We start from the raw sequence: 144179 nt of genomic DNA, 5'->3' as shown, positions 1-144179 counted from the left end.
TGTAGGGCATGTGATGTATCTCAAAGGACCAGGAAGCTATCGCGAAGGGATGAATTTCTTATGAACTTGTAAGCCTCATGACAGACATTCGACAAATGGGAAATAGATTTTGTGGGACTTATTTAGCCACTAGGAAGGAAGACAAGAGTGTGCTACATCATCACAGTGACAAAATACTTGATCAGGTGGGATGAGGCATAGCCCGTGAAGGATTGCAGCGCAACTACAACTGTGAAGTTTATATTTGAGTACATTCTATCTAGGTTTGGTTGTCCTAAGATTTTTATGAGTAGTATGGGTTCGCATTTCCTGAATGAAACGATTTCTCCTTTGATAAAATAATTCCAGATATATCATTAGAAAATCATGCCATACCATCCTCAAGAAAATGGAATAGTTGAAGCATTCAATAAGATCCTGGAGAATGCTTTGATGAAGATTTGTAATGTGAATAGGAATTATTGGTATGCCCGCATGCAAGTTGTTCTTTGGCCATATAGAAATACATCTAAGAAGTTGACTGGATAGACACCATTTTTATTGGTTTATGGACAAGAAGCGATGATGCCAATTGTTGGGATGGGGTCCCCTGGGTCAGTTTTGGGGTTAATATAACCCAAGTTTTGATACATTCTTGTAATTAATGTAAAGTCTTCGTGATTTGTGGATCTGGAGCACGTAGATGAGTAGGAGTCAAAGAGTTTTAGCCCCATGTTTTATGTAAAGTTTGAGTAGATTTTGAGATCCACCCATGGTCTGTGGACCATGGAATTATATGAAAAAGGCTATAAATAGGTGTGTCTTAGGGAGTCTAAGGCATGATTCAATAGTAATTAATAAAGGATAAGAAGCGATAGTGAGAAGAAGTGGGTTAATTAGGAGAAAGAAAGGCTCTACAGCTGAGTGTGCATACGCCTAGGTAGCGTCTGCAGCTGAGTGTGTGGATCCTTGAAGCTAATTGCACAGGGTAGTATTGAGTTTGTAATCCTAAATTGAAGATCAATAAAGACAGTTTTCGACGAACTCTTGTGTAATTATGTTTACTTCTGTTTATGATATATTTTGTCTATGAATAACGCATTTTATGGAATATTGATTGAATGTTACGCGATTCTATTGAATAACTGTTAATAATATATGCAAAGCATGTTTATGTATTTTCATGAAGACTCTAATGAATTCTCTGATATCTAATAATAAATTAATTAATTCTGCGTGAACCCTAATTTAGGACTTCTTTCTGATGTGCATAAGTAGATAGAGTGATTGTTAAACATTTGCAAAGACTAATCGTAGACCTTCTCGAAGGTCTGGGAGCAATTTTGACAGATTTGTAGCAGTAATCCCTAGGATTGTATCGATCTATGCAAATGCAGATCTAGGGCATTAAAGACATCACACTAGCCTGTAGATGCAGAAGCTTGGTTCTAGCATCCCCCAATATTTCTTCAGGTGAGACTGCAGCCTGCGCTATGGGAGTTGTTGCCTAAAGGGCCAGTAGTGTAGGGATGTTTTGGTTGGCGCAACTAACTCTGAACCTGGGTCAGGACTACCTAAGCCAACACCAATGGAGTATATAATGCCAAAATGGAGGGTTGCTGCAGTCACGGAGTTCATAGATTGAGATATAATGGAGGAATGCCTCATGTCGATACTTGAGTTAGAAGAAAATTGATCCTTGGGCGCTTTTCATCAGTAGGTGTAGAAGGCTAGAGAAAAGGCATGGAATGATCGCCACATTAAGTAGTGAACCTTTAAAAATGGATATTTAGTGTTGATGTATGATAGCAAGTTTACTAAGTTCCTAGGAAAGTTTCAGATGCATTGGCTGGAACCATACATTGTCAAGGAGATTATGGATGGGGGTGTACTTCAGCTCATGAAGCTAAATGGGGAGTTATTTCCAAGAAGAATCAATGGGAGCCAGTTGAAGTGGTACAGGTGAGATCCCACCCCTGCGTGATCACTACATGGAGGCGAGACAGGCTTAGTACTTTAGGAAGTTGGAAGGAAGTACGTGACTATAAACCACTATGCCAGGAGAAAATTTTGGCGAAGAGATTGGGCTATGTAGCAGTTAGGAGAAATGCACAGATGGGAGCTACGACAAAGGAGTTGTGCTAGCAAGGTGCATCCCATGTAGCCTCACTAGAAATTGACTTATGGAAGCACTATAGATGATTGGATGGAAATTTTTTTGTTAAAGGGAGCTGGGGAAAAGAATTTAAGGAGCATATCTTTGGAAATCTGCTGCCAAAAGAGAATTAATGAGGGGGATCTAGAGGGAATAAATGGATTTGAATTCAAAAAGGGCTATAAATACATAATCCTGCCCCACATTCAAACACTTTGATTCTAGAGCGATTGTCTTGAGATTTTGTGCCTAAGTTTAAGCATAAAAGGTTGTTGTATGTCTAGATGAGATTGGCAGGAGGTAGAGCGGGAATTTTCACTGAATGGGCTTGGGTTTGAGGGAGATTTATCCAAGTGGCATAAGAAGTGCTTCTGGGAAAGCTTGGCCAAGATGACTACAACAACTCCAGTCCCTGCTACAGCACCGAGGTCGCTGAGGCCAAAACCTACTGTCTCTGCGATAGGAGAGAAATATCAGAAGAAGCCCCAACCTCCATTGATGTGTCAGTCCCCGAGAAAGATACCTACAGAGCGAAGGTGATGAGATTTATCATTGGGTAACTATATGGACCTTAATTCACCTCCTAGCTTAGTCAAATCAACTCTTCTCACAATTTATTACATATTTTGATTATATTTTGTTTAATGATATGAGTGTTATAGACATTTTTTGGCACTGCAACCCCAATCAAACATGTCCATAACCCAAGGGCTCGTAAGTCTCTAAAAGTGTTTTTCCATCCCCTAAAAGAACAAGGTCAGTTGATTACATCATCTCCCAGAAGTTCTCCATGAAAAACTACTCAAAACTGAACCATCTCACCTGCTTCATGGTCAAAGTGTGATGCATCCCACCTAAATGCACACAGGAGATGCGATGCATACTGAAAATCCCTTCTATGGGTGCGATGGGCGAGAGTGGACAAATGGGAGAGATAGTTTGCGAGGTGGATGATCATGGAATCTTCTGGAAACTTCCCCTGTGACACTTGCCTCTCTGAATTTGCCCAGGGATGAGTAAGAGATGATCAATCTCCAAGTGGAATCAAGAACTATCAGAGAGAGGACACTAATCAAATCCCAAAAGCTGACTCACCCCCCTACAATCATCTATATATGGATCCCTCATCCTAGAGATCCAGAGGCTGGAATTTTGTATCTTGTAAGGAAGTGTTGTTGGTTTCTTGTTGGAATATCATAGTGTTGGGTGATCTAAGCTTTTCATGAGGTGAAAGAAGGGCTTTCATGCTATAGGATGACGCTGGGTCAGAACAATTGGTTGTAATCCTCTTTTCTATTCTTGATTATTAATAAAGCTATTCAAGTTTTCCTCCACATTCTTGCATGTTTGATGATATATGCATTTGTGTGGTCAATATATATCTGGTCCTATATTGTTTATGATTGTAGATCTCTGTTCTTCGATAGTATTATGCTGCTTTGATTCCACAGTTGCTCTTTGAAGCTGGGTAGATGAAGGAGAAGCGAGAAGGATCTGTTAGAAAGGAGAGGAATCAAGCAAGGAACCAAGCACAAGACTAAGGTTGGTTTCCTTCATTCCACTCTTATCTACTTATCATAAAGGAAAATGAAAGTGCTTTTAGTTTGTTTTTTTCTAATATAGCTATCAGTTTTAGTGGGACTAGCAGATCCGAGTGGACACTAGATTTCCCGATAACAAAATAGCAACTCCACTTGGGAGCGAATAGATTTTTTGTTTGTCTATATTTGTTTGTTTTATAAACTTCCAGACGAAGCCTGAAGTCAAGCCAGCTAGCCTTCGAACTACATTTGCTATGCAAGTTCAAAGTAGATCAATGCTGCTTCATTCTATCTCCAGGTTTTGTTTATAAACTGAACAATTGATTTGCAAACCTTCTAATTGCCCTAGTGGTGGCTCTAATAACCTCATTAGATCAGCCCCTGTGATTTTCTATTTATTGTACATCATTTGCTTGGCCTAAATCCCTTAACTGAGTTGCAAACTGTGACCAAGAGCCAAGTAAAGTCTCGTCCTGGTACTATCGCACCCTCTCTTCAAGGAAATCTGGATGCATCGCACTTCCCATGTGTAGTAGGTGGGATGCATCCCTGTTTCCCTGTGTTACAGGTGCGATTATCAGAAAAGGCTAATTTTGCCTCCAGGTCTTGGTTTTTATTCTATTTTCAGCTCTATTATAGAGTTTTACTATCTGTGATCAGTATACCACTGTGGAAACCCCTTTTCTTTCCATCATTCCACCTCCATTGTGCAAATAACTATGAATTTTTTTATGTATTTTCCACCATTTTTAGTTCTCTTTCACAAAGTAGTAGCATAGTCGAACTGTCGTCTTTTGATTTGAAAGTGTCGCAAGTGTTGTTTTCAGTCAAAGAAAGGAATTCTATTGTTCTTGATGGTTGATTATACAGTTACTATTGTATTTTATTTGAATTAGTAGTTTTTCAAGTGTCAAAAGCAGTTTTCAATTCGAAATAGTAAAGTGTCGTCATTATCTTCCTTTCGTTTTTGAAGAGAAATATGTTAGTACTGTCGCTTAGAAAAGATAATTCAGATTTGTACTTAGCATTCTTCTTGTCATTCACACATTAAGAAAGCTGAAAACAAATACATGCATGTGCATTTGCATTTAGACAGCTTGTTGGTTTGATTTAGGACAATGCATCTAGTGTGTGCTCTCTGCTCTATGTTGAAAGAATATCATCCATCTTTCTTCAGTAGCTAGGATTTTCATTGGGAAAAGAAGATTAAACGATTGTTTATCATCTTAGATTACATTTTAGGAATTGTACATCTACATCATGCGGTGAACCTGAAAGGAAAATTTCTTAAGAAAGATCAACTGTAAAATAAATTTAATGAACCTAAAAATGCTTTGGAACCTAACGCACAACATCTAGAAGTCTAGGCTAGAGACGTATTCTGGTGTTGTAAAGCCTAGGAACTGTCGCTTTCACTGTTGGTTGGGTGATTCCTCCTCTTTGAGACGCCAAGTGCCAGTACGGACTTGTCCTCCCATGTACCGTCGATTATATATTGGGAGACCACAATAGGCTATATCCTTTATCCATAGGAAGCCGTGTCTGCCGCCCTATCGATTGCAATGCACTAAACACAGCATTCAGGAATATTAACTGCCGTACCGTAAAACGTATTCTGCAGTTTTGCGATTAGTTTGGTAATCCCTTTGTCTATATTTCCAGAGTAGTCTCTTTCGTTCCTTTTCAAACTCATTAAAGGAAAAGGTCCATCTGAGAACTTGTCACTTCAGGCTCATTAAAAATCGAAGGCGACTAGAGTCATATTTTGTTTTTTCTCGACTCTTAAAAATTGAAAAAACAAGTTGTGTCAAAGCATCTAAAATTCATTTAATTCAGAAACATTTTCCCCTTTATTTTTAGTTGGTCAAGTAATCTGAAATCGTGGAAGAAATTCAATTGAAACCCTGTCGTTTGTGGAGGGTTACGAGTCAACCGTCTTTATCCCCAGAATCAAAACTTTTCCGGAAAAAGCAAACTCGTTTAACTGGTTCGAAGTCCCCTGGCCGAGTTGGAACAAGTGTTCCGACACCCTCAGAGACTCCGGTTACTCCAAACATTTCTGGTACCACTGCCTTTACAGAAGAAGTTCCGCAGCAACAAGAGGATAATAGAACTGATCCTATTGTGAGGGTAAACACTTCTACATCTGAACCGGCTCCATCCATAGCTGATTCGGAAGGTGTTGTTCCCCAAACATCAGTCGCTACAGAATCTATACCTTCTTCGGCACCAGAAATATTTTACGGACCTGATGGTCTACCTCTTCCACCCAGTTTGATTGCTACAGAAGAGATTGTGGAGGATCCACCACCTAATATTCCATCGCAATTTGGAGTAGGGGTCACTCTATATCCTTCCTCATTAGAAATTAGTCTCCCGTTATCGGAAGTTCCTGTAGAATCACTAGGAAACCTTTTGGATAGACTAGATATGAACAATCGTCGACATCTAGGACTGTGTCATCTGACACAATAGCGATAGAACTTCCTGCTACTACTCCGACAATGTTCGTCGGTGTACATTCTGTCGTAACTAGCTCACAATCACTAGATGGGATCCATCCAAGGGTTGTTTCGGCGGTATGGTCTATTCCCATTTGTTTGTCCAGAATAATATCTGGAATCCCTTATGTTGAGTCTCAGCAAAGTGATCCTTCGCAATGTCAATTTGGGCAATCCGGTCCTCAAAGGAAAATAATTCCATTAAGCACCACCACCGTATGAGGGGCAATATGCCCTTTCATTGTCTCCTCAAGGAGGTCAAACATACGTGAGTTCCCAAGAGAATTCAGGTTATGTTGGAATTACATCCAGTGGTTGGATGCCAATACTGCCTCAACAACCAAGAGTTGTATACTCAATGCAACAAAGTTTTCCTATGTCAAATATCCCCACTACACCGGCTATTGTGACAGTGTCGCAAGTACAAGTCTTACCTGTTATATGCCAACCTCAAGTCTCTCAGGTCGCAATCCAACAGCCCCTTATCCCTGCGATGCCACCACGATCATTGGTTAGTGGCTCCTTAACTAGAATGAACTAGGCTCAAACGGGTACCATTACCCCTCATCTTGGTCAAACGACCAATATTGGACAACAATACATGGTCTCACAACCATGGCTGGTGCAATATCAACAACCACAATTCCAACAAGTTTACCAAGGATCTGAGCACCAAGTCTTTGCAAGTAATGGGCAGCCGTATATTCAAAACGGTCAACATCAAATATTTCATAATGGTTATGCCCATCAACCTTATCAAAGTTATTAGCATCAAATGCACTATGCTAGTATGCAAAGACCCATTGCTCAGGCAATCCCATTTTATCTTGGGTATGCTTCGCCAAACCTAAATCAACAGTTGCCCTTCGTGGCGAATTTAGAGTTACCAGATCTAAATCGGCTAAAAAAAGATCCAATTGCTTACACCCCTTGGTGGCCAGTGATTCCTCACAAACTTCCATCAGATATTCCTAAATTTAATGGAAATCCGGGTGAAGACCCATTGAATCATGTGATGACCTTTCACTTGTGGTGTTCGTCTAACACTCTAAATGATGATTTGATCAGGCTTCGCCTCCTTCAGCGAACGTTAACTGGTCCGGCGGCAAAATGGTATATCAAATTGCCTAGAGCTTCGTTTGATAACTTCAGTGCCCTAGCCACAACCTTTTTAACCCATTTTCAGTTACGCATAAGGTACGAAATGAGAACAGAACTTCTTACCAATTTCAAGCAAACAACGACCACTCACATATCCGATCATATTCATGAGTGGCGACGTCGTCGTAGAATGGTAAGAACATATGTTCCTGATCAGCTATTGGTTGAATGGTTTATTAAGTCATTGTTACCTTATATTACGAAAGATGTGGCAAAGGGAGGAGTCGTCATTGAAGAGCTAGTAATTACTCGTGCACAATATCTAGGCTTGATCTATACTCAGTCTGGCACGCTCTACGATAAAATCCCTGATGCTCCTATACCGGAATTTTCCGTTCCTCCATCTCCTAAATCAAACAAAGACTTTCATGCCGGGGACGGTGTGATAGGAATGACCAGCACGAAAACCGCAAAGGCTAAGTTGAAAAAGGCCCGTACGGTTTCAGGTCAAAATTCAAATGAAGAACTTCTCGCCTCAGAAGTAAATGTCGTATCGACTGACAAAGGCAAAGAAACCAAGCAACCAGGAGGCAAGAAGAGAAAGAAAGGGAAGAAGAAGAAGCAGGAAGAGTCGTCCCCTGAAAAATCTTCTGCAAACCCTTCTGGAGATAAGAAACCAAAAAGTCCATGCCTAATATGTGATGAGGATCATTGGACAAGAGAGTGTCTGTATAAAGCTGAGCTTAGAAAATTCTTCAAGAATTCAAAAACCTTGGCAGTATTGATTGATCCGCTTCCAAATCCAGGAACAAATCTAGTTGCTAGTGACAATGCTTCCCCATCCCAAGTGCTAATGTTGTTAGTTTCAAAGCAGCAAAACGATGCTTTGATATTGACAAGGAATAAAGATTACGAGAATCCACAGATGTCGGACAACAAGGCCAATGATCAACCCAATAGTTCGACAACAACTTCGATCGAAGTTGTGCCACCCATCATTCCTGAACTAACGATAAAGCTGCCAAAGGGAGTAGTACACAAATCGAAATTTAATCCTTGTGCCAGAGCAGCACAACATTATAATATAGTGGAGGATCTGGCACAATCACCATCCGCTATGTCGACACTTGAGGTATTGCAAACTTTCCCCTCCCAAAAGCAGGCTTTATTATCAGCGATAGGTGGGATTGCCCCAATGGATTCCAATCTTGTGTCCTTTAATCATAAAGGATATGACCCTAAGTTACCAGCTCAACTAGCTTTCCTTATTCAAGTGAAAGCCCTCAACAAAACTGTTCATAGAACAATTATTGATGAGGGGGCATCTACATGTATTATGTCGATGAGTTGCTGGAAAAATTTAGGATCTCCACCCTTATCATGATCTTCGACAACATTAAAAGCATTTTATGGACGAACATACACCCCCTACGGGATTTTAAGTAACTTACAAGTCGAACTGGGGGGAAAAACAGTAGAAATAGATGTTGAAGTAATTGATGGAAACCTCGATTACAAAATCCTACTTGGAAGGCCCTGGATATATGCTATGGCAGCCGTTGTGTCGACCTACTTTAGGAAGATTGCATTTCCCTTTCAAGAAGGAATTACAATCGTCGACCAACAAAATTTTCTCCCCAACAGTTGACAAGTTATGGGAAGCATTCCGATGATCCATGGAAGCCATCATTCTATTCAAAATATCAAAGTAGGCCTAATAAAAGACCCTATATTAATGGGGACTTTTGCCCTACCGCGTCCAATAAATCTGGCGGAAGTGGCAACGGTGGCAACCTACAATATGATATTCAAAATATCTCTGAAAACGATATTAACATTGATCATCTACAGGTATTGCCTCCAAGCCCAATAGAAATCTTGTAGCAATCAATGTTGCTGGCATGGGAGGCGAACCCAAATCAACACTCATCAAGTGTTTGGATAGATAGGTCTAAGGAATATGGTACCCTTTCAAATCCTTAGTCGTAGGTACATAATACAGACGAAGGAATTGTTCAGTCAATGATGATTGACGACCACCATGGGAAGATTACCACCATCGTTCCCATCTTCTGGATTACAAAGAAGATACTCCAACTAACTTTAATCATCCCTCAATTTTTTATTTTCTATCAAATATTGTAAACACGGTGGATTTCAAGTGAAACTTGTCCAATATTGAAGAGACTATCGCCATAAATATCTCAATCAAAACAGATGTTGTAGAGAATATTCATGTCGGAAAATCTTGTTCTCCTTCAGAACTGGAAATATATAGCGCTCTGTTTTGTGAATTCAGAGATGTCTTTGCTTGGTCGTATGATGAAATGCTAGGCATTGACTCAAGTATATTTGAACATGAAATTAAGATGTATCCAGATGTCAAACCAGTACGACAACTGCTACGACAGGTGCACCCCAAGAAAGCCGCTGCCATGAAGGCAGAAGTTGAAAAACTTCTCCATGCTGATTTTATTTACTCGGTTCCTCTAACCGATTGGGTATCGAATATTGTTCCTGTGATGAAAAAACAAGGAATGATTAGAGTGTGCGTCGATTATAGGGATGTAAATCAAGCTTGTGTTATAGACATTTTTGTGCCTCAGAGCATGAAGCATGAAATGTCCATAATCTAAGGGATCCAAAGTCCCTAAACATGTTGTTCCTACCCCTAGAGGAACAAGGTCAGCAAACCACAGCACTGAATATCAGTTCTCCACTTGAAAACACTCAAAAACAAGCTAATTCTGGATCATGTCAACTGCTCCACTGAGCATCTGCGCTGAATGTCAAGTGCTCCACTGTGTACCTGCGCTGAATGTCAACTGCAAAGAAGGCTACCTGCGTTGGGCGAGTTTGGCCAAGTGGCACAGTCATTCCTCAAGGTGTCAATGCCCAGGAAGCTTCCAAAATGACACTTGGATCAGAGAATTCGACTGGTGATGAGTAAGAGGGTCTAGATCTCCAAGTGGAAGCAAGAACCTCCAAGTGGACTCAAGAACTGAAGAATAACTGAAGTGGGAGAGGACACTAGTCAGCTTCATGCCAGCCTCAAGCTGACTCATCCTTTCTCCAAAAATCCTATATATAGAGCTCTCTCATGAGGTCTAGGGAGGCTGGAATCTTGTGAAAGTAAGGAAGTGCTGTTGGTTTGAGTATAGAACTATTGGGTGATTTGCTTGAAGGAGGTGAAGAGGAGATTTCTTTCTGCTGGGAGGTGATGCTGGATTGGGCCTTTTATGGTTGTATCACTTCCTGAACTTTACTTCTTCCATTAATAAAGCATTTGAGGTTCTTCTATATGCATGTGTCTCAATGGTGTATTGTTATACTTGTATATTTGATTTATTATAATCCTTGAATCAATTATGAATGTATGCTTCTTGTAGTTTCCCTCTCTTGCCATTTTGCAGGATCTTGTTGTAGCTGGGCCAGTGAAAGAGCAAGGAGTTGGGAGCAAGCAGCAAAGAGAGAAGATTGGATCAATCATTAGCGAAAGATATCGGTTAGTGGATCCCTTTCTCCCCTCTTTTACATCTCATAAAGAAGTAATCTCAAATAGCTTTGCTTTGATTGTTGCTGAGGTACTATCACCCTTAGAGTGGATACTTTTCCCAACAACAAATTGGCAACTCCGCTGGGGATCGTATCTTGTTGGTTGTTTGTGTTTTTGCTATTCATTTCATAAACACGGGGAGTACCGAATCGAACTGCATTTGGAGCTTTCAAATGCAAAGTAGAGGGTAGCTACTCTAGCTCAGTTTTTGGGCATGTTTATGATTTGAAGAGCTGATCCACAAGGACTCTGAATAGGTCTTAGTGATAGCTTTTCATCCTCCTTTTCATCCCTTAGTGTGTACTTGATTGATAGCTTCTGATTTGGCCAAAAACTGTTAATTTTTGAGCAATCTGTGACCCGGAAACTGAGAAAAACGAAAGTTTATCTCTTCAGTGCAGGCACTGTGAAGGCAGTCCGCATTTCAGCGCAGATCCCGAAGGGGCTACCTGCACTGAATGTCAAACTGACAGTGTACCACCTGCGCTGAACCAGTTTTGCCTTGTGCTACTGGGGTTCCCTGCTGTTTATTGCCATGTTTTCATCCTTGTTTTTGCAGCCTGTTATCAGTCAATGTACCTATCTGAAACCAACTTTCCTTACCACTGTTCCGCCTCGGTTGTATAAAGAAACTGTATTTGTTCTTTGTGTATTTCTTACATCATTTGCAGTTTCCCATAACGAAAGTGAACTAGTCTTGCTGTGGCCTCTTAGATCTAGACCTGTGATAAAGAGTCGTTTTGATCTTAAGAGTTAGTTTGTTTGCTGTTCATAGCTGATTGAGCTTTTGCTTTCGTCATATGGTTTGAATTTATATATTTCTAGTGTCGAAACAAGTAAATCTTAAGGTGTCTTTTGATTTTGGACAAGCTTGTTTGCTTTCACTTGAAATTGAATTCAAAGTTATACAACATCTTTCTTTTTGTATTACATCAACATTAAGAAAGAGAAAAGAAATACCTGCATTGTGCATGTGCATTTTGACAGTTTGCATGTTGATTTAGGAAAAAGTGCATTAGTGTGTGCTCTATGATCTGTGTGAAAAGATGATGTCTTTCTTTTCCCTCAGTAGTTAAGATTTTCAAAGTTGAAAGATTGAAAAGCTTGCTTATCATCTTAGACTGCATTTAGGAGTGTTATCATACATCTCGTGGTGATCCATAAAGGCAAACTGCTAAACAAGATCAACCTTAAAATAAATTGAATTTACATAACAACGCATTGAAACATAACGCAAACACATAGAGGTCTAAGCTAGAGACGTGTTCCGGCGTCGTTAAACGTGATATCTTAGCGTTGAGTGGTTGGGTGATTCCTCCACGGTGAAGCGATAAATATCAATACGGACTTGTGCTCCCACGTACCGTCGCGTATATATTGGGAGACCCCTATAGGAACAAAGCCTTTATCCATAGGAAACCGTGTCGGCCGCCCTACTGATCGCAATGCAATGAACACAGCATTCACGAAGATCGACCACCCGTACCGTAAAACGTATTCTGTGGTTTTGCGAAAGGTTTGGCACACCCTCTGCCTAGATCTCCGGAGTAGTTTCTTTTGGCCTTTTTCAAACTCTATAACTGAAAAAGTCCATCCGAGCATTTGTCACTTCGGGCTCGTTAAAACATCAAAGGAGACTAGAGTCATCTTTAGCTTTTTCTCGACTCTTAAAAAGTGAAAAAGCAAGTTGTGTCTAAAAGCGTCGTTATAAAATTTATTTTAAACGGAACATAATCACCTCTTATTCCTGCGTTGATCTATAGGTTGAGAACATGGAACGCCCCAACCAAGGAATTCCACATGATGGAAATCCTAATCCTTTCTCCTCTTGGGGAGAAGTTGGTGCGCCCCACATGGCCACATTGTCGCTTCCAGGACTGACAATTGGCCTGCCAATTTGGCTATTCTCAACCAATGTAGTTCAGAACACCATGGTTCCTGAACAGTCGAGTCAATAGTTAGATCAGTCTAGAGCTGCCCACCAGCCTTCTACTTCCTATAACTCTTCCTCCAATCCTTCATCTTCGCAAGGTAGAGCCGGCAAAAGCCAAGCTCCCATGGAGAAGAAGGAGAAGAAGAAGAGAGAGAAGAAGAAGAAGGAGCCTAAGGCGACTGGGGGCAAGCAAAAGACATCTGACAAAAATCCACACACAGCACAGACCGGGCCTAAATCGCCATGTGTCATATGTAGAGGAGACCACTTCCATAGAGATTGTCCCTGTATTCCCCGGATACTAAGGGACTGGTCCCCTCGTTTGCACAATTCGGGGGCATCAACCTCTGATAGCCATGTTGAATGCTTACCGTCAACCAGCGAAAGTGAAGGTTCAAGACAAAGAGGGGGAGCAAGATCCCCCTGCAGACTGTGTGAAGGCGATCACGCCATCCACCATTGTCCCTTCTTAGACGAAGCGAAGAGAGTTTTGGAAGATCGCCCGGTTTCACCGTTGAGACTTCCTCCTGGATACAAAAAACTCGTGCCAAGTCCTTCGTTGGTTGAAAATACAGCTGGCCCGCTCAAGTGGTCAGCTGAAGCGTCAGTCATTGAAAATGAACCTACTGAATCCAGACCAGACGAAAGTCTAAAGGTCGAAACGGCAGTTGACCCGGTTCTGCCTTCAGAGGTTTCATCTTCAAATGACACCGTCAATGAAGATTCATCTTCAAATGACACCCTCACTGAAGAGAATAAGGATGACACCATCCAGATTCTTTTCGTCAACACCGACTCTGATGAGCATCAGGGCAATGCGCCCATTCCTTTATCGCAGGAAGGAACATCGTCAGGGTCATATCCGGCCGTGTATTTGGTCCCACCACCAAGCAACCTGGTTGTGTCCTTTGATTGGAACCAACTAGGCAGACCCCGGTTGCCAGCCAGTGTACCATTCAGAATCATAGTCCAAATTTATAGAATGGTAATGGTCGGCACTATCATTGATGAAGGGGCATCTGTGAGTATCCTTTCCTCTGTTGCTTGGAAAGCACTGGGTTCCCCGGAGCTTTTGCCTGAGATAAGAAATCTCTCGGGTTTTGATAAAGGAACCAGTCGACCATTAGGGATCCTCCCCAATGTGCCTGTTACATTGAAAGGGAAGACCGTTCAAATGAACGTGATGGTCGTTCAAGGACCCTTGGATTATAACCTACTCCTTGGACGAGACTATATATATTGCATGGGAGCTGTAGTCTCCTCACTCTTTAGAGTAATGTGTTTTCCACACGAAAGAAGGATGGTCAAGCTCGTAGACCAAATTTCATTTCCGGGATCACGCATCGCAAATAGTCAAATACCAACCCTGAATGGTCTATTCAATCAAGAAATGTCTCCACCCCCAGTCCTCCTTCCCGATGAGTGCGAGTGATTCGGAAAGATGGGACTGGAACCCAGGGGGCATGCATCCTGGTCTGCTTCGGGCAGAGGAAACCCTGGGTATAAGGTAGAATTTCCGCGAGAGAATATGACTAGTCCGTACCCCATCCGTGGATGGAAGAGGGGTTGTTCTAGAATAGGATTCTTTTGTCAAGGTTACTTGTTTGACAAAGGTCATTCACCATTTTCTACTTCGGTAGACAGTGCCGAAGAAATGTTTTCGTTTGAAGAAGTTAACAAAACAATCTTTGGGTAACCAGAAAGAGGCAAGCCTCCCTCAATAACACATATTTTTTGTCTTTGAGTAGTGTTCTTCTCTTGTCGCAAGTAGCTGTTCTCTTGCGATCTTGCAAAAGAGCTGTCAAAAGTTGGGCTGACGGGAAGACAAGTACCGCATAAGACCTATTAAAAATAACGAGAAGACAAGTATCGTTAACATTAGACTAGCAAGACGACAAGTAGCTGTGAACACCCAAAGAAAAGCAGAGGTGGGGGAGAGGAGGGGCAGCCTTGAAATTGTATTTTATACCTGGGGGCATGCAAACCTTTTGGAGTGCAAGCTAAGAGCGGTTATTTATCTGTTTTTGGGATTAGCTGTTTCCGAACTTGCATAAAGAAAGGATGAGAGGGAGCATAGCTTTGGTAAGGCGCGAGCTCTATAAAAAATGGGATCTTACAGGGGACATTTCTTATCTTATGACTGGTATATCGAGCAGTTTTACCGCGGAATTTATGCTCGTTAAAAAATAGAAAAGCGAGATCCGAGCAGTTTTAGCACATAGTTCATGCTCGTTAAAAAATAAACATAAGATTGAGCAATGTTTTGGCGCATTTAAGCTCGTTAAATAAAAAATGAACCTATCCCGGTAAATAACCATTGTGATCGTAAAATTATTAGCCATAAAAGCCTTGGTCGTGTTTGCACCTGCCACCTCCATTCCATTTGGCCGATCGTTCACCTCCATATGATTGTTTACCCATTTTGAGGAACAGTTGCGAAGAGTGATTTCACCTAGCCATCCTTGTGACACTGCCGTGATTGGAAAATTCCAACCTGTACCTGGAATCTGCTGCTATCCCTGTTTATCACTCGTTCCTCAAAAGACGAGTCTTCTTTGAGCTCTTTTCATCTGACTCGTAAAATATGAAAAGTTTGCCGAGTTTTGGCCTTCCAGCTCGTTAAAATGACTGGAAGAGCTATCCCTCCTCTAGATTTTAATCTTTTTGGACCTGAGGGGTTATTGCACAAAAAGGTCGAGCGCTTGTTTTATTCGGCTCGTTAAAATTATCGAAAACTCATCCCTTCTGTATTATTTTATACTTTTTCGGACTTAAGGGATTAGATGACGAAAAAGGAATTTTGGAGTTAACTTTTTGTACCTTTTCAGACTCTCTAAAAATGAAAAGGACCGAGTTTTCCTTGTCGTTAGACTCGTTAAAATGATTGAATAGCGACAAACTTGTCTTTAGACGAGAACGAGTTTCCCTATCGCTAGGCTCGTTAAAACATAGCGATGGGCTTGCCCGAAGGGCAGGTTATAGAACAAGCATATGTTATCCTCCTCAAGCTTGACAAAAATAAAGAGGTACTGGTCAGAAATGACTGGGGAAAAATTGGGAGAACCTCAAAGCTTTAATGGTAGCAAGTCGCTCTTGAACATGACACTTTTCCTCCGTATCACATCGGGTTGGGTTGTTTCATTCACCGGTCTCATCACCATGGTCTTTGCCAAACCATCCACATTTGGGGTAATGCTACCGATCCATCGCATCGGTGTCATTATATGTTCAAGAGATGTTTTTCAGAAAGAGTCAACCGTGTCCCATCCACTGCCATACATTATCCTTCATCCACCCATGATCGCCACCCTGAATCATATGTCACAGATTGTTTTCACCTCCACTAAAATCATTAGCTCCGTTCCGTGTCACTGATGTGGGATTCATTAATGCCCTCCTTTGACAGATCGCTTCTTGTCGACTTCAGCTCATTATCCAAGAAGTTGATCTAGGAACACCCCCCTCAGTACTTTGAAGCTTGCATGCCTCAATGGCAAGTTTCTCACTTCCGGCGACAGGTATACATCAATGACCTTCGACCAGAAGATTTTGCGTGGTGTTCGACGCCAAGTCCTTTATTCACACCATGTGAATTGTACTGCAGTACCTTGAGGGTCATTATCATTATTGGTGATTCCTCTCGCGCTTGTTAACGGTTTACATCATTGGCCGGTAATCAAGCGATGTCTTTCCATGTTCGACTTCAACGCAATTCTCACATGGATCGACTTGTACTTAGAGTGAAGATCGAACGAGTTTGAAGACCTCGGATCTAGTTTCATCCATCCGGGCTGCGATATATATTCAGAAAATATAAAGACATTTGACATGTACATCATGACAGCAGATGATCATCCTACTCAAAGGATGATAATTTCAGCAGAGAATTATCAGTCTACCATCAGACGATCGTCTGTTCTATGTACCAAAATGAATTTATAAAGCTGAGCATGGGAATGCCTGCCTCAGCTAGATCATGAAAGCAGAATGAAAAATAATGTATTGTATTGTATTTGATTACAGGTCACCTCTCAGCGATTGAATGAACTTCGGATCCTCCTGATAAAGCATTTCACCCGATAAACGACCTCATACTTTAGGGGGCAACTGTTATAGACATTTTTGTGCCTCACAGCATGAAGCATGAAATGTCCATAATCTAAGGGATCCAAAGTCCCTAAACATGTTGTTCCTACCCCTAGAGGAACAAGGTCAGCAAACCACAGCACTGAATATCAGTTCTCCACCTGAAAACACTCAAAAACAAGCTAATTCTGGATCATGTCAACTGCTCCACTGAGCATCTGCGCTGAATGTCAAGTGCTCCACTGTGTACCTGCGCTGAATGTCAACTGCAAAGAAGGCTACCTGCGTTGGGCGAGTTTGGCCAAGTGGCACAGTCATTCCTCAAGGTGTCAATGCCCAGGAAGCTTCCAAAATGACACTTGGATCAGAGAATTCGACTGGTGATGAGTAAGAGGGTCTAGATCTCCAAGTGGAAGCAAGAACCTCCAAGTGGACTCAAGAAATGAAGAATAACTGAAGTGGGAGAGGACACTAGTCAGCTTCATGCCAGCCTCAAGCTGACTCATCCTTTCTCCAAAACTCCTATATATAGAGCTCTCTCATGAGGTCTAGGGAGGCTAGAATCTTGTGAAAGTAAGGAAGTGCTGTTGGTTTGAGTATAGAACTATTGGGTGATTTGCTTGAAGGAGGTGAAGAGGAGATTTCTTTATGCTGGGAGGTGATGCTGAATTGGGCCTTTTATGGTTGTATCACTTCCTGAACTTTACTTCTTCCATTAATAAAGCATTTGAGGTTCTTCTATATGCATGTGTCTCAATGGTGTATTGTTATACTTGTATATTTGATTTATTCTAATCCTTGAATCAATTATGAATGTATGCTTCTTGTAGTTTCCCTCTCTTGCCATTTTGCAGGATCTTGTTGTAGCTGGGCCAGTGAAAGAGCAAGGAGTTGGAAGCAAGCAGCAAAGAGAGAAGATTGGATCAATCATTAGCGAAAGACATCGGTTAGTGGATCCCTTTCTCCCCTCTTTTACATCTCATAAAGAAGTAATCTCAAATAGCTTTGCTTTGATTGTTGCTGAGGTACTATCACCCTTAGAGTGGGATAGGGTCATTCCGTATTGGATACTTTTCCCAACAACAGCTTGTCCGAAAGACAACTACCCTACACCCTTCATTGACCAGATAATTGATGAATGCACCAGATGTGAAATCTTCTCATTTATGGATGGATTTTCCGGGTATAATCAAATAAATATCTGCCGATAGGACCAGTCAAAAATTGCATTTATTTGTCCGTGGGGCACATTTGCATATGGAAAACTACCCTTTTGTTTAAAGAACGCAGAGGCAACATTTCAGAGGGCAATGAATTATGCCTTCCATGACATCAAAAACATCGTTCAACCATATCTCAATGATCTTTCGGCTCATTCACGAAAGCAGACCGATCATCTGCAGCATTTGAGAGCGATATTTCTACGTTGCCAACACTACAAGATATGACTCAATCCACACAAATGTGTATTCTGTGTCAGTTTTGGTCGTTTACTTGGCTTTGTGGAATCAAAGGACGAGATTCGTCTTGAACCATGTAAGGTTGAGGCAATAATCAATTTGCCTCCACCTTCAAATTTGCTCCAGATTTAGAAAAATAGGGAAACATGCATAGAATTCAAAAAGGAAGGAATGCAACTAAAGAGCTCAGGTTTAGCTCCTACCTAGTCTAGACGGCACCGAGAATCGTCCACAGAATCCCCCGAAATCAACTGGTGAAAATCAAGGGGTAAAAGCACCTCCAGAGCTCCAACAAACCAAAGTTCAAATGAAATGGTAAAATGAGGGGTAAAAAACCACTTTTAAATTACTTTTCACGTAATTTGAGTAAAATATTAGTGTTTTAACTCATTTTGAAACATATATTGTTCATTTTTAATCGGTTTGATGAAGCAATTGAACAAGCGGTACAACCTTTGAAGGAACAAAGTGATTAACGGTGAAATTAAATCAATGACCATTATCACAAGCAATTTTTATGTGGAGTTCAAGCTCGTTAAAAATTAAACATAAGCAATGAGCAAACGTTCCCTAGAGCTTAAGCTCATTAAAAAATGAACCAATTTCCGGTAAATAACCATTGTGAATGCATTATCATCAGCTTTTGAGCCTTGGTCATGTTCTCATCATCACCTCCACTCTGTTTTAGCTGATCATTCACCTCCATTTGATTGTTTACCTATTTTTGAGGAACAACTGTGAAGAGTGATCTTGTTAGCCATCCTTGTGACACTGCCATGACTGGAAAATTCGAACCGTACCTGGAATCAGCTACTACCCGAAATTATCACTCGTTCCTCAAAAAATGAGTCTCCTTTAAGCTCTTTTCAACTGACTCATAAAATATGAAAAGATTGCTGAGCGATTGGCCTCTCTGGCTCGTTAAAGCGACCATAAGTGCTATCCGTCCTCTAAATTTTAATCTTTTTGGACCTGAGGGATTATTACACAAAAAGATCGAGTGCTTGTCTTGTTTGGCTCTTTAAAATTACCAAAAATTCATCCCTTTTGTATTATTTTATACTTTTTCGGACTTAAGGGGTTATATGACGAAAAAGGATCATTGGAGTTTCCTTTACGTCCCATTTCAAACTCTCTAAAATTGAAAAGGACTGAGTTATCTTTGTCGTTAAACTTGTTAAAACCGAATAGCGACAAACTTGTCCGTACAGACAAGAACAATTTTCACTGTCTCTAGGCTCGTTAAAATATAGCAATGGGTTTGCCCAAAGGGAAAATTATAGAAAAAGCATATGTTATCCTCCTCAAGCTTGACAAAAATAGAGAGGTATTGGTCAGCAATGACTGGGGAAAAATTGGGAAGAAAAATTGAAGAAACTTCATTGGTAGCAATTCGCTCTTGAACATGGCACTTTCACTCCGCATCTGAGTCGGGTTGGGTTGTTCCGTTCACTGGTCATATCACCATTGGTCCATCACACCATCCACATTTGGAGTTAACGCTACCAATCCATCATTTCAGTGTCGCCAGTATGTTCAAGAGAAGTCGCTCAGAGAATTCACCTGTGTCTCGTCCACTGCAATACATTCACACTCCATTCTTTCATGACCGCCACCCTGAACCCTGTATCATCAGACCATTTTCACCTCCAAAATCATTTACTCCGTTCTGTGTCGTAGATGTGGGATTCATTAAGGCCCTCCTACGACCAGTCACTTCTTGTCGACATCAGCTCATTATCCAAGAAGTCAACTTAGGAACAACCCTTTCAGTACTTTGAAGCTTGCATGCCTCAATGGCAAGTTTCTCACCTTCGGTGACAGGTTTACATCAATGGCCTTCGACCGAAAAATTTTGCGTGGTGTTTGACGCCAAGTCCCTTATTCACACCCCGCGAATTTTATTGTAGTACCTTGAGGGTCATCATCATTATCGGTGATTCCTCTCGCGCCTATTAACAGCTTACATCATTGGCTGGTAATCAAGTAATGTCTTTCCATGTTCGACTCCAGAACATCTTTCACATGGATTGACTTGTACTTCGAGTGAAGATTGAACACATTTGAAGACCTCGGATCTAGTTTCATCCATCCGGGCTGTAGTATATTCAAGAAAATAAAGACATCAAATGTACATTGTTGTTGCATAGATGATCATCCGAATCAAAGGATGATGACTCTATCAGAATCATCAGTCTCCCATGCAGACGGTTGTCTGTCTTATGTACATGAAAATGAATTTATAAAGCTAAGCATGGGAATGCCTGCCTCAGCTAGATCATGAAAAATATTATGAAGATAATGTATTTTATTGTATCTTATTATAGGTCGCCTTCCATCTCGAAAAAACTTTCGATCCTCATGATAAAGCATTTCACTCGACATCAAAAGATTAACGAACTCATGCTTTAGGGGGAAACTGTTATAGACATTTTTGGGCACTACAACCCCAATCAAACATGTCCATAAACCAAGGGCTCCTAAGTCCCTGAAAGTTTTTTTCCATCCCCTAAAAGAACAAGGTCAACTGATTACATCATCTCCCAGAAGTTCTCCATGAAAAACTACTCAAAACGGGTCAAAATTGGACCATCTCACCTGCTCCATGGTCAAAGTGCAATGCATCCCACCTAAATTCACACGGGAGGTGCGATGCATACTGAAAATCACTTCTATGGGGTGCGATGGGCAAGAGTGGACAAATGGAAGAGACAGTTTGCGAGGTGGATGATCATGGAATCTTCCAGAAACTTCTCATGTGACACTTGCCTCTCTGAATTTGCCCAGGGATGAGTAAGAGATCATCAATCTCCAAGTGGAATCAAGAACTATCAGAGAGAGGACACTAATCAAATCCTAGAAGCTGACTCACTCCCCTGCAATCATCTATATATGGATCCCTCATCCTAGAGATCCAGAGGCTAGAATTTTGTATCTTGTAAGGAAGTGTTGTTGGTTTCTTGTTGGAATATCATAGTGTTGGGTGATATAAGCTTTTCATGAGGTGAAAGAAGGGCTTTCATGCTGAAGGATGACACTGGGTCAGAAAAATTGGTTGTAATCCTCTTTGCTATTCTTGATTATTAATAAAGCTATTCAAGTTTTCCTCCACATTCTTGTATGTTCGATGATATATGCATTTGTGTGGTCAATATATATCTGGTCCTATATTGTTTATGATTGTATATCTTTGTCTTTGATAGTATTATGCTGCTTTGATTCCATAGGTGCTCTTTGAAGCTGGGTAGACGAAGGAGAAGCGAGAAGGATCTGTTAGAAAGGAGAGGAATCAAGCAAGGAACCAAGCGCAAGACTAAGGTTGGTGTCCTTCATTCCACTCTTATCTACTTCTCATAAAGGAAAACGAAAGTGGTTTTACTTTGTTTGTTTCTAAGATAGCTACCAGTCTTAGTGGGACTAGCAGATCTGAGTGGAAACCATATTTCCCCATAACAATGAGTCAAAGTGAGATATTATGCCTAGTGGACTAATGTGCATTGTATGCACGTTTGTGAGAGAAAATCAGGGAATTTTGGCAAGATTTAAGGATGAAACTCGAATGGGACAAGGAAGAGATATTGTAGGAGGTAAATCCTCCTCATTTACTCCTCCCTCATTTGAATAGTCCTCCATCAATCACACTAGCTTGGAGTACAAGTAGCCAAGTCATGAAGATGGAAAGGCAGCCGAGCAAGTGACAGTCAAAGAGTTATTTCATCTTGAGTTTGGGAGCTGAACCTCCTTAGATTTAAGGAATTCGTTGGAGACTTCAATTGTATAAATAAAGAGGCCTAGAGCCTCATTAGGATTCAAATTTTTGTTGTAAAAACATTAGTTATTTTTTAGCTCTAGACTTGTGGAAGCCATTGCTACGCAATTTTCAGTTTCGATAATAAGAATGAGATTTTTCTCGATCCGACACTAAGTTAACTTAGAGGGCTAAATCTCTTGGCATATGGACCAACCCTAGTAGAAAAGGATCCTCTTATTGTATTTTTATGCTGAGATTAACTTCATAGATTCATGGTTAAATTGTCCTTAGAAGTATTTCGTTGCAAGTAGTGTAGATTTGATTAGTTTGTTTATTAGTTTGCTTCCATTTGTGCTTTACTTTAGAAGTAGGTTAGAAGTGATAAAAGGAGCATTAGAAATCTATCATTAGGTTTCTTGGCCTCACCTCTTCCTTCAGGGAAAATGATTTGAGGAAAGGAGCCCTATGCAACCCCAAAAAGACATAATTCTACTTTCTCATAGAATTTAGAGTTTACTGTACTTAAACCAACCTTTGATCAGTTTGCAAGTGTAGGATTTAATTACCATTTCTTCCATATTTAGCCTTACAATATATCTCATCAATGATTTCATCTTATTATGCAAATTTTCCTCATGCATGAAGTAGACAACTAGCTTATTAAACTCTATTTTTCTAGCTTATTGAAATTCTTCTTGTTTACATGATTTTTGGACAAATATCATTGTTTGATTTAGTTTAGGTGTTTCAAAAGTATATAGAGATCTCATAGGAACCAACCTCCTTACAACTTCATCCATCCATGATCATTTCTTACTTTCACTAAGACCTCACAAATTTCATCATTTTTCATGGAAACGCCTCCAAACATGTTGAGCAAATCCAACCATCTCCCAAACTTGGTTTTGATTTCTGAGTAATCCTAGGAATTTCTTCACTCCATTCCACCCACCAACCACCTTCCCTAAGCCTTCCATCACCTTAAGCACCCATCGTTTTTCTCTCGGCTGTATCTTGTAGAAATAAAAGGAATATTGTAGGTTTTCCTGTAGTGGCTTGTTTTGAGGCTGAATTCAGGGAAAACCTGTGGGCAGCCACACAAGGCCACCTAAGTCTCCCAAACCTTCCAACCATCCACCAGCATCCCTAAGCCACCTGCCACATCACCAAAAGATATTAGCTTTCACACTTCTCCATAAAAAGGGAAAAAGACAAAGAAAAAAATAGATTTGTTGTAGCCATTTACATGCACAGTAGTAGGATGTTGATGTTTTGAATTTACATGCTTAATATATTTGAATTTAATACATGTTAATCTAGCATTCTTTATTAAAAATAGTCTCTTAGCAGTTAGGTAGGAAATGGTGTGTTTTAGCATTGGACTTCAGTATTTTTCCTTACTGCAATAGATCGGCTTTCTCTTCGAGTAGATTTCTCTTTCCCTCATCAGTAATCAATCTTCTTCTGAATCCATAGAAGTTTGGCCTGACAAACCTTATGGTCTCTCACCAGCTGAACAACGAAAGAAGGAAGAACCATCACTTTTACTTATGTATACAACATTTTCACCTCCAAGTTTGTACGAACCTCGGGTTGATAAAGTAAAGTTGGTATCTGATTACTGCTTTCTTTCTTCCATTTCTTGTTTATGATATTCTACTAGTAGTTTCATTTCTGCAAGAGTAATTTAGTTGCTTTCTTTTCCATTCTTCATTCTTTGCTTTCCTTTCCATTTTGCATGTAAGCTTTCATCCAATTAGTTAGTTTTCATTCAGTTAGTTAATTTTCATTCAGTCTGCAATTTCAATTCTGCAATCACTTTCAAAGTTTGAAAAAAACTCAAAACAAAACAAAAACATTTTTTTCAAATACCCCCACTGCTTCAAACAACCAACCTTCCCTCTTCTTTTATGGTTGTGATTTGGAGGAACCCTTAGGTGAGCAACTTGAAATATTTAAAGAACCTATATGGGAAGAAGAAGAAGAAGAAACCATTCCTATTGATCCAATGGCTGAAAATAGAAATGACAGATGAAATGAGAAAGAGTTGTTGGTACCTTCTCCATCAGGGAAACTAATGGGGATACAAAGATGAAGAATATAAGCCCCTCTGCCCTTCCTCATTTCCATGGTCTGACTTCAGAAGATCCTGACACTTTCTTATTTGAATTTTTTTTATATGTCGAACCTATGACTACACCAATGATGAGCAGAAGTTGAAACTATTTCCATCCACTCTCAAGGATGCAACTTTACACTGGTTCATGGGTTTACCTATGGATAGCATCACAACTTGGGCTCATATGCAGCAAGCCTTCGACAACAAGTATCGAGACTACTGTAGGTCTAACAACACTGAAGAGGAAATTTTTAGGACGACCTTAGGGCATGATGAATCCCTAGAAGATTATGAAGAAACATTCCATCTTAGCTACAAAAGTGTGAGGTGCACACTTTACCCCGAGTCACTGAATCTAGTCTAGCTTAGAGGAGTAATGGAAGATCTTCTAGATACCCTAAACATGTTAAAAGGAGGGGACATCTACTAGTTACCCTATGAGAATATCAAGACTATCTTTAGAAACCACTCTAGGGCAAATAGGAAAAATTGTATGGGTAGTCAACCTATGGTCAGTCCATCTTCTTCCAATACATCCATCAAGGGTGAAATTGGAAACATGATGGAGGATTTAAAGAGTGAGATGCCACAAACCCTTGCCCTACATATGGACACTATGCACATTAAGATAAAATAGGAGGAAGCTGAGAGAGCCTTAGCAATTTTCTGACCTAGATGCACCAGGAGGCACCCTAGGAATGAATGTCCATTGAATTCTATTGAAATCTACTCAGTATGTGAATAAAACCACTCAACAGACAAGTTCCCTTCTCTCCCTAGACTAAAAGTTGTATATCAAGGAGATGAAGGGATAACTGAACATCTCTACTATATAAACCATAGGATACCTCATGGGCCTAGGCCATACTAGCAGGGCATGCAAGGGTCATCCCATGCATATTAAAACCCCAACCAGACCACATCCATACCTTCTTGGGGCCCCCCTACTCATCCTTCCTGGTCTACACCTCCTCCTTGGTCCTTTGCACCTCAGTATTAGTCCTAGCAAACTAGCTAGTCATTTCAACCATATGCTCTGCTACAACCTCATTGGAATGCACAACCCCAGGGGTGGATGCCCCCATACAACAATTTTCCAGCTTTATTTGCTTCATCACCTACTCAACCATGGATTTTACACCCCACTCCACCTAAATAACCCCAGATGCTTGCCCAGCCAAATCCGAAACGGAACAACAGACAGGAACAACAAGTATATGGTGGAGAGATATCCTATCCTACTCATGTTGTGGAGATTTAAGAAATCAACCTGAGATCTGCGAGGGTACTCTTAGACAACCAACCTCTACCTCCACCTAGGGAGGTTGAGGAAGAAAGAGAGGAAAGCATGCCTAAAGTAAATCCACCACCCTTTCCTGAGAGATTAACCCAACCACTCCAGCCTACCTAGAAGAGACTAAACTTCTGGGGGAATTGAAAAATCTATGTGTCAAAATTCCACTTCGCGAAGCTATAAAAGATGTGCCTGTTTACAACAAGTTGATCAAGTAGAAGTGCTTCAAGCATCCAAGGAGGCGAAGAAGAGATTCCCCTACCATTAATGTCATTAGATAACTGTCTGACTTAATGTTGGGGCAGGTAATTTGTCCAAAGTATTTGGGCCCTGGAAGCCCTGTAGTAGATGTGATAATCAATGGCACCATTGTCCCACACACTTTGATTGATCTTGGGGCTGCCATTAATGTAATTGAAAAGGACACCATGCTTAAGCTTAACCTCCATGGTTCATTGAGAAAGACCACAACAGTCCTACAACTTGCAGACTGCTCCACAGTGACCCCTGAGGGGATTGTGCAGGATGTGATGGTCTCCATTGACTCTTGGGAATACCCTGTAAATTTCCTAGTTCTCTAGCCTAGAGCCAAGCTTACTAGTTACCTTATCATCCTTGGGACACCCTAGCTAGCCATTGCCAATGCCTACATTAGTCGCAGGACTAGGAATATGACTATCAAGAATGGGAATATTTCCAAGCAGTTAGTCCTATATCCTCCTGCCCAACCATCTCTAGAACATGACTTTCCTTTATGGTTGGAAGAGGAGGAAGAAGAAGATGAATTTTATTCCGCCCAACTCTATACCTTAGAAACAACCATGGGAGGGGGACAACCGAATGAATATGATTTGATTGAACATCTACTCCAAAGTCCAACTCCGGGTACATTTTCCATAGAAACAATAGTAAAGGAAACCTAGAAAAACCATCAGATTGATCTATGCTTAGCCGATTCCAATGCTATCCGTGTCAAAACCATAGAATTCGGCCCTGAGAGAACTTTGAAAATCAACCCATCTCTTTCTGTTCACCAGGAAGAAAAGTTGTGCAACATGCTAAAGGAACACCTAGATGCCTTTGCTTGGAGTTACAAAGAAATGAAGGGAGTGCACCCCTCAGTGTGTACTCACGACATTTATATCAAAAAAGGTTGTAAACTAGTCTGACAACTGCAAAGGAGAATGGACCCAGCTCTCAAAGATATAGTCAAAGGAGAACTGCAAAAGATGTTAGATGCGTGATTCATTTACCCTATCTCCGACAATGAGTGGGTCTCTCCTTTGGATTTGGTTCCAAAGAAAAATGGTAAGTCAAGGATTTGTGTCGATTATAGAGAGTTAAACAAAGCCACAAAGAAGGACCATTTCCCTCTACCTTTCATCGACTAAGTTCTAGATGGCCTGGCAGGGAAAAAGTTTTTGTCTTTCCTAGATGGATTCAGTGGGTACAACCAAATCTAGATCGGCCTGGAAAACTGGAATAAAACCACCTTCACTTGTCCTTGGGGTGCTTTTTCCTATAGGGTCCTTCCTTTTAGCCAATGCAATGCTCCTGCAACTTTCCAGAGAACATTCCTGAGTATCCTTTTCAAGTTAGTCAATGATGTAGCAGAGATTTATATGGATGATTTTACACCTTATGGATGTGATTTATAGGAGGCTCTGTCCAACATAGGTAAGGTGTTGCACAAATGCATTGAAAAGAACCTGTCTCTTAGTCTTGAAAAATGTGAGTTCTTGATGACTGAAGGGACTGTGATAGGTCATTCAATATCCCACCAAGGACTACAGGTGGACCCAAACAAAATATCTATCATATAAAGGGTCCCACTGATCCAAAATGGATCAAGTATAGACTTCTAAGTCTAAAAATTTTCCTCACAGAGGAAAAATGAAAGTCATTGGATGATTTTGAAAATAGTTTCATTTCGTAGATTGTTTCATTTTGAATCCAACGCAATTTGAACGGGCCAAAACAGACTTTTGATGAAGGAGTTATTCTAAAACAAAGATTTCCTAGTGTCCTTAGAAAGGGAGGCATTTCTTATTAAATTTGGCCTAAGGGTTAATATTAGCCTTATGCGCTAAAAACCTTTGTTAAGCACTAAAACTTTATAAAGTGTGTTTTACATTGAAATTTGGATAAAGCACGTGGGCAGTAGCAGCCAAGTGGATCCAAAGAATTTATAGAAATCGAGCTAAAACCTTTTGAGTTCCAAGAGGAAGGCGATAAATGGTATTTCGGGTAGGCTCCAGGTGGTAAATGGTATTGGAAGGGTTGAGCCCCATTCCATACATTGTCTGATACGTAGCATGCAACAGGAGAGAGAAATTTTTTTTCGGGCGGGTGATCTCCACGCAAGTAGGCCATCCGAAATTGTTGTCAACCATTGGATTAGAGATCATAGGATCAACAATAGAGATTGAGCGGACTGTTTTCTGTTTCGGGTTCAATACAAACAGTCGGATTAAAAGACATATCAACGATCTAAATTAACTTCCAAGATCGCATCACAACAAACCAAGGGAGAAGGACCAAGTCCCATGACCATGTGACTCACCGATACGCGATAGCGTCGATGTGCGATGCACCGATAGTGTTGATTGCGATGGGTAGACCCGACGATTTATAGTGGCAAGTTTATTATTCTTTGAGATCTGGTTTAATTTGTTTTTCAATCTATTTCTTTGTATTTCCATGTATTCGGTTTTTAAGCATTACGCAATGCGATTGTGATACTGCGATATGTATGGAATCCATAGGATTATAAACATGATTGAATATAATTTGAAATCCAGAAAAATGCTCCATGATATGCTTTTCGTCGCTTTGATTGTATATTCTGTTATGTGGCTATTTTTTGGATTTCTGCACAGGAAGGCCAAACAACTGTGTTTCCTGTGTCCGTCGGTTCCTTTCAATTTGTAAACAAATTCTTATGATGAAACAGTTGGGTTCTTCAATGATGGAGGCGATTGTAAGTAAGGTATTACAAAAAGAACAGGGAGCTCAATTGACAGGGCAGTTGAATGTTGCTAAGATTCAGTTGGAGGTTGAGCAAACCACTAATAACAAAGAGAGGCAGAGTTATGCTCAGGAGAAGTGGAGAGAAGCCCAAGAGGCTCAAAGATGCTTGAATGATGAGTGATGCACAAAGGAATTCTATAGAGTGAGGAAGGCTCGGTGCAACATAAGATTTGATCAGAGCCAAACAGAGAGCTGAGAGCCACAGAGCCAGAGTGCTTGATAGAAAGAGCCACTAGAGGTTGGAGGCTTGACATAGGCATAGCCACCAGAGGTTGGAGGCAGAGCCTCGGAGCCAAGAGCCAAAGTCAAGAGCTAGAACCGAGAGCCAGAGCCAAGAGCTAGAGCCAAAAGCCAGAGCTGAGAGCCAAAGCCAAGAGTCAGAGCTAAGAGCTTGAGCCGAGAGCCAGAGCTGAGAGAAAGAGCCAAGAGCCAAAGCCCAGAGCGAGAGCCAAGTGCCAGAGCCGAGAGATGAGAGCCAGAGAGCCAAACAACCAGGGATAAAGATGGCATTCTAAGCCATTGGTTTAGCTGTAAACCTATGGAGTTGAGTCAAAGACTTGTTAAAGAATTTAAGCCATAATCCTAAAAAGCCTAGTTGAGTCGACTAGAGCTCACAGAGACGTAGCACAAGAGGTTTGGGTGAACTCATAATTATATTGTTGTCTCATGTGTTTGCTTATTTGTTTCATTGTATTTAATATTATGTGTGTTTTACATCAATATAAGAAAATGTACATAAGCACTAGAATAGTCTAAAAACAAACACAAGCATACACCTCTTTCAAGCACTTTTAATTCCACAAATTATCAATCATAAGCTAAATCTTTGGAATATATAAGTTTTGGAGTGGGAGAGTTTCTTGTAAGTTTGACAAGAAGCCTTTAGGTCCCCATTTCAGATCAGGTGGTATCAGAGAATTAGGTTGATTAACCCCACCTTCAAAGAAGGTGGTATCAGAGCTTGTTATATCAGAGCATCGGGTTAATTAACCACACCTTCAAAGAAGGTGGTATCAGAGCATCAAGTTGATTAACCCCACCTTCAAAGAAGGTTATATCAGAACTAGTTATACCAGAGCAGATGTTATCATGATGCAAGTTATATCATATTATAATGCTTGATTGACAAAGAAATCTATATGTTTGTTTGACTTGAAAGGCGTTCAAACAATAGAAAGAATTTATCTATTTGATTGTTTGTAAAATGATTGTTGTTTGAGTTTGCAGAGGTGAAGGGAAATCTATTGATAGCTAAGTCCAAGAGAGGAAAAGAAGGAAGAAGGGTTGAAGGCATTCTTCTTGTCCCAAAGGACCTCAAAGCAATCCTTGAAGCACAAGAGGTTTGTTGCAAAAGGTTGCTTGAATAAGCTCTTTGTTAATCTTGTTTGAAGTTATTTTGTTCATTTTGATAATGATAACTTCTATAAGTGAGTCCTCAAATTCTTCTTTCTTCACAAGAGTCTTTGATGAAGAAATGAAGGAAGAATTATTCACCATGATGGATATGGTGAGAGAAATGTATGAGGATGGAGGGAAGAGCATCATACTTAGAGAGCAGTTGAATTACAAGAAGGAAGAGAAGCAGTTGCTTTCTGAAAATTGCAGGAAATGGAGAGGCAACTTCATATTGCAAATATGAACCTAGAAAGGATGCATGAGTTGGAGACATAGCTCTTTGTTGCAAAGGAAACCTTAGTTAAGTATCAGCTTGAATAAGAGCTAAATAATTCCAGTTTGTCTTCAATTTCCTCTAAGAATGGTTATATTGTTTCTTTTGAAAAACATACCAGAGGCATAGGTTCCAAGTTAATGTCCAAGATGGGCTATGAAGGAAAAGGCTTGGGAAAACATGCACAAGGTATTGTTGAGCCAATAATGGTTGAGGAAAGGCCTAAGTATTTGGGTCTTGGCTATGGACAATCTTATGGAGAAAGTTCCAAAGCTGCCAGGAAAGACATTGAAATAGTTCCAAGAAGGAGTTTCATTTCAGGTCTTCTACCTCAAGAGTGTGAAGATTCTATTCTTAGGTAATGCAATAGTGTGAAGCATACTTTGCAGAAAGAAGGTGTATATCATCATACACTTGAACCAGAGAGTTGCGGAAACTCTGAAACCATTGAAGAGGTTTATGGTGTTCCAAGGCAAGCTACTTATTCATTCAATTCACCTCCTCATGAAGGTAATAAAGGTGAAAGAGAAAGGTATAAATCTGTTTCTAACCATATTCCTTTTGATTATGTTAAGAATGATAAATTTCCATATAAGTATGGGAAAATAATTGCATGTTCCTTTTGTGGTTTGGATAACCATAATGTTTCTAGATGTTGGAGGAGAATGGACACATACAGGAAACTTTTGAAGGAAAGGAAGCAAGAAGCCAAAGGTCCATTGGACAAGGCAAATAATGTTATCGAGGAGATGCACATGTGTTTCACTTACTGCCATAAGCAAGGACGTATTGTTGCAAAATGTTGGATTCTGAATCCAACGATGCTTCCATGAAACTTGAATAAGGTGGAAAGAGAGAATGGAAGGAATGGAAAGAAAGATTCCATGAATAATGTGTTTCAAGATGATTCATATGTTGCTGCTGATGTGTAGACAAAGGAAGGACCTTTGAAATGGATTGGTAAGAAATGGTTAGAGTTATTATCCAATTAAGATTGCATGTATATTGATATAATGCATCTATTTTCATTTCTTTGTTATTGGAATGCAAGTTGCAGGTTTTTACCAAGAAGGTGAATGGAAAAAGTTGAGTAGGAGACTCACTTTATTACTGCAACATTATGTTCATTTCAGCTTCGAAAGTACAATGTACTTAAGAAAAAGTTGAAGGATGAAATGTATGCATGAGAATGATGTGCATGACCACAAGGATGTTGATGATTTCCTTGTATTTAAACATGTATGTGTGATCAACTTGAAGGGTTGATTTCTTTGTTATTAAACATGCATGTAATGCAATATTGACTTAAGAAAAGTTGATTTGGTCTCCAAGATGGAGATGATGATGAAGTGTTTCATCTTTGAAAAAGAAATTTAGGACTCTTTTCCTACATGCCTGACTTGAAGGGTCAATTTTTTTAAAGGCCTGTTTTGTTGGCTTGTTATCTAGTCAATCATTTGTATGCAGATGTAAAGACATGGAGGTGTTCACAAGATGTGAAATATGTTTCTTTCATTGAAGCAGAGGTTTAGGCCATCCAGTTGTTGTCTGTAATCCTGTTGTTGTTAACAGTATGTCAAAAAGGTAAAAATGAAAATTTTGTGAAGAAGATGTAACTTCACATTGGTTTGAGCCACCTTGGATCAATGATCAAGGCAGAGAAGTTCAAACTACCTTCTGTGACCTTCTTAGCATGAGTTCTGCAGGAAGTCAAGGAGGAAGATAGTTCTTCCCAGGAGGACCAACACATCTAGGAAGGAAGTGTTAAAAGGCTTTTGTTCAGAGGCACTATGAAAGGGAAATGTATGGTGGCTGAAAGAAGAGGGTGAGGTACTCTCATTTACTATTCAGGTCAGTATATCAGTCTTTTGAAAACCAAAAGCTTTTTAGTGGGAAGGCGTGATCCAAAATGGATCTAGTATAGACTTCTAAGTCTAACAATTTTCCTCACAAAAGAAAAATGAAAGTCATTAGATGATTTTGAAAGTAGTCTCATTTTGTAGATTGTTTCATTCTAAATCCAATGTAATTTGAATGGGCCAAAATGAACTCCGGACGAAAGAGTTATTGTAAAAAGAAGATTTGCCCAATGTCCTTAGAAAAGGAGGCATTTCTTATTAAATTTGGCCTAAGGGTTAATATTAACCTTATGTGCTAAAAACCTTTGTTAAGCGCTAAAACTTTATAAAGCATGTTTTACATTGAAATTTGGATAAAGCACATGGGCAGTAGCGGCCAAGCAGATCCGAAGAATTTGTAGAAATCGAGCTAAAACCTTTTGAGTTCCGGGAGGAAGGCGGTAAACAGTATTTTGGGTAAGCTCCGGGTGGTCAATGGTATTGGAAGGGTTGAACCCGATTCCATACATTGGCTGACATGTAGCATGCAGCAAGAGAGAGTAACCATTTTTTCGGGCAGGTGATCTCCGCACAAGTAGGCCATCCGAAATTGCTGTCAACTGTTGGATTGGAGATCACAGGATCAATGAGGGAGATTGAGTGGGCTGTTTGCTATTTCGGCTTCAGTGCGAACCGTCAAATTAAAAGACAGATCAATGGTCCAGATTAACTACCAAGATCGTATCGCAACGAACCAAGGGAGAAGGACCAAGACTCATGACCATGTGACGCGTTGATATGCAATAGAGCCGATGTGCGATGCACCGATAGCGTTGATCGGCGATCAGTGAATCAAGATGCCACAATACAAAGGAGTGGGGCCTATGCGACATGCAATTGTGATGGGCAGACCTGATGACATTATAGTGGCAAGTTTATTATTCTTTGAGATCCAGGTTAATCTATTTTTCAATGTATTTCTTTGTATTTCCATGTATTGGGTTTTTAAGCATTACACGATGTGATTGCGATATTGCGATATGTGTAGACTCGATAGGATTATAAACAGGATTGAATATAATTTGAAATCCAGCAAAATGATCCATATTTTTTTTTTCATCGGTTTGCCTGTGTATTCCATTATGTGGCTATTTTCATGATTTCTGCACAGGAAGGTCAAACGATCGAGTTTTCTGTGCCCGCCGGTTCCTTTCCATTTGTAAACGGATTCTTATGAAGAAACAATCGGGTTCTTCAATGATGGAGGTGACTGTAAGTAAGGTATTACAAAAAGAACAAGGAACTCAATTGACAGGGAAGCTGAAGGTTGTTGAGATTCGCTTGGAGGTCGAGCGAACCACTGATAACACAAAGAGGCAAAGTTATGCTCAAGAGAAGCGCAGAGAAGCCCAAGAGGCTCAAAGATGCTTGAATTCTGAGTGATCTGTAGACGCAGTCTATAGACTGAGGAAGGCTCGGTGCAGCATAAGAGTTGGTCAGAGCCAAATAGAGAGCCGAGAGCCGCAGAGCTAGAGCACTTGATAGAAAGAGCCACCAGAGGTTTGAGGCTTGACAGAGGCATAACCACCAGAGGTTGGAGGCAGAGCCTCAGAGCCAAGAGCTAGAGCCAAGAGCCAGAGCCGAGAGCCAGAGCCAAGAGCTAGAGTTGAGAGCTAGAGCCAAGAGCTAGAGCCAAGAATTAGAGCCAAGAGCCAGAGCCGAGAGCCAGAGCCGAGAGCCAGAGCTGAGAGCTAGAGCCGAGAGCCAGAGCCGAGAGCCGAGAGTGAGAGACCCAAACAGCCAGGGATAAGATGGAATTCTAAGCCATTGGTTTAGCTATAAGCCTATCGAGTTGATTCAAAGACTTGTAAAAGACTTTAAACATAATCCCAAAGAGCCTAGTTGAGTTGACTAGAGCTCACGGAGACGTAGCCTAAGAGGTTTGGGTGAACTCCTAATTATATTGTTGTCTCATGTGTTTGCTTATTTGTTGCATTGTATTTACTGTTATGTGTGTTTTACATTAGCGTAAGCAAATATACATAAGCACTTGAACAGTCTAAAAACAAACACAAGCATACACCTCTTTCAAGCACTTTTAATTTCGAAAATTATCAATCATAAGCTATATCTTGGGAATATATATGATTTGGAGTGGAATAGATTCTTGTAAGTTTGACAAGAAGCCTTTAGGTCCCCATTTCAGATCACCCACCTCCGCAAAACTAGAGAGATGTCAGAAGTTTCCTAGGGTTAGCTGGATACTATTGAACGTTTATAAAAGACTTCAGCAAGTTAGCTTCTCCTTTGTTTGGGTTGTTGGCCAAAGTCTCTGAGTTTGTATGGTCAAAAAATTGTCAAGAGGCCCTGGACACCCTGAAGGACAAGTTAACCACTGCACTGATTCTCTGAGGCCCAAATTGGGCCCTACCTTTTCATATACATGCTGATGCTTCACAAAAAGCCGTAGGAGCAACTCTAGGCCAAATAGATGAAAATATGCCTTATGCTTTTTAATTTATTAGTACGAATCTGTTAAAGGCCGAACTGAACTACACAGTAACCGAAAAGGAGCTCCTAGTTGTTGCGCATTCATTGAACAAATTTAGGTATCACATTACAAGTTATCAAACATTTCTACATACTAACCATGCTGCAACCAAATATTTAATGAATAAACCTGATGTGAATGCTTAGATTATTAGATGGTTACTTTTATTATAATAGTTTGATCTAACTATTGTTGATAAGCCTGGAAAGGAAAATGTCATTACAGATTTTTTGTCCAGATTAACTTTTCCTGAAGGTGAGGAAGGAATGGTCGATTATAAGTTACTGGATGAACACTTATTTTCCATTTTAGTTCTCTCTCCATGGTTGGCTAACATAACAAACTAGTATCTGCACAGTTCCCACTGAACTTGTCCTCCAAAGAGAAAAGCAAGATTGTGAAGAAGAGTGCCTCATTCCCTTGGATTGGGGGAAACCTCTTCACACTAGGCCCAAATCAAATTCTGAGAAGATGTGTTGTCTTATGGGGGCTTGACCTAGGTTTAGAGTTATTTAACCAAACAATTCACTACACTACTAGCCCTTTCGGCATCATCCCGTGGAGCGCAGACTGAGGTCTCACCCAAAGCAGTATGGGGGGATGCTGGAACCAAGTTTATTCACCCTTGAGATGGATGTGATGTCAGTTTATTCCAACTGGACCTACCTTCGCACAAGTTTCTTCGCACTCTGTTCTAACCTCCGTGATCTATTACAATCGAGTTTCGCACAGCCCTAACTAGGGGTTGAGATGATTTCATGCTACTATGGTATCGAACTGTGCTATTTCCCAAACTACTCCAAGTATATTACTTATCTTATTATTAGATCTTAGTTGTCTTCGGGTAACATATATTCTTACTTGCGTTCACTTAACCAATATAGTTATACACATGCATGCATCATATAAGCATTAGAAGTGAAATTCATACCCAATATAACAGACGCATAAAACAGGAAATAAAGACGCAGAATTGGTAGAAACTTCCCTTTATTAATACTTCCAGATGATTACAGATTCGACTCGCCCTGCACACTCAGGTGCAGGGGCCCACGCACTTAGTTGCGGACTACTAGGGCTTTGCACACTTAGCTGCAGAGCCTCTTCCTACGCTACGACCCAAAACTAGACTTTACACTTCAGAGCTATCTCGCATACATTCTTATTCCATAGACATTTTGTGATGCCTTAACTACTTAGAGCTTCGCTCTATTTATACAATCCCATGGTCCGCAAACCATGGATAGATCATCTAGAGCCGACATTACATTATCAAAAAAAGGGCAGACAACCCTGTGACTCTTTTACAACTACGCATTGCGCAACCACAAAATGCAGAGTCTTTACATTGGAATTACAAACTTGGACCAAAATCTGGGCTCTAAGCCCCAAAACTGCCCTTGGGGGATCCTATGCCCAACAGGCCCCCAACACAAACATGATGAATCTCCCTTGAATCACTCTGTAGGTGCGTAGATATTTGCGCGAAGACCTCCCAACTCTGATTGGATCACTGCAAGTTCAGAAGTGCACTGAGCAGCTGCCTGCTGAACTTCCTCTACACATGGTTTAGTGACAACTGTCATTGAACTACTGCCCTGAATCCTTTCCTGAGTTTCTTGTAGCTGCGCGAGCTTTTCTTCAATGGATGTTGTAATGGTATATGCCTCATCGATCCATGGTTGTAGGCACACTTTCAAAACTGCCTCTTTATGTTGAGCGGAATCCACCTACTCCTTGAGCGTCTTTGCCTACTACATCCTTGCAAGCCTTTGTGTAAGGGAAACCGTTTGTGTGGTCCCTTTTACCTCATTTTACCTCTACTGTAGTTCATGCACCTCTGTCTCTAGGTTCTTTATGTTCGGGTCCTCCTACAGGGTGGTGAGGACCTCAAATGATTGTTCGAACAACTTCACGCAGTCTGTCATTGCACTGTCAACCACCAGCATTGTTGTTGTGATCGTGGTGGCACGCTATTCCTTATCCTCCAGCAAAGTTGGAGGCTATGCCTTCAACTGTAATGATGATATTTGAAGGTTCAGCTCCAGCTGAACCCTGGCCATTTCAGCTCTGGCGTCGTGCACCCCTGTTGCTAACTTTCGGATGTGCGCCTCCACCAGTTCCTCTGTTGGGATGGCCAACTCCAGGACCATTTGGTAGGCTTCCTCCACAACTTGCACTATTTTTTTATTCCGTTGCATGGCCTCGTTGCATTGTAGGCTTAACTGCTCAATGTTGATGCGCTGCTCGGTCATTACTTGTATAGCGCAGCTCTCCCTAGCCTGAAGTTTTGCCGTGACTCCATCCTGCAAAAGATAGTGTCTCCTGAGCAAACACAACCATGTTTAACTTGACCCCTTTCAAGCTGATGATCATAGACCTGTTGGCCTCATTCTCTGTAATGATTGCTCCATCTGGCAACACTATTATGTTGGTCATCCTGGTGTGCATCATTTACTCGGCCATGGAAGTGCCGACTACGAGGCTGGTTGACACTGTGCCAGCCTGTTGAGTGCGCACCTGCAACTCCTGTATCTATGTCTGGAGTTTCTCCTCAAACTGCTAGAGGGCCTCCGCAATGACATCCCTTATTATTTCATTGATATCATGTAGATCCCCCTCTGCGAGGGTGGTTGGGTCGAACAAAGTCTTTGAGGCATTTGTCTTCTTTCGCGGTTCCACCTGCTCTCTTGGGCATACACGTTTTAGCTGGGTGGATGTTGTTTACGGGTCTGTGCCACCTTGTTCCATGTCAGTCTCCAATTCGGGCTTAGGTGACTTCTATCCTTCACACTCTTCTTTTTTTATTTTCTGCTGCTCGCCAACCGCATAGCATTGCGTGCCGCCTGGGCCTTAGCCACTGCTTCATATTTCCTATGTTTTTCCACCAGTTGTGCCATCAGCAATTTTGTCTCTTCCTTCTTTGATCCAGACTTAAATAGGAATGCAAAAAATTACAGAGATAACCATATACACAAAGATGCAGTGGAAATAATACTTCATTTCATTAATGGAAAATACTGAAATATGCTTACAACCAGAAATGGAAATAAACCAGCTAGGGCGATGGTAGCTTATCTATGAGAAGAGATGTGTGGCTACATGCCTCTAAAGTGTGTTACAATGAGGCTTGAAGGCCTATTTATTGTTGAGAAACAATGGAAAACCCTTCACATTCCAAAACCTAACCCTAGAAGATGAAACGCCAAATTGTGGGCCCCGTTTTTGGGTAAGTTGGTACATCAACTTCCCGAGGTCGCGAATTGGTCGTATTATCTCTGTTTGACGCGCATGATAGCTCGTTGGAAAGATATCTCCGAGGACTACGACGAAAAAGACTATTTTTTGTTAGAAAAATCACTGGCAGTAGATTTCCCAAAAAACGTCGTTTAGGGCCTCAAAATGGCTCCGGAAGTTTAGGAACCGAAAAATTATTAAAAATAGTAAACTGCGCTATAATTAAGGAAACTAAAAAACTAAAAGGGATAATTGTGGGGGTCTAGATGGGATAGCTGGGTGGCCACCAACATCCACCTGGATCATTCTTCCATTGTGTGGTGGACTTCTCTGCTTCCACCGCAGAGCCAGCTGGAGCATGCCACTCTAATGGCCAAGACTCAAGGACTGCGAATATCACATCATCAATCACCAAATATGGTAACTCATGCCACATCTTCATGGGGTCCTTCCACGCCCTTATGAAGATATGGTGGAAGTCTGCTTTGAACTTCGTGAAGCTCTACAAACTGTTGTAGATAGTGGGTGATAACCACAGCTTGCGATTGATCCCCATCCTGATGTTCATCTCCATGAGCACCCAAAATATCTTGCTCTCCCTTATTCTTTTTGCATCCCTAGTTTCCCATAACAAAGCGCACTTCGTTGCCTCTGGAAGGTCCTACGCGATTGACGAGAACTGGCTATCTCCAAGCAACTCCCATGCCACTAGTACTATCAACAACAAGAGCCATGCATAATGAAATTTTTTGCCCTGCTCCTATGCCTCACGGCAGCTCGCAAGGAACTCACCGCATAGATAGTTTTCCTAGTTGAACTAGACCCCTTCTATGCACTACGCTACTAGTGCAACTACTGGCATGGGCACCTCATTCGCGTGGCACTTTCACATCGCTTTTCCTGCCAATATATGTGTCACGACCTTAACTGCATGGTTGTGGATGTTGGAGATGGCATACCCTCACTTCTTCTTTTCCAACTTAAATTTCTTTTTCATGGCCTCCGTGATGGCCAAGTCATCACCTTTTCCCTTTGAAATGCTTGTTGGGTCCTCCCCTGTGCAAGGTAGGCATGTGATCCAGTGAATCAGATGATTTGTGATGGGGATGGGCTCCTTCAGCCACAAGCACCCATCATGCACCAAGCAAAGCATATACCTGATGACAAAAATGGTCACTGGGGCATGGTGAAAATGTGAAACCCAAAGCAGGTTTAGCAACCCTAATTTCTCAACACCTCTGAGCCATTTGTGGGGCACCAACCCTATCATTCCATTCGACTCATCTGTCTTCTGGCACATTAGTTGCGCAGTCGCTAAATGCAGGAAATTCTCATTGTCTGCGAGGTCCCAATATTCAAATTTTAATGCGGGAACCCATCCCAAGTGCTCTCCCTGAAACACAATATCATTTGGCAGTAGCAGAGTTTGTAAAGAGGTCTTGCTCTCATCTATATCCTTGGGTACCTTGGCTTACCCTTTCGTGGAGGAACATATGCAGGCGGCATGGTAAGAGGGTCCGCATGCCAGGTTTCGACTTCCATCTCTACATCCTCCTCCTCCACTAGGGTTTCTTTAAACTCTTCCTCTTCATCAGCCTCCAAATTAATGGCTTTCCTGTTTTCCTCCATTGTGAGCTTGGTCCTCAGTGGATTTCTGGGCGATACGCGCACTGGTATCATGGCTTGTTTATCCTTCTTTCGTCTTGGCATGCGCAATGATTTAGGGACCTCATTGATTATTCCGCTGCTCTCTGGGGCTTCTACTTCCGCAATTTCCTACGCAAATTCCATGGGTGTCAACATCAGTCTAGTTAGAAGGTCATGCGTCTCCTTTGTAAAGGTTTCAAACACTAAACTTGCTCTCAAAGCCTCAAAGTTTGACAGTTCCATAAACACTTGATCGTGCAACAACTCAAGCCTTAAAATGTCAAGTGTTGCTTGCTAGATAGCCACTTGTAATTTATAGCCCATTTTGAATTTGAATTCGAGAATTCCCCCCACATTCAGTCCATTAATGCTAGATTGGTGGCAGATTTTCAAGAACCTAGCCCATAAAGTTCACCTTAAATGCTTGTCACCTGCTCCATTTGACCTCAAACCAAGCATCACATCGTGAATAGTGACTGTAACTGTCACTTTCCGGTAGACCTGTGTGGCAGTGCAGCTGTCTTTGCGTTGTCATGGACCCTGTGACACTTTGCTACTGCGTGCAATCCTGGCATCACGCAGTTCCTGGGTAGAGTATTTTATAGTCCCGCACCTCCTTTCAGCTACCTAGAGCACTAAGACTATGCTTCGATCTGCTAGTCAGGTGGCCGGGCCACCTATGTATGGCTTCAAACTACTGCCATTCACTTTTCCTGGGAAGGGATCGCCATTCAACTTTACCAACTATACTGCGCCACCATCTGTAATCTCCTTAATAACATACGACCCTAACCAGTGCATTCTGAATTTCCCTGGGAATTTATCAAACTTACTATCATACAACAAAACCCGGTCGTTTACCTTGAATGTGCACAACTTGATGCGCCAGTCGTGTCATGCCTTTTCGTACTACTTCTGTACCTGCTGGTGAAATCCAGCCAAAAATATCTCTTCTTTGAGCTCATCTAGCTGCACGAGCCTCTCCTCCAGGGCTCCGCGATCCATCATACCTGTGAGCACTGCTATGCACAGACTAGGCACGATATATTCCATAGGCATTATGGCTTCCACTCCATAGACAAGCCTAAAAGGTGTCTATCCCATCAGTTTCTTACATGTCATTCGATAAGCCCATAACGCTACAGGTATGCGTAGGTCCCAATCACTTCGCTTCAGATTGCATACCTTGGTTAGCACGGTTTCCAGTAATTTGTTGAATGCTTCTGAAAGTAGAATCTTCTACGCAGTTACTAATCCTGTATAAGGTCTTCCCAACATTAAGAGCCATCTCCAAGTTCGGACCCCCCCCAATACATGTTTATTGACCAGGTATTTTAGCGCGGACTACATGTGCCTCTGTGAAGGTTGGGGCTCTTGTCCATAGTCCTGTGTCAACTTGGCCAGATGCACGTGTGGATAATTTTTCCCATCACACTTGTCTATTAGTCACATCTTAGGCTTCCCAAAGCACGCTCTCATCATTCTCCTACATTCGCGACAATCATCAAAACTCCCTTTGTGCCTACCCCACCATCTCATGGATGTAGCACATAGTACCCAGTCCAAGGCCTGGAAGCGTTGCTTTTCCAACACCTCCCTTTCAAATGCATCCAGGAAGTTATATACCTCATTTAGACCATCATAAGTAGGTAGATCTCTTACTTTTGTTGACACGTAGCGCAACGACCTTGTCATCGTATTGCAGTTCAGCGTAGTTTCTTTGAGTAACTGATTCTTCCAACGTTCTATTTCTTCATCGGAATCCTAAGTGCAAGAGCTTTCGTGCTCCCATCTAATCCATCCCTCTGTGGTGGGATTCACCCAGTCTTGGTCTCGCACTGTTATCTTGTAGATACGGTCCATATCATCAACACTTTCATAGTCACGGACTAGCTCCGTATAGCGCGATCCTTAATCAGGGTCCAAGGGTATAATTATGCGCTGTGATTTCTTCTCAAATATTGTCTTGCACTTCTTCATACTGATTACCCCATTCATGTCAGTGGCCTAGTCAATTCCTAAGAGCACGGGGTAGGGATTGTTATCATCAACAATGTATATCACTTCGAAACCTGCCAGCGCGCTTGCTCCCTCAATATCCATAGTTATTCCTTGCAGCCGCCCCATGGGTATTATTTTCTACTGGTTCGCCATCCTTAGTTAAATTGGAGACCATTGTAGTGTAGGTCTTCCCATTCGATCCCATGTCTATTTCGGCAGAATATTCACATCCGATCCCAAATCTAGGATGACTTGATCCATTTCATACTCTCAGATCTATGTGGTAAGTCTCACTTCTCATCTCGTTCTTGTCTTATGTTTTCCGATCTTCTAGACTACACACGGTTCTCCTGGTGTAGTCCCAGCGCATTTGTTGATGATTTCCTGTAACCCTTTTACAGCCTTACTGTTGCACAGTAACTTCATGCATGTTTCAAGGAAAGTTGTCAGCATGGATGGGTCCATTTCCGGCTCTAGTTTATCTCTGCTTCCTGAAGTGGAGGCATCAGCGAAGCTCTTCTTAGCTTCCATGAAAGTTTCCCAAGCACGCTCCAAATCAAACTCAACTTCTTTTGTCGGGGCTTTACAAACCCACATACTATCCTCCAGCTTTTTTCCTTTATCATCTCTTGTTGCGGTTCCACTTCGGAGCACAATGTTTACATTCGAATCTTCCTTGTGCAGCTCATACCTCATCATCTGTAGGTTCTGAGTTAGGGGAGGCGATATTTCTCCTTTGTCACGTATCCTAGCTATCAGCATAGGACAATCTTCTATCTCATGGTCAAATAGCGTGCAGTATTTGCATGACGGGCACGTTGGATTAGTGCAATTGCGGGCATAGTTTCCTGACCCTTCGCAATTGTAGCAAATCAGCTATCTATGACCTCTACCAAGTCCTCCTCTGCCTCGGCCTCGTCCGCGCCCCTGAAATCCTGTTCGCGTCATTCCTACATTCTGGTCAAGGGGCCACGTTTCGGCCTAAACTCTGTAGGTGGGAGTTCTATCCATCATCAACTCGTAACTTCTGCAAGTACGCTCGTCATGTCCCACCGACCTACAAAATTTTCAGAACAACTGTTGCGAATTTTGTGTATACTTCTGTAACAAGTGGCAGTTGTCCATGGCATGTTTTCTGGCTAATTGGTAGAGCGCGCACCACAGGGCAAGTGCCACGCTAGGTCCTACCTAGACTTCCAGCCTTAAAGGCATCAGTCCTCCTCCTACAAGGTAATTTGTAAAAACCAGGCAGTGGTCTTTGTCATGACCCTGACTCTTCCATTTCATGCACCACACTTCTGTGTGCACTTCTGGTCGAACCGTCCTATCCTGTTTCAGACTCTGCATCTCAAGGAACATATTCTTTAGCTGTGCATGGATCCGTTGAACTCCTAAGTTAGGATCTTGCATCGGGGTCTCATGTAGCCTCATAGCAATCTCTAAGGCCTCTACCTAAGTTGTTATCTTCTGTTGTGATAGCGCACTCCTTAAATGTGGTAGTAGAGAAGCTACAAACTACTCACGATGTTGTCCACCTATCAGATTCATATCAGCTTCAAGAATTGTACATTTTAGCCTCTGATCTAGTTCCCAAGGAGTCTCGCCTAGTATCATTGTGATCCCTTTAAATCTCACGATAGACTGTGCTTTAGACTTACACCAGCTAAATTCTCTATGTAGCGTTGTTTGAATATCCACAACTCTCGCATTCAAGTTATCGTTGGAGTACTTAATATACCAGGTCTGCGCACGATCCTGCAAGGCACTAACCAGTGTCACTTTCTTTATATGGTCATCTGTAACACCTTTTTCTTCCCATACAACCCTTACAATGAACCAGAATTGGTCCAAATCCTCATTTCCCAAGCCTTTGAATACAGATAGCTTCACTATGTTTGCCATGCTGAATCGCGGTGTTGTTGGAGTTGGTATAGACAAAGATGGAGGTGGTGACGATGAAGCTAGTGGCGGTGTGGGCAGAGGTGGAATTCACAGAATTCTCTGTCTTATTAGATGAATAGCACTTCGTGAAGAGACCTTCGTGAGCTCTTCGTCATTCCCTCACGGAGGTGAAATCAAGGGGCTATCTTCTAGACCCTTATTTCCTTTGTTCACGTAAATCTTTCGGCTTCATGTAGCCTCAAACATCAAGGTAACTGTATAACCCACTTTTAATCCAAGTATTCAAAGAGTTTACGTACTTACCTCGTGGTCCTTTGAGAAAGCGTCACTCTGCCTCACTATAACTAACTGAGGTGTCAACCGTGAACTCAGTAATGAATCCTCTTATAATACGATCGAGCCAATGATCAACATCATGAGTGATCTTATCCTCCGATGCTTCCAACCTTCACACTACCTCTGGGGTCCACACAATAGGACCCTCAAGTTTCCACCTTCCTTGGCTATCTGCTAGCTTCACGATCCACTCGTATAGCTCAGTAGGCAAGGACATGAAAAATATTTCATGGATCTATGTATATATGTAGTTGTCTAGCCACTCTTCTTTTGATAGTTGTGGGATTCTGTTCTCCCGCACCACAAACTCATGAATTCTTCTATCGAACCAGACTTCAATTTCTTTCTCAGTTGGATTCCAATGATATGAAATCACACATCTCTATGCAAATTCTGGTCCCGTCAATGGAACCATTTGTTGGCTTATGGGGGCTGACCCAGGTTCAGTGTTATGTATCCAAACAAACCCCTACACTACTAACCCTTTCAGCATCAGACTGCGGAGCGCAAACTGAAGTCTCATCCGAAGAAGTATGGGGGGATGTTGGAACCAAGTTTCCGCACCCTTGAGATGGATGTTATGTCGGTTTATTCCAACTATGCCTGCCTTCCCGCATGTCGCTTTGTGCTCTGTTCTAACCTCCGCGATCTATTACAATCAGCCTTTTCACAACCCTAACCAGGGGCTAAGATTCTTTCGTGTTGTTATGGCAACGAACTACACTATTTCCCAAACTACGATGAGTATCTTACTTATCTTATTATCAGATCTTAGTTATCTTCACGTAATAGATATTCTTACTTGCGTTCACTTAACCAATATAGTTATACACATTCGCACATCATATAAGCATTAGAAGTGAAAATCATACCCAATATAACAGATGCATAAAACAGGAAATAAAGACACAGAATTGGTAGAAACTTCTCTTTATTAATACTTCCAGATGATTACAGACTCAACTCGCCCTGCACACTCATCTGTGTACTACTAGGCCTCTGCGCACTTAGCTGCAAATCCTCTTCCTATGCTACTACCGAAAACTAGACTTTACACTTCATAGCTATCTTGCATACATTCTTATTCCTTAGACATTTTTTGATTCCTTAACTACTTAGAGCTCCGCTCTATTTATACAATCCCATGGTCTGCGAACCATGGGTAGATCTTCTACAGCAGACATTACATTATCAAAATAAGGGTGGACAACCCTATGACTCTTTTACAACTACATGCTCTGCGCCCACAAAATGCGGAGTATTTACATTGGAATTACAAACTTGGACCAAAATATGGGCTCTAAGCCCCAAAACTACCCTTGGGGGATGTCATGCCCAACAAGATGTGTTAGGGAGGAGTAAGTCTTTGACATCCTTCTAACCTGTCATGACGGGCCTTGTGGAGGCACTTTGCAGCAAAGAGGACAACATTCGAGGTGTTACAAGCTAGTTATTATTGGCCCACTCTTCATTAGGATGTGAAAAGAAATACTAGTCAGTGTGATCGGTGCCAAAGGATGGGAAAGCCTACTCCAAGGCATGAAATGCCTCTACAAGCTCAAGTGACTTTCGAGCCATTTAACAAGTGGGGCATGGATTTCATTGGGCCTATTGACCCTCCTTCCAAGAAAAAGCAGTATATCATTGTGTGCACTGACCATCTGAATGAGTGGACCAAAAACAAGGCAATCAAGGCAGCAACAGAGGAGAATGTGGTTGAGTTCTTAAGGGAGAATGTATTCTACAAATTTGGGTACCCTAGAGAAATGGTCACTGATCAAGGCAACCATTTTACCCCCAACATGATTGAAGGCTTGTTAAGCCAATACAAGGTTAAGCATAGAACCTCCACTCCCTATCACCCACAAGCTAATGGTAAAGTGAAGGTGACCAATAGAGCATTGGTGGGCATTCTAACCAAAGTAGTTAGTAGCAACAAAAAATATTGGGCAAATAGACTAGCTGAGGCCACCTCGGTCTATAACACCACCTGGAATACCACCACTGGATTCACACCCTATGAGCTAGTCTATGGGAAGAAGGCCTCGTTGTACATTGAATTTGAATACAATACATTGAGGATGGCAGTCCAACTAGATCTAGATCTCAGTAGTGCACAAAAAGAGAGATTGCTCCCGTTGAATGGTTTAGATGAGTTCAGAATGTAGGCCCTCCTACATATAGAGGTAACTAAAATTCAGCGGAATACCTGGCATGATAAGAACATCAAGGATAAGAAATTTTAGGAAGGTTATTAGGCGTTGTTATATGATTCCAAATATAAAGACTTTAAGGGAAAGTTAAGGACTAGATGGTTAGGGCCTTATGTTATAAAGAGATGTCATGATAATGGTTCATTGTAGATTAAAACCATAGATGTAGAGGCCATTTCTTTACTTGTTAATGGGCATAGATTGAAAGTTTACAAAATGCCATTATAGAAGCAATAATTCATAGATGGTATCAACAAAATAGTGATGGCGGTGGAGCAAGTCTCAGCTCCTGCCTCATCAAGTCACTGAGAAAAAAAAAGAAAATAAGGAGACTCAGGTGAAACCCTCCATGCGGCACCTGAGTCCAACTATTGGGTTGAAAACCTCTTGAGTCGACCCAATGGTGTCAAAAAAATAAAAAGAGAAATAAAAATATATTTGGGTGAAAACCTCTCTTGAGGTGCCTAGGGAAATCAGCTATGATGAAAACCTCTTGGAGGCAGACTAGTTATTCTCGAAAAAAAAAAGAGAAAAGAAAAATATGAAAATGTTGTTTGCACGTCAGCAGGAGGATGATCATACTGGATATGGAGAATCAAAAGGGACCTATTCAACTCATATTTTTATTTCTCCATCCATTATCCCTCACCATTCCACCATTCCTTTCATTTTTTCATTCATTTCCCTCAGTTTGCAAGGGTTCTTTGTTTTCTACAAGATTGCTTGTAAACCTACAAGATCCCTTGAAAACCAATAGGATGATCCTGTAGGAATTACAATGGCTTGGGAATCCTAAAGGAAGCAACCCTAGGGCAAGGAAATGACATGCCCATGTCAAAACAATAAATCCCTACATCACCATCTCATTACCATACCACTCTCCACCTTGATCACCCCTGCATTCATCATTAAAAAATCAGTTTTCAATTTTTTTAAAGTTTTTAAGGAAAAACACAGTGAAAAAAGATGAGACAAAGAGCATGGGGAGCAACACCTGAAGGTTATTTTTCATTATTCATGCACCCCTAGACCTCCTCTATCCATGTTCATCATCATCAGGTCCTAGCAAAAGAATATGATTAAACATTTGGAGGGAGAAGTAGCTACAGAACATCTTGTAGGAAATCCTGTAGCAACCTATCCCACCAGATAGAAATCATAGGTTGTAGCAAGTTTCAAGCATGGAGATCCAAGGGCAGAAGAAGATCCTAGAGAGCAACAACAAAATCATCATCCTCAACACTAGGTACTTTCACATCAAAAAAATCATCAGAGGACAATATATAAAAAAAGAGAGAGGGAGAAATCACATGCAACCAACAAACATCAAACACCTAATTTCTTCAACAAATTGCAGCAAGGTATTGTTACCACAAGTAAGTATCTCTCTCACTCTCTCATTTTCATAATGTAATCAAAAGATGTAAATATTGTGAATGAGTTGGTTTATATAAAGGTGGTCAGTTAACTTGGCCACCTTCATTCAATTAACGAGTACAAAATAATTAGTCCTCACACACGTGGCAACAGTCAAGTCAAAGAAAAGGAGGATGAGGTCGAAAGTAGTTAAGAATATAGATGCCCGAAGTGGGATTTGATTACGATCTAAGGGGAATGATGATGTGGTAGGGGGGACCAATGGTCCAAAAATATAAATTCGTACCTCTGCTGCCAACACACCACCTCACTCAACTCGACCATAAGAGGAAATAAACGTTGATCCCCATGCATACATGCATTCATCTTCTCGAGGCTCACTCTAGAAAAGTCGATCTTGGCCGTAAAGAAACCTACAAGAGAGGGAAACTTCATTTTTTCCTACGCAGGTCTTCCTGCAAGATCACACAGGAAATCCTACAGGATCCCACAGAAATCCTACAGGATACAGTCAGGTAGTATACAAGATTGGCAATGAGAAATTTCAGAGGAGAAAATAGAGGGGTTGGCTACATCAAGCATTTTAAGGAGGTAGGCTCTACATCTCGTCCCATTTTTCATAGTGAAAGGAACTAAAAATATTCTAGTTTGATTGAAATTGATAGTTGTATAAGGGAATTGTATCCATAGGAATTTCAGTCCCATTTCCTCCTTCATTAAAATTGTGTATCATACATCTCTTCTCCTCCATTCACCAGACAAAATGATAGCGGGGTTTAACATAAGGGAGCCCATCAACACTGTGAGGATTCATCAACACTCTCCTGTGCTAGAAATATTCACAATGCATGATTGGATGGGGTACTTTGAGAAATTGAGGGGGTATGATGATGAAGTAGCCAGAGATTTCTTTCTCTCCCTCATTCCACTGACCAGGACACATGCCACTGTTGTGGTGAGAGGCCTCTCCATAGAGATCACCCCTAAAATCATAAGTATAATTACCACACTTCCCTTAGGAGTGCCTTGGAGAAAGGAAGACAAGGGAAATAGCCAAACTATAAAGAAGAAATTCTTTCTAGAGGGAGAGGAGGCCATGGAACACAATAATGGAGTGAGAAGAGCAAGCCTACCATAGCCATGGAATGAAATAAGCTACCACCTTATAAAATACATATCATGTGAAGGTAGGTATAGTGTGGTATATGGATACCACTTTAGGATTCTTGAAGAATTGAGGTTTGGAGTAGCTACACCTCCTCACCATGGACTTAGCATACCCTACTTCCTTCTTCAATCCTTGATAGATATGAGCATAAAAGTGAAGGAAGGAAACTACCAGTAGTTGGCCTATCATGGGTTAATTAGACTCATCATAGAAGATTCCCTCGACAACCTTATAATTCCTATCACATGGGCAACTTTCAGAGACATACAAACACAGGAGGATATAAAAGCCCTCACATATGAAAAAATTCCTACTGTCAGTGAAAGGGATGAAGAGCAAACTGAAAACAGATGAGGATCTAGAGAGGGATGAAGAGGAAATAGATGAGGAAGGAGAGGAAGAGAAAGATAAGGAAAGTGGTGAAGAAATAGAGGAAGATGCCAAGAAAGAAACTGATGAACAAGGTGAAGAATAGGAGAAAGACAAAGATGAAAAGGGGAATGGAAAAGAGGAGGCAGAAGACAAGGAGGAGTCACCCAGGGTGTCTCCAGAGCCCACTGAGAGAGAGGCAGCAACTGCCCTCACTACCCTTATCACCCTTATCAAAAAAAAGTCAAAAGATAGAGACAAACCCCATTATACTTTAGAACAAGAAAGAGTACAAGGATAAGGGAGGGAAAACCTCAAACTCCCACCAAGGTTCCCATTGTCATTGAAGACTCACCTAAATGGCAAGAAAATATGTCTCTTATTAAAACTCAAGGAGAAGGATCCTGAGCACAAACCTCCCATAAGTCTCCTATCACTTATTAGAGAAGGCCTATGACTAGATCTACCGCATCCAAGGGAAAAGACATCCTACAAGATACACAGCAGGACCTACAGGAAGAAAAGGCAGTCCTACAGGAAACTCTAATAAAACTACAAGAAACTCAAAAATTGGATAAGGAAGGAGTATGCATCAATAACCAAAGAAGGAGGACCTAGAGCTAAGGGAACCTAGCCCTCAACCTAACCTTGACTCCTACTATAGATTTACTGAAGGGGGCAGGATCATTCCACAAAAAATTTCCATCCCATTATTCCTTGAGTTTGAGAAGGAAAGAGCTAGAACACATAGATGGATGTAAATTTCCAAGTCCAACGGAGTAGAGGACATAGGTCACATGGAGGAAAAGCTCAAAGAGATGGGCGGAGAACTAAGAAGCCTAAGGGACAGAGAGGCCATAATGAAAACTTAGTTGGAGGCAGAAAATGCATGGTTGAAAGGACAACAACAAGAAAAAGAGAATCAATTGGCAACCATGGCTAGTCTATCTTTAGAGGGAATCCCATGCAGGATGCCAACTAATTCCTATGCATTATACCTTAGGTAACAATGGATGTATTTCCAAATCAAGACCCCGCCACAAAGAGGCACTATGCCATTCTAGGATTATAGACATTTCATTGATATTTGTGATCAAAGAACATTGGAGGATAGGGCTAAGATGTTTGAGTTTTACTTGCAATACATGGCCTTGACATATCTGAATATATGGGACCCTAATAAAAAAACTAGGGGATTTACAGTTGATGGCCTTAGCATCATGGATGAATCATGAGGAAGAAAGGGTTGTAGAAATGAAAAATATATTGTCAAGGGAACAAACAGAGCCTCTCATGATAAGAGCTGAGTAGTCAAATCCAATGGTTATCATCACCACACATAATTTAATTGCAAATGATCCTCAGCTTGCACCCAGGTATCTTGCTGCCCGAGAGCAAGAAATTACCCATTTTGAGGATATGTTAAGGCTGTTAGGTGATGACAGCATGCAAGCTTTCGAAAGGAGATGGAATCCTCTACCATAAAGTTTGAAAATCAGAGAGTACCATTCTCCTCAAAGGATGAGAGAAGCACAAAACAGGACACTGATGTACAAGAAAAACATCCATAGGCTCAAAGTCAATTGGATTGGCTTGACACTCAGTCTACCACTGCTCTTGGGGATGTTAGAAGGAAGGAAGAAAGAGGAAGAAATAAATAAGTGGGAGGAGATAGAAAGGAAGGCATGATTCTATGCACAAGAAGAAGATACCAGAGTAGAAGCATGGGATGTCAGGGAGGCCACTAGGGATATGAAAGATATGGATATTGATTGAGTTTCTCAGAGGATGAGAAACACTTTCAATAGCGGGGTGATGATGAGCCTCATCATTAGGTAACTATATGGACCTTAATTCACCTCCTAGTTTTGTCAAATCAACTCTTCTCACAATTTATTACATATTTTGATTATATTTTGTTTAATGAGATGAGTCAAATTGAAATATTATGCCTAGTGGACTAATGTGCATCGAATGCAAGTTTTTGAGAGAAAATCGAGGAATTTTGGCAAGATTAAAGGCTGAAACTCTAATAGGACAAGGAAGAGAGATTGTAGGAGGTAAATCCTCCTCATTTACTCCTCCCTCATTCAAATATTGCTCCATCAATCACACTAGCACGGAGTACAAGTAGCCAAGTCATGAAGATCAGAAGGCAGTCGAGCAAGTGACAGTCAAAGAGTTAGTTCATCTCAAGTTTGGGAGCTAAGCCTCCCTAGATTTAAGGAATTAGTTGGAGACTTCAGTTGTATAAATAAAGAGGCGTAGAACCTCATTAGGGCTCGAATTTTTGTTGTAAAAATATTAGTTAATTTTGAGCTCCAAACTTATGGAAGGAATTGCTATGTAATTTTCTATTGTGATAATAAGAATGGGCTTTTTCTTGATCCAGAACTAAGTTAGCTCAGAGGGCTGAAGCTCTTGGGTTAGGGCCCAACCCTAGTGGCAAAGTATCCTCTTCTTGTATCTGTATGCTTAGATTAACTTCATAGATTCTTGGTTAAATTGTCCTTAGAAGTATTTCATTGCAAGTAGTGTAGATTTGTTTAGTTTGTTTATTAGTTTTCTTCCATTTGTACTTTACTTCAGAAGTATGTTAGAAGGGATAAAAGGAACATCAGAAATCTTTTAGTAGGTTTCTTGGCCTCACCTCTTCCTTCAGGGATCATGATTTGAGGAAAGGACCCCTATGCAACCCCAAAAAGATAGAATTCTACTTTCTCATGGAATTTAGAGTTTACTGTACTTGAAGTAGCATTTGATCAATTTGCAAGTGTAGGATTTAATTATAATTTCTTCCATCTTCAGTCTTACAGTAGATCTCATCAATGAAATCATCTTATTATGCAAATTTTCCTCATGCATGAAGTAGACAACTAGCTCATTAAACTCGACTTTTCTAGCTTATTGAAATTCTTTTTATTTACATGATTTTTGGGAAAATATCATTAGTTGATGCAGTGAAGGTGTTTCAGAAGTATAGATAGATCTTATAGCAAGAAACCTCTTTCCAACTTCATCCATCCATGATCATTCCTTACTTTCACTAAGACCCTCACTAATTTCATCATTTTTCATGGAAACTCCTCCAAGCACTTTGAGCAAATCCGACCATCTCCCAACCTTGGTTTTGAGTTTTGAGTAATCCCAGGAATTTCCTCACTCCATTCCACCCACCAATCACCTTCACTAATATTTCCATCACCTTCATCACCCATCATTTTTCTCTTGGTTATATCCTGTAGAAATATAGGGAATCTTGTAGGTTTTTAGGACATCCTACAGGTCTATAATGGCCTCTTTTGAGGCCGAATTGAGGAAAAACCTCTAGGAAGCCACAAAAGGCAACCTAAGGGTCTCCCAAACCTCCCAACCATCCACCAGCATCCCTAAGCCACCTGCCACATCACCAAAAGAGATTAGCTTTCACACTTCTCCATAAAAAGGGAAAAAGACAAAAAGAAAAAAACAGATTTGTTGTAGCCATTTACATGCAGAGTAGTAGGATGTTGATGCTTTGAATTTACATGCTTAAGATAGTTGAATTTCATACATGTTAATCTACCATTCTTTCTTAAACATAGTCTCTTAGCAGTTAGGTATGAAATGGTGTGTTTTAGCATTGGATTTCAATATTTTTCCTTACTACAGTAGACCAACTTTCTCTTTGAGTAGATTTCCCTTTCCCTAATTAGTAATCAAGATTCTTATGAATCCATAGAAGTTTTTATTGACAAACCCTAGTGGTATCTTTCCAGCTAAACAGTGACAAAAGGCAGAACCATCACTTTTACTTGTGTATACATCACTGTCACTTCCAAGTTTGTAGGAATCGCGGGTTGATAAAGTAAAGTTGGTAGCCCCACGAGTTGCAGCATTCTTGCCACAATACTCGTGCTCATCACTTTTTGACACTGTTTTCAGTGAGGTGTCTAAGTAATATGTGATTACTTCTTTCTTTCTTCGAAATCTTGTTTCTGATATTCTACTAGTAGTTTAAGTTAAGCAACAGTAATTTAGTTGCTTTCTTTTCCATTATGCATTCTTTGATTTCGTTTCCATTCTTCATTCTTTGCTTTCCTTTCCATTCTGCAAGTAACATTTCATCCAATTAGTTAGTTTTCATTCAGTTAGTTAAATTTCATTTAGTCTGCAATTTCAATTTTTCAATCACTTTCAAAGTTTGAAAAAAACTCAAAACAAAACAAAAACATTTTTTTCATGCCTCGTAGGGATAGGGATAACTTAGGAATTTTTTTTCCAAATACCCCCACTACTTCAAAATTCCAACCTTTCGTCTTCTTCGGTGGCTGTTAATTGGAGGAACCCGAGGTGAGAAACCTGAAATATTTGAAGAACCTACAGAGGAAGAAGAAGAAGAAGAAGAAGAAACCATTCCTACTGATCCAATGGTTGAAAATAGAAATGATAGAGGAAAGAGAGAAAGAGTTGAGAGTGCCTTCCCCATTAGGGAAACCAATGGGGATACTAAGATGAAGAATATAAGACCCTCTGCCCTTCCTCATTTCCATGGCCTGACCTCAGAAGATTTAGACACTTTCTTATTTGAATTTTCTGTCATATGTCGAACCTATGACTACACCAATGAAGAGTATAAGTTCAAACTATTTCCATCCACTCTCAAGGATGCATCTTTGTGCTAGTTCATTGGTTTACCTGGGGATAACATCACAACTTGGGATCAAATGCAGCAAGACTTAAAAAACAAGTATCAAGATTATTGTAGGTCAAAAGACACTAAATAGGAAAGTTTTAGGGTGACCTTAGGGCATGATGAATCCCTATAGGATTATGAAGAAAGATTCCATCTTAGCAACAAAATGGTAAGATGCACACTTGACGCTGAGTCACTGAAGCTAGTCCTGCTTAGAGGAGTAAGGGAAGATCTTCTGGATACCCTAAACTTGTTAGTAGGAGGGGACATATACCAGTTACCCTATGAGGATATCAAGAATGTCTTTAGAAACAACTCTAGGGCAGCTAGGAAAAATGGTATGGGTAGTAAACCTATGGTCAGTCCACCCTCTTCCAATACATCCATCAAGGGTGAAATTGGAAACATGCTAGAGGATTACAAGAGTGAGATGCTGAAAGCCCTTGTCCTACAGATGGAAACTATGCACATTTAGAGAAAACAGGAGTAACTAGAGAGAGCCTTAGCAAAATTTATTCCCTAGATGCACCAGGAGGCACCCTAGGAATGAATGTCCATTGAATTCTATTGAAAACTTCTTATTATGTGAAGAAAACCACTCCACAAACAAGTTCCCTTCTCTCCCTGGACTAAAAGATGTATATCAAGGAGCTAAAGGGGTAAATGAACATCTCTACTACATAAACCAAAGGAGACCTCATGTGCCTAGGCCATACCAACAGGGCATTCAAGGGTCATCCCATGCATATTAAACCCCAACTAGACCATATCCATACCTTCTTGGCCCCCCCTCGCTCATCCTTCCTGGTCTACAACTCCTCCTTGGTCCTTTTCACCTTAGTATTAGTCCCACCCAACCAGTAGGTCATTTCAGCCATATGCTCCACCACAACCTCAATGGAGTGCACTGCCCCAGGGGTGGAGACCCCCATACAAAAATGATCTAGCTTTATTTCCTTCACCACCTACTCAACCACAACTTTTACACCCTTCTCCACCTAAACAACCCCAGATTCCTGCCCAACCAAATCTAAACTCAAACAATAGACAGACACAAAACGTATACGATGGAGGGACATCCTATCTTGCTTATGTTGTGGAGATTGATAAAATCAACCTGAGATCTGGGAGGGTATTCCCAAAAACCAACCTCTACCTCCACCTAGGGAGGTTGAGGAAGAAAGAGAGGAAAGCATGCCTAAAGTATATCCACCACCCTTTCCTGAGAGATTAACCCAACCACTCCATCCTACCCCAGAAGAAACTGAACTTCTGGGAGAATTGAAAAATCTATGTGTCAAAATTCCACTTCTCCAAGCTATAAAAGATGTGCCTATTTGTAACAAGTTGATCAAGGAGAAGTTCTTCAAGCATCTAGGGAGGCGAAGAAGAGATGCCCCTACCATTAATGTCATTGGAAAATTGTTTGACTTAATGCTGGGGCAGGTAAGCTATCCAAAGTATTTGGACCCTAGGAGCCCTATAGTAGATGTGCACATCAATGGCACCATTGTCCCACACACTTTGATTAATCTCGGAGCTTCCATTAATGTGATGACCAAGGACACCATGCTCAATATCAACCTCTAGGGTTAATTTGAAAGACCAAAATGGTCCTGCAACTTGCAGACCACTCTATAGTGACCTCTTAGGGGATTGTGGAGGATGTGATGGTCTCCATTTACTCTTGGGAGTGCCCTACAAATTTCCTAGTTCTCCATCCTAAGGCTAAGATTATTGTTTACCCTCTCATCCTTGGGAGACCCTGGCTAGCCAATGTCGATGCCTACTGTTATCTAAAAATCAAGCCCTGGAAGGCTGCAACCCAGGAAGACTTCAAGTAACTATTTCACACCAATCTTTTGACTAAGGCTTAGCCTGAGAGGGCTCTCTCAAAGGATTATTGATTTTGACTATCAGTAAGATGGCTAACTCTTGTGAATAACATTGACAAATAATGAAGGCTGGACAAACATTACATAAGTTTCCATTGGGCCTATGGAGTCAAACATACTACAGCAAACAATGATGATGCCTTACATAGAAATCAGGGCACTTAGCATTTGCATGTTCAGAAAACCACTTATATAAAACCACAGTTTACAAAGGCATACAGGAAGTCAGAGCATGATCAATGAATTCTGAGTGATTATGCATTTGTACAACTGTAAAAGAACACTAAAGAAAATATATCATCACACATTCTGAACAAGTAAATCCCTTATGAATCCTGAGAAGTAAAACAGTCATTTATATTACTGAACTCTGTTTTTTACATAAGCCAAAACAATCCTCTATTTTATAAAATATCCAACCTTCATTACATAGATGTTCCAGCGATATATAGAAAATCCTTATTCTAACTACCTCGAGCTTCCTCCTCCCACATGAGGGGAACTCGAATTCTGCTTATGATGACACCTATTTGCTTTACAACAAACTATTAAATACAATTAGTGCTAACTGGAGTTCTAAAGAGTTCTAATTTGACTATGACTCTAACTCTATCTTCTTCGTAGAATGATTCCTTCTTGTTCTTTGACACTTGGAATCCTTGCAGTTTGGCTGAGATGGCTGAGATGAGTATTTAAAGCTCCATGTTGGCCTCGGATGCTGAATACTTTAACTGCTCAGTGATGTTAGGTGATATCCCTTGCTTTTCGGTTCCAGTCCTCCATAACTTCGAATATACAGCAGCATGTTTTTAGCCCTTTTAATAACCCAAAAATATAGGACATCACCATGTTCCTGATGTGTTGGAGGCTTCATCGATGGGCAAGTGTGCAGGCCAAAATCCCTCGTATGTAACTCATTCAAAACCCTAATGACTGGTAATAAAGTGGCTTTATAACAGAAACTTTAAACTTGAGTCAAAACATTTCACCTTTTTAAAGGTACACCTGTCTTGATCTGAATGGCTGTGATAGCTTCATTTGGTCTCTCACATGTCCTTCAGGTGTTTCCTTTAGAAAATTCCCGATCATTTTACCAAACTGTTTGTCTGCGTTTAAAATCAACACCTACAGCAGTTTCGTAGCGCGCTACGAAACTGCTGAATTGTTTAAACAACTTGTCTTTTCCCTGAGATATTTACCGCCCAGACATTTGATTGCAAAAACTTCTTTTGACCTTGGATATATATAGCAGGGATCTACATGTCTTTAAAACAATAAAACTAAGCAAAATTTAACAAAATTTGGAACAAAACCTTTCTTTGAACAACAATTTCATTCAGCAGCTAACTGGCCTAGCTGTGCCTTCAAGTCTTCCACTTTCTTTCTCATAGCTTTATTCTCAGCTCTTAGATGCATGTTTATCTTTCTTAGGAGTTTGGCCTCTTTAATGGCAGGTATTGTCCATGTGTAAACATCGGCTACTGAATCCACCTGGTTTACTAAGTTTTCACTTCCTTTCAATACAGCTTTACGATAATTTGCATACCTGACTGCAGACTCCCTAGTGGCATTCTTCACCTGAGAAATCTCATGTTTAGCTGCTTCTAACTGGTTCCTTATAGCTATAATATTACCTCCTTGAGATATGATGACTGTTCTTTTTGTGTCTTTTTGCTTAATTTTCTCTGCCTCCTCTGTTCTGGGCAATTCTTCGGCTTCCTCTGTTCTGGACAATTTCTCAGCTTCCTTTACTTGCTTCCTTGTAATAGGTCTTCTGGGTTTGAAAATGAATTCTTCACCTGGTTCATCAAACTTCAGCCTTTTTGAGGCCTTAGGCTTCTTGGTACTTTCTGGTGATGACTGTGTCAAATCAATATGCACTGGTTCAATTTGCTCAAACTCGATGGCCTCTAATAAATCATTCAGGCTTGCTTTAGATACTGGGCTCTCTTCAACAGCTATGGCTTTACCTTTTTCTTTACTTATTTGGCTTCTTGTCCTTACTCTTGAAATTGCTTCAGCTCTGCTTGTTTCAGCTACAGTCTTCTCATCCTGAGTCATTTCTTTTGTTGCTTGCTGAGGTTGTTCTTTAATGATCAGTGGCTTCACTGGTTTTTTAAGCTATGACTTGGTTTGCTTTTTAGCTCTGGCCTCCTTCTGAAGCTCAGCTATTGTGAGTTCTTTGACTAGTTGTTCTCTGACTGGTTGTGGAGTAAGGCCAGTTTTTCTTTGAAATCCAGCCATGAAGATGAACGAATTCCAGTCTCTGCCTATCTTCTGGAGGCCATCTAAAACTAACAATTTAATCAAACCATGGTGAAATAAAGAAGTCTCACAATCCTCTTTTCTCAGCTGCACCTTATCACACATTTTACTTAGATTGAGAAATAAGTAAAAAGGAATATCTATGGAAGCCTTCCCAGTGAAATGTAAAAGCAACTTGAAATGATAAGAGTAGACCTTATTGTATCTTCCTTCACATGTCAAGTATTTCTGAATGCAGGTGAGAAGAAGGGCATAATGCTCCTTAACATAGTTTCTGGGCACTGCTTTCGTTAGGTCTTCATTCACATATGCCTCTTTTAAGAACTCTTTACATGGATTCATATCAAATTTAAAGTTCTTAAACCATTCTTGCTGCCCTCTTGGGATTTCTGTTACAGCAGCTATTGCCTCCGGAGACACTTGAACTTCCAACATAGCTATTTTTGAATTTAAACCGGTGAAGTTCAAAGCAAACTCTTTGGTTACCTGCGCATGTCCTCCTTGCAGTTTTTTACAGAAGTTCCAGCACCCGGCATCTTTGAATGCTTTCTTCACGCCTTCATCCCTCAATGCTATGTCTAAACCTTCAGGTTCGGTCCTCTGGCATTTTCCAGATCTGTGTTCTTTCCTCTCCATTTGTTTTTTGAAATCTTTACACTCACAATGAGCAACAGCTTCAGTTGAAATGGCGGTTCAGTTCTTTTTAACTCGGGCTCGCTTGTAATCAGGCTTGCTTGAAAATAGCCTCGCTTGAAAACTCAAATACATCATCCGATAAGCTTGTCACTTATGTAACATTCACGATCATCATCAAGATCCATGCACGGTACAATCCATCGGAATGATATTTCTGTGCGTTTCATCAAATCTATTGGTGGAGTGATGACTAATGAGCGCTTAGACATGCTACGGGAGGTACACAAAAACTGACATGAGAGGACAGAATTGGTGACTCATTAACAGAATTGACACTTTAGGAAAGATTCGCTGCGAAATGCACGAATCCGCGATTTCGCGGCGCGGTTAGTTTAAAATTCTAATAATGCACTGCGAAACGGCTTAATGATAACGCGCTGCGAAATGACTGAACAATGATTACGCTGCGAAATCACGAAAAGACTCGGTGAATAGGATAAGACAAGACATGGCTTATAACACAATGATGGTGGAGGAGAACCAATAGGATTAGAGTATAATTTAAAACAAACACCTTTAAAACTCCAAATCCTAAGTATGAAACATAAAACGAAAACCATATGACACAGACCTTTGACATTGAACTAGGACCAAGGACTATATGCATAAAATTGTTATTCTAAGTGATAACAGTGGCTCCACTTGGGATAGTGTGCTCCTGTAGTACACTAAGAACTCGTAGGTCCAGTGCTTTATTCAAATTCTAAAAACACACACACAGAGTTGACAAGCATTCCTTTCTAGCTTTGTGGGCCTTCACCTCGGGCTTAAGCTTCCTGTTCAGCTTGTCATTTATTTTCAACAAGAAAAACTCATAAAACGGTTATATACAATGTTTGTGAGACACTTGGCAGAGATTCATTAATTGTAATGCTTTAGGAACCTGCCATTAACAGGTCCTCCAGCATATGGTGTTCCATCAACCTCCTGCAGAATGTAGGTGCTATTTCCATGGAAAGCATAAATCTGATATGGCCCTTTCCACAAATTTTCAAATTTACCATGTTTACCTTTCTCTTCAATTCTGGCTTCCCATTTCAGGACTTTATCATGAATCTGAAATGAAACCTCTTTGATCTTTTTGTCAAATGCTCTCTTGACCCTGTTCTGATTTTGTTGGTGACTATCAAACACCTCACTTCTTTTCTCCTGCAAAGCTATTAGCTGATTGATCCTTCGCTGTATAGCATTTGGTTCCTCTTCTAATCCTTGAATCAGCTTCATTACTGGTACCCCAAGAGATGTTGGGAATATAGCCTCTGCTCCATACAAAAGTTCATATGGTGATGTTCCAATGGACCTTTTTGTGCAAATCCGGTCAGCCCACAAGGCATATTTCAGTTTCAGATGCCAAGCCTTTTTATTTTCTTGCAGCAGTTTTTTAATGATTCTCATAAGACTCTTGTTTGAGCTTTTAGCTAAATCATTTCCCTGCGGATAATAAGCAGTGGAATGTCCAAGGGAAATATGATACTGATGACAAAAATTAATCATTCTTTTGGACTTGAAAGCCTGAGCATTATCTGTAATGATCTTGATTGGACAACCAAACCTTGATAATATGTTATTTTCTAAGAAAGAAATAATCACAGAATCATTTTCTTGCCTTGTGGGTATTGCCTCTATCCATTTTGTAAAGTAATCGGTGGCTGTGAGAATCCAGCGATGTTGTCCTGATGAAGGAGGATGGATTTCCCCTATAAAATCTAATCCCCACTGCTGGAAAGGTGCTTCAACATAAATAGGAACCAAGGGCATTGGCATGAGCTTTCTTTTACCTTCAAATACTTGACATTCATGGCATGTGGCTATCTTTTTATAAATGTCTCTAAACATAGTTGGCCAAAAATAGCCAGCTCTCAAAACCTTGTTTGCAGTGGCTTTCCAATAATGATGACCTCCGCAATCCCCTTTATGAAACTCATCAATTACTTTATCAGCTTCTTCTTCAATGAGACAATTTAATAATATTCCTCTTGCATCTTTCCAAAACAGATTTTGATCATACACAAAATATCTGAGAGATTTCAACTTGGTAAACCGAGCTTTGGACTTTGAAAGGTTATCAGGAGCTTTATTGTGCTACAAAACAAATGATATATCCTTGTACCATTATGAGATCAGGAATTTTTCATTTATCTGGACCAACTCTTCTTCATTTTCAGAAATTTCTGAGATTTCTGTGCTTAAATTAATATCAATACAATCCAGATTTGACTGAGTCAACAATTTAGCTAGGCCTTGACCCTTTACCAACTTGGTGGGTTTGATCTCAATATCATATTCCAACAACTTTGCTATCCACTTCCCCCTTTTTCCATCTGGATCAGCTTGTGTAAGAATGTCTTTTATAACAGTATTTGGCACATATGCAACAATGTGAGAGTGCAAAACATAAATTCTGAAATCCTTAATGGCTTTCACCAATGCATAAGCCTGTTTCTCTAAGATATTATATTTCAATTCAGCATTAGCCAATGCCTTGCTAAAGAAGGAAATGGGTTGTTCAGTACCTTGACTTCCTTTTTGCAATAAAACTCCAGCAATTGTGTCTTCAGAAGCAAATGTGAATATCAGAAACTCCTTGGTAAAATCTGGGCTGATGAGCACTGGTGCTTGAGTAAGTGCTTTCTTAATTTCTTCAAATGATTTCTTTGCTTCAGGTGTCCATTTAAAATCTGCTCCTTTCTTTAACATCTTTGTTATGTTCTTAACCACTTCAGCAAAGTTAGGAATGAATCTTCTAACAAAGTTAACTTTCCCAAGAAAAGATTGAATCTCCTTCTTACTTCTTGGTAAATCTAACTTTTGAATTGCACTAACTCTATTAGGATCAATCCTAATTCCCTCTTCAGAAATAATATGTCCAAGCAGTTTGCCAGAAGTTAAAGCAAAATACTTTTGGTTGGGTTTAGAGAAATACCAAACCTCCTACATTTCAATAGGACCCTTTCAAGGTGCTTTAAGTGGTCTTCTTCCTTTTTTGAAAAAACTGTGATATCATCAAGATAAACCACCACTGATTTGTCCTTTTCTTCAGCAAAAGCAATGTCCATTGCTCTCTGGAAAGTTGCTCCAGCATTCATGAGGCCAAAGGGCATTTTTGCATACATGAATGTTCCCCAAGGTGTAGTGAAAGCTGTCTTCTCCTGATCATCTGGGTGAACAAGAATCTGATTGTACCCTGAGAAGCCATCAAGCATAGACATCCTTTGTGAACCAACAATGTTTTGCAAAATGAGATCCATTTTGGGAAGAGGGTAATTATCCTTCAATGAAGCTTTGTTTAAGTTCCTAAAGTCTATACAAATTCTGATCTCCCCATTCTTTTTCCTAACTGGTACCAAGTTAGCAAGCCAATTTGAGAATCTGATTGGAACAATAATTTTGGCATCAAAAAGCTTCTTCACCTCTTTTTCAACCAGTGGCATTAGAAGAGGATTAATCATCGTTAACTTCTGCTTAAAAGGCTTCTCATTTTGCTTAATTGGGATGGTATGTTGTATGATTGAAGAATCATACTATTTCAAATCAGCATAGCTCCATGCAAAAACATCAATGAATTTTTTCATCATTTCAACATATTTAGTCTTCATATCAGCTGAAAGGAACTTCGAAATCTTGACCATTTTAGGCACTACTGAGTCACCTAAATTACAACTTTCCACTTCCTCCTCATTAGCTTGCAGTCTTGGTGCTTTGAACACATCATTTTGATCAAATAATTTCTCCAAAGGAATGAGGCCCTTAGGGATTAAATTATTTTGTAACTGTAAGACTTCAGAACCTCCCTTTGATTCTACTAACATGTTCTGCTGATCTATTTGATTGTGCTCAAACTCTTCTTTTAATTCAATGAAATTCCTTACCTGCTGATCATCCTCAAAGACTTGCCAATTTATGATATTATCTGGTATGACTGGTCTATGGCGAACCTCCACCTCATAACTATCAGAAGAGTGCTTAGGAATGACAAATAAACTAGCTGAAACAGCAAGAGAATCTGCAATAGAGTTTTGGTCTCTAGTTTTGATGCTAAAAGAGTAAGTCTGAAATTTTTCTAACATCTCCAATACTAAATTTCGGTATGCTCTCATCCTTGCATCCTTGGTTTGATATGCACCCTCTATTTGTTTAATTACCAATTCAGAATCTCCACAAACAGCAATGTTTTTGGCTTTCAACTTTATCACGACTTCCAGACCTAAAACTAGAGATTCGTACTCAGCCATGTTGTTGGTACAATCAAAATTTAATTTGTATGAGAGAAACTTATTTTCTTCAGTTGGACTAGTGATCCAAATGCCAGCTCCTGCCCCTTCTTTTCCTGCTGATCCATCAAAGTACAATGACCAACAGCCCATGATATCTTTTTCATCTCCTTGCAGTCCTTCATGACTCTGATTTTCTGCAGGTTTATCTTCTAATTCTCTCCCAACTGATTCATTGAAAAGAATAGCTGAACCAAGACCAGTATCACATGAGTAAATAGGAAAATTCTGAGGCTTTTCTTTGCTGCTTACCATGTAGGCCATCCTTGTTTCACGATACAACCTCCTTTGTTCACCAAACACTGGGATGGTAGCATATGTTAGATCCATTTGCATGGTACCCTTTATTTTTGTTGCCCATGACCTTGAAAGGAGCATCCCAAACTTAGGTGGAATATCTGCAACAACAATGTCCATAACAATTGTTTTTGCTGGGATTTGTGTGAGTGCCACAACAACATCTTTTATTAAACCAATGCAATGAACTCTCTTGGAATCAAAGGAAAATAAGTCCTTGTATGGTCTGGTTACTTCTAACCCCAGCCTTTCCATAATTACCTTAGGCATGAGATTATGTGATGCCCCTGAATCCAACATAGCATTATGTAAAGTCATATCATGAATATTAATGCTTATGTAAAAGGGGGGAAACTCATCATTTTGTTCATCCTCAAGTCTTGGTCCTAAACAGATAATTGGACTGTCCTCTTGTACACTTCGGATATCAGCCACTCCTGGTGGAGAATTAAGCATTTCAACAATCTTGCTTCTGTATTTGTCTACCTTGAGAATTTCATTGAAAGGAACTGATATTTTAATTTTTGCAATCTCGTTCTCAATGTTAAAAACAGAAGTAGACTTTTCAATATCTTTAGAAGGAGAAGGAGTTTGAATATCCTTTTTATCAAGAGGGGAATCACCTTTACCTTCAACCACCTTTGATTTTTCCTTCTTATCCTCAACTGCCTTTGAGATATTCTTCTTGGGCTGTGCCTTGTTTGCTGTGATAGGAACATCTCTATTCCTAAGATTGTACTGCTTCTGTATCTCAAATATAGCATGCTGATAACCCTTTAAGAAATCTGAAGGTTCTTCTTCTGATTTTATCATGCTAGACTCATCATGTTCATCCTTAGTTAAGAAAATTCCTGAATCTTCTTCATCAAAGCAATGGATAGATTCCTCAGGGACTTCAGGTTCTTCTTCTTCATCCACCAAGTTTTGTTGAAAAGGAGGTCTCACTAGAGGATCTGCCTGTTGATTTCTATTGTCTCTTGGCCTTTGCTGATTTTGAGGCCTTCTGAATTGAGGATTCCTGAATTGAGGTTCTTGCTGCGCTTGAGGAGCAGAAGTATTCCCAAGAGCTAATCGGTCCATCAATTTCTCCATGGTTTTCATCATTGTTTCAAACTTGTCTTCTTGAGCAGAGGTAGAAGGCTTCTCTTCTTCCTTTATCTTTGTCTTTGCCATCTTTGATTTCTTAGCAGCAAGCATATTCACTTCTACCTTAATTGCATCATTTTGCATGTCAGCAAGATTGGCAGACTCTCTTTCTCTGAGTAAAAGAGAGAAATCTGAATCGAATGACTCAGCATATCTCAACTGTGCCAAAGCTCCAGGAGGTTTCAAATGTGCTGGAATAGAATTATATGTCTTATTAAACCTCTTAGAAAAATTTTGGACAGTTTCATCTGGAGCTCTTCTTAAATTATTGTATTCGGTGAGAGCTTGAACAGGATTAGTTCTGTTTCCCCATTTCCTCAGAAAACTATCTTCAAATTCAGCCCAACTACGAATGCTACCAGCCCCAAGGGCTTTGAACCATTTTCTGACTTCCCCAATGAAAGTTTGAGCAAAAAGTCTTAATTTTACATCTTCATCATCCACCTCTTCACTGTCAACAAAGTCATTGAACCTATCTACATGTTCCTCAACTGTAATATCCTCATCACCTCCCCATGTTGGAATCCTAGTAGCGTATTTACTAGGAAGATCATGTAAAACAGCAGGGAGAGCTAAAGGAGCATACCTAGTAGGTATGGCCATAATGAATGGAGGAGCAGTGACAACAGGTATTGTATGACCAGTGGGAGCAGATTTAGTGTGAGACAGTGTCTGAGGACTATTTGGACTAACAGAGGCAGAAGATAAAGTACTGGTACGGAAAGGGTTGTTTGGACTTTGCAAACCACTGACAAAAGAACTCCAATTGGGGAGAGGTAAACCAGTTTTAGATTTGAGCAAAACTTCAAAAGGATCAAGTTCTTTGAGCTGATCTAAGTCCTCTTCCTCTAATAGCAACTCTGAAGTAACAACCTCCCAAAACTCTACCTTATCTTTTTGTGACACTAAAGATGAAGTATCAATGCCTCTCTTTTGTAAATCTAAAATAATTCCAATAAGCTCTTCTTCGTTTTCAGACCTCAACAATACCTCTTGAATTTTATCATCAACAATTTTATCTTCAGGACTTCTAGAAAATTCAGGAAACAAAGATTTTGAAATGTTTGAGGTACCTGGTATATCAGAAAATCTTTGTCTACTCCTTGAGATAATATTGGGATTATCCACAGGACTAGGTGGGTTTGGGTCAGGATTACTCCTTGTATATCTTCCTCTCAAAGCCACCTTTTTAACTTTAAGATTGAATGGAGTCACCAAGGTAGAATGCAGCCTTGAACACCTTCCTGAGCTCCTGCTACCTTCAGAAGTTCAGTTTCATATTTTCGGGAATGAGTAATCTTCAGGCTCCCGGCAGACGCACCAAAATGTTATCTCAAAATCAAGCCCTGGAAGGCTGCAACCCAGGAAGACTTCAAGTAACTATTTCACACCAATCTTTTGACTAAGGCTTAGCCTCCTTAGCCTGAGAGGGCTCTCTCAAAGGATTATTGATTTTGACTATCAGTAAGATGGCTAACTCTTGTGAATAACATTGACAAATAATGAAGGCTGGACAAACATTACATAAGTTTCCATTGGGCCTATGGAGTCAAACATACTACAGCAAACAATGATGATGCCTTACATAGAAATCAGGGCACTTAGCATTTGGATGTTCAGAAAACCACTTATATAAAACCACAGTTTACAAAGGCATACAGGAAGTCAGAGCATGATCAATGAATTCTGAGTGATTATGCATTTGTACAACTGTAAAAGAACACTAAAGAAAATATATCATCACACATTCTGAACAAGTAAATCCCTTATGAATCTTGAGAAGTAAAACAGTCATTTATATTACTGAACTCTGTTTTTTACATAAGCCAAAACAGTCCTCTATTTTATAAAATATCCAACCTTCATTACATAGATGTTCCAGCGATATATAGAAAATCCTTATTCTAACTACCTCGAGCTTCCTCCTCCCACATGAGGGGAACTCGAATTCTGCTTATGATGACACCTATTTGCTTTACAACAAACTATTAAATACAATTAGTGCTAACTGGAGTTCTAAAGAGTTCTAATTTGACTATGACTCTAACTCTATCTTCTTCGTAGAATGATTCCTTCTTGTTCTTTGACACTTGGACTCCTTGCAGTTTGGCTGAGATGGTTGAGATGAGTATTTAAAGCTCCATGTTGGCCTTGGATGCTGAATACTTTAACTGCTCAGTGATGTTAGGTGATATCCCTTGCTTTTCGGTTCCAGTCCTCCATAACTTCGAATATACAGCAGCATGTTTTTAGCCCTTTTAATAACCCAAAAATATAGGACATCACCATGTTCCTGATGTGTTGGAGGCTTCATCGATGGGCAAGTGTGCAGGCCAAAATCCCTTGTATGTAACTCATTCAAAACCCTAATGACCGGTAATAAAGTGGCTTTATAACAGAAACTTTAAACTTGAGTCAAAACATTTCACGTTTTTAAAGGTACACCTGTCTTGATCTGAATGGCTGTGATAGCTTCATTTGGTCTCTCACATGTCCTTCAGGTGTTTCCTTTAGAAAATTCCCGATCATTTTACCAAATTGTTTGTCTGCGTTTAAAATCAACACCTACAGCAGTTTCGTAGCACGCTACGAAACTGCTGAATTGTTTAAACAGCTTGTCTTTTCCCTGAGATATTTACCACCCAGACATTTGATTGCAAAAACTTCTTTTGACCTTGGATATATATAGCAGGGATCTACATGTCTTTAAAACAATAAAACTAAGCAAAATTTAACAAAATTTGGAACAAAACCTTTCTTTGAACAGCAATTTCATTCAGCAGCTAACTGGCCTAGCTGTGCCTTCAAGTCTTCCACTTTCTTTCTCATAGCTTTATTCTCAGCTCTTAGATGCATGTTTATCTTTCTTAGGAGTTTGGCCTCTTTAATGGCAGGTACTGTCCATGTGTAAACATCGGCTACTGAATCCACCTGGTTTACTAAGTTTTCACTTCCTTTCAATACAGCTTTACGATAATTTGCATACCTGACTGCAGACTCCTTAGTGGCATTCTTCACCTGAGCAATCTCATGTTTAGCTGCTTTTAACCAGTTCCTTATAGCTATAATATTACCTCCTTGAGATATGATGACTGTTCTTTTTGTGTCTTTTTGCTTAATTTTCTCTGCCTCCTCTGTTCTGGGCAATTCTTCGGCTTCCTCTGTTCTGGACAATTTCTCAGCTTCCTTTACTTGCTTCCTTGTAATAGGTCTTCTGGGTTTGAAAATGAATTCTTCACCTGGTTCATCAAACTTCAGCCTTTTTGAGGCCTTAGGCTTCTTGGTACTTTCTGGTGATGACTGTGTCAAATCAATATGCACTGGTTCAATTTGCTCAAACTCGATGGCCTCTAATAAATCATTCAGGCTTGCTTTAGATACTGGGCTCTCTTCAACAGCTATGGCTTTACCTTTTTCTTTACTTATTTGGCTTCTTGTCCTTACTCTTGAAATTGCTTCAGCTCTACTTGTTTCAGCTACAGTCTTGTCATCCTGAGTCTTTTCTTTTGTTGCTTGCTGAGGTTGTTCTTTAATGATCAGTGGCTTCACTGGTTTTTTAAGCTGTGACTTGGTTTGCTTTTTAGCTCTGGCCTCCTTCTGAAGCTCAGCTATTGTGAGTTCTTTGACTGGTTGTTCTCTGACTGGTTGTGGAGTAAGGCCAGTTTTGCTTTGAAATCCAGCCATGAAGATGAACGAATTCCAGTCTCTGCCTATCTTCTGGAGGCCATCTAAAACTAACAATTTAATCAAACCATGGTGAAATAAAGAAGTCTCGCAATCCTCTTTTCTGAGCTGCACCTTATCACACATTTTACTTAGACTGCGAAATAAGTAAAAAGGAATATCTATGGAAGCCTTCCCAGTGAAATGTAAAAGCAACTTGAAATGATAAGAGTAGACCTTATTCTATCTTCCTTCACATGTCAAGTATTTCTGAATGCAGGTGAGAAGAAGGGCATAATGCTCCTTAACATAGTTTCTGGGCACTGCTTTTGTTAGGTCTTCATTCACATATGCCTCTTTTAAGAACTCTTTACATGGATTCATATCAAATTTAAAGTTCTTAAACCATTCTTGCTGCCCTCTTGGGATTTCTGTTACAACAGCTATTGCCTCCGGAGACACTTGAACTTCCAACATAGCTATTTTTTAATTTAAACCGGTGAAGTTCAAAGCAAAATCTTTGGTTACCTGCGCATGTCCTCCTTGCAGTTTTTTACAGAAGTTCCAGCACCCGGCATCTTTGAATGCTTTCTTCACGCCTTCATCCCTCAATGCTATGTCTAAACCTTCAGGTTCGGTCCTCTGGCATTTTCCAGATCTGTGTTCTTTCCTCTCCATTTGTTTTTTGAAATCTTTACACTCACAATGAGCAACAGCTTCAGTTGAAATGGCGGTTCAGTTCTTTTTAACTCGGGCTCGCTTGTAATCAGGCTCGCTTGAAAACAGCCTCGCTTGAAAACTCAAATACATCATCCGATAAGCTTGTCACTTATGTAACATTCACGATCATCATCAAGATCCATGCACGGTACAATCCATCGGAATGATATTTCTGTGCGTTTCATCAAATCTATTGGTGGAGTGATGACTAATGAGCGCTTAGACATGCTACGGGAGGTACACAAAAACTGACATGAGAGGACAGAATTGGTGAATCATTAACAGACTTGACACTTTAGGAAAGATTCGCTGCGAAATGCACGAATCCGCGATTTCGCAGCGCGGTTAGTTTAAAATTCTAATAATGCGCTGCGAAACGGATTAATGATAATGCGCTGCGAAATGACTGAACAATGATTACGCTGCGAAATCACGAAAAGACTCGGTGAATAGGATAAGACAAGACATGGCTTATAACACGATGATGGTGGAGGAGAACCAATAGGATTAGAGTATAATTTAAAACAAACACCTTTAAAACTCCAAATCCTAAGTATGAAACATAAAACGAAAACCATATGACACAGACCTTTGACATTGAACTAGGACCAAGGACTATATGCATAAAATTTTTATTCTAAGTGATAACACCTACATTGGCTGTAGGGATCGGAATATGACTATCAAGAATGGGCATATGTCCAACCAGTTAGTCCTATATAATCATGACCAACCATCTCTAGGACATGACTTACCTTTATGACTCGAAGGGGAGGAAGAATAAGATGCAATTTATTCCGCCCAACTCTATACCTTATAAACAACCATGGGAGGGGGACAACCAGATGAAGATGATTTGATTGAACATATACTCCAAAGTCCAACTCCAAATACATTGTCCTTAGATGAAGTAGTAAAGGAAACCCAGAACAACCATCAAATTGATCTATGCTTAGCCGATTCTAACCCTATCCATGTCAAAAACATAGAATTTAGCCCTGAGAGAACTTTGAAAATGAACCCATCTCTTTATGTTCACCAAGAAGAAAAGTTGTGAAACATTCTAAAGGAACACCTAGATTTCTTTGCTTGGAGTTACAAAGAAATGAAGGGAGTGCACCCCTCGGTGTGTACTCACCACATTTATATCAAAGAAGGTTGCAAACCAGTCCAACAACTACAAGGGAGGATGAACCCAACTCTCAAAGATACAGTGAAAGAAGAACTACAATAGCTGTTAGATGCAGGATCATTTACCCTATCTTCGATAGTGATTGGGTCTCTCCTTTGGTGTTGGTTCCATATCTTATGAATCTGTGAGGTTCGCTACTTCCATTTTGGCTGGAAAAATAATGTGGAAGTTTCATGCAGATGAAGAGCCGAGACAGATTTCTTCCTTGGCTGCAGAGTGCAACAAGGGCATCTAGTACAACTGGGCAGGCTATCTGAGTAAATAATTCTTGGTAGATTTCCGCGAAGGCCAAGTGGAGGGCAAGTAATCCACTATACCTAGTTGTTATTGTTGATTACACTAGTTGTGTGGCATGAACTAGATGACTCACAGTTCCCCATAGTAGATCCTGATGTTTGTGAAGTTGCACGGTACACTTCACTGTGGGCCTCTAAGGAGCCCACAAGGGTGATGGAGAATAAAATGCTTTGGGTCATGATCGAGATGGAACTGTGCATGGTGATTAACTAAAGGCCATGGTTGTCACCCACTCTACATGTGCAATATAAATATGTAACAAACTTCAAAACTGATTTTCACCACGTAGGTTTTAACCCCATACAGAAATTACCTACATACGAATTCTAAAACACATAAAATAAGCAATGTGAGAGAATAACACATAAAACACATATACACAGAGATTTCCCCCGAGATCCAAAAACCAGGACTACCAGCTTGATTTTTCATTATGTTCCTTTCAATGTTACAATACATATTTATACATGCCAAAGCATCCAATACCATGGACTGAAAACCATCGCGTCCAAAACCGAGAAACATGCACAAAACCATAGGTATGTCCCCCCAACCTAACATAGGGTCCAAAACCAAAATTTTCCAGGGTGCTACCGCGGACACTATAGAGTGGGGTTACCTGCACCCCTCAAACCCCCTGTGACCCCCCGCTACATAATTGGCGCAACAAATGGGGGGCTCCACCCCCCTCTAACCCCCCGGATAACTACGTGGGCTAGTCGTGGAAAGGATATAACACAACCCAACATTCTCCCACTTGTTGTTTTCTTTCCATAGGGGGCCACAAGAGAACTTAGTCATTTATCCAGCCCTACAATGCCCATTGTTTCTCTACACCAAGAGAACTTCTCAGAGCTCGCAGATTTTGTCAATGCATCTGCAATATGCTTCAAAGTGTTCACCTTTACCAGCAACACTTTTTTGTGTTGTATCATATCCCTCACAAAGTGATACTGAACATCAATGTGCTTTGTCTTTGAATGATATGCAAGGTTATTTTCCAAGAAAGTTGCACTTTGGCTATCACAGTCTATCCTTATAGCTCCCTGTACTAACCCCATACTTGAACACAATCTCTGCAACCAAACTGCTTCCTTGCTTGCATGAGTGGCTGCAATGTATTCTGCCTCTATAGTTGATAGTGCCACTACAGATTGTTTCTTACTCATCCAACTAACTGCACCTCCAAATAGTTTAAACACATACCCACTTGTAGATCTTCTCTGATCTAGATCTCTAGCCCAATTTGCATCAACAAAGCCACGAATATCTAATGCTCTGTCCAATCTTGGTCTTCCTTGGTAGCACAAACCATAATCACTAGTGCCACGCAAATACCTGAAAACCTGCTTCACTACTGTCCAATGCTCCTTTCCTAGTTTTTGACATAAACCTACTCAATACTCCCACTTCATGTGCAATGTCTGGTCTAGTACAAACCATTGCATACATCAGGCTACCAACTACACTTGCATATGGAACACGGGACTTATGTCTTGGGAAACTGTTCAACAGATAACTTTACACCTACAGGAATAGGAACCTTCACTGGTTTACTATCCTGCATATTAAATCTCTGCAATATTGTGTCGACATACTTCCTCTGGTTTAACCAGAGCTTCCTCTTTGCCCGATCTCTTTTAATTTCCATGCCCAAAATATAGTTTGCAGCACCAAGATCTTTCATGTCGAATTTGGAGGACAACTGGGTCTTCAAATCCTGGATAATTTCTTTGTCATTTCCAACCAGCAACATATCATCCACATACAAGACCAAATAAATAACATGGTCGCCAATTAATTTAGCATACACACATTGATCTTCTTTTCTTCTGGTGAAGCAAATTCTCCATATAAATGTATCAAATTTCTGATACCACATCCATGGTGACTGTTTTAACCCATACAAATACTTCTTTAGCTTGCATATCATTTCTTTCTTACCCTTCACCGCAAAACCTTCAGGTTGCTTCATGTAGATTTCTTGTTCGAGATCCCTCTAAAGAAATTTTGTCTTCACATCCATTTGTTCTACCTCAAAACTAAAAGCAGCAGCAACAAATAAAAGTAATCTAATAGAAGTTACCTTGGCAATAGGAGAAAAAATATCACCAAAATCAATTCTTGACACTTTGGAATAACGTTTTGCTACCAACTGAGCTTTGTATTTCTCCACCTTTCCTTATGCATTTGTCTTCTTCTTGAACATCCATTTGCTGCCAATGGGTTTCCTTCCAGCCGACAACTCCACCAGATCCCAAGCTTCATTTTTATGCAAAGATACCATTTCATCAACCATGGCCTCTTTCCAGAGTTTTCCATCGTCTAAATCTACCACTTCCTTCATATTTCTGGGATCATCATCAGTAATAGATAAATCAAAATTTGAACAGAAAGCAGACGGACTATACCTTTCTGGCTGCCTTCTTTCTCGAACTGATCTTCTCACACCCGGAGTTTGTGGTTCTTCATCTTCTGATTCCTCCTCTATTGTAGAGTTTGATTCTTCCTCCTTTAGCTCAAACTCTATCTTCTCAGGTTCCTTTGGTTGGACTTCATGTTTAATAACATATTTTACCTCTCTGAACACCACATCTCAGCTATACACAAACTTCCTTATTACTGGGTTCCAAATATTATAACCCTTTAAGCCATCCTTATACCCAATAAAGATGCACTTTTCAGATTTACTATCAAACTTGGTTCGTTTCTCCTTTGTAACATGTAAATATGCATCACATCCAAATACCCTCAGATGTGAAAGAGAGGGTTTCTTACCAGTCCATACCTCTTGTGGAATTTTATCCTCCAACGCTAATGAAGGTGATGTGTTGACTAGGTAACATGCTATCTCCCAGCACCACTAAGCATGCTTCTTTCCCTTTCCATCAACGTCTTGTTCATTCTTTCCGCAACTCCATTTTGTTGAGGTGTATATGGAATAGTCTTCTGCCATTCTATACCACACTTCTTACAGAATTCTTCGAATTCCTTACTGCAAAACTCTCCACCATTATCTATCCTCAGCACCTTTATCTTCTTCTTTGTCTGGTTTTCCACCAAAGCCTTAAATTCTTTAAACTTGTCAAAGACTTTAGATTTCTTCTTAAGGAAATATATCCATGTATTCCTTGAGAAGTCATCTATAAATGATACATAGTACACAGACTTACCCAGTGATGGAACCTTCACAGGTCCAAACACATCATTGTGCACAAGCTCTAATATCTGTTTCACCCTCTTACCACCAGAGGGGAAACACAGCCAATTCTGCTTCCCATATACACAATTTTCATAGAAATCAAAATCCAGAGAGCTATTCCTCATACCTTCTACCATACCTTTACCATTAAGTATTCGAAGGCCCTTCTCTCCAATGCGTCCAAGCCTTTGATGCCACAACATGCTCTTCTCTCTAGAGACCACTAGATTTTCTGCTCCACTTTCAGGAACCACAAAACTGTTGCACCCATCAACAACAATTCTACCTTGCAGCTTACATAGATTTCCAATTCAAACTCCCTACAACAATACCAGCGCCCCCTGAACCATCTTGTAGGTATCCTTCTCGAACACTGTTTTTACACCTGCATCATCCAACTTGGTTACATAAATCAAATTTCTGGCAAATGCAGGAATATGCAGAACACTCGGAAGTGTTCTAACCCTTCCACCTTGCAACTTCAACTTTACTTTTCCACGACCAACAATTCTAGCCTTCCTATCATCCCCCAAGAAGACATCACCACCATTATATTTCTCATACTTGCAGAACCACTTTCTATGGAGAGTGAAGTGAAGGGATGCACCTAAGTCAATCAACCATGTCTCATGATCTACATGTGTACTTGAAGAAGCCAAGTACACACTCCCACCTTCACTTGAGGTGGTTTTCGCCTCTACAGAAGGAGCATCATTAGATCCCTTTCCTTTATCAAGATATTTAGATTTATAGTCCCTTTTGTAGTGCCCTTCCTTTCCACATTTCCAGCACACCACCTTTATAGGTTTTCCTAGAGATTTCAATCTCCCTCTAGACTTAGATCTCCCACTCGATGACTTACTTTTGTTTCTTTTCTGGGACTATCCTCGTACTGATAAGGCATCACCATTCTAGTTCTCCATATTTTTCTATCTCATCTCCTCCATTAGCAAGGATGAGACTATTTCATCAAACTGCAAGACAGTTGCATTGCTACCTATTGCAATAACTAGACTATCCCATGAATCTAGTAGAGAACACAACAAACTGATGCACTTATCTTCATTTGAAATTTTAATATCAATAGATGCGAATTGACTTACCACAGTATTAAATGCATTCAGATGCTCTGTCATCGAGTCTTCATCTTTCATTCTCAGGTTATATAGTTTTTTCTGTAGGAACGGTTTATTTACTAGAGACTTAGATTGGTACAAAGTACCTAAATTTTCCCACAAAGGCTTCGTCGTAGCTTCCCCTGATACATTCAACAATACTGAATCTAAGACACACAATCATATTGTGCTCTTTGCCTTCCGATCCAACTTCTTCCATTCTTCATCACACACTCCCATTTGTTTAGTACCTAGATCTACCACAATCAACTGATCTTTATCCACCAACAGATCCTCCCTCTTGAGTTTCCACAACTCAAAACTCTGACCATTAAATTTCTCAATCTCTATCTTTCCACTACTCGCCATATTATTTCACCACCAGAATCGATCTCGTAGATCTCCCACTCAACAGGGTCTACCACAGGCCCGAGTGAAACCCCTTAGCAACAAAGGTGTCCCCTTGAAGCCAAAATAGCTCCGATATCGAATGTAGGTTTTAACCCCGTACAGAAATTACCTGCATACGAATTCTAAAACACATAAAATAAACAATGTGAGAGCATAACACATAAAACACATATACACAGAGATTTTCCCCTGAATCCCAAAACCGAGACTACCAGCTTGATTTTTCATTATGTTCCTTTTAGTGTTACAATGCATTTTTATACATGCTGAAGCATCCATTAACATGGACTGAAAAGCATCGCGTCCAAAACCATGTGCAAAAAGCATGCACAAAACCATAGGTAGGTCCGCCCAACCTAACATAGGGTCCAAAACCAAAATTTTCTGGGACGCTACCTGAGACCTCATAGAGTGGGGTTACCTACACCCCTCAAACCCCCTGTGACCCCCCCTCTATGCAATCAGTGCAACGAATGGGGGGCTCCACCCCCCCTCTAACCCCCTGGTTAACTACGTGGGCTAGTCGTGGAAAGAATATAACACAACCCAACAACCATATGCGCATGAAGAAGGATGCCATAGGAACGTGCAAGCCATAGGAACATGCAACCAATCGTCATTTTTAGTTGTGGAGAACGATATTATGGTGGTCATCAGCAAATGGTCGTGCGATTGGATCATCCCATCTAGCAAAGCAGCAGGCACAAGTAAGGCCGCAAAAGTAGCAATAGGGAAAATGATAGCTGCAACACAAGCCAAGAAAGACAAAAAGAATGAAGCACATAAGGCTTCTAAGGAAGCAAAGGAAGCGCAGAAGGCACAAGATGCACAGGGAGAAATAATGTAGGTCACCATTGACCTCAAAGAGCCTGATACATAGTGGACATATTTTGAAGTCGAAACCGTAGATGAAGAGGAAGGGAGTGGAGACCGCTATGTCGAATCGGAGGACTTAGAGTCCCCCTTCAGTATCAGGAAGAGACAAAAGTGTAGTTCGACAGGACCACGCAAGAAGTAGAAATCTGATAAGTTTGCGAGTACTGAACCATTAGCCCTCACAAAGGGTGAGATTAATGAGATAGGTGATTTTTTCGACTCCACAACTGAAAACATAAGGGGGAACATCGAGGACTAGCAAAAGAAGGTACTAGAAAAAGTGCAACAGGGCCTGAAGGAGTTGTAGGTCCAGACAGGAGTGATCCAAGTGAGTGTGGTTCATGTGAGCATGGTTCAAGTGGGAATGACTCAGGTGAGTGGGGTATCAATGACAGAAATGACTATAGACCTCTGTGCAATGATGCTCCTTGAGGGTTCGCTGCATGTCGAAACAGTTTAGGATCAGGCTAGGTTGTTGCATATGACCAACATGAGTATGAACATCGCAACTCTGCTTATCCAGACCTTGCATGAGATACACCAAGGAATTTTAGACAAGCTCCATGAGTGGGAGAAAAGAGCTTTGTTGATTATAGAAGAAGTAAAGACTAAAAATCAACATATTTTGGCAAAGAAAGTGCAGGCATTGTAGGCCCGTGACAAGGTGATGCATTGAAATCGACAGCTAGAGGCATCCCTTACCCAAGTGTGCAACGAGTTCCCTAAGCTCCAAATTCTAGCTGAGACGGCCTTTGTGGAGAAAATTCAAAATTTAGGTGTTGTCTTGAAGGAATCCAAGGAGGAAATCAGAAAGGTACAGTTCGAGCTACAATTGTAGATTCCATAGCTTTAAAGGAGGCTGCAACCAACCACACCACTGGAGGTCAGACAACAGTGTGAAGCTACCATTAAAGAAAATATGACAACTCAGGCCACTGTAGGCAAGGACTGCAACCAATTATTTGAGCATGCAATGGAAATGTGGGCCTTGCTACAGGAGGACCCACACTTTCAGAATATCAAAGCAGACATCCACGATAGACATCTACAGTTCAATGGGCTCCAAGCAACAGCATGGACTCTTGAACCTGTGCAAAGGTTCACCAGACTTTAGAAAGGAAAGACTTTGCACACAGATTGACTTGCTACACCGAAAAGCATCCATTATTTCATCACAAAAATAATCATGGGCTGAGAATGTAATCTAGTGGTCTTAGACCATTGAGGGCAAGCTCAAGGCCCTTCAGTAGACACAAAGGACCATGGGCCTTTTAGTCGAAGGTCCAATGATGGATAAGTTGGTCGAAGAAGTTCGTTATGTTTTTTCGTAGGGAATAGTAGTCTTCAAGCATTGCAGATCGAACTTAGCGGCATTCAAGAAAAGCTTGAGGGAACATCGACATAGTGACTCAGGAGAAGTCATGACTTTATGTTGGGGGCCTGTTGGGGTGGGGTCCCCTGGGTCAGATTTTGTTAAAATTTTGTTAAGTTTGTAAAGATATTGTAAATTCTCCTCATTTTGAGGGGCGGAGGGTCAGTAGCATAGGTCAATAGGAGTCAAAGGGGCATTAGGAAGTTCGAATCCCCTTAGTTTGTAAAATTCAAGTTGTTTTGAGACCCGCCTATGGTTCGTGAACCATGGTATTGTAATGAAAAGTATAAATGGAAGTCATAGAAGAGTTATAAAGGAGAAGCCAAGTAAGAAGTGAATTATTTGAGTCTGAATTTATCTATTATGTACTTGGATCAAGGGGAAGGATCCTCCAGTTATGTGCACGAACACCTTGGTAAGTCTGCGACTAAGTGCCTTGGCCCCTCCAACTGTGTGCGCAGGGTTAGGAAGAGTTTGTAACTAAGAATCTGAGGCATAATAAGAACATATTTTGAAGTGATATCTATGTAACTATGTATTACTATTTATTTCTAAAGTTCTTGTATTTATGAACTGTTGAATGAATTTAATCTGGAAATATACTTAATAGATTCGCAAAGACGTAGATATTCTTATTTGTATGATCTTATGCATGTTTAGCACAATCGGTGAAGGAAAAAAATATGTTAATTTTTATTTACTGTAAGTTCTTGGTTTCGAGGGTTAGGGTTTACGAAGGTTAAGATAAAGCCCTAGATCCACAGAAAACACATCACATAGTGCTCTAGATGTAGAAACCTAGTTGTAGCATCCTGCAATACTGCCTAGGGTGAGATTGCAGCCTGTGCTACACTGGTTGTTGGTGAAAGGGTTGGTAGTGTGTGGTTTTGTTGGTTAGCGCATCTAAATATGAACCTGGGTCCAAGCCTCGTCAAGCCAACATTATCAAACCTGGCTCCCCTTTGGAAGAAACAATTCTGTCATCTCCTGAGAATCAAAATATCAGTGACGACCTTATTGACATGCTTCAGTCTAATAAGGGCCTTATATGCCCTATAGTTACTTTTATAGTCTAAAAAGAGGCAATTGAGGAGCCTGAAACTATTCTTGCCATCCCTTCCACTTTATACAAATTAAAAAAATTGCTAGAAGTACAAGAAGGAGAACAAACCATGAGATAAGGTTGTTGAGGAAAGAAAATCATAAACTACAAAGGAAATTGAAGTAGCTTAGAAGTTGGCCAAGGAACAGAAAAGGAAATTACAAGAAGAGGCAAGAAACTTGGATGACTAAAGTCCAAACTAAGAATTTTCTTGCCTCTACAGAAACCCAGACAGAGGTGACCATCATCGTTACTACAGAAACCAAAACATAGGAGACCCTCACTGCTACCACAAAAACATAGACTGATTTGGGTTCTGATGTGATGACAACTGAAGCATCTAGTCAAATAGAATCGTTGGTTTCCATTAATAGGACCACTTAGAAAGAAACTACACCTCCTTAAACTGAGAATTCTTGACAGGGTAAAGAATTCACGGAATCCTCTGATCGAAAGTCAATGATGTAAACTGACGTCAAAGGCGAGAAACCTGCCATTGATGCATGCAGACTTCAAGGTATTGTCGATTCCTAAGTCATCTTTCTAGATAATGTGTCGATGTCGATAGAAAGCGACCCGTTGCAGGCAAGCCCGCAACACGAAATCATTGTTCAAGTTGAAGAAATGTTGCTGTAAGGACTGACTCAGGGATGGTCAAATGGATGACAAGTATTTTGCAGATGAAAGTTTTGCTTGCAGACCTCTTGAACACATAACGACACAACAGATGGTTTGGTGACGAATAACTCAAAGTTGATCCCTGAACCTGGTTAAAGATTTTCTAAGTGAGTTGGTCAACTGTGAGGTAAAAGATTTCCCAACCCAGGTGAAATGTAAAAGTGTCGTGCTCAAGAGTGGTAATAAAGTTTCTTCTGAGACAAAAGGTGACAAATAGGTTCATTCTTCTCTTTTTTCCCCCACCATTTCTGGCAAGTACCTCTTTATTTTTAACAAGCTTGAGGAGGATAACATATGCTTGATTATAAGCTCATCCTTCGGACGAGTCCAACCTAGTTTAAATTCGAACCCTAGGAAGGAGTGGTTCGTTCCTGTTTGTAATTGAACAGGTCCTTTACTGTAAAAGTTTAACGAGCCCAGTATAGGAGAAACTCGGCGTTTTTCATTTTTAGAGAGTCTGAAAACATCAAAACATCTATTCACATCAAAACATCTATTCACATTTCACGGGTTGTGCTTGGTACTTTGAGGACCATTAACATTACTGGTGGTTTCTCTCACGCTTGTTAACAGTTTACATCATTGACTGGTAATCAAGTGGTTTCTACCATGTTCGACATCGAATCATTTAATCACATGGCTAGAATCGTACCAATTCGGGAAAGTAGAAGTGAAGACCCTGGATCTAGTTTCCACCATCCAGGCTGCAAGGAGTTTTGTATTCATTGTCTATATAGACTAATCATAAACAGATGGCTGCGTCCATACTGTGTCTACAAAAGTCTATAAAAATGATGTACTGCAAGATCATTCCTGTATCAGAATAGTTAGTCCATTAGTTAAAGTTTTGAATCTGAGTATGGGAATGCCTACCTCAGTGATGATATAATCTTATCCATGTATTTTGTGTTGAAAATTGCAGGTTCCAACCAGGCCATCCACAAGGCAATCCTTAAAATGATAAAGCGCTTCACCCTTCCTAGAATTACAAAACCCTATTCTATTCCAGGCTTCGCACTTTAGGGGGCAATCTGTTACACTAAAAAATGTCACCTTGACTACTTACAGTTAGTATGGCTCAAATCAACAGTCATGCTACCCTCTTAGGCAAGTCTCATGCCTCTGTTATCCATCTCAAACTCAAAGGAGAGAGAAAGTCTTGTAAAAACTATGTTTATCTCTGGGGTCGCAGGTTCTCTCTAGCCTTACCTGCGGGGACGCTGACCATGTTCACAAAATCTGCGTCCATGGACGCTCTGTATGTTAAGGGACAGGTGCGTCCCTCTGTAAAAGGCAAAATGCGCGAGTTTTATCTTGAAAAAGTTACTTGTGGTTACTTCTAGAACATTCTAGAGGTCGGTTTGATGAAATGGATGCGCCTCCAGTTGGTTCATGTATCTCTATTAAGGGGGAACTTATCCCATCAATAAGGGAGCTATCCCACCCATAGAGGGGGATGATCCCATTGATAGTGGACCTGAATAACCTCTTTACAGCACTATAAATAAAGGCATTGAGCCAGAAGGAGGAGAGGTTGGAGCTATACATTTTCTTTGGGTAAATGCTGCAGGATTTAGGTCTTCCATTAGAGCCTTTGTGAGGAGAGATTGTCTTCACTTGATTCTACTTGGGAGAGGGTGAGCTTTGTCAAAGTAGAGGAAAACCCTTGATGGACCCTGGGAGGAACTTGCACAACACCAAGGCCAGGTTGTAAGAGTTTCTTTGTTTCGTTATTATTACAAACTGGTTTATTTTTCTCAATAGCTTGTGTTAATGAGTTATTTCATGTGTTCCTTGGTCTGCATGTTGAATATATGTTTTATTATATGAAATGCAAGTGCTTGGTAATTGTTTGATTGTTTGTGGTTGCAGGAATTGACTTGAAGGAGGAGCTCATCCGGATCGTCAAGAACGGACTTCAACAACAGCGTTTTGGAATAAGGTAAGCCTAAACACTTGTAGTTTTCATGTTGTAAAAGGTGTATTTAGAGAAAGATCACTCCATTTTGTCTTGTTTGTCATTAGAATGTCTTAGACTTCTAGGAAGGTCAGTCGTGTCCGCACCCTTGACAGATTCCGTGTGACAAATTTGTCACACGGAAACTGTCAGGGGTGCGGACACGACTGACCTTCCTAGAAGTCTAAGACATTCTAGTGACAAACAAGACAAAATGGAATGATCTTTCTCTAAATATACCTTTTACAACATGAAAACTACAAGTGTTCAGGCTTACCTTATTCCAAAACGCTGTTGTTGAAGTCCGTTCTTGACGATCCGGATGAGCTCCTCCTTCAAGTCAATTCCTGCAACCACAAACAATCAAACAATTACCAAGCACTTGCATTTCATATAATAAAACATATATTCAACATGCAGACCAAGGAACACATGAAATAACTCATTAACACAAGCTATTGAGAAAAATAAACCAGTTTGTATTAATAACGAAACAAAGAAACTCTTACAACCTGACCTTGGTGTTGTGCAAGTTCCTCCCAGGGTCCATCAAGGGTTTTCCTCTACTTTGACAAAGCTCACCCTCTCCCAAGTAGAATCAAGTGAAGACAATCTCTCCTCACAAAGGCTCTAATGGAAGACCTAAATCCTGCAGCATTTACCCAAAGAAAATGTATAGCTCCAACCTCTCCTCCTTCTGGCTCAATGCCTTTATTTATAGTGCTGTAAAGAGGTTATTCAGGTCCACTATCAATGGGATCATCCCCCTCTATGGGTGGGATAGCTCCCTTATTGATGGGATAAGTTCCCCCTTAATAGAGATACATGAACCAACTGGAGGCGCATCCATTTCATCAAACCGACCTCTAGAATGTTCTAGAAGTAACCACAAGTAACTTTTTCAAGATAAAACTCGCGCATTTTGCCTTTTACAGAGGGACGCACCTGTCCCTTAACATACAGAGCGTCCATGGACGCAGATTTTGTGAACATGGTCAGCGTCCCCGCAGGTAAGGCTAGAGAGAACCTGCGACCCCAGAGATAAACATAGTTTTTACAAGACTTTCTCTCTCCTTTGAGTTTGAGATGGATAACAGAGGCATGAGACTTGCCTAAGAGGGTAGCATGACTGTTGATTTGAGCCATACTAACTGTAAGTAGTCAAGGTGACATTTTTTAGTGTAACAGATTGCCCCCTAAAGTGCGAAGCCTGGAATAGAATAGGGTTTTGTAATTCTAGGAAGGGTGAAGCGCTTTATCATTTTAAGGATTGCCTTGTGGATGGCCTGGTTGGAACCTGCAATTTTCAACACAAAATACATGGATAAGATTATATCATCACTGAGGTAGGCATTCCCATACTCAGATTCAAAACTTTAACTAATGGACTAACTATTCTGATACAGGAATGATCTTGCAGTACATCATTTTTATAGACTTTTGTAGACACAGTATGGACGCAGCCATCTGTTTATGATTAGTCTATATAGACAATGAATACAAAACTCCTTGCAGCCTGGATGGTGGAAACTAGATCCAGGGTCTTCACTTCTACTTTCCCGAATTGGTACGATTCTAGCCATGTGATTAAATGATTCGATGTCGAACATGGTAGAAACCACTTGATTACCAGTCAATGATGTAAACTGTTAACAAGCGTGAGAGAAACCACCAGTAATGTCAATGGTCCTCAAAGTACCAAGCACAACCCGTGAAATGTGAATAGATGTTTTGATGTCGAACACTTCACGGAATCCTCTGATCGAAAGTCAATGATGTAAACTGACGTCAAAGGCGAGAAACCTGCCATTGATGCATGCAGACTTCAAGGTACTGTCGATTCCTAAGTCATCTTTCTAGATAATGTGTCGATGTCGATAGAAAGCGACCCGTTGCAGGCAAGCCCGCAACACGAAATCATTGTTCAAGTTGAAGAAATGTTGCTGTAAGGACTGACTCAGGGATGGTCAAATGGATGACAAGTATTTTGCAGATGAAAGTTTTGCTTGCAGACCTCTTGAACACATAACGACACAACAGATGGTTTGGTGACGAATAACTCAAAGTTGATCCCTGAACCTGGTTAAAGATTTTCAAAGTGAGTTGGTCAACTGTGAGGTAAAAGATTTCCCAACCCAGGTGAAATGTAAAAGTGTCGTGCTCAAGAGTGGTAATAAAGTTTCTTCTGAGACAAAAGGTGACAAATAGGTTCATTCTTCTCTTTTTTCCCCCACCATTTCTGGCAAGTACCTCTTTATTTTTAACAAGCTTGAGGAGGATAACATATGCTTGATTATAAGCTCATCCTTCGGACGAGTCCAACCTAGTTTAAATTCGAACCCTAGGAAGGAGTGGTTCGTTCCTGTTTGTAATTGAACAGGTCCTTTACTGTAAAAGTTTAACGAGCCCAGTATAGGAGAAACTCGGCGTTTTTCATTTTTAGAGAGTCTGAAAAACTTAAGGAAACTCCACGTTGAACTTTTTCGTATATTTGTGTCCCTCAAGCCCGAAAAAGTATAAAATAATACCTGGGGGAACCGCTTGATCTTACGACCAAGGAGTACTTTCATAATAGTGTCGTTAACCTGAAAAGTAAAAAGCGATCAAAGACACGTCGTTTTATTTCCTTATCGAGTTTGAAACGACAAAAACCCGGCAATCTTTTCCTGATTTTGCGGTCAGAAAAGAGCTAAAAGGGGACCGTCTTTTAATTCCGTTTTAACGAGTGAAAAAGAAACACTCGGCGATCTTTTCATGTTTTAGGAGTCAGAAAAGGGCTTAAAAGATGACTCTGAAATTTTGTTTGTGAAAAATTACAATTTCCCTCGAAATCCCGTTGTCCTGCACAAAAGCGACACATTACTCATACCTGTTTAAAATAGGCAAAAATACATTTGAAAACATCTTTTCATGGTAAAAAATGAACTAATTCATCCAAAAAACCTATAAAAAGACCTTTTACCATGTCATTTTTACCGTTTCACTGTTGAGGTTGAAAAAGGAGCTTTTGACAAGAAACTTCCCGTGGTTGCTGCGGAAAATCTGACCGTCGGAATCGATCGCCGCTTCACCGAGGTATTTTACACATCCCACTCTTCATTTTTATCCGTTTAGTTTTTTGTTTTTGGTCTCTGTTTCATTTTTTGGGGGGGTTTTGGGTTCAAAATGCGCCCCTCGGCGGACGCAGGTTCCCTTCGGGTGACCCGCGTCCCCCGACTTTTTCTCACACGGGAAAAAGGTCGGGGGACGCAGTTCGCCTTCAGGCGAGCTGCGTCCGGACGCCCTGTGCTACAAAGCCGGGGTGCGTCTTCCGCAAAGGGCGCATTTCAAAACCCTAACTCGCTCAAAAAACCACCAAATTTGCTCAAATTAATTTCTAATTGACTCTTTTGATGTGCAGGACCTGAAACATGTTAGACTGGAGAGAGAGAGAGCACGTAGAGGACGATGAAGCTGCGATTAACCACCAACCCTCTCTGGATGCCTTAAGAACATGTGGATTGTACAAATATTGGACCATACCGGGCATGAGGGGCCAGGTAAGATTTTTGGAATGGCTGGTTGAGCGATGGAACGTTCAGGATCAATGTTTTTACATTGGAGGGCACCAGCTCGAGATAGAGCCCTCGGATGTATACTTTCTCACTGGCTTGCCAAACAGAGGTGAGCAACTCAACCTTGCGGGGACCAGGCCGGGTGGCCAATCCCTTGATGATCTCCGCGAGGAGTGGTGCAGACCAGGGACTCGCCATAAAAAAGGCGTGGAGATAAAGCACATCGCTCTGGCGGAACTTAGAGTTATTGCATTTACGGTCACCAGGATTTGTGGCGAGGCCGCCTTGCACATTGCCTCCGGATCCCAAATGCGGATGGCAGTTGACTGTTACCAAGGCACCATCTTCAACTGGTGCGAAGCTGTGTCGGCTCATATGAAGAGCCAACTGACCAAGGCAAAGAACGGACGACTAAAGACTTTTGGATATGGGCCTATAGTCGTGAGCTTTGCCTTGGAGCGAGTTCCTATGCTGATCCCTCAGCAACTCACTGTTGATGACTTGGGTCCTCGGGAGCCAAAGCTTGTTCGATGGGTAGCGGTGATGGCCCGGCATCCTGACGAGGGTGCTGCAGTGGTTCGATTCTCAGACAGTTACTTCGACTGGCTAGAGGGCCAGCTTTTTGTGATACAAGACTTTCCATATGCCGGAATGGATTTCAGAGGTGATCCGGACATGGTTCTTCCACAGGGAGAACAATGGGATGACAGAGGTACTTTCATTTTCACAAGTTTTCTAATTATGTATTTTTTTATTTTTCATATATATCGTCTCAAAGTAACAGTAAAATTTTAAAAATGCAGATGTTGGACCACAGCGTCCAGCCAATCTCCGGCCTTACGACAGACGACATCCAGCTGCACCGGCACCGGCCCTACAGGACGCGGCTGCGGAAGTACTGGCTGATTTGGAGCATGATCTAGAGCGTCTCACGGCAGATATACCTGAGACTGCTATGGACGATATTCCTATGAGGCTTCAGCGCTTCGTAGTTGCGGTCCCTGGACCGTTTAGGAGATTTTTGCGTAAGGTAGCGCGCGCAGTGGTGTCGTACAGAGAGCACCACCAGTGATTGACTAGTCACTTTTGTAGTCACATGTGACATTTTTGACTTTTTGTACTATCATTTTGCCGATCATAAGGTGTGTTAAACCTATGATCGAAGACGATGTATATATTTTTGGACACACTCCTATCTATATCTATATATCACTATTACCGGCTTATCTTGTTTAACATGTATGATGAAAAGTCTTTTAAATTTACTTGCATGATTATTATAAATGTCTGTCCAACACTCGAGAAGCAATTGCATCTGCTAATGTATTCAAAGACCTCGGAATATGTTGATATTCAATGTAATCAAATTCACGTTCCAAGAGACGCACTCTCAAAAACAACCTTAACAACACAGGATTTCTAATGGCATAAACTCTATTAAGCTGTAATACAACAAGTTCAGAATCTAACCTCACAATCAAACGTCGAATTCCAAATGAAATAGATTCGGATAATAATTCAACCACTGCACTGTATTCTGCAATGTTATTCGTTGTTTGACCGAGGCTTACCCCATGCATAGAAACTAACTCGTCAGAGGGCGAATAGATAACCCAAGCTGCGGAAGAGATATTCCGTGTACTACGACAAGCACCATCAGCAAATCCAATGTATGTTTGGAGAGGCGTCGACATCTACAATATCAAGAGTAAAACCAAGATGAGCCAAAATAATGACGAAAAACCACACTCGCTAAACTAAGCATACTGACTAAACTAACACACTTGCTAGCTAGAAAGGAAATCTAACCTATCTAAAAAATTCTCCATCCATCATTTTAAGCATAATACCTCTTTAGGTAAAGTCCATTTCTGGGTTTGCCCAAAGAGTCCCCATCAAAATCAACTAACTCATAAGCCCCTTTTGCTAGCTTTCGCTTTACAATGTAGGGCCCATGCCACATGGGAACGAATTTTCCAGCACCTAGCTTATCGTTCGCTTGATCATATAATAGTACTAGGTCTCCTTCTGAAAAACTTCGAGGAGTTACATTTTTATCGTACTGGGCTTTCATTCGTTTTGCGTGAGTCTCGATGGCTAAAGTAGCGTCACGTCGAGTCTCATCTAATTTAGCCAAGTATAACAACCGTTTCTCCTCTTCGGAAGTAGCTGGAAGTAATTCGACAGCCATTTGAAGTGATGGGATTTCGCACTCAATAGGTAACACAGCTTCTAAGCCATAAACTAGCTGAAAAGGGGTGAAACCTGTTGAATTTTTCACTGAAGTTCGATATGCCCATAGCGCCGAAAATAACATGTTATGCCAATTCGTTCGATGGATACCAATGATCCGTCGAATCATGACGACTAGAACTTTGTTGATTGACTCAACCAAACCGTTGGCTTGCGGATAATAAGGTGTAGAGCTATCGTGGCGCAAACCAAGCTGGCTTGTAAGCTCAGTCATCATGACATTTCGAAAATGGCTTCCATGGTCCGTAATGATTGCTTGTGGGACACCAAACCTAGTTATGATATGATTGAATACGAAAAGTGCAGCTGTCTTGCCGCTTGCGTCGAATGTAGGCATCGCCTCGGCCCACTTAGTAAAATAATCAACCGCAAGGATGATATACGCATGCCCCCCGGCCGAGTGAGGGTTACAAGTAATAAAGTCAATGCCCCATTTGGCGAATGGACCAGCGGCAATTATAGGGTGGAGAGGAGCAGGTGGAGCGCGCATCTTGCGATCAAACACTTGACAGTTGTGGCATTTGCTGACGGCAAGGATACAATCTTTAAACATAGACGGCCAGAAATAGCCAGCGCGCAACACCTTCTGAGCTGTGGCATACCCAGACATATGACCGCCACATGCTCCAGAGTGACAATCATTCAAAACTCTCTCAGCCTCATCGTGAGTTAAACAACGTCGAAAAACTAAGTCTGCCCCCAGGCGATAAAGTGTATCTCCAATAATTCTGTATTGCTGGGATTGAAACCGAATTTTTCGACGGTTTTCCTTGGAAGCTTCAGGCCGAAAGGTTTGGGTTTGGAGATAGATGATTATATCCCCATACCACGGATCTACAGTGCTAATAAGAAACAAAGATTCGTCCACAATGGACTCCTCTGCCACAGTCTCTGTGTCAGCACTCGGGAAATCACACATCAATTCCGCAAGAACTAAAGATTTCTTAGACTTGGACTTCTCAAACTCCAAGTCGAACTCTTGCAGGATGACGATCCATTTAGAGTACTTGCCCCCTAGCAGTTGTTTTGTCAAGATATAAATCATAGGGTTGCAATCCGAACTAACAGTAGTTTTGCGGAGAAGAATGTAGTGACGAAAACGCTGGACAGCTTGAACGGCTGCCAGGGCCAATTTCTCCACATGTGAATATTTTAACTCAGTTGGATTTAAGGTTCTGCTAAGGTAATATATCACATGCTCTGCCTTGAATTCATCTTCTTGAACTAACACCATTCCAATGGTGGAATGCGAAGCTGCGAGGTATAAGAAGTAGTCTTGGTTGTAGTTGGGAGGATGCAATAACGGTGCATGGGTCAACGCGTGTTTTAATGCATCAAAAGATTGTTGAGCAATCTCGTCCCAAAAGAATTGTACGTTCTGTTTCAACAACCGTGTAAAACCTTTAGTGACCTCGGCGTAGTTAGGGATGAATCGGCGTAAAAAGTTCGCTTTCCCTTGCAAACTTTGGAGTTGGCGCAAACTCGAAGGAGGAGGCAATTGGATGATAGCCTCGACTTTCGAGGGATCGACGCGAATGCCGGTTTTGGAAACAACAAATCCCAGCAATCGACCTGTTTCTATACAGAAAACACACTTGTGGGGATTCAACCGAATTCGATAATGCCTACACCTCATAAAGATTGCTCGTAAATGGACAAGGTGATCAGCTCTGTGTAAAGAATGAGCAGGCAAATCATCGAGATAGGGTTGCACAATGTGCTTGATGTCATGAAATGCATAAGACATGGCCCGTTGAAAAGTAGCACCGGCATTCTTAAGGCCAAAAGGTAATTTGCAATAAGCAAATGTCCCCCATGGACAAATGAATGCCGTTTTTGGTTGATCGGCAGGTAGAATATTGATTTGATTATAACCTGAGAAACCATCCATGAAGGAAAACATCTCACTTCCGGCACAATCATCAATAATTTGATCGATATAAGGCGTAGGATAGTTGTCTTTTGGACAAGCTCGATTGATATCCCTATAATCGATACAGATTCTTATTGTTCCTTGTTTTTTATTGACGGGAACAATATTCGATACCCAATCCGTTAACGGGATCGGATAAATGAAACCTGCTTTCAACAGCTTTTCGACTTCGGCTTTGATTGCAGCTGCTTTTCACGGGTGAATCTGACGCAACCGTTGCCGAATGGGTTTAGCATCCGGGTAGGTTTTGATTTCATGAACAACAATGGCAGGATCGATTCCTGGCATTTCTTCGTAGGACCAGGCAAACACGTCGCGGAATTCTTGGAATAGGGCCTTGTAAGTTTGGATTTCTTCTTCAGTACATGCGGCACCTATATGAATGTTCTCCTCGATTCCGGGCTTCACTGAAATATCAATGGGAATAGTACGAGAAATATTCCCTAAATTCAGCTCTGAATCAGAATGTTTCGTTGGATCCTGAGCGTCTTTGACATAATCAGCGGTAAAGATAGATGAAAAATCATTTTCAAATGCATCGCCCTTAGGTAAAAACGAAGATCTGTGATGGAGATCTTCCCATGGTAGATCATCTACACTTAGGATTTCGCGAAGTTGTTCGTCAGATGACACTTCTTCGGGAAACGTTATCCGTTCTAAGGGTGAGGTGAAAAGTGACTCTTCACTGACCACATTCATTTGGTCGGTTGAATGAAAGTCGGTAAAAGACATAAGAGCTTCATAAGCAATCTCATACGGACTCAACGGCATAACATCACCGAGTGAGTCTAGCTCAGAGTCAGAGGGAACATACCAAGGATCATCATAAATAATGTTTTCTGACGTGATCATATGAATTGTTGCGACTGAAGGGTCTGCATTGAGTGGAGGGAGAGGAAAAGTTCCCAGTAAACCGGAATCCTTAACTAAACCTACACCAATGTCCCTATAAGGGATTGTCGTTTTGCCAACATGCTGGATAGTTTCTAAAGAGGTTGGGTCGGATGAAAAGTATGTCAGCTGATCAATAGTCACGATCTTACCGTTATGTGGAAACTTAATGACTCTGAAGACCGATGACACGACCGCTGTCATAGCATATGACCAACTTCGACCCAAAAGAAGGTTGTAGTCTAGAGGGGCATCAACCACTTCCACATCCAGACTAACGGTTTTACCTTCGACCCCTATAGGCAATTCTTGTAGAATACCAAACGGACGGAACCCACGGCCATCAAAGGCCTTAAGGATGGTGGGGGATTGGTTCAACGAAGGAGAACCAAGCGATCTCCAACATTGAATCGACATAATACACGTAGAAGCTCCCTCATCAATCACAGTCCGATGAATAGGCCTATTTTTGACTATCACTGGAATTTGGAAAGCCATTTGATGGGGGAGACGCGGTGTACTATTTTCTAGATCAAAGATCATTAGGTTCGGGTCCTGAACATCGACAGCTCCAATAGCCGACAAAAGCAATTTTCGTTGCGCTGGACATGATTGCAGCACTTCGAGTGCCGACATTGCTGAAGGTGAAACAGCTAAGTCTTCAACAATGTTGTAATTCTGGGCTGCTCTCGCATGTGGATTGAAAGCAGACCTTCGAAGTACACCCTTGGCGGGCGGCTTAATCACTAAGTCTGGGTTAGGTTTTTCGATCTGTAGTGGATCGGAACCAGGAGTTGAGGTTGATGGGTTAGAGTGAGAAGATTCTGCTTCTTTACCATCAACAGGAGCCTTACTACCATAATCTTGCGATCGAGTCGCAATCCTGACATGAGACATCATCAAAATGGGTTCTTCACTGGCGTTCGAAGAAGAACCTATCATCTTATTTTCCTGCTCGGGAAATGGATTCTTTAACACAGCAGGAGTGGGAGAACCTTTAACTATTTTCACTACCTCGGCCCGATGAGGGCAGTCTCTCGTAAAATGATCTTCTTCACAAATGAGACAAGGATAACGAGGTTTGCGCTTTTCGTCATTGGTTTCCGACTTTTCTGTTTTCTCCTTTGGAGCCTTGTCTGCTTTAGCCTTCTTCTTTCCTTTCTTCTTACCACCGTTTTTGGATTTGGCCGTAGATGACTCTACAGCGTGAATGTCGGCGGTAAGTTCAGGAGGAGAAGACTCTCCTGTCGGAGAATCAGGCAAAGTGATAATTAGAGTATTGGAGGTCTTGGAAGACTTCTTCTTACTCTTCGTAGTCACGATACCGATCATACCATCAGCGGCATGAGATCCCGAAGGAGCAGCAGCGATTTGGTTTGATTTGGGAAGATCCGGTATTTTCTCGTGTAAAGTACCCGACTGAGTATAAACTAAGTCAAGGTACTGTGCCTGAGCAATGACTTGCTCCTCAGTAACTACTCCGGCCTTAGCTACATCTTCAGTAATTCTTGGTAATAATGATTTGACAAACCATTCAGCTAAGATTTGGTCCGGGATAAAAACTTTCACTAATCTTCTTCGACGTCTCCACTCATGGATGTGATCAGAAATGTACGTGGATGTCGATTGTTTTAGCGAAGTTAATAATTCTGTACCATTATCGTATCTGACTGGTAACTGAAAATGAGTTAAGAATGAAGTAGCTAACTGGCTAAAGTTGTAAAAAGAAGCCCGTGGTAACTCAATGTACCACTTGGCTGCGAGACCAATGAGTGTACGCTGGAAAAGACGTAGTCGGATAGAATCATCTGAGATGGAATTTGATGCACACCAGAGGTGGTAAGTCATCACGTGATTAGACGGATCCTCTCCAGACTTACCTTCGAACTTGGGTATATCGCTGGGCAACTTATTTGGCATTGGCGGCCAAAACGGAAGATATTGAATTGGATCGTTCGTTAGGCGCGTCAAGTCGGGTAAATCTAAAGTCGCAATAAACGGTAACTGCCGGTTAGGATCTCTAAAACTCTGAGTCACAATACCAGCCCCAGGAGGAGGATATCCAGGATAACTTGGAACAGGAGTTGCATTTGGGATATTATATCCTCCTGGAAAACCAGGATTAACCGGACCATACTGGGGTTGCTGAGGTGGTTGATAATTGTACCCAGGATACGGTTGATACTGGTAAACCGGTTGTTGGGCAGCTTGCCCAGGTTGATACTGTCCCTGGTACGGAGGTTGAACAAATTGAGGTTGAGTAGTAACAACCGTACTTGTACCAGGTTGGCCTACAGGCATCTGGACTGTGGTTTGAACCGTGGGTCCAGACAACGGTACAGATGTCTGAGGAGCGGTTACAGGGACAGTAGAAACCGGAGCTGCCGATACTCCAGAAGTAAACATGGTAGATGAAGCGGTAGTTGCTGCAGCCGTGTGAGGAGGAGTACTAGGTGCAATTGGCGGCTGAGTAACTACGGAAGTTACAGGGGTCTGAACACTTGACTGGACAGGTTGCGGTTGCTGGGGTGGACCAGGAACTGCAGGTTGTCCTGCTTGAGGGACCGACTGTATACTTGGTTGCGACATCTGTTGACCTTGTGACGGATCCCATGTTAACATTCCAGGGTATTGACTCGTAACAGGTTGAGGATATTGAGATCCATAGCCGTATTGAGGATAGGGTTGATAACTGTAAGGTGCAGTCCCATATGATTGCCCTTGAGGTGGTTGATAACCTTGACCAGGGTATTGACCTGTAGGTTGATAACCTTGAGGTAAATACGAATACTGGGGTTGTCCTTGACCTTGAGGTTGGTATCCTTGAGGTTGATACCCTTGGGGTTGATACCCTTGGGGTTGCCATCCTTGAGGTTGCCATCCTTGAGGTTGATACTGATACTGAGGTTGACTTTGGGGTACATATTGAGGCTGGGGTTGATACCCTTGGGGTTGATACCCTTGAGGTTGCCCCCCAGTCACAAATGAAGTACCTTGAGGTTGCCCCCCAGGCATTAACGAAGGCTGCCCCCCAGGCGGTAATTGGCCACCTTGAGGTTGGTTAATGGGAGTTGAACCTGACATCATATAAACGTCACCTATACTTAATGGTACATTACCAGTGTTTCCAACTAATAACCCATGATCAATGGGTTGAGGAGATGCTCCCGCAAAGGTACCAGAAAGTGATTGATACCCAGTAGGAACAGAAGGACCGCCATGTAAAAATGATTCAGGACTTTGTGAAAACACAGATGGCTGACCAGACATATTTACAGGAGAATGAATTCCTCTAGGTGGAACTGGAGTACGAGGTGTAGAAAAACCTACTGAGTTGTCTAAAAAATTGGTTAATGCAAGGTACCAAGATTCACTTCTAGGAGGACTGTAAAAGATGGATTCACGCTCCCTTAGATCAAGGGTAATTAGATCTTCAGAATCAGACACGCCTATTTCTTCCTCTGGAACAAGTTCTTCTATAGCAATTAATCCAACAGGAAGATTTTCGGTGATAATTCTTTCTACTCTTGGTGAATCAGGAACACTAGGAGTTGGAGTAACAGGTTCAGAAATTTCAGGTTCTTCGCCTGTTTCACTGGCAGATGAAAAACTACCAGCAAGCTCGGAAACTGTAACAGCTTCGGGATTGTAACCTGTTTCTAATCTTTGGTAATCTGGATGGACTACCAAAGAAGATTCTCCTTCTTCAGGTGAACCTACTTTACTGCCACTAGGAGTTACAAGGACCTTTAAACCCTCTAAATAACTGGGGTCGTCTCGAGGAGGTGAACCCCTAAGTTCACGGGATCTTCTCAACAATTCGGCCACAGATACAACTTCAGGAGACTGGCCCGCAATACGACGGGACCTTCTCGGTAATTCCGCCACAATTAAAGATTTTAACTACAACACACGAAAACAAAGTAAAAAAATTTCAAATCAAACCACCTAAAGTCTTCTAAAGAACCAATCAAATTTGAAGCACACGCCTAAATAATCTAGAGCGTCAAACCATACACAAACAGTAGTCTTCCGGACCAAAAACGCTAGTTGGTGATTAGGCCCAACCTCGCAGGATTCAGTACAGAAATAGTGGGTGGAACAGTTACCCCGGCAACCTGCTTAATGAATAGACTGGACCAAGTTCCTCCACTTTAACCGTCTCGAAGTGAAGCGAACCCCCCAGAAAATCCAAGTGAGTATAACCGACGTCTGCTCCAGGTACAGTGGGACCTTCCCTCCACCGTCACCTTGGGTAGAATCCTAGATATTATGGCCACTAAGGTTACCAATCACAACAATTACACCTGGGGGAACAGTCTAAACTCCAACAGCACGCAAGGGCAGAGTAGCAAGCTCCAATCCCCTTACCGGCTCCTTGACAACAATCCAAGGTTTACCGATAAGTGACCCCTGGCTCCTCGACAATGGTTAATCCGAGGTTTACCGTTTGTAATACGTACTGTCTGGCGTCGTTCCCAACGAGGGAGGAATGATCCCCTCACTGGTTCGGACACGAGCTCGTGTTTCTCCTTTAAGAGGAGCTTTCCCAGAATGTAACTGAAACAATTGGATTTGTTCTACTCAAGATAGACTATCTGTTTGGTTTTGTAGTCTTGGAGAGTTAAGTACTCACCTACTCCAAGACCCTAGCCTAAGCTATGTTGGTGCTTCAGAGCCCTAGAAAAATAAAGATTACTAGATTGATTTTAATTTAAGCGTTACTTTTAAGGTTGTTTCTTAAGTCAAAAGGTGATGGAAGTGAAACTAGTGGTGTGTTGACTCGACTCGAAACCACTACAAAATGCACCTAAAATGATTTATCCACTACTTTACTTTTTCGATGAATTGCTTAACTAAAAAGTTGAGAGAATGCAATCTTTATAAAAGCAACTTCTTAATTGAAGACAATCAAAGAAACAATTCGTTTTTCTTTTCCAAGCATAAAAACATAGCTTCTCTTTACATACACGAAAAAACTCTTTCTTCTTTTGAAAACAAAAAGCTACTTGAAACAAGACTTTTTAAGAAGATGTTTTTGTATTTTTCTTTTAATAAAGCAAGTAAATCTAATGTAACCAAAAAATCAATCTTAACAACTCTTAAAATCTATGAAAATGCACTCATAAGCAAACTAAAAGCAAATTTACTCTAAGCAATCTTAACGAGGCCAAAACTAACAATGATTATTTCTAAGGTGTTTTACTTGATTATGAACGAATCAAGGACTAGCTTATCGCAGAACCAAAAACTAGTCAAAACAAAATTCTAATCTTTTTGTCCTTTTTGAAAATGGAAATCAATACTTTAAAAACAAGCAAAGCGAAATTTGATCCAAAACAACTCAAATGATAAGTTGCTCACACAAGGAGACTTTACGACAGGCTCAACTTCTAAGAAGGTTGACTAACCAGAGATATCTAAGGCTGGACAACTTTCTAAGCTCAAAGTTACTACAGAACCTATTCAAAAAATCAAACCCTAGGTCTAAACTTCGTTGAAAACCACTAAAACACTCAAAGCGCACAAAACTAGTTCAGGTGAGAATTCTTGACAGGGTACTAAAGGATCTGGGCAGAAAATACTAAGGAAAAACAAAATCTAAAAGTAATTTAAAGCAAAAATGGAATTTTCTTAACTTTTACAGGAAGACGCAGGCCACCCGTTGTCACAGGTGCGGCCCCGCACTGTGCAGTCAACAACAGCGCGTCCAAGGACGCACTGTGCAGCACACAGAGACTGCGTCCTTCTGGAAAAAGGAAGAAAAACTAAAGCCAACTAAATCTACAGCTAAGCCACCCAAATACTAATTCTCACAGTCAAAAACCAGAAAATAAAAATGATTTTCTCAAAGCAAAGTTCATATAAAGGAAAAGACTCTCTCATTAATGGATTCCCCAGCGGAGTCGCCAATTTGTCACACGGAAACTGTCAGGGGTGCGGACACGACTGACCTTCCTAGAAGTCTAAGACATTCTAATGACAAACAAGACAAAATGGAATGATCTTTCTCTAAATATACCTTTTACAACATGAAAACTACAAGTGTTCAGGCTTACCTTATTCCAAAACGCTGTTGTTGAAGTCCGTTCTTGACGATCCGGATGAGCTCCTCCTTCAAGTCAATTCCTGCAACCACAAACAATCAAACAATTACCAAGCACTTGCATTTCATATAATAAAACATATATTCAACATGCAGACCAAGGAACACATGAAATAACTCATTAACACAAGCTATTGAGAAAAATAAACCAGTTTGTATTAATAACGAAACAAAGAAACTCTTACAACCTGGCCTTGGTGTTGTGCAAGTTCCTCCCAGGGTCCATCAAGGGTTTTCCTCTACTTTGACAAAGCTCACCCTCTCCCAAGTAGAATCAAGTGAAGACAATCTCTCCTCACAAAGGCTCTAATGGAAGACCTAAATCCTGCAGCATTTACCCAAAGAAAATGTATAGCTCCAACCTCTCCTCCTTCTGGCTCAATGCCTTTATTTATAGTGCTGTAAAGAGGTTATTCAGGTCCACTATCAATGGGATCATCCCCCTCTATGGGTGGGATAGCTCCCTTATTGATGGGATAAGTTCCCCCTTAATAGAGATACATGAACCAACTGGAGGCGCATCCATTTCATCAAACCGACCTCTAGAATGTTCTAGAAGTAACCACAAGTAACTTTTTCAAGATAAAACTCGCGCATTTTGCCTTTTACAGAGGGACGCACCTGTCCCTTAACATACAGAGCGTCCATGGACGCAGATTTTGTGAACATGGTCAGCGTCCCCGCAGGTAAGGCTAGAGAGAACCTGCGACCCCAGAGATAAACATAGTTTTTACAAGACTTTCTCTCTCCTTTGAGTTTGAGATGGATAACAGAGGCATGAGACTTGCCTAAGAGGGTAGCATGACTGTTGATTTGAGCCATACTAACTGTAAGTATTCAAGGTGACATTTTTTAGTGTAACACTCTACAGAAACCCAGACAGAGGTGACCATCATCGTTACTACAGAAACCAAAACATAGGAGACCCTCACTGCTACCACAAAAACATAGACTGATTTGGGTTCTGATGTGATGACAACTGAAGCATCTAGTCAAATAGAATCGTTGGTTTCCATTAATAGGACCACTTAGACAGAAACTATACCTCCTTACACCCCATTGATTATGGATGCCACCATCCAGGTGTTGAATAAAATATTGGAGGAATAGCAGTAGACCCTAAGATGATATCAAGGAGAAGTGGTGCCCCGAAAGGAGCACTAGGATTTATTACAAAAGTTTAAAGCATTCTCCATCACTAAGGATGAGACCTATGCTAAACTCAGGGAAGCAAAGAAAAAGACAAAAATGGTGTAGGGCCAACTTGAGAAATCCTTGGAACAAACCAAGGAGGTTTTCTCCATTTACTCTGATGCTTTTTCTTGCAAGTCTCCAACCAAGAATTATGCTATGTTCTTACTTGAGCGATATCTACTGCTTAAAGTAAAAGTTGTTCAGTCCAGATGTTAGCTCTGCTACAAGACAAAGGTATTTTAAGTTCATAACAGGCTTGGCCGTGTGTTATGATCAAAAGAGAGCCTGTAGCAATCCATTTCCTCCTCCTTCATTTTTCCTATACTCACATAACCTCCATTATCCCTGCTTTACTCTAAAAATTTAATGTAAACCCATGTTTTCTTAGCTCCCCAAGCACCGAGTTTAAACGTCATGTGACCCCCATCACCCGACCATGTGCTTTGTACCGCACTTTTCCATCACATCCACGTAAATCTGTGCATTTAACTCCATGCCGTCCGATCAACCCGTGCCACAATCGGACGACATTCGCACCTCCCGCCACCGAAACCTGCCCGTGCGTTAACTCGCAATCATGGCGGTTTTCCGCCTGTCCCATCGGCCATGTGTCAACCTCCTATTGTGATCGCGTGGGTCTGTACAAATACTGCCCACCTTCAAAAGGCGGTGCGGGGAATACCATTTACGGTTGTCCCACCCGTTCCTGCCGATTATTTCCTGCGCAGCTTCTACCCCCTATCATCGTTGGATCTGCCCACCTTGCAATCCAATGGCCCTCGTTCGCCCACTCCTGCTTTTTCCTGATAGCCCTACAAATCAATCTCCATCCTCCATCTGCAAGATCTGATGTCTCACAATCATTTTTGCCTCCATTTCCTCTCGACGCCTCCCGCTGATAGATCTCTACCACCCATTCACTCAATCCAATGGCTGTTGTTTACTCTCGATCCCACTCATTTGTTCGCCATGCAGTTTGCACATCCATAACTATTCTGTACACCCAAAGGATGAAGCGGCCATCTACCAGTTACCTGTGCAGTTATTCTTCAATAACTAAATTCAAGAGCATTATGGCCAGAAATTAAGAAGGACGTGCCTCAAGCGGTTAAACGTACTTATCAGTAATGGAGCCCGTTTCATATTATACTCCACCTGTACAGGAAGGACGGCTGAGCAACAGGGAATGTCAAATTAAATTATTGAAGCAGCAGATTGTATCAGAGACCCATATCAGAGATTTAAGGTGGTTGGTGGTCCATTATGACCCCTCCATGCATAGGATAGTAGATATTTTTGTAATTAACCTCTATATATACCCAGAAAGAAGATGTAATCAGGGTTGATGGTTGTTGTTTTGATGTAAGGTTCAACTTCTGGAGACTGTAAATACTGTGATACCTGTAGCGTCTGGTCTTCATTTTCAGCTAATACAAGCTTCTTTTGTTGTTAATTTCTCACTTTCCATTCTGCTATGTTCTAGGCTATGCCTGTTATGAATTTTTCATGTGCTCTTGATGTCTAGCATTAGAGGGGCTGTCATCCCACCTCTGTGTTAGATCTGATATGTATCACTGAATGTGTTATGCAAGTTTCTATTTACTTAGTGCCAGAGACCTGTCATCTTGTCTGTGCATTAGGAAATAGATTTGTAGACCTATTTACTGGTTGCAGCCAGCCATCACATGGTCTTGTGCATATGTTGGTGTGGTCAGTATTCTCCATGTTCACTTAATCCTCAAACTGTGAGTAATTGGTGGTCTAAAGCCTTGTAGTCTAGGGGTGTTCACCCATGTATGGGGTTAAACATAGTAGAAGTGGTTATCTTGCTTGAGTATGCATCATTCCTTCCATTCATCCACCTATTTCCAACATTTTTGTGAGTTTGTAATGTTTCGAGCATCTATGAGATACAACTTAGGAGAGTTTCTTGGGGTGATAACATTAATTGGCGCTATTGCCGGGGAGAGGAGATTGAAGCTTAGCTTCCCTGGGAGACGACACAGTTCCATATTTTGATGAAACAAAGTCTGGAGACATTTCTGGTTGTAATCATCTATCTGGCAACTCTACTGGAGGAAGACCAACCTTTGGCGACTCCACATTGCAGTTCTGGCTCAGTTTGTGAGGCATACTCAAAGAAATCCTCAGAAATCACCAGCTGAACCAGTACCTGACCCTGAGAAGATTGTTAAACCAAGGAAAAAATTGCAAAAAGGAGAATCAGGATCAGGTAAGCCTAAGAAAACTCATAAATCTCTTAAAGATAAAACTATAGTTGAAGATATACAGTTTGAAGATTTCGAGCCCAGCATTGTTAATAAGGAAATTCCTTTAGAGATTAATGCAGCCCCTTGTTTAGTTAGTTCCCCTTTGAATCTCAGTCCAGAGAAAGCTTCCCATACAATCCATAACATCCATTTGTCTTTGTCATCCATTTCATTGTTTCATACTGCCCAATCTACCAGTATCCTTCCACATATCTAAGTCATGGCAGGACAGCAAGCACCTACGAAGATAGAAAGAATTGTAGCTGCCAAGTATGGACCTCTCGTCTTTCCCGTTCCTTTGAACGCTATGCCTGTGGGAGAATATCAGAAATGTATACCCAAGTTTACTGGTACAGAGGGAGTGACAGCAGAAGAACACCTTGAAGATTTTTATAGTTATGCTAATAACTTAGACATAAGTGAAAATGATGTGTGGATGAGAGTTTTTGTCCAGAGCCTTAATGGAGAGGCCAGAAAGTGGTTCAAAGAACTAGCCCCTAGATCTATTGCTGATATTGAAGCCTTAGATGAAGCATTTTTGAAGCACTGGGGAGATAAAAAGGACTTGCTATATTATCATACTGAGTTTGGTAACCTGAAGAGGGAAAATGGGGAATCATTGCCTAATTTTAATAAAAGATTCAATCGTATGTATAGTAAGATACCAGCTGAGGTAAAGCCTACCCCCACCTCTGCCAAACTCACTTATGCCAATGCTTTTGACTCTGATTTCTTCTTGTTATTGAGAGAATGAATATGTGCCACTCTCGCAGACATGTAGGATGCAGCCCTAGAAGTAGAGTCTAATATCATGGCTGCAGAAAAGCTAAAAATTCATGCTAACAGAAGGAGGCAGAGAGGTGAGGCTTCTACTTCCTCTACTTCATCTTTAGAACCCAAATTAGACAAAATGACTAAGATGATAGAGTCATTGGCTTCTGAAATATCTGAGCTGAAGGTTAAGCAAAATTTGGGAAAGTCAAGGCAGCAGAACACATTTGCTCCAAGAAATCCAAATCCTTTTAAAAGAGAAAATGAGCAATTACAAATCATTCAGAGGGGAAAAGAACCAAATGAAGAGCAGAAAGTTAAAGCTCCTTTCCAAAATGTAGTCATGGAGGAGTAATAATTTGAAGATGAGGATGAAATTCATTGCATGGAAGATAAAAGCAGTGTTGCCTTTTTTACATTGGCTACGTATGAAGAATCACTGTTGCAGGACCAAATAAGTCAATAATGGGACAGAGAAGTTGTTCTACAGACTGGTGAACAACAAAGATATAATCTGAGGTCAAATGCAAAAAATGTCAAGGATAATCCTGCCAAAAGAGCTGCTGCCCAAACAGAGTCACAGAATATCAGGCAGAGAAGACCAGCAGCTGACCCAGTCATCCTCAAAGCTCCACTTCAAGAGGTAAGAGGTTTTGACAAGTTTCCTTCCTCTTTCATCTTAGAATCAGAAGTCCAAAAGTTTAAAATATCTGTGCCTCTGGTAGAGTTGGTAAAGAGTGAAGTATTTAGAAAGCCTATCCTTGAAGCTCTTTAGCTGGAAACCACACAAACCTCCACTGACTCTGTCAATTTGCAAGATGACAAGCCTGCAGTTGTGCTTAGCCCCATGATTGAACCTGCTAATAATAATTCTCCATCATTTTATGTCTCCTTGACCATTCATGACAAAATCCTCCACAACTGCCTACTAGATACAGGGGCCAGGCACAATTTGATGCCTAAAGCTCTCACGGACGAGTTAGGCCTTGACATCACCAAACCATATCATTATTTATTCTCATTTGATTCAAAAAAGGTGAAATGTCTAGGATTGATTAAATATTTAGCCTTTACTCTAACTCATCTACCCATGAAGAGTATGAATATGGATATTGTGGTAGCAGATGTCCCTCCTAAGTTTGGCATGCTGCTGTGTAGAGGATGGATTAAGAGACTAGGTGGGACATTATAGAATGATCTATCTTATGCCACTGTCCCAGTTTTTGGAGGAGAAAGCAGGAGATTGTATAGAGAAGCACAGTTGGCATACATCATCAGTGATGAGAAGAATCCTACTAATCATCCCATATATGCTATAAACACCGATTTTGGAGCATGTATTCTCCAAATAGAAGAATCCCAGAAGGCCTCAATGCAGATTAGGAAACCAATAGTTCAGCCTGAAGAAAAGCAAGGAAGTCAGGTTTGGGGGATGTTCTTTGATGGAGCATGTTCCAGGGAGACTGCAGGAGCAGGGGTGGTGTTGGTATCTCCAGAATAAAAAAGCATACAGTTGTTGTTTAAGCTGGCTTTTCAAATCACCAACAATATAGCAGAGTATGAGGCTCTGCTATTGGGCCTTAACGCAACAAAAGACAGAGGAATCAGAAGCATAAAGGTGTTTGGAGATGCTCATCTGATCATTCAGCAAGTAAATAAAACATTTCAAGAAAAGCACCCAAGGCTGAAAGCATATAGAGATGAGGTATGGAGACTCAAAGATTCCTTTGAAAATTTTTGTATTTCATATATCCCTAGAGCCAAAAATCAACTTGTTGATTCCCTTGTTGTGTCTGCTAGTCTTTTTATTCCTCCCATGCCTCCCATACTAGTATATGAAGTGAAAATGAAATATAGACCATCCTTGCCTGATAATGTCCAGCATTGGAAGGTTTCTGAATATGATGATGAAATAAATAGGTTTCTTCAAGTCATTGATGAGTTTTCTAAAATGAAAATTGACCAAGAGAATGAAGCCTTGGAAGAAAGCCCCAAATCCCAACTTAGAAATAAAATTTGGTAGAGTTAGCATTGTCCAACTTCCTAGCAATCATATTCCTAAGGGTTTAATTCCTTTAGAAATATTGTTTGACCAAAATGATGTGCCTTACAAGGTTGCCCAGAAAGAAGACCAATCTATAGTTTGTAAGCATGATATAGGGACTCCAGGTCAGCCTAGATTCATAAATTTGTCTTCCCATCTGACTGTTGTCCAAAGTTCTGAATATTGCAATTTAATGAAGCAATTTGCTGATGTCTTTGCCTAGGAGTATACTGAACTAAAAATCTATGATAAAAAGATTATTCAGGGTAAAATCCCTCTAGAAAAATATACCATTCCTTTCAAGCAGAAGCTGAGACCAATAAACCCAATGCTCCTTCCTCTCATTGAAAAAGAAATAAAAAATTTGCTAGCTGCCAAAATCATAGTCCCTCTCAGATATTCAAAATGGGTAGCCAACTTGGTGGTAGTGAGGAAGAAAAGTGGAGAAATCAGACCGTGTGTTGATTTCAAAAACTTAAACAAATGCTAAAAGAAAGACAACTATCCTCTACCCAAGACGGAGCATTTGCTGCAGAAATTCGCAGGAGCCAAAGTAATGTCTTTCTTGGATGGATTTTCATGCTTTAATCAGATTGTTGTGCATCCAGATGATTAGGAGAAGACTGCATTCAACACTCCTTGGGGCACTTTTATGTATACCAAGATGTCTTTTGGATTGATGAATCCTAGAGCCACCTTTCAGAGAGCTATGGATATAGCATTTGTAGGAGAGAAGGATAAATTTGTCCTTATCTACCTTGATGACATAACAGTATACTCTAGCAGCCATCAAAACCATTTGCAACATTTGAAAAAAGTGTTTCTGAAGTGTAGAAGGTTCGGGATTTTAGTAAATCCTAAAAAATCACAATTTTCTTTAGAAGAAGGCAAGCTGTTAGGACATGTTGTTTCTGCTGCAGGTGTCCGAATTGACCGAGAAAGAGTAAAAGAAATATAGACCTTGTCTGTCCCGAGATCAAAGAAGGATACTCAGTCCTTTCTGGGAAAAATAAATTTTGTGAGGAGGTTTATACCAAATTTTGCAGAACTGGTGAAGCATATTACCTCCATGTTGAAGAAAGGGTCAGAGGTCAAATGGACTGATGCAACAAGAAAATAAATTGAGTCTATTAAAAATGCCATTATGGAGTCTCCCACTCTAATCAGTCCAGATTACAACAAGGAGTTTCATATTTTCTCTTTTATCTCTGATGACACCATTGCAACAGTTTTATTGCAATCAGATGAAGAAGGTTCAGAGCATCCAGTGGCATTTTTCAGCAAAAACTTGAGGGATGTTGAACTCAAGTATGACATTATTGAGAAACAAGCATACGATCTTATCAAATCTTTGAAAGCTTTTAGAGTTTACATTCTACATTCCAATATAATTGCATATGTACCCTCTACTGCAATAAAAGATGTCTTAACACAATCTGATGCTGATGGAAGAAGGGCTAAATGGATTACAATTTTGATTGAATTTAATATAGAATTAAAGCCCACCAAGCTAGTCAGAGGTCAGGGTCTTGCCAAGTTGTTAGCTAAAGAAAATTGCAGATCATTGGATATTGATTTCCTGTGCACAATTGCAGAAATTGGTCAGACAGATGAAGAAGAGGAAGCAGCTGAACCAGAAAAGAATCAGGCATTGGCCGAAAATCTAGCTTCTTGTGATTGGTATTCTGCAATAGTTAAATTCTTGCTAAATCTATAAATCCCTACAAGATCAAGCACAAGTCAAGCCAGGACTATTAAGCTTAGGGCAACAAAATATTGTATCCTTGAAAATCTACTCTACTGGAGGGATCCATCTGGAGTGCTGTTGAGGTGTTTGGACATAGAAAAGTCAATATAAGTCATGCAACAATTTCAATCTAGCATGTGTGCAGGGCATCATTATTGGAAGACTACATCACATAAGATCCTCAGAGCTAGATATTACTGTCCCTCCTTATTTTCTGATGTATTTTCATTTGTTAAATCTTGTGATAGGTGCCAAAGATTTGAAGGAAAACAGCAGCTGAAGATCCTGCCCTTAAAACCAATACATGCAAAAGGACCTTTTCACCAATGGGGCTTGGATTTCATTGGAGAGATCAATCCACATTCCAGTGGCCAGCACAGATGGTTATTAGTAGCCACTGATTATTTTACTAAGTGGATTGAAGCAATCCCTACCAAGAAGGCTGATCATAAAGTTTTAATTGAAAATATCTTTACCAGGTTTGGTTGTCCACATAAAATAGTCACAAATAGTGCAGCAGCCTTCAGGGCAAAAGAAATGGTGGAAATGTGTGATTCAATGGGTATTAAACAGGTTCATTCCACCTCATATTATCCTCAAGGAAATGATCTAGCATAATCATCTAATAAAATCCTGATAAGGATAATTAAGAAGCTATTAGAAGACAATAAGAAGAATTGGGATTCTAAGCTCAAGTATGCACTGTGGGCTGATAGAGTGACCATTAAAAGATCCACAGGGAATTCTCCTTTCAAGCTGGTATATGGTACTGAAGTTGTATTCCCAATTCAATTAACTCTCCCTGTGGCAAAATTCCTTCAAGCAGAAGACATGGCAAAAAGGATCATTGATTTGGCAAAGGTACATCAAATTAGAGAACAGCTGGTTGAAAAGGTTGCAGCACATCAGAAAAAGATCAAGGAAGCTTTTGACAGGAAGACAAAGATAGATAATTTTTAGGTTGGAGACTTGGTGCTGAAGTGGGATACATTGAAAGAGAAGAAAGGCAACCATGGGAAGTTTGATGCTTTCTGGACAGGGCCTTTTATCATTGCTCAAATTCAAGGGAACAACACCTTCATACTGAAAAGTATGGGAGGAGAGGCAGTTTTTGATGGCCCAGTTAATGGGCATTTTCTGAAAATTTATGTGATTTAAGGTCTTTTGGCCTTAAAGTTGTAAATATTTGATGTTATCAGTTTTAGTGTAGCTTCAGGCAGACTCCATGCCCAATGGAACACTAGGAATTTTGGTAAATTTTGGTAATCGGTTTTCACTAGAAAGGTATTGATCTGTAGGTTCTTGAGACCTCACAGGGAGGATCTCATCCCCAGAAGGAGCCAATGTTAGCTCTATTACAAAACGAAGGTATTTTAAGTTGAGAACAGGCTTGGTCGTGTGTTATGATCAGAAGAGAGCCTGCAGCAGTCAATTTCCTCCTCCTCCTTCATTTTTCCTATACTCCCGTAACCTCCGTTATCCCTACTTTACTCTAAAAATTCAATGTAAACCTATGTTTCCTTAGCTCCCCGGTTGCCAAGTTTGAACATCATGTGACCCCCATCACCCGATCGCGCGCTTTGTACCACCCTTTCCCATCACATCCACGTAAATCCATGCATTTAACTCCGCGTCGTCCGATCAACCCCCGCCGCGATCGGACGACATTCGCACCTCCCGCTGCCAAAAACTGACCGCGTGTTAACTCGTGATCATGGCGGTTTTCCGCTTGTCCCATTGGCCATGTTTCAACCTCCTATTGTGATCACATGGGTCTGTACAAATACCACCCACCTCCGAAAGGCGGTGCAGGGAATACCATTTACCGTTGTCCCGCCTATTCCCGCCGATTATTTCCCACGCAGCTTCTACCCCTGATGACCGTTGGGTCTACCCACCATGCGATCCAATGGCCCTCGTTGGCCCGCTCCCTCTTTTTCCCGATAGCCCCTGAAAATCAATCTTTGTCGTCCATCTACAAGATCCGACGGCTCACAATCATTTTTGCCTCCATTTCCTCTCGACGCCTCCCGCCAATAGATCTCTACTGCCCATTCACTTGATCCAATAGCTATTTTTACTCTCAGTCCCGCTCATTTGTTCTCCATGCAATCTGTGTGTCCATAACTATTTTGTACACCCGAAGGATGAAGCGGCAATCTACCAATACCCTATGCAGTTATTCTTCAACAACTGAATTCAAGAGCATTATGGCCAAAAAGCAAGAAGAATGTGCTTTGAGTGGTTAAACGTACTTATTAGTAATGGAGCCCGTTTCATATTATACTCCACCTATACAGGAAGGACGACCGAGCAACAGGGAATGTCAAATTAATTTATTGAAGCAGCAGATTATTTCAGAGACCCATATTAGAGAGTTAAGGTGGTTGGTGGTCCATTATGACCCCTCCACGTGTAGGATAGCAAATATTTTTGTAATTAATATTTATATATACCCAGAACAAATATGTAATGAGGGTTGATGGTTGTTGTTTTGATGTAAGGTTCAACTTCTGGAGACTGTAACTACTGTGATACCTGCAGCGTCTGGTCTTCATTTTCAGCTAATACAAGCTTCTTTTGTTGTTAATTGCTCACTTTCCATTCTGCTATGTTCTAGGTTGTGCCTATTATGCATTTTTCATGTGCTCTTGATGTCTAGCATTAGAGGGGCTATCATCCCACCTCTGTGTTAGAATCTGGTATGTATCATTGAATGTGTTCTACAGGTTTTTGTTTACTTAGTGCCAGAGAGTTGTCATCATGTCTGTGCATTAGGAAATATATTTGTAGACCTCTTTATTGGTTGCAGCCGGCCATCACATGGTCTTGTGCATCTGCTGGTGTGGTCAGTATTCTCCATGTTCACTTAATCCTCAAACTATGAGTAATTGGTGGTCTAAAGCCTTGTAGTCTGGGGATGTTCACCCATGTCTAGGGTTAAGCATAGTAGAAGTGGTTATCTGGCTTGAATATGCATCATTCCTTCCATTCATCCACCTGTTTCCAACATTTTTGTTGAGTTTGTAGTGTTCCCGAGAATCTCTGAGATACAACCTAGGAGAGTTTCTTGGGACGATAACACTGGAAAACCCTTCGAATTAATATTGTCTCTAATTTTATTAAATATTTTCAACAGAAATATGATGATGTAAAATACTTTTTATGCAAACTTTACTTGAATAATTTCTTCTTAGAGGACCAAAGGGATGAAAAACCTAGCCCCTTTATTGGCGATGTGAAAATCCAGGCCTTTATCTCCTTTTCCAAGAATCAAATTAGATCGTGAAAATCTCATGATACATTCCAAAGAAGGGAGAATGGTCTTCACCTCTGGGTCAGGGGTGAACCAAAAATCCCTTTGCGCACACTCATCAAGCATAAAAAGTTTATGGAACAATCTGGTGTTGTCCCTGTTCTTGCACCTATTCATAATGATGTTCTCTAGGTTGGATTGGAATATTTTGAGGAAATCAAAGTAGAAGCCCTTTGAGCCACTAAACAAAGGTGGAAGATGTCCACCAACGAGGTAAAAAATAGGGAACCGTTTAACTACAGAAATTTTCAAGCGGCAACAAGTAGAATGCGGGAGTATGCTCATTTGGTGTTGGCCAAAGGACCTAAATGGATAATATGAAAGTATAAATTCCCCATCATTTGTTACCCTCCAGATGACTACAAACCTAAATATGAACTCTCTAAGGAAGATAATACTAGAGCCTTTAGGGAAATCCTAAAGAGAAATGGGTTTTGACACTATGGTGAACAACCCTACTGAGCCTACTCTTTAACACTCCTACATGTTAATCATCTCTTTGCATGAGGACATGCAAAAAGGTAAGTTGGGGAGTGATGTTAGGTCATGGAATCGATATTCTTCTTCCATTTGTTTCTTTAGTTAATGATTTGTTTTTCAATTTATCTAAGTTCAGTTTATAATAATTTGAGATATAGAAGCTCTAGAAAGTAGTTAATAGCATCTTATTATTCTACCTTATTAATGAGTTAATTTGAATACTCAAGATATCATAAATTCACAATGTGGGTTAATTCATGTACAGGAGATATTTGATTGAAAATTGTTGTTCCCTTGAATTTCTAAAGAGGAACCAAGTTATGGAAGAACCGTTAGACTAATCATGGCATGTTGATTAAGGATCCGCACATACGTGCATGGGATAGTCAAGGAGAGGATACAATCTGTTATCTCAGAGATTTTATAGTTTAAATAAGAAATCCTGAGAATCTTCCGATTCTCAGGATAAATTTACTATTCTAGCATTAGAAATACATTGTAATATATAAATGCAATTAAACTTCAGTAAACCAGAGATGATTTTGATTATTCTCACTGACTGTAAAAGGTGATTGAACAACAAAACTGCCTTAAATTTTTACAGACCTTTTTGTAATTCATTTTGATATCAATGAAAGTTCAGATGGTTCAGCTTTAATCTAGTATATTGAATTTTCTCTAAGACAGTTACTTCCGGAGACCATGGGCCCAGTCACTGGAATGATCATTGTCTTCCTTGTATTATTACCTTTTATTACTTTTCACTTGAATGACTTGTTGTTCCCTGTGTGAATTCTTAGATTTACTATTCAGCTATGTGAATCTTTAGACTTACGATTCAATTGCGTGAATGTTCAGATTTACTATTCCGTTGGATGAGTTCTCATATTTTATTATTCAGTTGTGTGCATCTTTAGATTTACTTTGTAACTGAGTGAATTTCCATTACCATGCTTTATTGTTAGCATTTACGAGTGATTATAGTAATTAGTGATTAAGAGTGAATTTCCTTTGAAGAGCGTTATACATTATTCTGAAATTTTGCATTGTAATGAGGATTGTTGGTTTGGTGGAATTTAATATCTTTTTCTGAAGAAATAGCTAAACAATTCTATGATTTCTGCATAGCAATTTATTCATGTTTATAGCTTGATAATACCTAGTATTTTTTGAAAGTATTCCTTCATAGCCATTGCTTTATATTAGTCTTATTAATTCCCCAGTAATTTAAAGCATTATCCCTGGATAGACTGTGCCGACAACCTTGTAACAAAAAGTCTAATCCCAACTTGATAAATTAATGGATAGATTGTTAATATGATTCTTTACGAGCAACTTAGTACCCAACATGAAGTACAATAACTTTGGTGAGATAAAGTGTGTGACCCTACGGAAATTCAAGTGCGATGTGTTATCACTGAGGTTGTTCCCTTTGACTCCTAAGGGAATACGGCCGAGGTAACCACAGACCAATCTTTGGATCACAGGTCCTAGCCTACCTGCAATCAGAGAGGGCTCTCTCTTTAGGATTTAGCTTTGTTTTGGTAATGTTTTAGGCTAGTTATGATGTGTTGAATTTTTGTTTTAAGTTTTGGTTGAATGATGTCTTCCAGTAGCTGAGATGAGATCTTCAGAAGGTTCAATCCATTGGGCAATGGAGTCTGTGATTATGGGTTGTTTGAGGTATTGAGTAAGGTTGCTAAAACTGCAGGGCCATATAGATATATCATGAAACAAACTTAAAATTGTGAAGATGAAATATGTCCAGCCAGTGAGAGGCAAATAAGAATCTTTCACTAAGTTGGTGATGTGGGAAAAGGAAATATCACTCAGGAGCAGATTTGAATTCCTGAATAATACTCACTGTGAAAGTTTTAGTATGAAGGTGAGCAACTAAGAATTACACTTTCATAACTAATACTGGAGAAAACATTCATAACAGCATAGATTGAGTTCAGGGTGTTTAATGAACAAATCCTGAACTATTCTTTTTCTGTGCTATTAAACCTGTGAAATATAGAGCATGAGCGGATTATGAAAGAATGAAATACATAACAAGAAGGTTCAGGAAACTTATTGTGCCATGAAATATGTAGGAATCCTGTAGCAGCAAGCAATCACACCACAACACATCAAAACAACTCAGAACTTCAGAAATTCCATTAGCTCCCTGTATTAAAAGTCTGAAATTTACAGCATAAGTTCTCTAGAAGAAAAAATCAACAACCCCAGCAAGCTCATGCGTGGGGATATATATACAATCGTTCTTACAAAATATCTTAACGCTGAGTGATTTTCTCAATAACTGCATTTACCAACTTTCAAAATAGCAGATACAAAAGTTATTGCTACTTTAAATATACAATGAATGCCTTTCAGTTTGTCAGAAATTCTTTGACTTTTGGAGGCCGCTGGGTCGGTTGGGCACTTTGCATTAATTCTGAATGATATGCTCTTTATTGCTCTGTTGAGGTGCGGCTATCTCAACCCCGTCATCTGCTTTTGCTGGTCAAGCTGGTTTGCTGAGTTGACCTTTTCTTTAATCTTTCTCCCAGTCAAAACAAATATGTATTAACTTTTTTGAAATTTCTGACTTCTACGATAAAAATACAAAAATCTGGTGAACAATTTGTTTTCTACAGCAGTGTTTGTATCATGCTTGTCCACCATTCCTAAGTAGGCAATTGGTGCCTTAAGGTTATGCCTAGAGTCTCATCTGCCTCTGTATATTTGTAGTAGTTTGGAGGCACTTCAAAAAGATGTCTGATCTCATGTGCAATGAAGAATAAATTCTCTATTTTGTCATAGAGACTCTGCCCATATGGAGGCCCTGTTTCCTCTGGGGTACTTGTTGCTGCAGTGATTTGATTTGTGGCATATGTGTCTACCCTCTTGGCATAAGTTTCATGAGATAGTAAGCTTCCTGCACTGGTTACTAAGCTGGGAAGGCCTCTGTTATGCAATGCTGTGATCTTCTCAATGAATCTGTTAACCTCTGTTTGCATTTCTTGACACCTCCTGCCTAATGTTTGCACATGATTTCTTAGAGTGAGCACTCTTTTCACTAGTAAAATGGTATCAGTCCTGTTAGTGATACCCATTGCTACCAACTGAGGGCCAGTACAGTTATTCAAAACATTGATCATCTTATTGGCAATTTCAGGCATATTTCCTAGAGATGCCCTTGCTCTCTGATTTTCTTTTTGGGCCCTTCCTATTAGATCCATATGCTCATGGATGGTTTCAATATACTACCATTGATCTGTTATTGATTGACCAATGTGGGTCCACAAGATCTTCTTGATTTCAGCTACAACTTTGTGAAGAGAGAGCTCTTTTCTAGTTCTTTTATTTTCTTCTCAAGAGCTCTTACTTCCCTTGTTTTTTCAGCCACACTTTGCTTGGATTTGTCATATTTTTCATTAATTGTGGCCAATTTTTCTTTAGTCTCATTCAGTTCTGCCATCTGTGCTTCCAAGGATTCCAGTTGCTTCATCATGTTCTGCATACTTAGACTGGGACCCTGATCTAATGTTGTTGCTGGTGCTGATGCCGAAGGACCTGCCACTGATGTCTGTCCTGTGGGAGGAGCTTCTGTGTTAGTAGAAAGTGGCACACCTTCAGTAGATGGTTGTAAATATGGTGCCTGAGGGGCTCATTCCTTTTCTTAATATCAATAAATTGCTGCTTAGTGCTGGAGTCTGCCTTTGATTTCTGCCTAGAAGAGCTGACCTCTGTCCCATGTGGAATGTCCTGCCCTTGCTGTAAAGAGCTAGTTGATGTTTCAATGCTAGGAGGGGGTATATTTTCAATTGGTCTCTCCGGTACTTCCTCCTCTGAAAAAGGGTTCAACCTCTGTCTCTTTTCTCCTTGCTGGTCCATAGAGGTAGTGAGAGGAGTATCTTCTTACCTATCCCTCTTCCTTGTCCTGTCCTCATTAGCAGGTGTTCGCAAAACAGAGGACTCAACTGTCACCTCCTGCCTTGGAGGAATTTGTTCATGCATTTGCTGTTCTGTGTGGGCAGGTTGTTTGGCTCTGCTTTCCTGCTGCTCTGCCTGCTGCTCCACAATCGAAGGTGTTTCTTCTTGCTGCACTGCTTTGCCTTTAGTCATGTCTGCTGGTGGATCAGCTGTTTTGGCAGGTTGTTGAGGAATAGTGGATGAAGAAGCAGCTTCTCCACGATGCTGAATACCTGAAGACCAAACCTATCCAAAATACTCCAAGTCAACTGCTTTTTCTAAAGTTTTAATATCTTTCTCAGCTATTTCTTCTTCACTATAATCTTCCACTAATGTACCCTTTTTCCACTCTATTTGATTAACATACTGTTCAACTTCTGGAATGCTAATGTGGTCATATGGGGCAAGCCTATGTTTGATTCTTCTGAGGCTTATGAAATGGTTAGGGTCATAGGGTTCCCAATAGAAGCTTGTCTTGAGCTGGAGGGTTTTTAGCATTCGGTCTGCCTCTTCCCAAGCTTCTTCCCTCTTGTTGAAGATGAATGGACCCAATTGATGCCTGATTTTCAACTGTGCCTTCTTGTTTTTGCTATGGAAGTGAATCATATATGCGTTGCCGAACTGTCTCAAGTACTCTAGAGCAAAGAGTCTCATGGGGACATATCTTGGTAGCCTGTATGGTGCTAACTCACAGCCATATATTCTGATCACTTTATGGTGTTGGTAAAAGTACCAATCCCCTATGCTATAGTTTTTGGACAACTGAAGGATTTTCTGCATATCATCAGTGAGTCTAGGAGGAGGTGAACTTTGTAGCAGTGATAAGGCTGGGTGAATGAATAAGTCAATAAATTCAGAGTATGTGTATGGTGAGTAATGGATGTGATGGCAGACTGATGTCCAGAACATTACAGACCTTCTGTTTCCCTTTGGATCTAGTTTCTTGAGGAAAAGAGGAAAAGCATCAGACTGATTGTACAATATCAGATGATATATATAAGAGGTAATACTCTCTCTCTTTCCAGGTTCATGAACTGTTCATGCATTTTGTTAGATATGAATGAAGCATAGTCATACTGGACAGCAGGGGGCTGTCCTGGGGTAAAAATGGATAGTACCACCAGTGTTGTCTCGTCTAAAAACTCACTGGTCTTGAACCCTAGGATGGAAGATATCATATCTACTAATAGTCTCCCTATGTCATTAAACTAGACATGTAGATAAGGGGGAGGCTGCTTGGGCTGAAACTCTGGATCCATAAACAGTTGGCCAATTCTTGTGATTTGTGAATTGGAGAGCTTGGCACCCTGCTCTAATAAAAGCTGCATGGACAGAGGGGCCAGTGGATTTGTAGGTTGAAACTGCAGCATTTGATTAATGGCTTCAGGAGTGATATGGAACAAGACAGAGCCTGCAGGACTCAGAACAGCTCTTTGAGTGGGGTCATAGTTTGCACGGCACTAATGTATCAAGTCAGGAAACTCATTGACCTAAGGGAGATAGTAGATTGGCAAATGGGAATTCCAGATTCCGAGGAGGTCTGTGCCATCTTTGTGCTTCTTCCTTAACTCACACACTGCCTCTACATGGTATTTGTTACACAACTCTATAGTGTCTTTCATCTGATAATCTCTATCTGCCAGGGCTAGCCATTCCAGGTCCTTATGGGGGGCATTTAATGGGGCAATGTTCAATGCCACTGGAGTCTCCATGGTCACCTGAATTTGGAATTATATTTAAGAACTTTTCCTTGGGCTCAGTAATGCAGAACAGTGGATTTTGCAGGAGCAGGGCAATTTGCAGAGGGGAAGAGGCAAACTGGGGAGAAATTGAGTCAAAATGCTCCTAGGATAGATTTACTGAGCAGATGCTAGGATTTGAGAGTCACTTTCTCGGTGAATTTGTCTAGCAGAGTTTCAGGTTTGCGAATGCGCAAACAAACTGGGAATTTGTGGAAATTCCGCACAATGGGGACTTCTGTGAGTGAAATTGGGCTTACAGTGTGGAGAAAGACCAATGTTTCATAAGGATTTCTGGTTTTACTGTTCTTTCTCCTTTTCTTAGTTTTTTCGGTGAATTATGTAAAAAACCAGGCGCGGAGGGCGGAAAATGATAAAATACCTGGTATACTTGGCACAATGATGGAAATGCAGGTGAATTCGGGTGCCGGCAGCAAGGAATAGTCTTCAAAGTTGGCAGGTGAACGACGTGCCCGCTCATGCAGGAGTACAGTGAGTAAAAAGTGCAAATAACGCGAAAAAACAGGTTTTTTGGGTAAAATAGTGAAAGTTTGGCTTCTGGCACGTTTTTGTCGGATGACGTCAGCATGACATCATGGGTGCGGTCGGGTATGGAATGATGACGTGGCGGCCGGTGGGCGACTCCACGTGGACAGGTGACATGGTAGACAGCTCGGAGTGATGGCGGATGGGGCGGCAACGTAGCGCTGAGGTGGCAGTGACGTAAGGATGACTTGGAGGTGACATATGGTGGTATTGGCAGAGCGGTAAATGGTTGCGTCGGACCGCTTATGGTACGGGAGCGGTTTTGGCAGGAGGTCGCCTGATACGACCTGGGAACGACACGCGTCCAAGCCCTGACGTCATGGTCTGACAGATTTCATGCGCTATCGTTCGGGCATCAGAGGCGGTCCGAAATTGCTGTGAGCCGTCGGATGGGAGGGCCCTGATCCGACGGTCGACGGACTGTGGAGGTGCGGGATGGATACGTCCGGGCGCAGATAATAAACAATTAATTGTTATGGAAAAGCGCGCTTGGGCGGAACTTTGGATATCAATGAAAATCAGGTTTTGCAATGGTCTATAAGCCAAATGGACTAATTGATATTTGTTTGCAAAAAGGGGTTAGGGCTGTTAAACCAAGCAGATCTTGGTTTAATCCCGAGCCTTTGTTTTGGCGCTAATTTGCCTGTTGTGCTTCAATTTCCTTTGCGCTCTGACCTTTTGGAACTATAAGGCTATATTGCCTAGGGGAAGGGGTATATACTTATTTCTTTGGGGGTTTTTTCTATACAATAGTGATATAATAATAGTGAAAAAGGGGAACATAGGGAGTTAAGTAATAGTAGAGTTAGTAGTTAGTATGGGAAGGGGATATAGATGATAGGTAGTAGACTCTAAGTTGTTAGGGAACAAACTTAGTTTTGAGAGTAGATCAAAATGAAAAGATTTTTACACAAGGAATGTGGCTCTTCTATACAACAAGAATCAACAAATGAGTTTGTTTTCTGTTGTGAACAAAGGTGATAGTGGGATGTTAGAAAGAAGTTTGATAGGGAATGATTGGGAAATTAGTCCTGCTTCACTGTGCTGCCACAAAAGTGCTGAATAGGAAGATCTGTACTGGCCACCATGTGTTTCCTTTGTTTAGGCCAGTGATATGAGAGAAATCATGCTTCTGCAACCTCACTACCTACCCATATTATTTCCTAGCATTTTTTGTTTCTTCAGGGAGGGTGCACTTGGACTTTGCAAACCCTCATGTGCTCTTTTTCTTTTTGTTGCCCTCCTATCTAAATCTAGCCTTATATCTTCCAAGGGCCCAGATTAAGCTAGTGGGCTCCTTTCTTTCTCTATCAACTAATCATCTGTCAAGCTCAAACTGTTTGAACAGGTACTCATTACCTATTCTAAAACAAGCAATTCAAAACATGGCATGGCCCAGCTTGAACTGTTGAGCCATACCTCAAGATAGCAGTGGCATTTTGACTGGCCACTTTCCTGGTCCTTGTTTGGGGTTCATTTCAATTCTTTTTTCTTTTGACCAAATCATCTTCTTGCCCTTTGATTATTCTTTTAGGGCATACCCTCTTTACATTTTTTAACTTTTTGCTTTGTCCACAAAAATGGAACCTTTGTATCATCAAAGATTATCATTTTTAGTACTTCCACTGTCAATCATGAAATATGAAACCCTATTGGTATAGGAGGCTAACAGTGGCTCCACTTGGGGATGACTTTTCCAGATGAAAAGACAAGATCAGCAGGTCATATTGCCTTCTTTTCCTCCTTTCTGCATTTTAACCTTTGCTTTTGTTGAAGACTGAATATGTGAATCCTATGAAACTTGCATGCAATACTCCTTAAGCTGATCTGCTTTGAAATTACAGCTCTGTTTTTTCCTTGCTTCTCTGATCATTTCTCATCTCCCAGATAATTTTCAAATACTTTCTCTCATTCTCTCATGCCAAAGTGAATAATATTTATCAAAATAGTGCAGCACCTTAGTTCTTCTCAAAATATTCTTCATTTGGAGCTCTATCTATCCGCTGAAAAATAAACATACTGAAATACAAATTTATGCACAATATACAATTGAGCAATGCTTGATCAGAGAGGATCAAAGTAATGCTTGAGCATTCTCCCATTGCCTGGGCCTTCCTCAGTGTTTGAATCATCCAAGCTCTTTAGGAAATAAGTGTTGTTACCTTGTACAGCATAAATCACATAAGGTCCCTTCCATAAGAAATCAAATTTCCCATGTTTTCCTTTGTCCTCTCTCCTGGAATCCCATCTAAGTACTTTGTTTCCTATAGAGAAATCTTCAGCTTTAGTTCTTTTGTCAAATATTCTTTTGAGCTTTTCTTGCAGTACTTGGGTTCTTTCATAAACTTCCTCCCTTGTTTGCTGCAGGTGAATTGTCTGATTGATTCTTCTCTGAATGTCATTTGGTTCAGCTTGTGTTTCTTGCAGCAACTTGATTACAGGAACACCTAGAGATGAAGGGAACCTTGCTTCCATTCCATAAACTAGTTCATAGGGACTTGTGCCAATGGATCTTTTGGTAGTTAGTCTATCTGCCCATAGGGCATTCACTAACTTCTTATGCCAATTCTTTTTGTTTTCCTCCAAAATTTTTTTGATGATGTTTATTAGACTTTTATTGGAAGACTCAGCTAGGCCGTTGCCTTGAGGATAATAGGCTGTGGAGTGACCTAAGGTCATATGGTATTTGTGACAAAAGCTGATCATTTTTTTGGATTTGAAAGCAGCAGCATTGTCTGTGATAATTTTGTCTGGACAGCCAAATCTGGAGAGGATGTTGGTCTCTAGAAATTGTATGATAATGGAGTCATTGGCCTACCTACAGGGGACATCTTCTATCCATTTGGTGAAATAGTCTATAGCAGCCAGAATCCACCTATGCTGGCCAGAGGATGGGGGTGAATCTCACCAATAAAGTCTAGACCCCATTGCTGGAATGGTCTCTCACTTGAAATAGGTTTGAGTGGTAAAGGCAGCAAATTTCTCTTCCCTTCAAAGATTTGACATTTGTGACAAGACATTACAAATTTTCTCACATCAGTGAATAAGGAGGGCCAATAAAAACCAGCCCTTAAGATTTTATCAGAAGTTGATTTCCAGTATAAGTGTCCTCCATAGTCTCTTGCATGAAATTCTTTGAGGACATTGTTAGTTTCATCCAATGTTAAGAAATTAAGTAAGATCCCTTCATGATTTCTCCAAAACAAATCATTGTTAACAATACAAAATTTTGATGCTTTCATTTTCAAAAACCTTTTCTTAGTTCTGGACAACCCTGGAGGAGCTTGCAGGTTTAACAATACAAAACATATATCAGTATACCAGGGGGATTGCATAAAGGCTTGGTTGATCTGTGGAGTCGCCATCTCCTGTTCGTTGTCTAGTTCATTAATGTTAAGAGCTTCAAAATTGGTTTCAGCCATCAACTTGGCCAGACCCTGTCCCTTTATCAGTTTGGTAGGCTTGATTTCTATGTAATATTCTAATATTTTGTCAATCCATTTGCCCCTCCTACCTTCAATTCCTTCTTGGGTCAAAATGTCTTTCACTACTGCATTTGGGACATAGGAAATGATGTGGGAGTACAGAATATAGATTCTAAAGTCCTTGATTGCTTTCACTGTTGGCATTTTGGCACAGGTGTGGCGCTACGGTACAGGTGTTGTCCTTGATGGCAACTCTCTTTGATGACAGATCTCAGTCCAGACTACAAGAATGAAGAGAAATTTTATATACGCAGGTTCATTAAGCCCAAGTTGCGTATACACGCTGGTACGCTATATACTAAGTCGAGGATACGCAGGCTCGCTATATACGAAGTCGCGTATACACGCAGTTTCATGAACAAAAAAGAGCGTACATGTCGAGAAGCTTCCCTTTGGTCCATGGTAGTTAGTCCTTGGTACTTGAGCCTATGTTTTTGGACCAAGGTATCTCGACAGTCGTGTTGATCCCGAGTTTTGAAGTTGATGTTATTGTATTACTATGGTTTTGGACCGTGGTATTGAGAATGGCCTAAGACTATATAAGGAGAAGAAGATCATTAGGCAATTGTATTGAAAAGGTCTTGAATATCGAATGAAGAAAGAGATCTAGTATGCAGGTTCTGGGTTGATGATACATTGCTTGATCTGAGCTAAGGAGAGATCACACCGGTTGATGGAAGATTAGATCTAAGGATAGATCAGGATCAAATTGTTTGAAATGAACTATCTTTATATGGTTGATTATGCGTATTTTTAGATCTGCATACTGACGCAATGTTATGTTCTGGGTATGTCTGATGTCTGGTACAACTGCGAAGTTTTAAGAAAATACTTTTAGATCTGTACGCATGTTGGCTTCGGTAAAAGCGCGTGTATACGCGGGTTTGTTTCATTGAAGTAGCGTATATCTTTTGAAGCTTAATTTTTGGGGTTGCAGTTGGGTCTGACTGTTATTGCAAAGTTCTGTAGTCTGCTCTGTGTTCTGGTGACTGGGTGTTGACAGGGTTTCAATGGTTCAGTGATTCAAAGATTGATGATGCTAGTATTGGTTGTTTTGTGCTTCAATGATTTGTTATGAAAAGTGAATGAATCGTGGTCTTCAGATTGTAATGTTGTGCTTCAGGAGTATCCAGTCTAAAAATTGATGGAAAGTGGTACCTGAAGGAAAGAAGATTGTAGGCCAGCACCTACGTACTAGTATCTTAGCTAGTACAAGAGCAAAGGGGGTTGGAGCTACCTTCCAGGAGAGTTTGGAAAATGAGAGAAGGTTGTAGCCTTCTGCAGGTTGTAGCCTACGTACTAGTATAAGGCTGCACCAGTACAAAAACTTGTAAACTGAAGTTTCTTATTAAAGAAAGATAGAGACGACTTGCAGCAGGTGGTTCTCACCCACATTGGGTTTCCACCTTATATCATGGTGTTCATGTGTGTGGCTTTTGTGTGATGATCTGTTCTGTTATACTGCACCTGTTTACTTTTAATATGGTTAATAATGTCATGATGCATTTACTGAAGATAAACTAACTGAATAATAAGATTTCTGGTTATACGCTGGTTGCTTTAGACACAGTAGCGTGTACACGCTGGTTCACTTAACTGAAGTAGCGTATATGTTTCTGAGTATTGAAAAAGTTTTATTGATCTGATAATACTGATTCACCCCCCCCCCTCTCAGTATTATTTCCAACAATTGGTATCAGAGCAGGTCCTTCAGAGAAGCTTGATCGCTTGAAGGTAGATTGTTCATCATGAGCAACTACGAGAGAGAAGCATCAATCATGCCACCGGTTTTTGATGGGACAAAATTAAATTATTGGAAGGTAAGAGTTACTGCCTATCTTCAATCTCTTGGTACAGAAGTTTGGGACATTGTAGAGACAGGCTACACTTTTCCTTCAGCTACTCCTACAGATCCAGCCAAGAAAAAGAAATATGAAACAAATGCGAAAGCAGTCAGTACTCTATTAGGATGTATATCCCAATCGGAATTCATGAAGGTAATGCACTATAAATCAGCAAAAGAAATATGGGACAAAATTGTCATGAGCTATGAAGGAGACGAACAGGTAAAGCGTGCTAAACTTCAAACTCTCAGGATTAAGTATGAGACTCTCAGAATGTATAATGATGAAAGTGTGGCTAACTATTTCCTTAGGGTAGATGAGATTGTTAATTGCATGAAAAACTTGGGTGAAGAAATAAAAGAGGCTATTGTGGTTGAAAAGGTTCTAAGATCATTGTCCCCCAAATTTGAATCTAAAGTGTCTGCAATAGAAGAAAAGGAAAATCTACGAATTCTTACTATGTCTCAGCTTCACGGAATTCTAACTGCTTATGAAATGAGAAAAGGAGGTCCATCAAACAGAAGAGAGGCTGCTTTCAAGGCTTCAGGCAAAGAAGATTATTATGAAGCAAGTCACGTGCCAGAAGATGAAGAAGAAGAATCAAATTTTCTCAGAAATCTTCAAAGGGGTTCTGGAAGGTTCAGAGGTAAGTTACCTTTTAAATGCTTTGCTTGTGGAAGAGTAGGTCATTATGCTGCCAAATATCCTCACAAAGATAAGAATGACAAGGGAAAGGAACCTGTTAAATGGAACAAGAAACAGAATGAAAAGAAGAAAAGCTATTACACTCATGAAGATAGTGATGGTCTTTCAAATAGTGACGAAGATGAACAGGGTAATAGATATAAACTTTTAATGGCTTTTGAAGATGATGACTACATGGATGCTATAGATGTAGAAGGCTTTTGTGAAGAAATGAATAATCTCAAAGTTTTCTTAGAAGAGAAAAATGCTATTATTGATTCTCTACAATGTCAACTGGCGGAAAAGGAAAAACATCTTCAAAAATTGGAATGTGAGATCGTTTGTCTTAGAAAGGAGATTGAGAAAACAAAAGCGATTAATCTTAAATTTGTTAAAGGATCTGAAACCTTGGATGAGATTATCAATGTGCAGCGTTCTCCTCTGATCAAGACAGGTCTGGGATATAATGGAGAAACATCTCAAACTTCTACCTCTAAAAGTTATCTTGATGCAGCAAGGAAGAGCGAGCAAAGACCAAATAAAAGTCATCAGGTGAATCAGGGACAGTTTACCTCAAGAACAAATAAAGACTATCAAGAAATTCGGGGACAAGCTTCCTTAAGGAAAAACAGAAGCTACAATCAGCCACAGGTAAAATCTTCCAATTTGCCCCAAGAATGGATGTCAATAAAAGCTACAATCGATTGGATGATAGATCTGATTATCGCAGAAATTTCTTTAATGGCCAATGTTTTTCTTGCCATAACTTCGGTCACAAAGCAGCTCAATGTGTTGCCTACAAGAAAATCATGACTAGAGAAGCTCAAAAGCAAAGAAGTATGACTGGAACCATGAAAAGGACTTATAACAACTTTTCGGTTCTTGAAAATGAAGTTGAATGCTCTATTTGTAATAAATTTGGTCATGAAGACTCTGAATGCAGGAGCAGGTTCTAGAAGACAACTCAGAAGGAACAAACCTCAAATGTCAGAACATGGAGAATAAAGGAACCACAACCAGAAAGATGTGGGATAGCCTTTTATGCAGAAGGTCAAGAAAGTCTATGGTACATTGACAGCGGATGTTCGAAGCATATGACAGGGGACAAAGAAAAACTTGAATCATATACCGCATTAGAAAAGGGAAAGAAAGTTTATTTTGGAAACGATATCTCTGTAGCCATAAAAGGAAAAGGCGTTGCTCCGTCGAAAGAGAAGGTCAAAGCTGGAAATGTTTTGTATGTTGATGGATTGAAGCATAATATTCTGAGTGTCAGTCAGATGTGCGATCAAGGAACAGAGGTAATATTTAGATCAAATGGATGTTGTGTTCATGATCTTGATATAGGTGAAACAGTGATCAAAGGAAGAAGGACTCCAAATAATCTATACATATTTGAAGAAAGACAACAACAATGCTATTTGAGCAAGGATGATGAACACTGGCTATGGCATCAGAGGTTGGGGCATCTAAGCTTTCCACAAATAAGGAAAGCATGCAAATATCAGGTAGTTCGTGATCTTCTAGATATCAAAATTCCAGACAACACCATATGCAAATCATGTCAGTTTGGAAAGCAAACCAGAACTAATTTTCCTGAGAAGGAAGGATCAGCTAGCATGCCTCTTGAGCTAGTACATACAGATACATGTGGTCCATTCAGAAAAAGAACACCTCGAGGAGAAGAATATTTGATATTATTCATTGACGATTTCTCCAGGTTTGTCTGGTTAGGACTTATGAAGCATTCGAAAAATTCAAATCCTTCAAAGCCTTGGCTGAAAATGAATCAGGACACAACATTAAGTGCAATCAAATCTGACAGAGGTGGGGAGTTTACCTCGAATGAATTTTTCGATTTCTGTGAAGAACATGGGATAAGAAGAGAATTCTCTACAGCTAGAACTCCTCAGCAAAATGGAGTTGTGGAAAGAATGAACAGAACAGTCCAACAAATGGCTCGTGCTATGCTTGATGAATCAGGTACTCCCACAACTTTCTAGGGTGAAGCTGCACATGCTGCGGTTATTATTCTCAACAAAACAAATGTCCGAGTAAACAGCACTCAAACTCCTCATGAGCTCTGGTGTGGTAAGACTCCTTCGGTGAAGCACTTCAAAATCTTTTGGAGCAAATGTTATATTAAGAATACTGATGAGAAACTTGGCAAACTTGAACCAAGAGCAGATGAAGGCATTCTTCTTGGCTATTCTCCACATAGCAAAGCATACAAGTGCTACAATAAAAGACTTGGCAAAATTGTTGACAGCATTGATGTTGTGGTTGATGAGAAGGGATACATTCCTAGGCAAGTTCATCATGAAGACATCGAAGAAGATGAAGGCTACCCTCAAAGACAGAATGATGAAGAAGAACCTCAAGAAGAAGAACAACCTCAAGAAGAACCAGAGGAGTAGACAAGAATAGAAGAAAAGACTCCATCCAGATATGTTCAGAAGAATCATCCAAAATCTCAGATTGTGGGGCAGAAAGAAGCAGGAGTACAAACAAGAAGAACAATTGCAGAAGCTTCAAGCTATTTGGCATTACTCTCTTCCACTGAACCACAAAATGTGAAAGAGGCATGCAAAGATGAATGTTGGGTCAAAGCAATGGATGAAGAACTTGAGCAGATCGAAAAGAACAACACTTGGGAATTGGTTCCTAGACCAAAAGATAAGAATGTCATAGGGACAAAATGGGTCTTCAAAAATAAATTGAATGAAAATGGAGAAGTAATTAGAAACAAGGCCAGACTTGTTTGTAAAGGGTATGTGCAGCAAGAAGGAATAGATTTTGAAGAGACCTTTGCTCCTGTTGCAAGACTTGAGGCCATCCGAATGTTCCTTGCTCTCTCAAGCTTTCAAAACTTCAAGGTATTTCAAATGGACGTGAAATCAACCTTTCTGAATGGAGACTTAGAAGAAGAAGTATATATTGAGCAGCCAGATGGTTTCATTCTTGGGAATGATCCAAACCTTGTATGCAGATTGAAAAAGGCTCTCTATGGTATCAAACAAGCTCCAAGGGCTTGGTACTATCGTTTGGACAAATATCTTCACCAACAAGGTTTTTCAAAAGGATCAGCAGATAGCAATCTCTATATGAAAGTTGAAAATAACAAATTGCTAATACTTGTTGTGTATGTAGATGATATTATCTTTGGCAGCAATGAAGAGGCTATGAGTCAAAAATTTGCCTTGGTTATGCAGAAAGAATTTGAAATGTCATTACTTGGAGAATTGACATACTTTCTTGGATTGCAAATCCAACAAAATGAAGGAGGTATTTTCTTGTCTCAAACCAAGTACCTCAAGCAGATCTTGAAGAAGTATGGCATGGAAGATTCAAAGCCAGTTTGTACCCCCATGGTTACAGGATGCAGCCTCAGTGTAAATGATGAATCAGCAGCAGTTCACCAACCAACTTATAGATCCATGATTGGGAGTTTGCTTTATTTGACCGGTACCCGACCAGATATTATGAATGCAGTAGGAATTGTTGGAAGATTTCAAGCCAACCCAAAGGAAACTCATCTTCAGGCAGTCAAAAGAATCTTCAAGTATCTTCAAGGGACTCAAAACTATGGCTTATGGTATCCTAGAGATACAGATCTCACTCTTCATGCTTACACAGATGCAGATTGGGCCGGAACTGTGGATGACAGGAAAAGCACAAGTGGTGGTGCTTTCTTCATGGGTTCCAGATTAGTATCTTGGTTCAGCAAGAAACAGAGTTCGATTGCTTTATCTATAGCTGAAGCAGAATATGTGGCTGTGGCATCTTGTTGCACACAACTTCTTTGGATGATGCAGACCTTGCAGGATTTTCAAATCACTTGCACTCCACCAGTCTCTATCTTATGTGATAATACAAGTGCAATCAGCATTTCAAAGAATCTAGTCATGCATTCAAAGACCAAGCACATACCAATCAAGTATCACTTCCTCTGGGAATAAGTGCTTGAACAAAAGGTCAAGTTGGAGTATGTTTCTTCTAAAGAACAAGTTGCTGATATTTTCACAAAACCACTGCCAAGGGAGACTTTTGAATATCTCAGACAAAAGCTGGGAGTAGTTGATGCTTCATCCTGCTGTTGAAGCTTGTCTGTTCTAAGGAAAAGTTGGTATATGCGAGTTGTGTAAGGGATATCCACGTACATACGCTGATTTATGCAGGTGAAGTCGCGTATATGGAGTTCTGAACAGCAAGGGCAGATTCTGGTTGGAGAAGGTCTGAGATGGGTATGCCAGAGTCCTTCCGGCACAGTTTCAGGGGGAGCAGCTTAAAGCATTGTTGGCATTTAGATGCTTTTGGTTCTAGTTCACAACTGTTGTTGGTTTTAGGAGAACGAAATCTTGGTTGCTGATCTAAAAGATGATTATCCGATGCTTCTGGTGACTTTCATAAGTCTTGGTCTAGAGTTTTCGTCTCTATGTCATGTATCTCTTTTGTGATATCTCTTCTATGATGTCAAGGTCATGTAACGGCCTTTGTTGGTTTCCCCACTATGCCTGGGATGAATGATGTAATGTAATTGGTTGTTATATGTAAATTTCTGCTGTATCCCCTCTTGGTTGGGAGTATGGATGTATATATTGAGTCTTTTGGTGATAGGAAGGTCCTTTATGATGTATAAGTCTTGGTTCTTTTTGAAGGACATCTTTTGCAGATCTTGCCTACAGTCAGGGGGAGCATGTTCAGCACAGTAGAGCAGAGATATCAGCATGTACTCAGGGGGAGCACAGCGCTTTGCCCTTGATGACAAAGGGGGAGAATGATTCTAAGGATCTTGGGGTTGCCATCAAGTCCAAAGGGGGAGATTGTTGGCATTTTGGCACATGTGTGGTGCTACGGTACAGGTGTTGTCCTTGATGGCAACTCTCTTTGATGACAGATCTCAGTCCAGACTACAAGAATGAAGAGAAATTTTATATATGCAGGTTCATTAAGCCCAAGTTGCGTATACACGCTGGTACGCTATATACTAAGTCGCGGATACGCAGGCTCGCTATATACGAAGTCGCGTATACACGCAGTTTCATGAACAGAAAAGAGCATACATGTCGAGAAGCTTCCCTTTGGTCTATGGTAGTTAGTCCTCGGTACTTGAGCCTATGTTTTTGGACCAAGGTATCTCAACAGTCGTGTTGATCCCGAGTTTTGAAGTTAATGGTATTCTAAGGATCTTGGGGTTGCCATCAAGTCCAAAGGGGGAGATTGTTGGCATTTTGGCACAGGTGTGGTGCTATGGTACAGGTGTTGTCCTTGATGGCAACTCTCTTTGATGACAGATCTCAGTCCAGACTACAAGAATGAAGAGAAATTTTATATACGTAGGTTCATTAAGCCCAAGTTGCATATACACGTTGGTACGCTATATACTAAGTCACGGATACGCAGGCTCGCTATATACGAAGTCGCGTATACACGCAGTTTCATGAACAGAAAAGAGCGTACATGTCGAGAAGCTTCCCTTTGGTCCGTGATAGTTAGTCCTCGGTACTTGAGCCTATGTTTTTGGACCAAGGTATCTCGACAGTAGTGTTGATCCCGAGTTTTGAAGTTGATGGTATTGTATTACTATGGTTTTGGACCGTGGTATTGAGAATGGCCTAAGACTATATAAGGAGAAGAAGATCATTAGGCAATTGTATTGAAAAGGTCTTGAATATCGAATGAAGAAAGAGATCTAGTATGCAGGTTCTTGGTTGATGATACATTGCCTGATCTGAGCTAAGGAGAGATCACACCGGTTGATGGAAGATTAGATCTAAGGATAGATCGGGATCAAATTGTTTGAAATGAACTATCTTTATATGGTTGATTATGCGTATTTTTAGATCTGCATACTGACGCAATGTTATGTTCTGGGTATGTCTGATGTCTGGTACAACTGCGAAGTTTTAAGAAAATACTTTTAGATCTGTACGCACGTTGGCTTCGGTAAAAGCGCGTGTATACGCGGGTTTGTTTCATTGAAGTAGCGTATATCTTTTGAAGCTTAATTTTTGGGGTTGCAGTTGGGTCTAGCTGTTATTGCAGAGTTCTGTAGTCTGCTCTGTGTTCTGGTGACTGGGTGTTGACAGGGTTTCAGTGGTTCAGTGATTCAAAGATTGATGATGCTAGTATTGGTTGTTTTGTGCTTCAATGATTTGTTATGAAAAGTGAATGAATCTGGTCTTCATATTGTAATGTTGTGCTTCAGGAGTATCCAGTCTGAAAATTGATGAAAAGTGGTACCTGAAGGAAAGAAGATTGTAGGCCAGCACCTACGTACTAGTATCTTAGCTAGTACAAGAGCAAAGGGGGTTGGAGCTACCTTCCAGGAGAGTTTGGAAAACGAGAGAAGGTTGTAGCCATCTGCAGGTTGTAGCCTGCGTACTGGTATAAGGCTGCACCAGTACAAAAGATTGTAAACTGAAGTTTCTTATTAAAGAAAGATAGAGACGACTTGCAACAGGTGGTTTTCAACCACATTGGGTTTCCACCTTATATCATGGTGTTCATGTGTGTGGCTTTTGTGTGATGATCTGTTCTGTTATACTGCACCTGTTTACTTTTAATATGGTTAATAATGTCCTGATGCATTTACTGAAGATAAACTAACTGAATCATAAGATTTCTGGTTATACGCTGGTTGCTTTAGACACAGTAGCGTGTACACGCTGGTTCACTTAACTGAAGTAGCGTATATGTTTTTGAGTATTGAAAAAGTTTTATTGATCTGATAATACTGATTCACCCCCCCCCCTCTCAGTATTATTTCCAACATTCACTAGTGCATAGGCTTGTTTTTCCATGATCTGATATTTTAAGGGAGCATCCCTTAGAGCTCTGCTAAAGAATGCAATGGGTTTCTCACAGCCTTGATCATCTTTTTGTAGTAAAACAACAGCAATTGTATGTTCAGAAGCAAAGGAAAAAATGATGAAGTCTTTATCAAATCTAGGACTTGTTAGGACTGGTGTGTTTGTCAATGCTCTTTTAATATCCTCAAAAGCTTGTCTAGCTTCCATGGTCCATTTGACCTTGGATTCCTTTTTTAGCATGTTGTTTAACAATCTTGTGATCTCAACCAAATTAGGAATGAACCTTCTCAAGGAGTTGATTTTTCCTAGGAAACTTTGGAGTTCCTTGATGTTTCTTGGGTGTGGTACTTGTAGGATGGCTTGAATTCTGTCTGGATCAATCCTAATACCATCTTTTGAGATTATATGTCCCAAGAGTTTACCTTCCTCTAGACCAAACAATGATTTCTTTGGATTCAAGGATATGCCATATTTTCTACAAATTGTGAAAACTTGCCTCAAGTGTTCTAAGTGTTCTTGGTCTGATTTTGAAAAGGCAGTTAGATCATCCAGATAGACCACTAGAAAGTCATGAATTTCTTTGGCAAAGGCTATATCCATAGCTCTTTGGAAAGTAGCCCTTGCATTCTTAAGCCCAAAAGGCATTTTGACATATTTGAAAGTTCCCCAAGGTGTTGTGAAGGCATTTTTGTCTTGGTCATCCGGGTGTACTAGAATCTGATTGAATCCTGAAAAACCATCTAACAATGAGATCCTAGAGGCTCCTACTACCCTTTGCAGGATATGATCCATTTTTGGTAAGGGGTAGTGGTCTTTGAGAGAAACTTTGTTTAAATTTCTTAGGTCAACACACAGCCTGATTTCTCCTATCTTTTTCCTAGTAGGCACTAGGTTTGAAATCCATTCTGAGAATCTGATTGGAGCGATGATTCCTGCTTCATACATACGTTTCACTTCTTTTTCAATAAGAGGAAGGAGCACAGGGTTCACTCTTCTGAGCTTTTGTTTAAAAGGTTTTTGATTTTCTTTTAAAGGTATAGTGTGCTGGATGACTGATGTATCATAAGACTTGAGGTCCTCATAGCTCCAGGCAAAGATATCTTGAAATTCTTTGAATAACTCAATGTATTTCAGTTTCTGCTCAGGTGGTAATGCTTTGGATAACTTAACCATTTTGGGATTTTCTGGAGTCCCAATGTTACAATCTTCTATTTCAGCATTCAATGGTTGCATTTTTGGTTTTCTTGAGACATCATTTGAATCAAACAGATCCTCCAAAGGGGTTAATCCTGTGGGCAAAAAATTATCTTTCAACTAAATTACCTCTGTTTCTGTTTCAGACAGTTCATATTCATCTATCTGACCCAATTTTTGTATGGTTTCACTGTTAAAGGTGGTAGGATGCAAAATTGCATCAACTCTTTCAGCTGACAATTTCTGTGTATTCATGTATGCTTGTGGTTGATCATCTCCGGTAATTGAGTCAATGTTAATGCTAGAGAATTCCTCTTTTAGAGTGAGGAAATTATTTATCTGAGTATCACTCTCAAAGACTTGCCAGTTTTTGATGTTGTCTGGCACTGTAGGCCTGTGTTTGATTTCAGCAGTAAAAGTATGAGTGGGCTTGAAAGGCAGCTTACAAGTGTTGGCAAAGGTTGCTAAACTGTGAGCATGAAGATTGAGTTCCCTGGAAATTTTAGTCATCTGTGATTGTGAGAAGGTGTCAAGTACCTGAATAGCTGCTGCCTTATATGCCCTCAACCTTAGATCGTTTGTAGTAAAGTTTTCTTTAATTTGTTGTATGATTAGATCTGAATCCCCTACGATTGAAATTTTAGTTGCACCCAAATTTTTTATGAGTTTAAGACCTAGCAGAAGGGCCTCATATTCAGCCATGTTGTTTGTACATCAGAACTTTAACCTATATGCATGACCCTCAGCCTGGTCATTGTGCATATTATGGATCCAGACTCCTGCCCCAGCTCCTAACTTGTTTACAGAACCATCGAATTCCAAATACCATAGGGTTTCATGATTAAGATTTGAATTGAGGTTTTTAGAGAATTGGATCAGGGGCATGTTGGTTTCTTGCAAGTCACTTGATATATTGTGTTCTGTTATTGCCTCAGCTATTCCTACAGTCCTTTGGTCTTGTGTAGCACATTGTTCATTTAATTTCTCTGCCTCTGCTGCTATTAATAGTTCAGAACAAGCCTTACTGCAGATGTCAGCATTGTAGAGAATAAATGAATCCATGTCAGAGTGTATTGAATAGATTGGAAAGTTTTGGGGTTTCTCTTGACTGCTTACCACATATTTCATCAAAGTTTCACGGTATAATCTCTTTGGCTGCCCAAAGACTGAGATGGTTGCATAGGACATATCTAATTGCAAAGATCCTTGGAGTTTGGCCCCCCAAGATCTGGACAAGAGCATGCCATACTTAGGGGGTATGTCAGCTACCACTACATCCATTAAGATTGTTTTGGCTGGGTATTGGACCAGGGAGACACATAAATCTTTAATCAATCCTAAGCACCTGACCTGACTTGAATCAAATGAGAATAGATCTTTATAAGGCCTTGTGATGTCTAGGTCAAGTTTTTCCATTACAGATTTAGGCATTAAGTTGTGTGAGGCCCCAGAGTCAAACATTGCATTGTGTAGAACCTTATCATGAATGTTTAGACTAACATAGAAGGGTGTAACCCCTCCATTTTCTGTTTTTCCATTAACCTCAGGTCCGAACAACAATTCTGGTTGGTCATCTAGGACATTCACAACATCTTTATTGTCTGATACTTGGAGTGACTTGTTAATCTACTGTCTGTATATTTCATGTTTGGCTAACTCCGAGAGAGGGACTGATATCTTAAGTTTACTTATTTTTGTTTCCAAGTTAAAAGGTTTTTCCATTTGAATCTTGGCATTCCGTGCAACAGATTTTTCTTTTTCAGCTGGGTTATCACTGATCTTTTGTTCATGGTTGGTATGATTTTGAGTAAAATTGGTACCATGTTTGCTTCCAAGGGTATCATCTGATTTCAATTTTGCTGGATGAGGTGGGACTGGCTGTTTTTCAGATGCCTGTTGCTCTGAAATATCCTCCACAGTGACTTCTGAGGAATGTGGGTTCAAACTGCCAGCTGATTGTGGGAGAGTACTCTTATCATTGATCTTTTTTGGCAGCTTATTGTCCTTTGATTTAAGAGTTTCAGGTACATCTATTGTTCTAGTCCTTAGTTTATATTGTTTGTGTACCTCATACACAACTGCATCATAACCTTCTTTGAAATCAAATGATTCTCCTGACTTAGTGTGGTATTGATTGTCATTGTAAACCTCTTGATCCTCTTGTGTTAAAAAGACTTGATGTTCACTATCCAAACCCATTAGGTTGATGTGAGGATCCTCATTAGGTTCACTAGATGTTGAAGCTTCAACATAATTTTCTTGGAAAGGAGGTCTGACATGCTGGTCAGGATCAATCCTTCCAACATTAGGATTTTGAGTTTTTCTAAAGTTTGGGTTTCTGATATTGCTTGTTTGCCCCTCCCATGATGGCTTTCTTTCTATGGTTTCCACTCTGTCCCCAAGTCTATCCATACCTTTGATGATTGCATCTAGCTTTTGCTCAAATGATGAGGGTTCTTCCTTGAAAGTAGTTCTTCTTTCAGTTCTTGCCCAGTTTCTCTTAGCAATCAGATTTTCCTCTACACTTACAGCTATGTTTTGCATGTCTGCCAAAGTTGCAGGGGATCTTTCCCTTAGTTGATATTCCATATCAGCATCAAACCCATCAGGGAACTTAATCAATGCCAAATCAAGTGGAGGCCTAAGATTTTGAGGAATGGCATTGTAGATAGTATTGAATCTAGTGTAATAGTCCAAGACAGTTTCTTGAGGGCCTCTCCTTATGGTGTCATATTCGGATAAAATGTGCAGAGGATCCTTTTTCTTTTCCCATCTGTTTAGAAAGGATTGGTAAAGAGCACCTGAATCAGGTATAGAATTTGCAGCAAGTGCTCTAAACCAAGTTCTTACTTCACCTGTCAGGCTTTGTACAAAAATTTTCATTCTCACATCATCATCATCTATCTCATAGTTTTCAAAGTAGTCTTGCATTTTCTTGGTATGTTGTAAGGTAGTGTATGTACTGGTTCCATCAAAATAAGTAATCTTTCTTTGGTAGTCCTGAGGCATAGCCCCCAGATTACTAAGTAACTGAAGGGGTGCATAACGATTAGCCATATTTGGAGGGATAAGTGGGACAATGGGTGGAAAGGGAACAACTGAAACAAGAGGGACAACAATAGCAGTTTGTGTATTGGGTGTAGACAATGTATCTTGTGAAGTGGATGAGGAAGAGGGGGAAGAGTGAGTTATATGAGGGTGGATTGATGGTTTAGAAGGGGTTGGAATAAAACTTTGTTGAACTGCCTCAGGGCTGGATTCAGGAGATTGTTCTGGTTCCTTTTGGTTCCTAAGAATCTTAGGAATCAAATTAGGGTTATCAAAAATAGGTGGAGGATTTGGGTCAGGATTTGACCTTGTATGCCTGGTTCTCTTTTTAGGAGCCAGCTTCTGAACTTGTTTTTGGTAATTTTTTGAGAATATTTTCAGAATGGTCGAGGGGATATTTTAAATTTTGGAACCACTATCTAGAGTAGACAATGTTTAACACATTAGTTCTTCCCCAGTGGAGTCGCCAGTTATGTTATCACTCAGGTTGTTCCCTTTGACTCCTAAGGGAATACGGCCGAGGTAACCACAGACCAATCTTTGGATCACAAGTCCTAGCCTACCTGCAATCAGAGAGGGCTCTCTCTTTATGATTTAGCTTTGTTTTGGTAATGTTTTAGGCTAGTTATGATGTGTTGAATTTTTGTTTTAAGTTTTGGTTGAATGATGTCTTCCAGTAGTTGAGATGAGATCTTCAGAAGGTTTAGTCCATTGGGCAATGGAGTCTGTGATTATGGGTTGTTTGAGGTATTGAGTAAGGTTGCTAAAACTGCAGGGCCATATAGATATATCATGAAACAAACTTAAAATTGTGAAGATGAAATATGTCCAGCCAGTGAGAGGCAACTAAGAATCTTTCACTAAGCTGGTGATGTGGGAAAAGGAAATATCACTCAGGAGCAAATTTGAATTCCTGAATAATACTCATTGTGAAAGTTTTAGTATGAAGGTGAGCAAATAAGAATTACACTTTCATAACTAATACTAGAGAAAACATTCATAACAGCATAGATTGAGTTCAGGGTGTTTAATGAACAAATCCTGAACTATTCTTTTTCTGCGCTATTAAACCTGTGAAATATAGAGCATGAGCGGATTATGAAAGAATGAAATACATAACAAGAAGGTTCAGGAAACTTATTGTTCCGTGAAATATGTAGGAATCCTGTAGCAGCAAGCAATCACACCACAACACATCAAAACAACTCAGAACTTCAGAAATTCCGTTAGCTCCCTGTATTAAAAGTATGAAATTTACAGCATAAGTTCTCCAGAAGAAAAAATCAAAAACCCCAGCAAGCTCATGCGTGGGGATATATATACAATCGTTCTTACAAAATATCTTAACGCCGAGTCATTTGCTCAATAACTGCGTTTACCAACTTTCAAAATAGCAGATACAAAAGTTATTTCTACTTTAAATATACAATGAATTCCTTTCAGTTTGTCAGAAATTCTTTGACTTTTGGAGGCCGCTGGGTCGGTTGGGCACTTTGCATTAATTCTGAATGATATGCTCTTTATTGCTCTGTCGAGGTGCGGCTATCTCAGCCCCGTCATCTGCTTTTGCTGGTCAAGCTGGTTTGCTGAGTTGGCCTTTTCTTTAATCTTTCTCCCAGTCAAAACAAATATGTATTAACTTTTTTGAAATTGCTGACATCTACGATAAAAATACAAAAATCTGGTGAACAATTTGTTTTCTACAGCAGTGTTTGTATCATGCCTGTCCACCATTCCTGAGTAGGCAATTGGTGCCTTAAGGTTATGCCTAGAGTCTCATCTGCCTCAGTATATTTGTAGTAGTTTGGAGGCACTTCAAAAAGATGTCTGATCTCATGTGCAATGAAGAATAAATTCTTTATTTTGTCATAGAGACTCTGCCCAGATGGAGGCCCTATTTCCTCTGGGGTACTTGCTGCTGCAGTGATTTGATTTGTGGCATATGTGTCTAACCTCTTGGCATAATTTTCATGAGATAGTAAGCTTCCTGCACTGGTTACTAAGTTGGGAAGGCCTCTGTTATGCAATGATGTGATCTTCTCAATGAATCTGTTAACCTCTGTTTGCATTTCTTGACACCTCCTGTCTAATGTTTGCACATGATTTCTTAGAGTGAGCACTCTTTTCACTAGTAAAATGGTATCAGTCCTGTTAGTGATACCCATTGCTGCCAACTGAGGGCCAGTACGGTTATTCAAAACATTGATCATCTTATTGGCGATTTCAGGCATATGCCTAGAGATGCCCTTGCTCTCTGATTTTATTTTTGGGCCCTACCTATTAGATCCATATGCTCATGGATGGTTTCAATATACTGCCATTAATCTGTTATTGATTGACCAATGTGGGTCCACAGGATCTTCTTGATTTCAGCTACAACTTTGTCAAGAGAGAGCTCTTTCTCTAGTTCTTTTATTTTCTTCTCAAGAGCTCTTACTTACCTTGTTTTTTCAGCCACACTTTGCTTGGATTTGTCATATTTTTCATTAACTGTGGCCAATTTTTCTTTAGTCTCATTCAGTTCTGCCATCTGTGCTTCCAAGGTTTCCAGTTCCTTCATCATGTTCTACATACTTAGGCTGGGACCCTGATTTGGTGCTATTGTTGGTGCTGATGCCGAAGGACCTGCCACTGATGTCTGTCCTGTGGGAGGAGCTGCTGTGGTAGTAGAAAGTTGCACACCTTCAGTAGATGGATGTAAATCTGGTGCCTGAGGGGCTCATTCCTTTTCTTAATATCAATAAATTGCTGCTTAATGCTGGAGTCTGCCTTTGATTTCTGCCTAGAAGAGCTAACCTCTGTCCCATGTGGAATGTCCTGCCCTTGCTGCAAAGGGCTAGTTGATGTTTCAATGCTAGGAGGGGGCATATTTTCAATTGGTCTCTCTGGTACTTCCTCCTCTGAAAAAGGGTTCAACCTCTGTCTCTTTTCTCCTTGCTGGTCCATAGAGGTAGTGAGAGGAGTATCTTCTTGCCTATCCCTCTTCCTTGTCCTGTCCTCATTAGCAGGTGTTTACAAAACAGAGGACTCAACTGTCACCTCCTGCCTTGGAGGAATTTGTTCATGCATTTGCTGTTCTGTGTGGGCAGGTTGTTTGGCTCTGCTTTCCTGCTGCTCTTCCTGCTGCTCCACAATCGGAGGTGTTTCTTCTTGCTGCACTGCTTTGCCTTTAGTCATGTCTGCTGGTGGATCAGCTGTTTTGACAGGCTGTTGAGGAATAGTGGATGAAGAAGCAGCTTCTCCACGATGCTGAATACCTGAAGACCAAACCTGTCCAAAATACTCCAAGTCAACTGCTTTTTCTAAAGTTTTAATATCTTTCTCAGCTATTTCTGCTTCACTATAATCTTCCACTAATGTAACCTTTTTCCACTCTATTTGATTAACATACTGTTCAACTTCTGGAATGCTAATGTGGTCATATGGGGCAAGCCTATGCTTGATCCTTCTGAGGCTTATGAAATGGTTAGGGTCATAGGGTGCCCAATAGAAGCTTGTCTTGAGCTGGAGGGCTTTTAGCATTCTGTCTGCCTCTTCCCAAGCTTCTTCCCTCTTGTTGAAGATGAATGGACCCAATTGATGCCTGATTTTCAACTGTGCCTTCTTGTTTTTGCTATGGAAGTGAATAATATCTGCGTTGCCGAACTGTCTGAAGTACTCTAGAGAAAAGAGTCTCATGGGGACATATCTTGGTAGCCTGTATGGTGTTAACTCACAGCCATATATACTGATCACTGTATGGTGTTGGTAAAAGTAACAATCCCCTATGCTATTGTTTTTGTACAACTGAAGGATTTTCTGCATATCATTAGTGAGTCTAGGAGGAGGTGAACTTTGCAGCAGTGATAAGGCTAGGTGAATGAATAAGTCAATAAATTCACAGTATGTGTATGGTGAGTAATGGATGTGATGGTAGACTGATGTCCAGAACATTACAGACCTTCTGTTTCCCTTTGGATCTAGTTTCTTGAGGAAAAGAGGAAAAGCATCACGCTGATTGTACAATATCAGATGATATATATAAGAGGTAAATTTGAATACTCTCTCTCTTTCCAGGTTCATGAACTGTTCATGCATTTTGTTGGATATGAATGAAGCATAGTCATACTGGACAGCAGGGGGCTGTCCTGGGGTAAAAATGGATAGTACCACCAGTGTTGTCTCGTCTACAAACTCACTGGTCTTGAACCCTAGGATGGAAGATATCATATCTACTAATAGTCTCCCTATGTCATTAAACCAGACATGTAGATAACGGGGAGGCTGCTTGGGCTGAAACTCTGGATCCATAAACAGTTGGCCAATTCTTGTGATTTGTGAATTGGAGAGCTTGGCACCCTGCTCTAATAAAAGTTGCATGGACAGAGGGGCCAGTGGCTTTGTAGGTTGAAACTGCAACATTTGATTAATGGCTTCAGGAGTGATATGGAACAAGACAGAGCCTGCAGGACTCAGAACAACTCTTTGAGTGGGGTCATAGTTTGCGCGGCACTGATGTATCAAGTCAGGAAACTCATTGACCTGAGGGATATAGTAGATTGGCAAATGGGAATTACAGATTCCCAGGAGGTCTGTGCCATCTTTGTGCTTCTTCCTTAACTCACACACTGCCTCTACATGGTATTTGTTACACAACTCTATAGTGTCTTTCATCTGATAATCTCTATCTGCCAGGGCTAGCGATTCCAGGTCCTTATGGGGGGCATTTAATGGGGCAATGTTCAATGCCACTGGAGTCTCCATGGTCACCTGAATTTGGAATTATATTTAAGAACTTTTCCTTGGGTTGAGTAATGCAGAACAATGGATTTTGCAGGAGCAGGGCAATTTGCAGAGGGGAAGAGGCAAACTGGGGAGAAATTGAGTCAAAATGCTCTTAGGATAGATTTACTGAGCAGATGCTGGGATTTGAGAGTAACTTTCTCGGTGAATTTGTCTAGCAGAGTTTCAGGTTTACGAATGCGTCAACAAACTGGGAATTTGTGGAAATTCCCCATAATGGGGACTTCTGTGAGTGAAATTGGGCTTACAGTGTGGAGAAAGACCAATGTTTCATAAGGATTTCTGGTTTTACTGTTCTTTCTCCTTTTCTTAGTTTTTTCAGTGAATTATGTAAAAAACCAGGCGCGGAGGGGGGAAACTGATAAAATACCTAGTATACTTGGCACAATGATGGAAATGCAGGTGAATTCGGGCGCCGACAGCAAGGAATAGTCTTCAAAGTTGGCAGGTGAACGACGTGCTCGCTAATGTAGGAGTACAGTGAGTAAAAAGTGCAAATAATGCGAAAAAACAGGTTTTTTGGGTAAAATAGTGAAAGTTTGGCTTTTGGCGTGTTTTTTTCGGATGACGTCATGGGTGGGGTCGGGTACGGAATGATGACATGGCGGCCGGTGGGCGACCCCACATGGACAGGTGACATGGCAGACAGCTTGGAGTGATGGCGGATGGGGCGGCAACGTAGCGCTGAGGCGGTAGTGACGTAAGGATGACATGGAGGTGACGTATGGTGGTATTAGCAGAGCGGTAAACAGTTGCGTCGGACCGCTTATGGTACGGGAGCGGTTTTGGCAGGAGGCCACCCGATATGACCTGGGAACGACACGCGTCCGAGCCCTGACGTCATGCTCTGACAGATTTCGGGCGCTATCGTCTGGGCATCGGAGGCGGTCCGAAATTGCTGTGAGCCGTCGGATGGGAGGGCCCAGATCCGACGGTCGACGAACTGTGGAGGTGCGGGATGGATACGGCCGGGCGCGGATAATAAACAATTAATTGTTATGGAAAAGCGCGCTTGGGCGGAACTTTGGATATCAATGAAATTCGGGTTTTGCAATGGTTTATAAGCCAAATGGGTTAATTGATATTTGTTCGCAAAGTGGGGTTAGGGCTGTTAAACCAAGCAGATCTTGGTTTAATCACGAGCCTTTGTTTTGGCGCTAATTTGCCTGTTGTGCTTCAATTTCCTTTGCGCTTTGACCTTTTGGAACTATAAGGCTATATTGCCTAGGGGAAGGGGTATATACTTATTTTTTTGGGGGTTTTTTCTATACAATAGTGATATAATAATAGTGAAAAAGGGGAACTTAGGGAGTTAAGTAATAGTAGAGTTAGTTGTTAATATGGGAAGGGGATATAGATGATAGGTAGTAGACCCTAAGTTGTTAGGGAACAAACTTAGTTTTGAGAGTAGATCAAAATGAAAAGATTTTTACACAAGGAATGTGGCTCTTCTATACAACAAGAATCAACAAATGAGTTTGTTTTCTGTTGTGAACAAATGTGATAGTGGGATGTTAGAAAGAAGTTTGATAGGGAATTATTGGGAAATTAGTCCTGCTTCACTGTGCTACCACAAAAGTGCTGAATAGGAAGATCTGTACTGGCCACCATGTGTTTCCTTTGTTTAGGCCAGTGATATGAGAGAAATCATGCTTCTGCAACCTCACTACCTACCCATCTTATTTCCTAGCATTTTTTGTTTCTTTAGGGAGGGTGCACTTGGACTTGCAAACCCTCATGTGCTCTTTTTCGTTTTGCTGCCCTCCTATCTAAATCTAGCCTTATATCTTCCAAGGGCCCAGATTAAGCTAGTGGGCTCCTTTCTTTCTCTATCAACTAATCATATGTCAAGCTCAAATTGTTTGAATAGGTACTCATTACCTATTCTAAAACAAGCAATTCAAAACATGGCATGGCCCAACTTGAACTGTTGAGCCATACCTCAAGATAGCAGTGGAATTTTGACTGGCCACTTTCCTGGTCCTTGTTTGGGGTTCATTTCAATTCTTTTTTCTTTTGACCAAATCATCTTCTTTCCCTTTGATTATTCTTTTAGGGCATACCCTCTTTACATTTTTTAACTTTTTGCTTTGTCCACAAAAATGGAACCTTTGTATCATCAAAGATGATCATTTTTAGTACTTCCACTGTCAATCATGAAATATGAAACCCTATTGGTATAGGAGGCTAACACGATGCATGGAGGTTCCAACACATGAAGGGAAAAGGAAGTGCAGCACTTAGAATCCTATAATAGTATACAGCTTCAAAGGAACACACGAGCATAATGACATCACAAGCTAACATGCATAATAGTCCACAAGTTAAGGTGACGAATTAATATAACAAAACACATTCAAAAATATTCATACAAATGAAAACAAAATAGTTCATAAGCATAAGTGTAAGTTAAATAATATACATTGCAAATACAATAATAGTCCTACTATATTCACAACATATGCCTGAAAGTGTGTCAGATTTAAGTTTTATTATAAGTGAAAGTTACGTTCATACATACACCATTGACGGACCACTAGCCCCAATACTGGAACATTAAAGTCAAGAACACTTTCTCCTCCAAAGAAGTATACTCGCTCTATGCTACGGAGAAGCCAAGACTCTTCACAATAATCCCGAGCTCCTTCTAAGCTAAAGCCTAGCCAAATGCTTGGCTCCCAAAATCCCGTTACATGAGTTATGAGGTTATATTTATAACAAGAAGGGGTGACTCTTCAACTCCGCTTTGTGATCTTTGGACTACCCTCATGACTCTTCAAATTATTAATTACATTGCATCATGACTCTTCATATTCCAATATTGACACTTGGAATTTCACTTACAACACTATTACAAATAATATTACAATTTACACCTGTACCCATATAAGAAAAAATAGGGTACAGACAACTTGACAACCTAACAAGGAAAAACACTATGATGCTTGAGTTTGGGCAAACTATAGCTCAACAACTTCTACTTGATGCTTCATGGTAACACATTGGTGCCAAGCTTGATATTGTGTGATGACATCCTGAAACTGTGTGATGGTATCTAGCTAGAAGAAGACTCTAGCCTCCATGGCATCCGGGTACAATTACTTGGAACCGATTTCAACTTCCCTCTGAAGCATGAGAAACATTGTTCTAATTTGGACATGACACCTCATGTAGTTTTTCATGTTTTATCTATTCAACTCTAAATATTCCTTGTTGGAAATTTGTCTCAGCTTCTCCAAGTACTCTACGATCTCCTATCGGACTTAGCTACTGGGCTTGGATTTGGTGAATGAACCAACTGATGGTATATTTTTTGTTTTCACCAAGACATACGAAATAATGAAAAATCGTACATATGAGGCTTAAATGCTACCAATAAATGAGGTGATTTTCTTGTTTTTCTGAATCAACATCTAAAATCTCGCTCTCTCAAGCTTTTCATGTGGCTTCATTTTCTTCACTAAGCCAAGCAGTGTCCCTTTGTATCACATTTCCCATTCTTGCACATAGGTAATGGTATCTTGTATGTTCTTGATATTTTTAACAAAATCCTTGCTTTGATGTTGTAGGCCATGCAAATACACCTCCGCTTTATGTATGGTCACAAAATCATTATAGAGGTTTCACATGGCTTCTCCAAGTGTTGATACTTCAGTGAGTATCGTTGGTCTAATATCCTCTAGGTAGACCTGTGTAAAAACTACGTTTTATGCTATTGTGCAAAGTTGTTCTTCCTCTTCCCTGGCGACGTTTAAGTTCTATGCCAATTTCTCATTCTCATTCATCAAATACTGAATGTTTGATCTCGTTGCACCGACAAAGGCCAAGTTTTCTTTGGAAATGGAGTTTGGATTCTTCCTGGTGTCTGCCATTATCAAGCTTTCTCTAACGAATGTATGTGATATGTGACCATATGGAAAATGCTTTCTATGTCCTTGTACAATCTTCTTTTGGAACTCATGAAATGACAAATTGTACACATCCATTACCAGATAGTCATCAAGATGAACAACATCACCTTTCTTGCTTGGATTTAGCTCTGATATTGCATGTGGTGGAGACTGAATAGTGACCTATGGTGCACTCGGCATCAGGTCAACATATTTATTTTGTAGGAACCGTTCCATCTCCATATCTTTAACTTTAATCAAGTGCTCGATCTGCTGAGAAAGCACACAATCTTACATATTTTCACCTTCCTCCTCATCTATTGGTTGGTTTTGTTCCTACACTTCAACCTACAACAATGTTGTTTCCCCTGGCATTAAACCTTTCCTTTATTATTCTTCATGTTTCTACTTCTCGTCTTATTCTTTCCTCCTCAACTCTTTTTCTTCCTTCAGCTTCTATTCTTCTTCTTGTAACCTTAGTTTTTCTTCCTGCAACCTTTTCTTTTCTCTCTTCCTCTGCTCTACTTTCTATATCCTATGCTTCCTCTTTGTTTCTATTGCTAAAGTTGTTTTCATAACAATAGGATCTTCTTTCATTTTGAAGCTTTGTTCTCCCCTTGGACTATTGAAAATATTTCTCTTTCCCTTGTCCTGCATGGGCTTGCTTTCTTCTCTTGTTATTTCTTCCATAGTTGTTGCCCTCTACGGAGTAGCTTGTGAATTCCCTACTAAACCAGCTAACTCATGGAGTTCGAAGACATTGTAGCAATTCCTCTAAGAGTCCTCGTCTAGCCAATGAATTTCCCATGGATCCTATTAGTCTTTACAATATCCTAGGCTGAAAAGGAAATCGAGAAGGGTAACCTCAAACCACTTCAGCTCAGTAGCTAGTTGTACTAAGCATGAGAGGGATCTCTCTAAGTCTCTTATCAGTGATATGACCTTAAAGAAAATAAATTTAAGGCTAGATATGTGTATTTATTTGTTTTGTTTATGGAAATTTGAGTTTTAGGGTTTGCTAAACTTAGCGTTTGGAGCCACAAATAGGTCTAGGTTGTAGGAGTGCAGGAGAAAATATGAGAAGGAGATAGATATCAGAAGCCATGGTGTAATTTGAATATTGTTAGTGTAGTATAGAGTAGAAAGTGTAGAAGAAACTAATGAGCATAAGTAAACATGATTTCATTAGCTTAGGAAGACATAAAAATAACTATGAAAACCATATAATAGAGCTTGAAAAACAAGAATTCGGTATATTTCACTGTAAGGCATCGATAGAAAGCAGAGATATCATATAGATAAATATGTTTAAACCATGAGAAAAAAAATAGAATGAAGTAAAAGCACCATGAACTCACTGGACTAGAGTTCCTTGAAAATAGCTACAACCTGTCTTTGTATTAGCTAAAAAGATGATTACATGCAAGCTTCCTTCACAAAAATTTCAACCCTCTTCTCCTGAAAGAGAAATGATACATATAAACTCTCCTAGACCACTTTCCCACCTTCAGGAGTTGAATTCCTTGGTGGAGGAACTGACTCCAAGATTCTGTCAACCAACAGGTGACAATGAGAAGGTGAAACTCAAACACTTCTTGGAGAGTTGGTTTATGAGTTTGCTTCCTTTATGAGGCCTAATAAACATAAAAAAAAAACTATGATGTACATTCATGCCTACATCACCTAGCCTCAAAAATAGTGCCATTACATAGAGAATCTTGACTTTGACTGAGTCAAACAAGAAACTAGAAATTTTACACAATGAATTTTGCAAATTAAAACACAGAAAAGTGCAAAAGCACAAAGCTGAATTTGAGCTGAATTTGACATGCCTCTAGAGATCAAAATGCAAAAATGAGAGAATGGTCAACTAGCCCTTCAAGTCTAGTTTCATGATCAGTTTGGATTTTTTAATTTGGACCATGGGAAGGCCTTCAAAAGTCCATTCTCCCAAGGTCACTCCATGTGGCAATGCCTGTCAAAAAAGGGTCCAGAATGCTAGGTTTTTGCCACCTTTTTTAACTTTTCTCCAAAACTGAGCCACCTCTATGAAATCGGAGAAAATGATTTTTAGAGGATGGAAAGAGATTTCCAAAAATATAAACGTTTCCTCAATGGAGGCCTGAGGAAAAAGCGCAACGCCAAGGCGCTATGCTTCTGGAGCAACTGATTTTCTGAATTTGGCCCAAAAATCCTCAAAAAACTTAAAGTGCTTAGAATTTTCTCAAAATTGGATGGAAGGTGTAAAAACATGTTTTTTAAAGCTTCATAGATGCTTCAGCAACCATCTGCAAGTTTCCCTCATCCTTTTTGTCTTTTTTGGCTTCCTTAAGTTTGTTTTCAAGCTACTTAACCTTGACATTGGCGATCATGTTTTGAGCTTGGTAGTGGTGCACCATGTGTCTAAGAAACTGATTATCTTTGTTTTCCTTTTAAAGGAGCTTCTCCAAGTGTTCAATCACCCTGTTGATCCAATACTCCTTGTCTTGATTGACCTTTAGAGTAACTCTGTCCTCTAGGTCTAGCTCTTCATTCAGCAAAATATGTTCTTCTTCCTCTTGCAATGCCTTATTTAGGCCCTTTGTTCTTGGCATTTTCCTCTTACAATTCCCTTTTTTTCCTTCAGGCTCACTTAACTCAATGATTTTTTTTCCTTTGCCAACCTGCTGCAATATTTTGGTTTTCTCTTTCTCCATGATTAATTGTTTCGCTTTCAGCTATCTATTTTCCTATTCTAGGAATGAAATGATGTACCTTGCTCTTGCCATGTTAACTGTGAGTTCCTTGATCTGATAATCTTTGTCTCTGATCATCTGATGCATGCTTGAAGTATCATTTTTTGCCTCTAGTTCAACCAACTCAAACTCATTCTCAACCATGTCCTTATCTCGTGTTGTCGATCCCTAATTTGCTGCTATAGAAGGCCTAGCCTTTTCCTCAACTTGAGGAGCAAACACAAGTCCTTTTCATCTTTGGTATGTTTTGGTCACCTCAGGTATAGGTGCCTTGGGAACCTCCTCTGATTTTTTTTATAACCCTACTTCCATAGGCTATGTTGATGTGTCTTGGTGATGGCTTTGTGAAGCAATCTCATTTCATTTTTGAAACCGTAGATGATAATAAAGGGGAAAAAACAGTGAGGGATGAGTGAAAAATGAAATGATGGGTAGGTGGAGTTGAAACAATGGAAAAGGGAGTTTGAAAGAGGTGGATATGGACTATGAAAAACTAATAAATATGAAAGGAAGTGAAATGAGGGAGCAATGTATTTGTAAAAGGGAAAAACAATGTTTTTAGGAAAAGTGCCCAAAACCCATAGGAATGAGTTAGGGTTTCACTTTTAGTGAGGTAATTTAATGTTCTCAGGTTGTTTCAGTGGTTCATATAGCATATTAAACATGTGTAGAGGTGTAGGATAATATTTTACATGTTTAAAATCAAGAAAACCAAATGACCATCATCAACCCTATCATCATTTCATGAGAAATTCACTAGAAACCCTAATTGAAGAAATCTTTGGCTTGAATTCATCTTGCAAAACAAAAAGGTAAGTAAAGTGGTGTACTTACTTGTGGATGAGCTTAGGATTGCAAGAAAATAGGTGGGAAATATTAAAAAATCAGTTTGGGTGAGTTTCTAGCAAATTTGAGGTACTCTAGCCCAAGCTCAGCAAAGTCTTCCTGAGCGCAGCACCCAAGCACAACGCAGTGTTCCTGAGCGCAGTGACAGCTTCTTGAGCGCAACACAGTGTCTCTGAGTGCAACACCATCTTCTGAACCACTTTTGGAGGCCTAAAACTACTCACAATTGAGAACTTGATAGCTTTTTGGAAATCTCTTGAAGTCTTCTATAAGATATACCCCTCAAGCATGCAATTTGGACACTCCATCAAGGAGAAAAAATTATTTTCCCAAGGTCACTCCAAAACCTAGGGTGTCTTTGACAAAAGAGCTGCTCAAACTTGCAGATCACTTCTGGATGCCTTCCGCTAATCCAAATCATGATCTGAAAGTACCATTGGAAAGCTTAGGATGCATGCTATACAATAGAGTCCCTAAGCACTACCAATAGCTGCTCCAAACCCCTGAAACACTATCTTGAAGTAAAGTTGTCTAGAAGTGCAGCAACTCTCCCGTAGCAAGTGTATTTTGGGCATTTCTTTCAAATCATAACACTTGCGCATAAAATGAAGGAGTTTTTTGTTCCTTGGACTATAATGGACAAAATCTCTTTCCGTTTTGTAAAATTATTCTCCATTTGATCGGAAACATATTTTGAAGCAAACATGTCCCTATGAGAAATGATGAGGTGAGGTAGTGTACTGCAACATTGTCTTATTTGAAATAAAACATTACCTTTACCTTTATTTTTATTTCCCCAAGCTGCTAACTCCATTCACCCACTTAATCACATGATGGACATGTTTTTGGAAACATATGGTATCATGATGAAACATGGAGTGAAATCATAGACCATGACCTAAATGAGGAATTTAACCATTTCATGACCCAAGACACTTAAATGAAGATATGATACCTCAAAGAAGCCAATGAACATGATGAGTGATGAAGACCATGAGTAAGTGAAGGGAGAAGCAATGAACTAGACACAACAACCGATGACCAAATTTTTATTTGAAGATTCACTGAAATGACAAAAAATTGACTTGACACCCTAACAACGCCTCCTAAGAGCATATTTGATCACTGGTGACAGGCTGAACTTACTCACACTAACAGATCCATTGAAAGTGAATTCTCACACAGTGGGCTATGAAAATACGATTGAGATCATATGGATTAAAGTATCAAGTACTGAATGCAAACCTCACTATCTCCTTTCCCTCGGTATCCATAACTTTCCAGTTCTTCATCTTGTATAATCCAATTTGCAACAGAATAGTGGGCCATGGTGCTTTCTTCTTCCTATGGAAAGCTACTGACAACCCTGTGGGGAGATGATATGACACTAATTACATGACAAGCTTGTCAA

Source organism: Pinus tabuliformis, chromosome X (assembly GCF_031772625.1).
Source record: "Pinus tabuliformis cultivar Carrire ecotype Pingquan chromosome X, CPIR1, whole genome shotgun sequence".
Classification (NCBI taxonomy): Eukaryota; Viridiplantae; Streptophyta; class Pinopsida; order Pinales; family Pinaceae; genus Pinus; species Pinus tabuliformis.
This window is presented reverse-complemented; position numbering follows the sequence as displayed.